The 114,991-nt window shown below is 43.5% G+C and overlaps 1 protein-coding gene across 4 annotated transcripts; it reads right to left on the bottom strand.

Annotated features, from left to right (window-relative positions):
* Positions 1–26,297: 26,297 nt before the first annotated feature.
* CLOCK (clock circadian regulator) lies at positions 26,298–94,894 on the bottom strand. Of its 4 annotated transcripts, none has more exons than XM_040418847.1 (21): positions 94,794–94,894; positions 92,547–92,637; positions 90,685–90,744; positions 86,057–86,205; positions 85,007–85,098; positions 82,295–82,384; positions 75,520–75,640; positions 69,367–69,480; positions 68,900–69,018; positions 55,907–55,989; positions 53,092–53,198; positions 48,834–48,981; positions 39,452–39,527; positions 38,697–38,841; positions 38,386–38,477; positions 38,199–38,291; positions 31,489–31,647; positions 29,971–30,174; positions 29,338–29,519; positions 29,006–29,264; positions 26,298–28,407 (listed from the first exon to the last, which is right to left on the bottom strand). In XM_040418847.1, the coding sequence occupies exons 2-21, from the start codon at positions 92,564–92,566 to the stop codon at positions 28,255–28,257; spliced, it is 2,466 nt and encodes an 821-aa protein (XP_040274781.1). In that variant the 5' UTR covers positions 92,567–92,637; positions 94,794–94,894; the 3' UTR covers positions 26,298–28,254. The 4 variants fall into 4 exon arrangements, with proteins under 4 accessions (XP_040274781.1, XP_040274782.1, XP_040274783.1 ...); XM_040418848.1 differs by having other exon boundaries at positions 31,489–31,635; XM_040418849.1 differs by lacking the exon at positions 90,685–90,744.
* Positions 94,895–114,991: the final 20,097 nt, after the last annotated feature.

Here is a 114,991-nt window from a genome sequence, read left to right as displayed (position 1 = left end):
GAATACGGGGGTCATAGGAGAATATCGGCACAATGGCCAACCTATAAACCTATTGCATACAATAGTACAGGGTGAGTGAATGGTCAGCAGAAGAACAACCACAGTAGTAAAGCGTGGCGTTGAGCAAAAAGCTAAGAACATAAGAAATAAACAACATGCCAGGATCAATGACAGACAGGTGTAAAGTAAAACACCAAAATCCAAGAATCGTGGAAGTAAAACTGCGACCAAAACTCACCCAAAGAGACCATGTGTGAAGCGACCCAGGATGGCACTACCCAACGCACGTTTCGGCGTGCCTTCGTCAGGGGTCGCAGTTTTACTTCCACGATTCTTGGATTTTGGTGTTTTACTTTACACCTGTCTGTCATTGATCCTGGCATGTTGTTTATTTCTTATGTTCTTAGCTTTTTCCTCAACACGCCACGCTTTACTACTGTGGTTGTTCTTCTGCTGACCATTCACTCACCCTGTACTATTGTATGCAATAGGTTTATAGGTTGGCCATTGTGCCGATATTCTCCTATGACCCCCGTATTCATATATTTTTGACCGGTGTGTCCTCCCAGGGTGGCGCCCTTTTCCATTACTTTGTTCCTGTTCATCTTGTTTTTGGCATCACATATATGTAATTTTTAATCATTCTTTGACATCATGCAATAAAATAAATTATTTTTTGGTACTTTGAGCTATATTTCTCTTGTCTTTTCACTGTTTATAAACTATGTTACTATTAAAATAATGCTGAAAAAGAAATCTGTCCACCCAGTTCGGCCTGTTATCCTGCAAGTTGATACAGAGGAAGGCAAAAAAAACCTCCTGTGAGGTAGAAGCCAGTTTTCCTCATTTTAGAGGAGCACAGCAGTCCAGACTGTATTTTAGTGCAACTTTGAGTGCTGACAGTGGGGGAATGGGAGGCAGCAGGACTATAAAAAAAATAGTGATCTGGACTCCATATCTGCAGTACTACTCATGTATTACTGTAGCTAATAGTCGACATAAAATCCTTTTAAAGGGGTTGAGATTGGAAAAAACAAAACCATGGCTGCTGTCTTTGGGGCAGGCTTACTAAGGCTACTTTCACACTAGCGGCAGGACGGATCCGACAGGCTGTTCACCCTGTCGGATCTATCCTGCCGCTATTTCACCGGACCGCCGTTTCAGTCCCCATTGACTATAATAAAAGTACTGCATGTCCGACTTTTTAGTCCGGCGGCCTCTCACCACACACTGCTGTGCTGCGCCGGAGCTCTGCCCCGTCCCCATTATAGTCTATGGGGACGGAGCGGCGGCACGGCAAAATAGCAGCAGGACTGATCCGACGGTGAACAGCCTGTCGGATCCGTCCTGCCGCTAGTGTGAAAGTACCCTAATGTAGACAGAGTAAACACCAAACTTATCGACTGGCTTACTTTGTACTAAAATGCCACGTCTCCACACTTTACAAGGGGCAGTGGATGTGCTGAAACAAGACAAATTTTAGTGCATTTTTGCAACATGGTCTAGGTACAATCACAATAAGAAGTACACTTCATTATTTTGTTCAAAGTATTTGAGGATGGCATTCTGATTAATTAAACATTTTATACCTTTTAAAGCCTATGGACACCTTTTTGAGGCATTTTTTTTATTGCACTGTGCTTATTTTGAGATCAAAAATATTTTTCAGTTGGTCTGTATTGAAACATCTGAAGTCGATTCACATAAAACTTTGTTCCAATACTGTATGGAGCAGGAGCTCTGTACAGTATTAGAATGTATTGGTTCCGATAAGCCAAAGTTATTGCTTCGCAAAGTATCGCGAGACTTTGGGTAGTAACTTCATAAATTAATTTTGTACTGTAAAAACTATTTCCCAAGCTCAGAATCGAAGCTCCTGCTCCATACAGTAATGGAGCGAAGTTTTATGTGAATCGACTTCGGATGTTTCAATACAGAAAATGTTTCATCCGACGTCGATTCGCTCATCCCTAATTATGATTGATTGATAATGCTGTGTGACCCTGAGGGTACTGGAATCTTGAATTATACTGACATAATGCTTTCAGTGTAATACCATACATTCCAGGACCAACAGGGTTCCACAGCATTATCAATTTGTATAATGCTGTGCGATCCTGTCAAAGGATCGAAGGTAAGAACAAACTCAGACACATTGAACTCGCTTGTGTGTGTGTCTGGTGGTTATGCTCTTTCAGCAATGCAGAGAGAAATGTTACAGACCAGTGCCTCTGACAGATTTCACTGTGAAGGAGAAAGCAGCATTCAGTAAATGTGAAAAGGTACTGGCTGTAGAAGACCAATGGTTGACATTTAAAAAAAAAATAAATAAAGACCAATTGTAAAAATGTTTTTAAGCCCAAAATAGGCACAATCCCTAAAAAAAGGGCATTCAAAATTGTACATAGCCTTTCAGTGTGTTCATTAGGCCTCATGCCCACATGTGTCTGTAATGCGCCCGGCCTTTGTCACTCCCTTCACTAGAAATAACTATTGTAGTCCGCAATAAGGGCATGATATAAAATTTCCAGAACAGACATATGGATGCGGACAGCAACCCGCTTTTTGTTTGTGGACCCATAGAAATAAATGTGACCTTGTGCTGTCAGCCACATAGGCAGAATGTGGTTGTGTGCATGAGCACTTAACCATATGTTGTGGCAGGAATCAGGATATATTAATAAAGTATGCCCACCATGCCAGTATTTTCTTTTCTGGTGCCAAATGCAATTGACTGATATTACACAGCTCCTTTTTGTTTGCATTAAAGCTAGAGCAGCCCGTAGAAGACCAGCTGAATTGCAGAGGGTCCACGTTATCCTGCCATGATGGATTTTCCTTCTATAGTATTAGATCACTCACATATTCTGCATATGTAATGTATAGGTAGACTGAAGCTATTAAAGGGGCCTGTAGGATTCTACCCCTGTGTAAGCTCATTGTTATTTTATAGCTGCTGCTTTTATTTTTTTCCCCTCGGTTTCAGTATCATGCATTTTTATGGGACATATTTAAAATGTGAAAATGCTTGGATTTATTTCCAGAAAATCAGAAAAAGAAACTTTACCTTGCAGTCTGGGGTACAGAACCATTACGTCTGTGTCAGAAGCTGACTCTGGCCCTTGATGTCACAATGGAGGGAGGGATGGATGGGAAGCAGCTAAGTCTGTTCCCTTCTGGCCATGGTGATAAATGTGAACACAGCCAAAATTCTAATCCAGCCTGGTCTATGGTGATATGAGGGATAAATAACGGGTCATACTGCTATGTCCTGTGAACAGCACACAGACACATCAGTGAAGTGGCCTACAGGCAGTAGATCATTGCTCTCCTGACTATATATTTATTAGACACACAAATCTTAATAGGATTGGTTGCTTTTGGCTTCACTTTTCTTCTGATAAATGATGTGCAAGTTTCCCTTGGTAAGAAAAAATATCCTGTTTCTTATTCTGGAGTAAAGGTAAAACTCAATGAAAAGCTCTTTTGATTGTAGTTTCTACTACAAGGCCTGATATGCACATGACCCTGTCCACAAAATGCGGATACTTTCCTTGTGCATTCCGCATCCATTCACTTCAATAGAAATGACTATATTTGTCTACAGTGCGGACCAGAATAGGACATGTTCTATCACTTAGATCCGCAAACAATGGGGATATGTGCATGACTCTATAGAAGTTAATGGGTCAATGTGCTATCCACAAAAACCGGCAGATAGCAGAGAGATAAAAAGATACAGTCACATGCATGAGGCCTAGTATTGCTCTTCAGTAGGGATGAGTAAACTTCTGTTTTCAAGTTCGGCGTACAAGGTTTGGTTTATCTAAGACTTCCGTTAAGGATTCTGCTACCACCGACCATATAAGTTATATTCCGTGGTAGCAGAATCCATAATGGAATTCTTAGATAACCCGAACGGAAGTTCGCTCAACACTACTCTTCAGTTTATATACCAGCAGCACTCCACGTTTTATTTTTTGGAAACTATCAGATAGAATAAATGGTAAGCTGCTACAAGGCTGTGTATAATTCACCATACAGCTACACTTGATTCCTGTGACTTAGGCCTCCTGCATACGAATGTAGGTGTCCTGTTGCCGTATTGCAGACCGCATATGCGGATCTGCAATAAACGACACCGTTCCGTGTGCATTCCGCATCATGGATGTGGACCCATTAACGCAAAAAGATAGAACTTGCTCTATCTTTTTGCGGAACGGGCGGATCACGGACCCATTCAAGTTGAATGGGTCTGGATCCCTCCCGGAGGCCGCACAAACGTTCTCCGTGCATTGGGGACTGCAAATTGCGGTCCACAATGCACGGAACGGAACACATACATTCGTGTGCAGGAGGCCTTATGGTTGATTTTGTTCGATGTAATTAGCCACAACATCAATTTAACTTTATCAGTTCTTAAATGCATGGTGGAATAAACGCCTAAAGAGTCCTACAGCAACTGAAGCGGTTTCTGAAAACTGTTATACTGCTGTAAATAAAGTATTTTGTGGTACCTTTGTCATTTCTATAGGGTGGGCCCGGGATAGTGAAAAGCTCAGCTGAAGGGGGGTTTATAAGTTGCAGCTGTATTTTTCAGGATAACGATCAAGCAACAGCACTGTTAGGCCACCTGCAGACGAGCGCGGGTGAATGCACACAAGATCAGCATGAATTTCTGCAGCATATCGGCACCAAAATCTTCAATTTCTCATTTGTGGATTAGATGCGGTTTTGCCACCAATCTCACTCTTCCATTGAAAAGGGTGAAATCTGCAGCTAAAACCGCAAACATAATTGACATGCTACAGATTTGTAAATCTGCAATGCAGTTCAATTTCTGCACTAAAAGTCTGCTAAGCGTACATGAGATTTGTGGAATTTGATACACTTTGCTAGTACTGTACTGTGCGTGCAGGTGGCCTTAGGGTGCCCTCAAACACTGGGCTTTTTTGCAGAATTTTTCACAACGGAAAATCAGTTCCACTCACCTGAATGTGGCTTGCAGAAATCCATGCACTTGTTCCTCAGTCAAATGAATGGTACTGATTAGCAGTTGTGGAAAATCTGCAGTGTGCAACGGCACCCTTAGGCCTCCTGCACACGGCCGTTTTTTTTCCCCGTTTACTGGCCGTTTCTTGCGTTCCGTTTCAATGGTTCCGCAAAAAAAACTGAATGTACTCTGTATGCATTCCGTTTTTCCGTTCCGTTTTAACATAGAACATGTCCTATTATTGCCCGCAAATTATGTTCCGTGGCTCCATTCAAGTCAATGGGTCCGGAAAAAAACAGAACACATACGGAAATGTATCCGTATGTCTTCCGTTTCCGTTCCGTTTTTTGCTGAACCATCTATTGAAAATGTTATGCCCAGCCCAATTTTATCTATGTAATTACTGTATATGCCATACGGAAAAACGGAACCACAACGGAAACAAAAAATGGAACAACCTATCCGTGAAAAACGGACCGCAAAACACTGAAAAAGCCATACGATCGTGTGCAATAGGCCTTAGGGTGCATGTACATGACCGTATGTATTTTGCGGTCAGCAAAAACGTGGATCTACAAAAAAATAATGGTGACATCTGTTTTTTTGTAGACCCATTGTAACAATAAATGGAAGGTGAGTGAGCACTCACAACATTGGCACCATAATGGAAATATTTATTGGACGGTTACAAATAAAATAAAATATTATGCATAAAATACAAACAATATAAATACACAACAATATCCTAAAATTATAAAATGATCCCGAGGAGTGGATACACTTGATATAGCGTAGTGTGGAACGCTCTGCTCCCCACAATATATACCGAAAGTCACTTGTATGGCTGTAAAAAAATTGGTTTAAGGAACTCGCCCTCGGTCTTGGAGTGAGCGGTTCGTATTATTGAGTCAATGAGACTTCAGTCCACCAGTCTTTATATGGAATTGCCTCAGAATACTTAAAAAGCAATTCTCTGTGTATTTCTTTTGCAGGTCACACTTAGTTGTTGCACCAGTGACTATTGGGAATGCACGGTGGTAGATGGTAATTGCTATGAAATAATAAACTGCAGCCTCTATTCTGCTGTCGTAGCCACAACTGGGGTCAGTTCTCTGGGACAGGTTATTTCATCCTTATGTCTACATTTATCGGTGACTGATAGTCACTAGATGTTAAGTTGTTAGCTATAATAATTCTCAAGATCCTACCTGACTCCTGCTGAGACGGTCACAGTCTTGTAACACGAGGGGCGAGCGGTGCAGGAAAGCAATCAAGCGTCTCGCGTCGCACACCTCGGACTAGCAGCTTCACAGTATTGCGGGATTACGCGGTCAGGTGTTGTACCTTATCGGAGGCGGGTACTCCTTGGGCAGGTTCGGATGTTCCGTATCTTGCCTTTAAAGTTGCTTTTGCATGGCCATGCAGTAATAGAACAATGATGTTAGTGGAGGTCTTGTTGGTTTGATGGGCGCTTCTCCTATACACCAGACACGTTTCGGGGCATTCTACACCCCTTCCTCTGTGGTCAAGCGTGTACCATCCTCCCTTCACCTTTTATACTCCACTCGGTATGCCCTAAGATCCGGACACTGGCTTGCAGAAGCGCAACTTTTTGTTGCATTTTTCATGCGATAAGGTTGCGTTTTTTTCGTATAGCTGCGTTATTTGGGGTATGTGTCTAATCCATTGCGGGCTACCCATCTATTGGATCATTTGGGTTATTATATCCCCATAAAAACATACATTTCAAAAAACATTATAAGGGTACTTTCACACTTGCGGCAGGACGGATCCGACAGGCTGTTCACCATGTCGGATCCGTCCTGCGGCTATTTCGCCGTGCCGCCGGACTAATAAGCCTGACATGCAGTAATTCTAGTCCGGCGGCCTTTCGCCGTGCTGCGCCGGAGCTCCGCCCCTGTCCCCATTATAGTCAATGGGGACGGAGCGGCGGCACGGCGTAATAGCCGCAGGACGGATCCGACATGGTGAACAGCATGTCGGATCCGTCCTGCCGCAAGTGTGAAAGTACCCTAAAATAAATAAAACCAAATGTTAATAAGTTGTAGCCATTATAACAGACTACAAACATTGATAATGTAACCATATGAAATATCCTTCCTATAGTGATAACATAAGGTTGATGGCTTGAATATGCCTGGATAAGTACTCATGTATATATTGGTGTTCCAATCTTTGATCTTATTGAACAAAATCCTGGTGGATAGTTGAAATAATACTTGACTTATATAAATTCTAGCAGAAGTATGTTGATTCAATACCACTAAACAAGAGCTGTCACTCATAAGTTCCACAAGACATATTAATTCAGGTAATGAATTGTATAGATTTCAAAGATCAGGGGTTGGGGATGGGAGTCCCTACCCCGAGGGGGGGGGGGGGGGGGTGTCACAGTGCCGATAGACGGCCAGACATGTTGGAGACGGGACCACCAACCTACAGAAAACCAAAGGTCTCCAGATCTGAATTCAGTCCTGCTGGTAGCATACAGCCAAATTCATAAATGTGTTTTGATTCAGCTCTGGACATCCTCTTGATATAATCGCCCCCTCTCCAATGTTTATTAATTTTTTCAAGTGCTACAAAGATAAGATTCGATGGATCTCTATTATGTATTTCTTTATAATGCTTGGAGAGTGAATGTTTCATGTAGCCTTTTTTAAGATTTGATATGTGTTCACTTATTCTTGTTTTTAATAGTAGTTTAGTTCTACCAACGTATTGGCGCTTACAAGGGGAATTGCATGTGAGACAATCATTGATCTTCCAGACAAAGGAGTTATGGGCTGAATGTACTACAGATGTTTTTCTTTCTTGTTTACTCAGTCTGCATCCTATGCACCTGCCGCATTTAAAAAACCCATTTAGGTTCATGAGGGATCCCAAGCCAGTCTTTACAGATCTTTTTTCTTTAACTAATGGAGCTATCTTTAGTCCAAGGTTTGGCGCTCTTGTGTACACTATCTGAGGTATATTGGGTAATTGGGAACCTATTACTTTGTCACTTAGAATGTGATACCAATGTTTGGTTATGATGGTATTAATTTTTTTATAATTGCTATTAAAGGGCAAAATCATAGAGTTATCTTGTTTTTTATCTTTTCTTTTTTTCAAAAAACATCTTTCTCTCCATTTTTCTCACTTTGTCTAAGGATTCATCTAGAATCGTGACTGGATATTTTTTATCTAAAAATTCTAACTTCATTTTAGCTGCCTCCTCCTCAAATTTCTCTGACTCCGTGCAATTTCTTTTAATCCTACGGAATTGCCCAGATGGGACATTTATCAACCACCTGGGCAGGTGGCAGCTGTTGAAGAGGATAAAGCTATTCTTAGTAGTTGGTTTTCGATAAGTACTACAAGAATAGCGATTTCCATCTTTTTTTTATTAGTAAATCCAAAAATTCAGTTTCTTCCTTCACACTGGATGAGAAAATAAGATTCAGATTATTAACATTGATCTCTTCTAGGAATTTTGTTAGCTCTGCCTCTCCCTTGTTCCAAATGAATAACACATCATCGATATAGCGCCGCCATAGGACCTATTATCCACAAAACAGTGTGCTGTCCGCATTTTTTGCGGCCCCATTGAAATGATGCGGCCCCATCGGATGCAGACAACTAGGCTCATGTGAATGGGGCCTTACACTTAGTCCTTTATCTAACCATTCTGATGCCATTATATGCATGCAGTGGTGCATGCCACAGGTTAAGGTTATAGGCCTCGTTCACACTTTAGTGTCACTATGACATACGTGAATTTAAATGACCTTATATAATCTGTGAAGATGTCCATGAAGGATTCGTGGTAAGTCTGCCAGCCGTAATCCACAGACGTTGCACAGATGAAAATTAATTTCGTGAGCATTTTCTATCTGGTTTCTGTGAAAAACACGCACCACAGATGCCATCCGTGTTGTGTCAGTGATTTTCATAGACTTCAATGCGTGTGCTTGGTCCGCATCACGGATCAAAGTAGTGCATGTCCCTGAAAAGTTAACCAACACACTTAAATCAATGGGTACGTGTGCTGTCTGCAGAAAACGCGGACAGTGCACGTCAGTTAAAAACGGAAATGTGAACAAGGCCCTATAAAAGTACCAGCAAAATGAATGACATTTGTCAAAACAGAAAATGTAGAGACTCGGCATGCAAACAGATAAATTTTTGTATTATATGTCCAAAAATGTATCTTTATGGAAATCGATAAGGGTACTTTCAACACTAGCGGCAGGACGGATCGGACAGGCTGTTCACCCTGTCGGATCTGCCCTTCCGCTATTTCGCTGCTCCATCCCCATTATAATGGGGATGGGGGCGGAGCTCCGGCGCAGCACGGTGAGAGGCCACCGGACTAAAAAGTCGGAGATGCAGCACTTTTAGTCCGGCAGCCTTTCGCCGTGCTGCACTGGAGCTCCGCCCCGTTTCCGTTATAGTCAATGGGGACGGAGCGGTAGTCCGACCGCTAGTGTGAAAGTAGCCTAAAACAAATAAATGGATGCATAAATTGGCAAAGACAAACACAACCACACGGAGAGTGCACGCAATACGTTGTGACATCCAGTTATAGCATTACAAGTAATGGAAAAGGTGAGATGGAAAAACAAGTATAAATAAATACAAAATCAAAACAAGTGGCTCCCCCACCTAGATAAAGAATAAATAAACATGATTCACAACATATACACAATACAGACCTCAACGTGTTTCGTATCCGCTTCCTCGCGAAACACGTGTCGGGGTCTCTAGGAGGTGCCACCAGCCAGGTCTGTATTGTGTATATGTTGTGAATCGTGGTCTTTTATCTAGGTGGGGGAGCCACATGGTTTGATTTTGTATTTATTTATACTTGTTTTTCCATCCCACCTTTTCCATTACTTGTAATGCTATAACTTGATGTCCCAACGTATTGTGTGCACTCTCCGTGTGGTTGTGTCTGTCTTTGCCAATTTATGCATCTATTCATCTGTTTTATTGATTTCAATAAAGATACATTTTTCGATATACATTTTTGTATTATATCTGTGTATTTGCTGAGTGTCTAGGAGGCATTCATTTTTGACACTTGCGTTCTATTTGCGTTGTACAGCCGCATTCCGATTTTGTGTTTTATTGCTCTATGATATCCCCCAAAACAGAAAATGTGTTGCTTGTTGTTTTTGGTGCAGATTTGATGGGGATTTTCTACATTGAAAAGGATGAAATCCGCACAAAAAAAATTGCATGATTGACATGCTTCGGCTTTCAAAATCCAAATGACAGATCAATTTCTGCAAAAATATATATATTTTTTTACATGTTCCGCATCTCCGGACCCATTGAATGCCCACGGAAGGGGCGCAATGGGCAGCACACGTTCGTATTTAGGAGGCCTAAAGCTGATATTTTTACTGAGCCTTAGGGCTCATGCACACGAATGTATTTTCTTTCAGTGTCCACATCTACTACATATACCCTGAAGTCCGGTCCTAGGGAAAGTATACTAATCCAAAACCAATGGTAAAATGACCAAAAAACTCCCACTATGGACCCACTTTTTACGTCTTTATTAAAACTTAACCTTTATTCCTTTTTTCTAAATTAAACTGAAAAATGTGCCCAAACGTTCTTTGTGTCCGTTTCATTTTTTTTGCGGACCTATTCATTTGGGTCTGCCCAAAAAAAAAAACTGAAGTTACTCCATGTGCATTCAGTATGTCTGGTCCGCAAAAAATAGAACATGTCCTATTATTGTCCGTATTACTGACAAGGATAGGACTGTACTATTAGGGGCTAGCTGTTCTGTTCCGCAATATACGGACGTCATCCGTATTTTTTGCAGACCGCAAAATACATATGGTCGTGTGCATGAGCCCTTAGGGGGTAAGAAGGTGATACTTACAAGCTTAAAAAATAAGCTGCACCCTAGAAAACAGCCTTTGACATGTGCCAAGAGTTTTTGTATGCCAACCTTCAGCATCACAAGCCGTCTATCACCTGCATTCTCTTCTAAGATTAGATAGTGACGTAGCTTCAGAATATCTAACTCTATATTGCACTGACAGGGCTGGGTTTACATGTGAGATTTGCTTCCCCATTTGTGTACTGGACAACCAGTGGAACCTCCACAAATACTTTTATGATTCATTAGCAGTTCAACCTCTTGATTCCTTGCAAACACTTAAAATATGTTATTGACTTACAAAGGCAAAATGAGAAAAACTTTTTTTTGTACAAAATTAAAACATTTAATGTCCTAGGAAAAACAAATACAATATTCACGGTATCTAAAGACAACCAAAGTGAATTGAACAGCTTGGATGCATTTGCTCAACATGAAGTTCCCAGAAGGCTTCTTTGGTTCTGCATCTTGACTGTTAATGACTTCTTTCTGTAATAGAATTCATGGCAAACAGATATAATTCATATATACTTTAATCAATGATTAAGGCCTCATGCACACGACCGTGCCGTGTTTTGCTGTCTGCAAACCGCGACTCCGCAAAAGACGGAAGCCGCCCGTGTACCTTCTGCAATTTGCGGAATGGAACGGGCGGCCAATTGTAGAAATGCCTATTCTTTTCCGCAAAACGGACAAGAATAGGACATGTTATATATTTTTTTGCGGACCCCTTAACGGAGCAACAGATGCGGACAGCACACGGAGTGCTGTCCGCATCTTTTGCGGCCCCATTGAAGTGAATGGGTCCGCATCCGAGCCACCAAAACTGCGGCTCATGATGTGGACCAGAACAACGGTCGTGTGCATGAGGCCTGAGGATGGTATAAGAAAATACATGTCTACAGACCATAGGGGTTACCACTCTACACAGCTTCTGCCATGTCTCCTAATAAAATGGGGAACCAGCCCCAGGATCACGGTTTCATCTTTTTACCTTTACACGATTTGGAAATGGACAAGCGCCAGGCACACCACTAAATAGCCTTGTACTGACTGCAACCCTGCTCTGTGTGCTCATGATTTTACCACATGGTCACAATAGATATGCTGTCAGATATCCACTGACCAGAAAGTCGTAGCTGCTAGCAAACGTGTCATAATGGGAGCAGACATGCTTCTGAACTTTCTTTAAAGTAAGGGCTGTAAAGTAAAGTGTGCCGCCGGGCCCGTATTGCGGCCACAAACAGCAGGTCCATAATATATGGGCACTGGCCATTTGTGCACTTAAATGGGTCTGAAATCCGGAAGGTGCTATGCGGTGCGGAATGGGCTCACTTCAGTTTTGTTTTGCGTTCTGATCCATCAGAAAAACAGAAAAAAAAAAAAAGGATGCTTTATTTTGAACATCCGTCGTAGCCATTTTCCTCTGAGAACCGATATCTTAGATCAGGGATCAGCAACCTTCGGCACTCAGCTGCTGTGAAACTACAACTCCCAGCATGCTCTTTCCAGTTTAGAGAGCAGCCAAGCAAGTGTGCATGATGGGAGATGTAGTTTCACAACATCGGGAGTGCCGGTGGTTGCTGACCCCTGTCTTAGATGGAAAAAAAAGTACTTAATGGAGGACCCCCCCTCCTCCCCCCCGTCTAAAATAGCAGATCTCAGACGGAAATGGCTAAAACGGATGCAAAATGAGCATAACGGATGCTCAAAATAAAGGATCCATTTTTCTTCTTCTGATGGATCAGAAGAATGAAAACAAAACAGTAATGTGAATTTACCCTAACTTGTATTTTATTCAAATTCCTGCTTATTTTTGGCTTAGGGCGCAGTCCTATCAGTGACTGACCGCCTTCCTTGTATAAATGTACACACATATGTCAGCCAGGGAGCAGTAGACCCCCTGAAAGAACAGGGATTAAAATGAAAAAATAAAAAATTTCTAAGGTGTTGAACCTCCAAAACTAATATCCAAATATCAATCTGCTCAGCTCCTCCTGCTCTGTAACTTGTTGTCTACAGAAAGGACTGCATGTTCAATGTGACTTAAGTAATACTAGACCAAGAACAATACAAACAGTAGCCTAAAGTGCCTAGTAATAGGGAGCAGTAGTTCAGGTTCTATTACAGAGCAAACAGGCAGAAGATTTAGTGTACCCACTTCACAGCACCAATTCTAGGGTTCTTTTAATGCTAGGGCTACATGGGTCGTGGCCAGGATTGCAGAGTAGCGGTGGTCCCATAGAAATGGATGGGATCACAGCGAGTCACAAAAAATCCAGCATTGTTGGATTTTTTGCTACTCACACTGCGATCCCATTCATTTCTATGGGATCACTGCTACTCTGCGATCCTAGCTGTGACCAGTGTTGCTGTGTGGCCCTAGACAGGAGGAAGCAGGAATCACTGACTTGTCATTCATGAAGTGAAAGGAAAAAAAAAAAGAAGTCTGTGGTTCCCATCCTTTGTGAACCGGATATGCTAAACCACGGTGACCTATTCAAACAAAAGATTTTTGAACAGGTGCGTAGTCTAAAATGAAGTCATAATTTAAGGGATTAATAGTCACCTAAAACCAAACCACAAAGCAAATTCTGCACCACATAAAAAAAAGAACAAGTAAAGTATATGATGATGTGGGAAGGGACAGATGTGTCCTGCTGAAAAGCCAAAAACATGGCAATGTCGCATATTACCCATTCTATGCCTTATATAGCAAAATACAACAAATAAATATATATTTATACTCAATGACTTCCCCTATATAAAGGCCCCTACAAAGTGCGGGAAGAAGACTTCTTATACATGGGGGAGGCAGTTTTGGAGCTATGTACACCTTCGGAGGCAATTTTTTTTTAGGATTCCATTTTACTCATATTGGGCTAAAAGTCTTTTTTTCAAGTGGTCTTTATTGAAAATATTGAGCCGTTCTGTCACAAAGGGTTAACTGTCTAGCTGTGTTAATTGTACTGTTTACTCTCACTTTGTCATCTAATTACCCTCATCTCTAATTTACCAAGAGGTCATAAACACTTAAAGGGTTTCTGTCATGAGAAAAATCGTTATGTATCTGCCTGACATTAGCGATGTGCTAATGTCAGCAGAACATAACAGTATGCTTTATAACTCCCTGCCTGCCGCCGTTCCCTCAAAATAAAGACTTTTATAATATGCTAGTGAGCCTCTAGGTGTGCCGAATACTAAACGGCACGGCACAGGATTTACGGGACACTGAGGAGAACTCTGACGTCAATCAACTGTACATGGGCGTGCCAAAGGGTGAGAAGACGGATGTGCTAATGTCAGCAGTTTGTAACTAACTGCCTGCCGCCGTTCCCTCAAAATAAAGACACTTATAATATGCTAGTAAGCCTCTAGGTGCTAGTGGGGCGTTGCTGCAGCACCTAGAGGCTTACTAGCATATTATAAGTGTCTTTATTTTGAGTGAACGGCGGCAGGCAGGTAGTTACAAACTGCTGACATTAGCACATCGCTAATGTCAGCCAGATACATAACGATTTTTCTCATGACAGAAACCCTTTAAGCCACATTCTTATCAGTAAGATAAGAACTGAACTATAATGAGTGTTTATAATGTCAGACTAGGATAAGGAGCCCAGAAGAGAGAAAATTCAGATCCCTCTATTAGAGCATCTCAGCCCTGTACAGAAAAAAGGGTTCCATATCTCTAATAGACCAATTTAAAAGATTATTTTTTAGCTCAAAATGAGTACAATGCAATAATAAAAAAACATTTCTCCAAAGGTATACATAAGCCTTTAGGCCTCTTGCACACGACCGTATGGCTTTTTTATTATTTTGTGGTCCGCAAAAAAAACTGATGGCATCCGGAACGGAACAGCTGGCCACTGATAGGACAGTACTATCCTTGTCCGTTATGTGGACAATAATAGGTCATGTTCTATCTTTGAATGGAACAAAAATGTGGAAACGGATCCATTGAAATGAATGGTTCCGTATACGATCCATATACGGAACGCAAAAAACGGAACGTAAACGTTCGTGTGCAAGAGGCCTTAAACTAAACTAAACCTTTGATGACAAAATAAGGGGGCAGAAGCACTGCTCAGAGCACTCTGCTCCTTCCTTTCTTCATCAAAAGTTTAGTTATCTTTAAATAAATAATCTTCTTAGAGCATATAACTAGTTTGGGAATTTATGGTCCTTTTACACAGACCGATACAAACACTCATCCCCTATAATCATTCTGGGTTAAGGCATGTCTTAACAGTGATTTACTGCCCAGGAAAAATTCTCTATGGGGACAAGCAATCGCTCTAGAAATCAATTTTCCCCATTAGGGCTCATGCCCACGAACGTAAGGGCCCCCGTGCTGTGGACCGAGCCACATGCGGATCGTGGACCCAATCACTTGAATGGGGTCTGCACCGCAAAAAAGTAGTGCATGCACTACTTTTTTGCGGTGCGGAGGCACGGCCAGAAGCACCACGGAAGCACTCTGTAGTGCTTCCGTGGGGTTCCGATCCGTGCCTCCGTTCCGCATCTCCGTGCTTGCGGACCCATTAAAGTGAACGGGTCCGCGATCCGTGGTGCACACGGCCGATGCCCGTGTATTGCGGCTCGCAATACGGCCATAGCCAGGCAATGGTCGTGTGCATGAGCCCTAAAACGGAGACAATCTGGTTCATTCTCAGTAATTGCCTGACACATCAGTTGGTTCTGTGGATACATTTGATAGGTTAGGGATCTGCATGGGTTTTGCTCCTCAAATGCTTCTGTATTTCTTTGGTTCTCAAATGGCTAGTTTCAGTCATTGTGGGTTACATTTAAAATTATTAGCTCCTCAACCTGTTACGGACACATGGCGTACCGGTACAGCATGTTGTCCCGATACTTAAGGACACATGACGTACCGGTACGTCATGTGTATTTCCGATCACCGCCACCCGGTGATCAGAACAAGGTGCCTGCTCAAATCATTGAGCAGGCACCTTGGGTCAATTCAGACCTGCGGTTCGCGGCTTTTTATGGGGCGGTGCCATCGGGTCCCCGTGCGGCTGTAGGGGGGACCCGATGGCATGGAAGGAAGCGCAATGCCTTCCGGTGACGATCCTGTGAGATCCGGACCCCTGGATCTCACAGGCCAGAAGCTGTATGAGTAAGGCCTCCTGCACACGGCCGTTTTTTTCCCCGTTTACTGGCCGTTTTTTGCTTTCCGTATACGGAACCATTCATTTCAATGGTTCCGCAAAAAAAACGGAATGTACTCCGTATGCATTCCGTTTCCGTATTTTCGTTTTAACATAGAACATGTCCTATTATTGCCCGCAAATCACCTTCTGTGGCTCCATTCAAGTCAATGGGTCCGCAAAAAAAAACTGAACACATACAGAAATGCATCCGTATGTCTTCCGTTTCCGTTCTGTTTTTTGCTGAACCATCTATTGAAAATGTTATGCCCAGCCCAATTTTATCTATGTAATTACTGTATACTGTATATGCCATACGGAAAAACGGAACGGAAAAACGGAACAGAAACACAACGGAAACAAAAAACGGATCCGTGAAAAACGGACCGCAAAACACTGAAAAAGCCATACGGTCGTGTGCAATAGGCCTAATACAAACTGTATTACTCATACAGCCAATGCATTCCAATACAGATGTATTGTAATGCATTGTAAAGGATTAGACCCCCAAAAGTATAAGTCCCAAAGTGGGACAAAAAATAAAGTGAAAATAAAGTTGAAAAAATAAAGTTTTCCCCCAAAAAAATTAAAAGTTTCAAATAAAAATAATTTTCCCCAAATAAAGTTATAAAAAAAATTGCTAGAAAATAGGGGGAAAAAAAAGTTGACATATTAGATATCGCCGCGTCCGTATCTATAAACATATCCCATGATCTAATCCCTCAGATGAACACCGTAAAAAATAAAAACGGTGCTAAATAAACCATTTTTTGGTCACCTTACATCACAAAAAGTACAACAGCAAGCGATCAAAAAGGCGTATGCCCACCAAAATAGTACCAATCTCACCGTCACCTGAGCCCCTACCGGAGACAAATCGCCCAAAAAATAAAAAAAACTATGGCTCAGAATATGGAGACACTAAAACATCATTTTTTTTTTTTAAAACTGTTATTGTGTAAAACTTGCATAAATTAAAAAAAAAGTATACATATTAGGTATCGCCGCGTCCGTATCGACCGGCTCTACAAAAATATCACATTACCTAACCCCTCAGATGAACACCGTAAAAAATAAAAACTGCTAAATAAACCATTTTTTTGTCACCTTACATCACAAAAAGTGTAATAGCAAGCGATCAAAAAGTCATACGCTCCCCAAAATAGTGCCAATCAAACCGTCATCTCATCCCGCAAAAATCATACCCTAACCAAGATAATCGCCCAAAAACTGAAAAAACTATGGCTCTCAGACTATGGAGACACTAAAACATGATTTTATTTGTTTCAAAAATGAAATAATTGTGTAAAACTTAAATAAAAAAAGTTTACATATTAGGTATCGCCGCGTCCGGGACAACCTGGTCTATAAAAATACCACATGATCTAACATGTCAGATGACTGTGGTAAATAACAAAAAATATAAAACGGTGCCAAAACATCTATTTCTTGTTACCTTGCCTCACAAAAAGTGTAATATAGAGCAACCAAAAATCATATGTACCCTAAAATAGTACCAACAAAACTGCCACTCTATCCTGTAGTTTCTAAAATGGGGTCACTTTTTTGGAGTTTCTACTCTAGGGGTGCATCAGGGGGGCTTAAAATGGGACATGGTGTAAAAAAAACAGTCCAGCAAAATCTGCCTTCCAAAAACCGTATGGCATTCCTTTCCTTCTGCGCCCTGCCGTGTGCCCGTACAGCACTTTATGACCACATATGGGGTGTTTCTGTAAACTACAGAATCAGGGCAATAAATAGAGTTTTGTTTGGCTGCTAACCCTTGCTTTGTTACTGGAAAAAATGGATTAAAATGGAAAATTTGCCAAAAAATTGCTGTTTTGGCACCATTTAAATTTTTTATTATTTACAACATTCATCTGACAGGTTAGATCATGTGCTATTTTTATAGAGCAGGTACTTACTGATGCAGGGATAGCGAATATGTTTACTTTTTTTATTTATTTAACTGTTACATAATATCATTTTTAACCAAAAAATAGATTTTAGTGTCTCCATAGTCTGAGAGCCATAGTTTTTTATTTTTTGGGCAATTGTCTTAGGTAGGGGCTCATAATTTGCGGGATGAGATAGCGGTTAGATTGGTACTATTTTAGGGTGCATTTGCCTTTTTGATTGCTTGCTATAACACTTTTTGTGATGTAAGGTGACAAAAAATGGCTTTTTTTACACCGTTTTTTTTTTTTTTTTAACGGTGTTCATCTGAGGGGTTAGTTCATGTGGTATTTTTATAGAGCAGGTTCTTACGGACGCGGCGATACCTAATATGTCTACTGTTTAACATAAAGCATTTTTGAAACAAAAAGAAACATCTGAGAGCCATAGTTTTTTTTTTTTGGGGCAATTGTCTTAGGTAGGGGCTCATTTTTTGCAGGATAAGGTGACGGTTAGATTGGCACTATTTTAGGGGGCATACGCCTTTTTGATTGCTTCGTGTTGCACTTTTAGTGATGTAAGGTGACAAAAAAATTGTTTATTTAGCACAGTTTTTATTTTATTTTTTTGACGGTGTTCATCTGAGGGGTTAGGTCATGTGATATGTTTATAGAGCCGGTCGATACGGACGCGGCGATACCTAATATGTCTACTTTTCTTTTTTTACTTTTTTTTTTACTTTATTTTGGGAAAAGGACGCTTTTTTTATTGACTTGAAACTTGTAATTTTTTTTGTAAAACTTTATTTATTCAACTTTTTTTTTTACTTTTGCACTTTATTTTTTGTCCCACTCTGGGACTTCAACTTTTGGGGTCTGATCCCCTTTACAATGCATTCCAATACTTCCGTATTCGAATGCATTGGCTGTATGAGTAATAAAGTGTGTATTACTCATACAGCTTCCTGCCTGTGAGATACGGGGGGCTGGATCTCACAGGCTCTCCACCGGAAGGCAGCCGCGATGCCTAAGGAAGGCATCGCGATGCCTTCCATGCCATCGGGTACCCATTACAGCAGCACGGGGACCCGATGGCTTCCACAATCGCCGATGGAATGACCCGTAAACGCTGCAAACCGCAGGTCTGAATTGACCTGCGGTTTGCAGCGATCGCCAATATGGGGAGGGTCACAGGCCCCCCTCGGCATTGTCACATGGTGCCTGCTGCGCGGCGGTGATCGCCCTGTGTCCGCAAGAGGTTAAAGGGGTTATCCCATGATTAAATGTAAAAAATTAAAATCAGACATCATACAGTACATGACAATGATCCAGCCCTGGACCTCACATGGATCCAGAAATCTCCCCAATCATTGCTCTTTATTATACACTCACCTAAAGAATTATTAGGAACACCTGTTCTATTTCTCATTAATGCAATTATCTAGTCAACCAATCACATGGCAGTTGCTTCAATGCATTTAGGAGGGTGGTCCTGGTCAAGACAATCTCCTGAACTCCAAACTGAATGTCAGAATGGGAAAGAAAGGCGATTTAAGCAATTTTGAGCGAGGCATGGTTGTTGGTGCCAGACGGGCCGGTCTGAGTATTTCACAATCTGCTCAGTTACTGGGATTTTCACGCACAACCATTTCTAGGGTTTACAAAGAATGGTGTGAAAAGGGAAAAACATCCAGTATGCGGCAGTCCTGTGGGCAAAAATGCCTTGTGGATGCTAGAGGTCAGAGGAGAATGGGCCGAAGAGCAACGTTGACTGAAATAACCACTCGTTACAACCGAGGTATGCAGCAAAGCATTTGTGAAGCCACAACACGCACAACCTTGAGGCGGATGGGCTACAACAGCAGAAGACCCCACCGGGTACCACTCATCTCCACTACAAATAGGAAAAAGAGGCTACAATTTGCACGAGCTCACCAAAATTGGACTGTTGAAGACTGGAAAAATGTTGCCTGGTCTGATGAGTCTCGATTTCTGTTGAGACATTCAAATGGTAGAGTCCGAATTTGGCGTAAACAGAATGAGAACATGTATCCATCCTCTGATGGCTACTTCCAGCAGGATAATGAACCATGTCACAAAGCTCGAATCATTTCAAATTGGTTTCTTGAACATGACAATGAGTTCACTGTACTAAAATGGCCCCCACAGTCACCAGATCTCAACCAAATAGAGCATCTTTGGGATGTGGTGGAACGGGAGCTTCGTGCCCTGGATGTGCATCCCTCAAATCTCCATCAACTGCAAGATGCTATCCTATCAATATGGGCCAAGATTTCTAAATAATGCTATCAGCACCTTGTTGAATCAATGCCACGTAGAATTAAGGCAGCTCTGAAGGCAAAAGGGGGTCCAACACCGAATTAGTATGGTGTTCCTAATAATTCTTTAGGTGAGTGTATTTGGCCATGCCTGTGGCACAGCCTCATAGGCATATGGTCATGGCTGGCCTTGGGGCCTTTATTAGCCCTTAGCTGTCATGGCAATGCATGGGCACCCTCTGACTGCGTTCAAGGGGGGACCGATGGTGACAGAGGGAGCGCTCTAAAAGTTCATGCACACGACCGCTGCTGTTTTGCGGTCCGCAAAACACGGATACTGGCCATGTGCATTCCGCGGAACAGAGCAGCCGGCCCATAATAGAACAGTCCTGTCCTTGTTTGTAATGCGGACAGTAATAGGACATGTTCTATTTTTTCTGGAACGGGCACAAGGACATATGAACACGGAATGCACACGGAGTAATGTCTGTTTTTTTTGTTTTGGTGGCCCCATTGAAGTGAACAGTTCCGCAAATGGTCCAAAAAACAAATAAAAAAAAAAAAAAATAGAAAAAAAGGACGCGGACAACAAAATACTTTCGTGTGCATGAGCCCTAACTCTAAGTGCCTAGATGCCACAGATAATGAGCATGGCATCTAGGGGATTAAGTGGCTGGGTTAAATTCCATCTCTGATTCCTACTGTTATACATAGGGGCACAGCTTGAGTTAGTGCCAGGCTCCCACAGTGATCTGGAGCGGTGTATCAGTGCAGCATGTGTGTGTGGTCTCTTCAGTCCCTGCCAACTGCGCCAAGAGGAATGGCACAAGTGGCAGGGACTTAAAGGGTTTCTGTCATCAGGAACATGGTTATTAAGCTGGCTGGCTGACTTTAGACATACTGATGTCAGCTGAAACTAACAGTCTGTGTCCCTTCTTTCTATGCGCCTCAGTTTTTTGAAAAATTAACTTTTATTTTACGCAAATGAGACTCTAGAAGCAATGGGGGTGGTGCCCCTACTCCTAGAGGCTCTGTTCTCCCTCCTCTGGTCGCGCCCTCACCATGTTGATTGACAGGGCCAGACAGGATGACGTGAACGCTGCCTGGCCCTGTCAATCAGCATGATGAGGGTGTGGCCATAGGCCCATTGCTCCTAGAGGCGCATTTACATAAAATAAAAATTCATTTTTCACAAAAATGTAGGCACATAGAAAGAAGGAACAAAGACTGTTAGCTTCAGCTGACATCAGCACGTCTTAAGTCAGCCAGTTTAATAACCATGTTCCTGATGAACAACTGAATCTACAGAGCTGAAACACCAATCCGGACCATAAATATTTGATTATTCAATTTTTTTAAAAGCAAAAATGCAGATATGCAAAAGGCTTTACATGGCATTCTATGCTGGAAAGTTGCACTCAGTCTGAACAAAAATCCAGATGTGGATCTTTCACCAATTACGCACCTTCTGTGCATCCCCTGATCCCTGGATGCCCGAGTTGCACAACTTCGAAATTCAGTTTCACTTCATAAAAGAAACTGGATATTCAACTATTGTGCAATGTTGTACTGCTCCAGTAGAAGTAACTAGGAATAAGTGCCAATATCTGAGTTGCATAAGTGACATAAGTTTCAGTTGCAAAACTCACACAGCTAAAGTTCTAGTGCTGCCCTAGCCTGAAGGGAGACACATCAGTGATTTAAATAATAAATTAACTAGCAATTAAACGCACAAATAAATCCATCAATCCCCTGCACCAGAAATGTGGCGCTAAAAAGTCAAAATTCTGAACAATATTTGCTGACTTTTTGAAAAGTGGACGGGATAAGCGGTGTAGCCATGTTAATAGGGTGCACACCAGATTTATCAATTGCGACTTTTTATAAAGCTTAAAGAGGACCTGTCACCTCTCCTGACATGTCTGTTTTAATAGCTTCATGCATTCCCTGTGTAATAACAATCCTGGAACATCTATTCTTATGTCTGTATGTTGTGTGATTCCTTTATTATTTCTACTAGAAGTTATGAATGAATTGCTAGCAGTCTGCAGTAAGGGTACAGAGGGGTGGTAACCAGTTGGGGGGGGGGGGGGGTACCTGCACAGTCTGACTCTATCCAGTCAGTGCTGCGATGTGCAGGTACACCCCCCAGCTGGTTACCTCTCCTCTGTACCCTTACTGCAGACTGCTAGCAATTCATTCATAACTTCTAGTAGAAATAATAAAGAAATGGCACAACATACAGACATAAGAATAGATGTTCCAGAACTGTTATTACATGGGGAATGCATGAAGCTATTAAAACAGGAATGTCAGGAGAGGCGACAGGTCCTCTTTAAGGCCCACTCCAGTACAAGATTGGTATAAACAAAAAAACTGGAACAACATCTCCAGACAAAAGTACTATTTTTAAAGGTGTGCCAAATTTATCTAAAACGTGGAACATTTGATAAACTTGCTGAGCATTACATCAACCAACAAAATGGTTTTAATAGTTTCTACTGCATAGACAGCCAGAAGATGTGCCAAATTTATTAAGAGGCCTGCCTCTTAAAGGGAATCTGTCACCACAGGCCTCCATAGTAATCTAAGTGTTACATGTGCTCTAGTCTAATGCCAACACCCCCCAACCCCATCGGTTCCTGCATTCCTGAGAAATCATTACGTTTTTGAGATGCAAATTAGCGGTTTGGTACAGAGAGGGCATCACCACTGCGCCAAAAGCTCTGCTCCTTGTAGTGTCCAGTCCCGATCCCCAGCTTTGAATGACAGGGCCAAGCATGGGAGCTGTAATCTGGCATGGCATGAATTGGTGCATGTGTTGGCCAGGGTTGAAGTCATCTGTATGACGCAGCCCTGACAAGCATAAGGGCTGTACTGCACTGATTCCCAAAGTGCCCAAAGTGATCATAAACACATTAAAAAAAATAAGAATAATAAATAAAAAAAATTAGACACTGATCTGGATAGGGAGGAAGGAGCGTTGCAAACCAGAGTCCAAACGACATCTAACTGGGATTACTATGGAGGTATGTGGTGACAGGCCCCATTTAATACATTTGAGGAATCTTACTCCAGCAAACTTTATAGTAAACCTGGTCTATCAAAATCCAGTCTTTTTAATCTGATCCTTTTTGTCCACAACTAAAAACCCCTTTTCAAAAGCAAGTAGTGCGGAAAATGAGCCATTCACTAGGAAAACTGCAGACATGTTTCCTATTCAATGCAATAGGAAGTAGCTGCACCCTGCAGTAACTCTCTGCACTGTCTAATAAATGTGGGTCCCATACAGCATAGCCTACCCCCAGGACTTCCATATTCCTTACTAGAGTAGATTTTCCCTGATATTCAATTACGGTACTTTTCACTTTATGTGTATCTATAAAGCAAATACTAGCAAGTGCTGCCATAGTGCACACACTATAACCTGACGCTGCACGCAGTCAGGTCACAGTTCAGCGCGGGCCCAGAGAAGACCAGGGAGTGCGACTGCAGGAGAGACCTCTGGAGCTGCAGAGTAGAGGTGGAGCAGGAGAGGCAAGTTAATTTATTTTAGCTCTGACTGGGGTCTGATCTGACATCCGATATGTGGGTTTGATCTGAAGATCTGATGTGGGGGTCTGATTGAGGTCTGGTATGGAGATCTGATCTGAGGATCCGATATGGGGGTCTGATTGAGGTCTGGTATGGAGATCTGATCTGAGGATCCGATATGGGGGTCTGATTGAGGTCTGGTATGGAGATCTGATCTGAGGATCCGATATGGGGGTCTGATTGAGGTCTGGTATGGAGATCTGATCTGAGGATCTGATATGGGGGTCTGATTGAGGTCTGGTATGGAGTTCTGATCTAAGGATCTGATATGGGGGTCTGATTGAGGTCTGGTATGGAGTTCTGATCTAAGGATCTGATATGGGGGTCTGATTGAGGTCTGGTATGGAGTTCTGATCTAAGGATCTGATATGGGGGTCTGAATGAGATCTGGTTTGGAGATCTGATATGGGGGTCTGATTGAGATCTGGTATGGAGATCTGATATGGGGGTCTGATTGAGATCTGGTATGGAGATCTGATATGGGGGTCTAATCTGACATCCGATATGGGGGTTTGATCTGAGGATCTGATATGGGGGTCTGATTGAGGTCTGGTATGGAGATCTGATCTGAGGATCTGATCTGGGGGTTTGAATGACACCTGGTTTGGAGATCTGATATGGGGGTCTGATGAAAAATATTTATTTTCCTCCTCTAAAACCTAGATGCATCTTATCAGGCGAAAAATACGGTAAATCAGGTTCAATTGTATTACCAGACACAGCCTACATACAAGAGTAGACCTGTTTCTGGGAATAGAAAAAGTCTTGTGGGCAGGTTTTAAGTGATAAGTTCAAACCTATATAGAAAAAAAGAAGCCCTGGGACTTTATGAAAGGTCACTGTGGCTTCCAGTCAGATATATACTTTATAGTTCGGCTGTAACCGATTGGGCGTTATAATCAATGGCAAAAAAATAAACACAATGTAAGATAAAAGACTCTAGCACAGTCCGTAGCTACAAGTAGCATATAAAGGGACATGGCTGAAGAATACAAGATCCCTTCAGAACTGGTGCTACAGTCTATATGGTCTCGCACCTCCTTCCATGTACAAGTCCTACAGGATGAACTAATTCACAAAAATGTATTTTGCTAATGGGGGATGATTGGACTTTAGCCTCCATTTTCTTGTATGGTGGAAATACTATGCTGTAACATAACTTTTGTGCTTCTAAAGCAAATTCTGACCAAAGTCAATGCATTCCTATGACTGTCACCCAGGCAATACACTAATGGAATCATTGGTGTATAGTGCGGAATGTAATTTCCACAAATGTCATTTCAATATTCACAAGTCCCAGGCTAAAATATTTGTATGAAGTGATCTGCCGAGGTGAGACAAGAGAGAATTGAAGGTAGATGCAGAAAAGGCTCCTTCCTCTTCCGCGGTTTACCCTGAATAGAAGTACAACAAGGCACTGAATAGAAGAATCTCAGCTGACAGTTTGGGTTATAGCCCTCTATAGACAGTAACAGCACAGAGCTGGCTAAAATATATTGTATATTTATAGATTATTTTTCTTTTTTTTTTGTGCAAATCACTCCTAGAACGGAACCTTAGTTGTTTTTTTTTGTTTTTTTAAATTCTCTGATTAAAATATCTCTCCCATTACAAAAAATAACTTCTGAGAGGTAAAAGTTTTTACACCATCAAGAAAGAAAAGTGCAAATTTAAACATATTAACAGATAACCATGTAACATGTTGGAAAAGTACTATGGGCAATAGTAAAAAGATATTTGTCGTTTTGATATAGTCATTAATTACCCCCAAAAAAGGGGGGGGGAAACGCACGCACAATGCACAAGCATACTAATCCGACAATATACCACAACTTATGACACAGTACCACAAGGGACAAAATTATAATACACGATGTATAAAAACAGGACAAAAAACAATAAGACGACAATGGGATGGGCGTGTCAAAACTCAGGTTCAGAGAGACATAAAACCTACGGCCATGCAGCATATAAAATTTGGTTATTTTTATATTATCCATATATATATGTAATTATTTACAGAATATTTTACACCATCTATACAACAATGAATCCTCAAAATAGTGTTTTGTGGTTTACAAAAAATAGTAATGATTACACTTTACCGTATGTTATCAAACGCAGCATGATTTGTTACATGCCGATTGATCTGTCATCGCTGCCACATAGGCCGCATGCACGTGACCGTGTACAGTTCGGGAAACGCAGCCCACGTGTCGACTGTATCTCCCAGACTGACGGCGGGATGTGTTTCCCAGGATGCACACGGTGGCGTGCATGGGGCCTTATCTTTGGTTCTAGAGATTCATGCAAAGAGCTGGTCTTAATAATGACAATTGGACAGGATAATAACTGTATAATAATCGTTTGGTCACTGAAGGCCAACCATGTCACACAAAATAGAGCATAAACTCTTTTTACAAAAAGCATGTGCAAACTGTCACAGAATAAATATTTTTTTTTACACGTATATATCTATGAACGGTTCAAGTTGCAGTATGTTTTGGCTTTTATTGGTTCTTTTATTTTTAAGATCGGTCTGCTTGTGGAGCTGCAAGTTCAGAACTCAGAGGACAATCTCTGAGAAGTTGGTCTTATTCCCCCCTTCCTTCTTTCTAGCCGATGCCCTCTATGTAATACAGCTCTGGAATTTCCTTTGTGAATAACACTATCCTGCTCTGACCACAAACACATCTGCAGTGCTCAGAAGGTTACAAATGTGCACATAACCTTAAAAATTACAGACGTTAGCTTGAAGTGTTATCATGATTGAGTTTCTACTAATTCTGTTGTCCTCAAACACTTGGGCACATGTAATAATTTGGGGGAAAGCCTTGAGCTAACCGTACATACACTCTTTGGGCCAACAGCTCTCTCTCTATAGATCATCCCATACATATGCATGTTTGTATCATGAGTGGGAGAGGGAAGAAGATCACTGCCAGAATTTTGGCTTATTTCCTCAAGAACCAAAAGGATTGGCTGATACCCAACATGACCAATTCTTATCTACCCTGACATCAGCCACTGGGGGAGAGTTGGGAGGCCCCATATACATTAGATGGTCTAATCTGTGTGGCCAGCAGAGGGCAGTATTGCTCCAACTTGCCGGAGAAACAGAGCATACCACTGATATTCTGAATAGCAATGTCAGAATAACCTACAACAGGTCTCTTAACCCAAGTGCCCGGGTCTTATTGCTCCTGTGTAGCTACAACACAACTACTGCATGCTGAAGATGCACAGTAAAGACCTGATTTGGTATTAGAATTGTCATGTAGGTACTGGGTACAAATAGTATAGAAAGCAAGACACCGGTCTGGACATCAGCCATTTGCAACCCAAGCTATGGGTAAATTTTGCAGAAAATGACCAGCTGCAATACTTTGAGACTACTCTGGTACTCTGTCTAAGAGGGTGTGAGCAGAGTATCCTTGCCCCATTGTGTAGATGTCCCAGCCAATGACATCAATGAAACATACACCAAATAAAAAACACAAACACAAATGCCAATAAGGAGCTATGGGAGTTATCCAGATCATTAGAGAAAAAGAAAGTCTGAGCTTGAACGTGTGCATACATCTACATGGGGACTAATCCAAACTGGTCACCCATGTAAAGTTTTTCAAGCATATGTGTTGTGGACTAGATATCAGGTCAGATGGGTACCACAGATCTTTCTGTATAAAGCACAGGGTGCAGAAAAGGATCACCCCTCTGATATCCTGAACAGAATGGTCAGAATAACAAACAAGACTGGTCATCCTGAACTAGGGTAAAGTGAAAGGGTTAATAGACTAGGGTTGATGAAAGAGGGTTAATAGATAATAATTTATAGCACATGGCCAGGAATAGGGTCTCAGCAATCAGAAATGTTTATAATGACACTCCATGGGCTCTGCTTGGTATTGCCAGTGAAAATAAAAGGACTCTTCTTCCGAAACAAGGACAGCCCCTTTAACGTGGGGCACACTTGCACATACAATTTACCTAAAGTTCATGAGATTTTTCTACAGCAACTTACATCTTCGTAACCACAAGCAATAAAATGTGCGCATCTGTGCATGTACTGATAATAAAGCCCGGTGTGCATTTGGTGAAAGAATCTAAAAACTGGCATCACATAAAAATCTAAAATTGTTATAAAGTTTCATATTAAAACCAGAGCACAAAAAACCACCAGTACACACTAGTGTGTTTCTACAGAGTGGTGGAAGTTTGCCAGCATCTCTAGGACCAAAGGATAAAATAAAATCACCCCAATGCTGTATTACAGCAGAGCCGTACGACAAAGCATATAAGCTCCCAGTGACTGAACTCCGTCATCTCGTACCAAACATTCATCGCGCTGCTTTAGTAGTGATACCAATCTCAATACTCCCATCAAAAGCATCTTTTTAATGTCCACCAGAAGTCATTCCTACAGTTGTTGGACTTTAGAAGGATCACTCATGCTGTCAGTCCTGTGCCGCGTTAACTGCTGCTGGTGGGATGGGGCAAAGGTGCCTTGTTGCACAGGAAAAGAGGAGAGGATGAGCTGAGCAGACTGGTTCCCATGAACTAGCCTGGAGGCCTGGAGAAAAAAAGCAGACACGCATCTTGTTACCCATATTGTAAGGGTATTTTTTTTTAAAGTACTGATAGGTTCTGTCCCTTTAATTTTGTTCCCTTTTATGATGATTACCATTCTGTATAATGATGTGCCTTGTAACGTAGTACCAATCCTTCATTGTGCTGATGAGACCACATTCCTGAGTGATCTCAGAGACATGTGTTCAGCACACTGAAGGAGGGGCTAACAGGTTGAAACTGACATACGTATTCAAGGCACTCCATTCTAGGTAGGATGTAAGTATTGATTTGTCCTGTTTCTTGTACACCCTGGAGTGTCGTCCATGCACTATGACACGTGACCGGAGTGCCACCCCATAATGCATGTTGCATATTTAGGCTAGTGATGTATATTTACTTTTTATTATTTAGTATGCAATTTGTTTGTGTATAGATAATCAATTAGTAAATATATTTAGTCACTTAGCCTGTGTAAACTTATTTATTCTCAAATCTTTTGAATTCACATTATGTTACATACAGGAATATCACCCCACTGAAACTCTCAATTCAAAGCTACCCTAAAACTTTCAGTGTGGCCATCTGAAAGATGGCATTACCTGTAAGAATTGTTGTGGCTGCTGGCCTAGTTGTGCTTGAGCTTGCTGTTGTTGCACAGATGGCAGCTGCTGTGGTTGCTCCTGCTGGCTCTGTTGCTGCTGGGTAATGGAAATGGTCTGTGGTTGTTGCTGCTGTGTGGCGAATGTTGAGTACGCAGTTACAACTGGCCCCATGAACATTGTGCTTGGAACCATGACTGCTCCACAAGCCACTGGTGTGGTCACAAGTTTGGTTACTATCTGCTGCGCTTGTGAAAACCTGTAATATAGGTTATATTAAAATCATTTAAGAAAATTATTTTTTTATTATTTATTTATTTATTATTACTTGCCTGATTTGTCGGTCTTGGGGAAAGGTGCTGACAGCGGCTCCCTGGTTACCCTGCTGCATGTTGGATGGCATTGGCACCATATTCGCAGAGGATGGTTGAGAGATCACCATTGTGTTGTACAGTGGTGCCTGGCTGGACATAGATGACTGCTGAGAATGTCCTCCATGTATGTTTTGCTGGCCCTGAGGTAGAAGAAGGTCTTTTTAGAGCAACAGCAAAGCACCGACTCTGGATGGATGAAAGTATACTACACCTGAGTTCACATCACTATCTCACCTACAATTAAATATGTAAATGGTGGAAGTAAGTACAGTCTTAAGGCCTCTTTCAGTATTTTGCGGTCCGCAAAAAACGGATCCGCAAAAACGTTTTTTACGGAACAGCTGGCCCTTGATAGAACAGTACTATCCTTGTCCGTTATGCAGACAATAATAGGACATGTTCTATCTTTGAACGGAACGGAAATACGGAAACGGAAGGCATACAGAGTACCTTCCGTTTTTTTGCAGATCCATTGAAATGAATGGTTCCTTATACGGAACGCAAAAAAACGGAACGGAAAAAAAACCCTGTGTGTGCAAGAGTCCTAAGGAGCACAGAAAACGATGTTCTTTAAGCAACCATGCATCGTACCTGGCTAGTGTTTTGTAGAGGTGGCTGCTGGAGCATGTGCGGAGCTCCCATGTGGCTGGTGTTCATAGCCCCCTGCAGCTGGTTATTGTGAATCACTTGACCCTGCATGGTTAGCTGTGGTAGCTGCTGAATGTTGGAGCTGGTGCCTGATGAAACCTGCACTGGTCCAAAATTCAAGCCAGGGGTGGGCTGCTGTAGAAACATCTTCAAAACAAAGATAATGGTGCATAAAAAGCAATATACAAAATATAACACAATATAGAGCCAATTTAAAAGAGTATGCCAATCCTTCATTAGTGAGAAAAACAGGCATGTGCCAAAGAAACAGTAGATGTTCTGTATGGGAAGATACTTCAATGCACAATTCTCTACATACAGTACACACATACCATATTCCTTAAAGGAGCTATTCAGGAGTTACTTAACATTGACATATCCATAGGATAGATTATCAAAAATCAGATCAACAGTGATCCCATTCCCAACAGCCACCCCGATCTGTTGATGAAGTTTCTGATCATCGGAATTCCATTTTGTATCTGTTCATTTAAATTTCATTTTAAGACCTGTGAATGCAGGTGCAAGGGAGTAGGGCTTTGTCTACATATTTTCTCAAGGTTGTTTTGGGATTCTGACTCGCTGTGGACCTGGGAACTGGCCGCTCCAAGGTCTGGGGTGATAGCAGAAGAACGTGTACACAGCGACAATTATGGAGCGCATGCGCTGGCTACGTTTCACCAGGGAATGGAGCTTTTTGTTTAATTGGTATAAAGCTGTAACCCTTCAGGAACAAAGTCAGAAGCTCATCCTACAGGGGGCGCCTCGCGTAGGGGACCTATTTGAGAGTCTGACTGCTTTCGCTAAAAGGGCTTCCCAGCTGATGTCGCTGTCAGATGATGTTAACGCAATCGGTGATGTAAGTATCTTTATTCTGGATGTAGTCAGGACTCCAGCTGAAGTGTTGTTATAATTGCGTATGTTCTTTATCCTTTGTATATACTGTAGATAAGTGCAAAAGAAGGACGTTATATCACTTTATGTATATACTATAAAAAATGCGGATCGGATGCAGACCAAAAATACAGTCGTGTGAATGTAGCCTAACGAGTATCCGAATCGGAAGTCTTGCTCTTACAGCAAAACATCTGTGGTTTTCACGAACTGTGGCATCAGAGCTGCTGGTGCCTGGTTCCAGCACCATTGATGATCTGCTATAGATGTCCTATTCTAAGGATAGGTCATCAATAAGTCCCAGACAACCCCTTTAACAAAAGTCACAAAAAGCTCCTCTTTTTAATTGTTCTACTCACTAAATAGGAATGCCATGTTTAAGCTACGGTAATAAATGGACAGATTTTGGTAGCTTTTCGAAAAGGGACTCTTGCATCATTCAAGATCCCATAACTATAGGCAAAGTGATGTTCTTTGGGTAGAGATATGTCTGCATTATAAATGGTATAAAATCATGCAGTTATGATAGGAAAAGACCATATTGTGCAGCGAGACACAGGTCGATACCTGGAAGCCCTGACCATGGACCATCTGCAGCTGCTCTTGAATCTTCCGCAATTCCTCCTGCTGCCGGTGAATGTTCTCCTCTATGATACGCGTTCTTTGCTCCAACTGATCCTTCAGATGTTTCATGGCTCCAAACTGTGCTGTAAACTGAAATATGGGCTGAAAATCATTAAGAAAATGGCAAAGGCTCAAAACCATCCAAAATGAACTCAACACAAAAAAAACACATTTCAGGGTTGTAAAAAGGAGATGTGACATTAAAAGCATCTGAGTGACAACAAAACTATACATAAAATGTTTGATGGAATAGAATACATACACCCCCTAGGCAAGAACATTAAAAATGGTATACAAAAATGTATTATATTAACACGCACTCTGTCATTCGGAACTGAATTAAAATCTAGTGCTTTAATTGGATATAAAGAAAATAAATGTATAGATAGAATGGGTAGAGACTGGTTACTATAAGTAATAGTCAATATAGATACAATTAGCAAAATATTTGATCGACCCTAATACATATAATATTTCCACTATTCCATATATAAAAAACCAGCAGTAAAAAAAATTATAAAAATGTATATAAAAAATAAAAAAATAAATAAAATATAAAAACTATAGTCCTAAAAAAAGCTCAGTTTTCAAATCAATTATTGATAGTGTTCTTTTTGTTGCTCCATATTTGTATCCAAATCAAATATCTTCACGATTAAGGCAAAAAGTTCTTGTCTTACATGATTAATCGAGGGAATAATATTTATCGAACCCAGTGATTGTGAAAGAACGTCTAATTAAAACTAATTTTTACTCTTATTTTTGCAATTTATCATAGTGATCTGTGATTTCTTCAATTGTTGCTTCTTGATTTGTTGAAAATATAATATCATTTAATATATTCTATTTGTATATAGTCTCTCTCTGTGTGTAAAAATAAAATAAAAAAGTGATAATATCCCTTAGAATAGATCATTAGTTCTAGAAGGCCCCCTATTTCATTTGGAGCAGAGTATTCATTCAGAACAGAATAACCAATAGAGTATGGTTAGAGCGGTCTTGCTGCTGAGCAGCTATATTACCGCCTTGACGTCTTCAACAGGAACGGCTCCCCATATACCGAGCGATGTAGCCGCAATGGTGTCCTTTCCAGGTTTGGCGTCCCACGTGTTAGTAACTGACTTTTTTCTGGGTTAACAGACCACTACTAAGTCTGGGACTATTGAACCTTCACCCAGACCGAGTGTTTGTAATATTTCCTTCTGTTTGTCTTTAGTAGATGTCGATCCCTTTTTTGTTTGCGTTTTGTTCGTGGCTGTAAATCTTGGTATATAATCCTTTAGGGGGTCTTCCTAGATTGCATTTAATCTGTCACCAAACGAGTTTCGGAGCCTGCATGCTCCTGACAGGTATTCATTCTGTGGGATATTCTCAGATCATGACGAGCTTTTTTATAGATTGCATTTAATCTGTCACCAAACGCAATCTAGGAAGACCCCCTACAGGATTATATACTGAGATTTACAGCCACGAACAAAACCCCCCCCAAAAAAAAGAGGATCAACATTTACTAAAGACAAACGGAAGGAAATATTACACTCGGTCTGGGTGAAGGTTCAATAGTCCAAGACTTAAGCCTCATACACACGTCAGTGTTCCATGGACCTGTGCTGTACGTGTTCTCCACGGACATCACATGCCCCCATTCATTTTAATGTGTGTATTCAGACATCAGTGTTTTACCATGGTCCGTGGGTCAGTATTTTTAGCACGGGTGCCTGCTCTATTTTGTCCGTGGTCATGGATCCATCACACCCATTACAGTCTATAGGTCAGTGAAAACCACGGATGCCATCCGTGTTGCATCCGTGTTTCACGGATCATTAGGAAGAGATGCTTTGAAAATTATTTCGGACCACCTTCTCACGGATTTGAGCACGGACACGGACGTGTGAATAAGGCTTTAGTAGTGGTCTGTTAACCCAGAAGAAAGGCGAAGTTATTAACACGTGGGACGCCACGTGGCACGTCAAACCTGGAAAGGACACCATTGTGGCTACATCTCTCGGTATATGGGGAGCCGTTCCTGTTGAAGACGTCAAGGCGGTAATATAGCTGCTCAGCAGCAATAACGCTCTAGCCATACTCTATTGGTTATTATGTTCTGAATGAATACTCTGCTCCGAATAAAATAAGAGGCATTATAGAACTAAACTAATGATCTAAGGCAGGCGTGCACAACCGCAAATAAAAAATGTTGATTGGCGCTCATTTGCATCAGCCTATTACACAGGCCAATGTAAAGTGACTAGGGGGGAATGATCGCTATCACAGTCATTCCTCCGTCATTTAGTTATATTGATTATCAGTAGCACATTCCTGATTGCACAGAGAGATGTGTGGCGCGATTATACCGGCCAGTTATCATGAACACTTGTTCCCAGTAATTGACCTGAATATCTCGCAGTGTAATAAGGGCTTAAAGGGATTTCCCAGTAAAAATGAATTTTTAACAAGTTCTGGCAGCATGGCCCCTGAAACCGAGTTATACTGCTCCCAGCGCTGGTAGTGAATGGCCATGGTCACATACACCTCTCCAGCCAATCACTGGCTTCAGCGGTGATGTGGCCACAAGCAGCGTGTCACTGCTGAAGCCAGTCATTGACTGGAGCAGTGTATGCGCCCATGGCCATGCACCGACAGGTGTAAAAGTGCAGGAACCATAAGATGGAAGCTGAGGGGGCCAGTGCGGCATGAAGCAGGCAAGTATGAATCTTTTGTTTCCGGGGCCATGCTGCAGGAACTTGTTAAAACATTTTTACGGAAAAGTAGAGACATTTCCTTCCTGCCTCCTATTCATAAAGCGTCACTTTACTTCACTACAGAGGATGGCGCTCCCTGGTTATTACCACCTCCTGCCAGTTGCAGGCGCCATGTAATAACCAGTAGGCATTTTCCCTTACTAGTGGGGAAAGTGCTTATTGGTTAACACTTTAACAACCAGGCCTGATTAGACACTTTTTTTTTGAGATTTAGCACATGTGGTGGTTCGAACAGTTGTAACTTTTTGCGTTGGGACTACCAAAATAATTTCTGCAACAATTTTTCACTTGACACATAAGGCCTTATAATTTATTTTTTTAGTTTTATTTGGGGGAAACTGTACAAAACATTTTTAAAAAGGATTATTATTATTTTTTTTAACTATAGCTCCTTATTCTTCAACCCCTTCCCGACATATGACGTAATAGTACTATTACGTCATTGTGATTGGGCGGGCACCAAAGCGGTGCGCGCCTGATCACTGCAGGGGCCCGGCAGTCCCTGATAGCTAGGCCCTTGCTGTAAAATCTGACCGCGGCATAGAAGGTGCATGTGGCGGGTGAGGGACTCATCGGGTCACCACGCTGCTGTGGCAGACAATCGGCAGAAAAAATAAAAATAAATGGCGTTCGAAAAACTATGCTGTCAGATGAATGTAAAAAATAAAAACTGCCAAAAGAGTCATTTTTTTGGTTACATTGCCTCACAAAGAACGTAATATAGAGCAATTAAAAATCATATGTACCCCAAAAATAGTACAAATAAAAACTGGCACATTATCCTCTAGTTTCCAAAATTGGGTCACTTTTTGGGAGTTTCTACTGTAGGGGTGCATCAGGTGGGCTTCAAATGGGACATTGCATCTAAAAACCAGTCGAGCAAAATCTGCCTTCCAAAAACCATATGGCGCTTCTTTTCTTCTGCGCCCTGCCGTGTGCCCTTACATCAGTTTATAACCACATGTGGGGTGTTTTTGTAAACCGCAGAATCAGGGTAATAAATATTGAGTTTTGTTTGGCTGTTAACTTTTTTCTTTAGCACATCGAGGGTTAATTAAAATTGAAAATCTGCCACAAAATCTCAATTTTCCTTTAATTCTTTTGGAAGACCTAAAGGGTTAACAACGTTTGTAAAATCAGTTTCGAGTAACTTGAGGGGTGTAGTTTCTACAATAGGGTTATTTATGGGGGGTTTCCACTATGTAAGCCCCACAAAGTGACTTCAGACCTGAACTGGTCCTTAAAAAAAGTGGGTTTTGGAAATTTTCCTAAAAATGTTAAGAATTGCTTCTAAAATTCTAAGCCTTCTAACGTCCTAAAAAAATAAAATGACATTTACAAAATGATGCCAACATAAAGTATACATATGGGGAATGTTAAAGGGAACCTGTCACCTCCTCAATGCATGTAAACCTACCAGCAGTACCTCAGGGTAGCCCGCAGTGTGATACTAATCATACTTTTCATCCTGCAGTCCGTTGCTGCATAAGGTCAGAAAACGATCTTTTATCCCTAGTCCATGCTAATTTGCATTTCAGCTTGAAGTCAAGGGGACAGCAGCCTCCTTGCTTCAAGTCAGGGTAACCATGCCCCCTCTTGCCTTTGGGTGACAGACCGCAATTCGGCTTTGCTTTTCCGAGTCTCGCGTATGTGCGGTGCCCTCTGTTTTACTGCGCGATCCCATGTCAGGGCATAGGATCGCGCAGTAAAATAGAGGGCACCGCGCATGCGCGAAACTTCGGAAAGTGAAGCCGAGGTGGTGACAGGTTCCCTTTAAGTAATAAATATTTTATGAGGTATCAATTTCTGTTTTAAAAGCAGAGAAATCGAAATTTAGAAAATTGCAAATTTTTCAAAATTTTTGGTAAATTTGGGGTTTCTTAATAAATAAAGGTGAAATATATTGACTCAAATTTATGACTATCATGAAGTACAATGTGTCACGAGAAAACAATCTAAGAATAACTTGGATAAGTAAAAGTGTTCCAAAGTTATTACCACAAAGTGACAAGTCAGATTTGCAAAAAAAAAGGGGTAGAAGGGGTTAAATATGCAATCTGACACCAAAAGAAATTTTTATAATTAGTTCCCTATTTTGTGTCTGTCGTTTTGTTATATAATATGTATAGTTTCACGTGAATAATGGTGTGGGTGTTTTTTCTTTTATGTATTTTATAAATTTTTTTATCTTTTAACTTAATTTGTAATATATTTCTGCTACAAATACACTGACTTAATTTTTCACTTTTTCATTTTTATTTTAACTTTTATTTGTATTTTATTAATATTTTATTGTATTTTTTTATATAAAAATTGATTTACTTATTATTTAAAATATATTTTTGCCACATAATATGTCCCCCAAGAAGTCATAAAAAGACTGTTGGGGGACAATGAACACTACTATTCTGCACTTTTTTATTTATTTGTATTTTATTTATTTTTTAATTTTCTATTATTTTTTTAAATATATTTTTGCCACATAATGTGTCCCCCAAGGGATCATAAAATACTGTCTGTTAGGGGATAGTGAACACCCTTTTATTTTGCAATTATTCCTTTTATTTATTTTCATTTATTTGTATTTTTTTTTATATAATTTTCTATTTTTTGCCATATCATATATTTTTATTTTTTTTATTTTATTTGTGTTGTGTCCCCAAGAGGTCACTGAAAGACTATATACAAATAGAATATATTAAAGGACACCTAATGAAATAGAATATATTAAATGATATTATATTTTCAACAAATCAAGAAACAATAATTGAAGAAATCACAGATCACTATGATTAATTGAAACTCATTTTTAGTCTTATTTTTACAATTTTACGTTCTTTCACAATCACTGGGTTCGATAAATATTATTCACTTGATTAATCATGTAAAATAAGAACTTTTTGCCTCGAAGATATTTGATTTGTATACAATTATGGTGCAACAAAAAGAACACCAACAATTGATTTGGGAACTGAGCTTTTTTGGACTATAGTTTTTATATTTTATATATTTTTCATTTTTTCTTCTTTTTATATACATTTTTACAGCTGTATTTTTTTATATATGGAATAGTGGAAATATTATATGTATTAGGGTTGATTAAATATTTTGCTAATTGTATCTATATTGACTATTACTTATAGTAACCAGTCTCTACCCATTCTATCTATACATTTCTTTTCTTTATATCCAATTAAAGCACTAGATTTTAATACAGTTCCGAATGACAGAGTGCGTGTTAATATGATTAATTTTTGTATACCTCTTTTTTGAGAGGCTTTTGGGGTAAGCCTTTTTAACAGGGCACCTCACTCCAGAAATCACGACAGGTGAGTCACTACATACATTAATTCACTATTCTAGAACATTAAAAGTGCTTCTGTCATCAGACATATTGTTATTAAACTGGCTGACTGTAGACATGTGCTAATGTCAGCTGAAGCTAACAGTCTTTGTCCCTTCTTTCTATGTGCCTCCGTTTTAGTGTAAAAATTTACATTTATTTTATGCAAATGAGCCTCTAGGAGTAATGGGGGTGTTGCCCCTACTCCTAGAGGCTCTGTTCTCCCTCCTCCTGCCGCGCCCTCATCATGCCGATTGACAGCGCCAGCCAGGATGATGTGAACACTCAATCAGCATGATGGGGGCATGGCCAGAGGAGGGAGAACTGAGCCTCTAAGAGTAGGGGCAACACCCCTAGAGGCTCATTTGCATATAATACAAGTTCATTTTTCACAAACGGAGGCACATAAAAAGAAAGGACAGAGACTGTTCAGCTGACATTAGCACATGTGTACAGTCAGCCAGTTTAATAACCATATTCCTGATGGCAGAAGCCCTTTAAAATGGGATTCTTTGAAGAAGGATTGTAAGTAGGTAATCTCTGCATACCTGACTTATCCCAGACTGTAGATGGATGGCAGGAGGTGGTTGCTTCTGTACTGGCTGTGATAATGACTGGTTAAGAGACTGCGAGCTTATTGACTAGAAGGGCAAATGAAACGTTATTCCAACCTGTACATACATAGAGGAAAGGCCTTCCTATTTTCTGAAATTTTATATGCAAGCACAGCCTTACCTGACTGCTAATGGAGGAGCGCCTCTTATCCAAGCCTGACAGAGCCTGTCGTGGAGGCGTACTGGTGTCTGTTGGAATCTTGGTAGGTGTAGCTAGAGACATACGCATGGAAATGAGAATAGAACAAAAACAACGACCATACAGCTTAGAGCCAGGTGTTCTGAAACTACAACTCCCAGAGTGCTCCATTCACTTCTGTTTGCATGCTGGGAGTTGTAGTTTTACAGCAGCCGGAGTGCCTAAGGTTGCTGATCCCTGGTTTAGAGAATGAATAGGATACACATGTACGTATGAGTCCATGGCATACTCACATGATGGATCAGACACGGCTGTGTGAGAAGAGGATTTGATGGAACTCTTGGATGAAGGAGATGGTGTCCTGCTGTCATCAAACCTTTCCAAGGCATCCTTCAGACTGTCCTTGTTTATATGATGGTCTGAGACACTGTCCTGATTCTAAAGAGACACAATGACAAAATGACAGGTTTTTCTCACAAACCGGACTGTGCAGTGTCCAGATAAGAACCATGCATAACCAAGAGGTAAACTGCAACACAAACGTCATCAGCATTTCCCTCTCAAGGATATATGATCTAAGCCATCACACAATGTTCTGCTGTGAGAAGGAACAATTACACAAAGACCTGATAAATAATTATCCATTCCCATCACGAAGCAAAGCTGTGCTGCAAAATGGATTTTAACAAATGGATTGATTTCAAATTCTACCTGCAAGAACTATCCCTGAATAAATACACCAGGAGCATTTTCTCAACCCAAGAGCATCATATAGTTCTGCAAATTGCCAAATCCAACATCTAGCCTGAGGTGGTTTCTTCCCATTCTCTTAAATTTTACATGCGAATGGAAAATGACAACCCTTTTTTGCAGTTTTCCCCAAAGTAGGCCAATATGCAGCAAGCCATGGTACAGATCATGGAGGTGTGCTACGTTGCAGTGGCAGGCAGCGTGTAAAATTTATAAATGTATTTACTTAATATGCTTAATTCAAGGACCAAAAAAAGTCAAGGCACTCTAAACCTTAGTCAGGAAGACAAGCACTCACTTTATCCGAGATGATCACTGGTGGGGAATCTTCAATACCACGCTCACGCCTCCTCTCTGAACCAACCTCAGCATAGCTGAAATATCAGATACTTTATGAAGCATTCACTTTAATAAACATATTTTGCAAAAAAAAAACAACAACAACACAGGAATAAAATACCTAAAAGACCTCTTAACCACCTAACAGGTTTGCCTCTGCTCAGGCATTGAGAAAAGCACTTGAAAAAGGTCATATCAGATCGGCGGGGTTCTAACTTCTGGCACTGCAGTGGCGAGCAGGCGTAATTACAGCTCCATTTCATTCACTTAATTGGGTCGGAGTATAGCTACAACTGCTCCTTCCCATTCAAACAGCTGATCGGTGGGGGTGCTGGGAGTCGGAATAGTTCATCAATATCAGATGCCGGACAACCCTTTAACAGTTCAGCAGTTAAAGGGCGAGGGAGGGCTGTTTTAATGTTTGAATGTCTAAGCTTTAAAACAAGACCAGAATCACAGCATTATCTCCTCTACATCAGGAGATATAGCTGTTAGATTTCAGGTGGGGAGTGATAGCAGCTGAAATTGAAAGCAGGTTTCACCCATTGTTACTCCTAATGGCTATATTTCCTGATGGAGTAGAGATAATGCTGTGATTCTGATCTTGTTTTAAAGTCTGCCAGAATCACTGCCGCCAATGTGAAAGTAGCCTAAAAGAGGAGAGGAGGGAAGGGTTGGAGCTGACAGCCTGCAGTATAGGAGAGAAAAGATATAAAAAAAAAACATATAAATTTGGCAACATCATAATTGTAGTGACCCACAGAATAAAGCCATCATGTTATTTGTAGCACAGATTGAACACCATAAAAATAATCCCCCCCCCCCCCCCAAATAAAGTTAAAAATTAAGTATATTACAAAAAAATAAATCATTTTAGGGCATTTACAGCAGGTTTTAATACACTTTTAAAGTTTAGGTACACTTTAAGGATCGATTATAACCCCCCCCCCCCCCCCCCCCTGTCAACTCATTCCAAGAGAGCACTTTTTTGTCACTAACTATTCACAAATTATTATTTTTTTAGACAGAGTTTTAATGCCATATTCTGTGTGTCGGTAAGATTACAGCAATACCAATTTGGCTTTTTCTTTTCTCTTTACTTTTGCTGAATAAACACATTGTATTTGGGGGAAAAATTTACCCCAACTAAGGAAGTAAAAGCTGTAACGCCCCATGCACTTGATCGTTTCATGGCCATGTTTGCTTTGCGGACCGCGTGCAACCAGCATCACCATCCAGAGCCATTAACTTAAATGGGCCCGCGATCCGCATGTTGCAGACAAAGACAGTCCATGTCCTACCTTTTGCAGCACAGCTTCCATGTGCTTCCTGGTCCATACAGTCACACCGCAAAACACAGGACATGTCACATCTTTAGTCGCATCTTGCAGATCGCGGACCCACTGACGTTAAAGGACACACGGACAGTGGTCATGTTTTGCAGATCTGTGGTTTGCAAAACGGACACGGCCGTGAGAATGGGGCCTATTTGTTTGCCTCTATAAAGTCAATTGCATGCATTTAACTAGAGTGCAACTAAATAACTTCTATATTGACAGCACCCATAAGACGACCAATATGAAAAAGTATGTCACTGTCTGGGGACTGACAGCAGCCCTTGATGTACATTTTCATTGAGGGTCTTTAAAGTAGTTGGCCACAGTCTATTACTAGCTGCACATGTGCTAGGAACAGCATATTAAAGGGAATGTCAGAAATCTGAGAATTTCCTAATGTTTAAATCACATATTTTTTTTTAACTTTGGGTGATTTTTTTTCAATTTTTCCATGTCACTATATTTTAAAAATTTAGACAATCCTGAAATTTTCACACTGTCCACAGGAGGGAGCAGATAAGCTGTGCTATCACCTATTGTGAATGGCAGATAGGTCTTGTTTGATTACACGTTCCAAAAATCCATCACTGCCTTCATTCACATACACTGGTTACAAGTGTGGATGGGCTAGTTCCCTTGTTACCTCCAAGTGTGAGTGAATGGAGGCCGCTGATTGATGGGACCCGCCCTAAGTGGCTTTTTTGTGAGCGCAGCACCAGGCAGCAGGAGAGAAGACCTGCAAGAAAACATAAATTAGGCATATTAAACCATCAGACATTGGTACCGATAGTTTAATAATGCTTATTACTAGCTGCATGCATGTGCTATTCCTGGCATATGTGCAGATAGTAATAGATAGTGGTCAACTCTTTTAAGGGGTTAAAGACATACTGTAACCTGGTGTTTTCTGTGACAACATATCATTGTCACCCCACATTAATGGGTTTACTTGTCAGAACGTTACAGCTTGTTTATGTATATGGTTTTCCGTAGAAGAGTGGCGATTCCCAAATCTTTTCAGGTCATGGAATCACAAAACTATATGGATGATATGTCAGCAGACCACAGTGGTTGTGTCCATAGTGGAACGCTGTGGGGCATATCCACAAGCATTCCATATATCCCAAAACTGTGCAGGTTCAATTGAATAATAAAGTAAATTATTTCAGGAAAAACTTCACCTTTTTTTGTCTTTAATTTCATTTTTATTAGATTAGTTTTTTTTTTACAGAAAAAAGGAGATTGGGGTTATGGTACAGGGGTACAAAATAGAAAAAAAAGGCAGAAGTTAAAAGTTAAAAAAAAGCAAGTTAAAACTGATGTAGAAGGTTATAACGAAAGATACATAAAGACAAAGAAAGTATCATAGCAATAAAGGAGTAAACATCAGTGTCGGAGTGTCCTTATCTTTGAGGTTAAGTGAATAATTGATTGAATTGGGCGTCACTCTTTATCAGGCAACACAGACAAGTTGGGTTATATATCAGGTGGATAAGTGCTGAAAGGTATCCCAAGGACTGAAGGTCCTTAATCCAAGCACATAAATCTGATCTCGATGACGCTTCCAGAACAATAAAAGCAAACATTCCACAGTCATCAGCAAATGGAGGAGCAGCCTGGCACAGGACCCTCTAAATGCCCTGGGAGGAACATTCAGAATATATGTTGAGGGTTAAGGTCGATTGGGCATTTAAAAACAGATTGTAACAAAGATGCTACTTTTGTCCAGAACTGAGCGATTACTGGGCATCTCCAAAAATGTGGTGAACATCGCAGGGAAGAGCATCTCCAGAAAATATCTGGTATCCCAGAATTATGCTTATGAATCAGTTCCACGGTATGGTGCCAAGTTATCAATAGCTCAATTTGGTTTTTCTAGTATGTGTTGCAGAGAGTGCTTGAAAGTGCCCTGGACCAAATCACTTTCGGCAATCAAGGGAACTGAGTATTTAGGAACAAGATTTCTCTAAGAGAGTAATCCGCCTGTGGATGTCTAATACATATGTAAAACATAGTAAACCAACTGCAAGCCAAGGCCTAACCATGGACAGGGTCATGCAATCAGGGAGATGTGGAATATATAAAAAAGGTGTGAGAGGGGAACGAAGAGTAGCTAATTGATATCTAATTCTACTCCTGTACTAAATCTACCTTGTAAAGGCCATAGGGCCTACCAGAGCATGGGACGGTATATTGACTGGACGGCCCCATATAATGGGGCCAGGGTGAATCGGAGCAAGCCACTTCAGTGTCTATAAGAAAGTAGAGTAGTCCATGAGGCAATAGGTCGTAGATAAGAGAGAAAAAAAGCTCACCTTCTCCCTGACTGACGCTCTCCGCTGTGATTGAATCGCGGCACAGCCAGGGAGAAAGAGACGCCCATTGAGAAACCCTGGCATCTCCTCCTCCCTGTACCGATGCTCCGTATTAACATACTGAGCGGGAAAAATACAGGGGGGCACAGAAGTGAAAACAGGCAGGGTGGCAGCATCCCAGCAAAAGAAAGGTATTTAATTGAACTAAAAAAATAAAAATCAACGAAAGGTCCTCTTTAAGATAAGTAGGAATTTCCATTTGTTAAATAATGAGTGAGTGTCCATATTCATTTAGGTAACTTAGCTTGAAATAAGCATGAATATAGGGGGTAATATGAATCCCCAAGTATGTTAAAGATTTCTCTTGCCAGACATAAAGGAAAGAATATTTTAGGGTAGGCACCTTAATTGAGAACATATTGAGTGGTAGGGGTTCTGTTTTGGAGAGCCGGCTGTATCAATCAAGGGTGTGGTGAAGATTAAAAAGGGAAAACGACAGGATGAGTTAAGAGTTAGAAGAACATCCTCTGCAAATTGGGAGATTTTAAAAGATTTATTGTGAATTGGTATACTATGTATATTAGATTTCACGCCAATCTGTGTGCAAGAGGCTCAAAACATATAGGAGTAATGATAAGGCTACTTTAACACTGGCGTTTTGGATTCCGTTTGTGAGATCCGTTCAGGGCCCTCACAAGTGGTCCAAAACGGATCAGTTTTGCCCTAATGCATTCTGAATGGAAAAGGATCCGCTCAGAATGCTTCAGTTTGCCTCCGTTCAGTCACCATTCCGCTCTGGAGGCGGACACCAAAACACTGCTTGCAGCATTTTGCTGTCTGCCTGACGAAGCGGAGCCAAACTGATCTGTCCTGGCACACAATGAAAGTCAATGGGACGGATCCGTTTTCTGACACAATCTGGCACAATAGAAAACAGATCCGTCCCCCATTGACTTTCAATAGTGTTCAAGACGGATCAGTCATGGCTACAGAAGACATAATACGACCGCATCCATTCTTGACGGATGCATGTGGTTGTATTATTGTAACTGAAGCGTTTTTGCAGATCCATGACGGATCTGCAAAAAAACGCTAGTGTGAAAGTAGCCTAAAGGACACCCTTGAAGGGTTCCATTATGGATAGTGAAAGTAGAGGCCCTCCAAAGCCAACGTGCTTTAAGATGTGAAACACAAATGACTGATCTACTTGGTCAAAGGCCTTTTCTGAGTCTAAGCTTAGAAGGAGGGCCTCCACTTCTCCCAGTGTCAGAGTTCAAGAGACATCTGAGGGAGTCTTTCCCGGGCTTTAGACAAACTGTTATAAGAGACTGAACCATGGAGCCAGGAATGGCCTCTTCAGTCACAAATGCATTAAATAGAGTCACCATATGTGGAAATAATACATCTCCTTAAGTTTTGTAATAGGTATATAGTTTAGAAGGCCTGGTAGTCAGCTCCTGCTCTACCCATCTCAATTCTTTCTCACCATCCCAGTACTGCGCCTGAGCATCCCTCTTAAGTATGGAAGCTAAATCGACAACTGGGCCTCTAAAAACTGCCTTGTGCACTTCCAAAAAAGTTGAAGCTAATAACACGGTTTGGTATCAGTAAGAGAACTGGACGAAAGCGATTACGATGCCAATGAGTCCGTTGCAGAGGGGGAGAAGAAAAGTCAACCTCTACTGAGACAAGTGCATGGTCTGACTAAGATATAGATCCAACGTCGGCAGAAATCAATGTGCAAAGTAGCGGAATAATTCCAAAAAAGTTGTTAGTCCAAGTGTGTGTATGACGAGGGTGACAGTAAAAGTATATCTACACGCCATAGGTCATATAGTGCATGGGTATGAATAAGTCTGCTAAACGCCACAGAAAGGCATTGGATTGACAAAGGCTATATGTCCTTTAATATTGGAGTTTAACGCCTTTACATTAAAAAAAATAAACTTAACCATAATTACCAGTAATCAGGGTGTAGTGCTGTGCCAACCTGGTTAAAATGTTGCGTAATGGGAACTGGGGTTCAGGGAATGCAGTCCAGGCTACTCCTCCTGCTGAGAATGGTCACATCTTGTATAAATCTTGTAAGAAAGAAGGATATATGCGGATGGGAGATAAAGAATAACAAAATAACTATGGTCATAAGAATCCATGAAGAACATATTGAGAAACGAGACTATGAGCCCATACAAGTAGTCTCTACAAGGGAGTGAGAGCTTGTAAACGGGACTCAGCAGTACCATGAACACTACTCTTTTAAGAAAGAGTGAATTGTGAAGATCAATTTAACTCCCAGTGTGGAACATAGGAGTCACCATGACAAAACATGTTTAACAATATCACCCACTAAAGGCCCGATATAAGAAAAGGTATAGCAAATGAGCCCTTGGACATCCTATGCTGCTGTAGATAAATCGAGGACGATATACAAAAAGACTAATATTAAACTGACTCCATGACATTTATTACCCATGCTATATATGCCTATAAAAGATTCATCAAAAAAAAGAATGCACTACCGCTTAAATCATGGAGGCGGAGTGCGATCACCATCTGGAGTATGGTACCTCCCCTCAAGCCGACCAACTTTTTGCCAGGTGGGCAGGATAGGGGGTGTACAGTAGTTTCAAAGATCATCAGCAAAACGGAGCGTCGCTAAACTTGTTATTTTGCGCGGTCAGGCTGAAGGGAAAGCCTCATCTGTAGAGAATAATATGTTCTCTAGGGGTAGACCTTGCATTTCTGAATGGTAATCCAAGAAAGGTCTTGGAAGATGTGGACCTGTGCACCCAGAAAATCAACAAATAGAGTTGAAAGTGCTTTAGCTGTTATTTCCTCTAAGGCGAAAATCATAAATATAGCTAATTATCTCTCTGGGAGTGCCTCCGTCCATTTTTGGGTGGAGATCCCTCTATGCATGGTCCATTATAATCACAGTATATCGCAGCCTCCTTAAATTCGAGTTAAATATATGTTGTAGCTTTTCCTGAACAGGGACCCCCTCACACTCTAAGTCCCCCACATGGTGTTGTAAATCTTGAATGACTGTAGTTTGTTAGGATACTGGATCTTGGAAATGATGGACAATTGTCTGCGATGTGTTAGGTCTTCTTCAAGCTGGTCGAGATGCTGACCAGTATTCTGAACATCTGTTTGATAGTGAACTGTAGTACATGAGACCACAAGTCAGATGGGGGGTTCATTAACGCTGGCTGAGGCAGCAGACCTTGAGGGTGAGGTGGACCAACACCTTAAAGGAATCCTGGAGTGCAGGAATTAAGGAATATTAAAATTGTCATAATGACGTGAACCCCTAAGGGAGCATTGTGCCTGCTTCAGGTCTTCTCTTATGTTTTAGCAAGCAAGGTCCTCAAGGCAGATACCTGGGAGAGGGAGACATCAGGGTCCAGTAGTGAGGGAGAGGTAGTGCAAAGTTAAGGGGCCATCTGAAGCTTGAGGTTGATCCAGACTGCGTTGCACAGTAGAAGGAGAAGGCAGCGCCATCTTGCTGGCTTCCGCTAAGCTTAAGGTCTTTGTTTGTGCTGCTGCAGAAAATCTCAGATGTCGGCATGTTGATGCTGTGAGATCCCGAGGCCAGGGAGAGTGACGAACCAGACAACATGTTGGGTGAGAGATACAAAAGGGGGTTCTGACACGCTGGTGGCTATGGACTCAGCGCCAACTTTGATCCTGATGGTGAACTATGGGAGTCTTTGCTCAAAAATGCATCCATGTCTTCCTATACTATCTAGCTGAAATTCCTAATCCCCTGGATCCGATCGTCAGAATTGCCAAATGCAGAATACTACCTCAGGGAATATTTAAGCATGACCTCCCTGTGGCCAGTACTGGAAGGAACGCGCTTTGTGCCCACGCGCTTGCTCCCCATTCATAAATTGGCCCACCAGGTATGGAGTGCTGCCAAGATGCAATCGTTTAAGGATCTCCCAGATGATATACCGATATGGGATAACCCTATGTTTGCCCATCTGAAAGAACTGGAGGGGGTGAATTTGTGGAAGGCCCATGGTGTTCTTACCTTGAGTGATCTGGATGTTGGGGGCACTCTATGCTCCTTTTCGCAAATGCAGGAAAAATTTGAACTACCTCTAAACCTTTTCTTTAGATATCTACAACTGAGGCACGCGTTATCAGCACAATTTGGGGCAGGTGACCGGAAAATATCAAGAAATCCTTTAATAGGGGTTCTCAGGTCACAGGGTCCGAGAGGTATTATTTCTGTGCTTTATACGCATCTGCTCAACAATCGAATGCTGATGAACCCTCTTGCTGTTGAGGGGAAGTGGAGAAACTCAATACCTTCACTAACGGCTGATGATTGGAATGAAGCCCTGATGACTCCAACAAGGGTTTCTCCATCAATTAACAATCGGCTGATCCAGCTGTTTATTTTGCACAGAAGTTATCTCACGCCTACCAGGCTACACAAAATGGGCAGAATAGCACACAATAGATGCCATAGATGCCTTCAGGATGGTGCTGACTTCTGGCATCTCATGTGGGACGGTACATATTTAAAAAACTTCTGGAAAACAGTAACAGAAGTGCTGTCAACTATGGTTCCAACTGCAGTGCCGTTATGCCCTAAAAGTTGTGTTCTTGGAATACTAGATGGGGAGGTCTGGGGGCATCACCACACAATTTTTTTTAAGTGAAACTCTATTCTTTGCTAGAAAAGCCATTGCTCTGAGAAGGATGGCTGATAGAGCACCTACAATAGGTCAATAACAAACATTGGTCAATCACACTGTTAGCATGGAAAAAATTGTCTTTATTCATAGAAAATGCCCACAAAAGTTTCACAAAGGTATGGGGTGAGTGGTGCGCATCGCCTTTGACATTGCATAATGCATGTATGTATTCTGTGGCCGATGTGTGATAATATATGGACTTCGAGCCCTGGACCAATGTTTCATTAACCCCACTGATTCTTGATGCCGATTGAGATGAGATTTCTTTTCAGACCTGTTGTAAGATTCCGAGTTGTACTATGATATCAATGTATCCCCTGCGTGGGATTTACCCCTGATTTATTCTGATGTAACATGCCTTACTTGTTAAACTTCAATAAAACGAGTTTAAAAAAAAAATGCATCCATGGTGAGAGCGGACGGAAAGGATTGGGGCAATGTTCGAGTCTTCGTAGGTTTTTGTTTTCCCAATTGACAACAAGGGGTGCAGATTTGCTGTGCTAAAGTGCCTGTAGGTCTAGGATCTCATCAGTTACATGTCCGCTGCCATGGTCTTCCGGCCATGCCACTCATTACCACTTTGAGCCACTGATTGTCAGGTGCGACTAAAAAGACACGCTCATACCGTGGATCTTATTACACATGTATACAGATTTTAGTCTAAGCGTCCCAACACAATAACAGTTGTGCACAAGTACAACTTACACATTATAGTTTCATACAGTTATATTGAATCATCAATCCGCTTGAAATCTGCAAAGTGAGTCATCCTGTCTCATCCAGATAAAATATTCACCATCTCCAGATTGTGTGTAGGGGTTAATACAAATCCTAACATCTCCATTTGTGATGTGTTCTTTAACCAACAATAGTACACACATCGAATATTCATTGGCTGAACAACAGAGAAGTAAAACATGTACAGACACAACAAGTAGATACTGTCTAGATGTAGGACAGGAATTCAGTGCTCTTACCTTACGACAGTATGTGTGCACACAATGAACTCTGGTCTGGAATTCCACTGATGGTAGGTGATATAATATCGAGTCTGCAGCCAAATCCACTGTTGTCCCTTTGTCAGGAACCTATAGTAACAAGACTTTCCTTTCCCGTACTGCATTACTAGAAAATAAAAACAAATACAGAGAAAAACCAATTAAACCAGTGAATCATCTAGTTAGTACTGACCGACCATGCTGTCACTATTATGTAAGCCAGGGGTCGTTACTCTTGCTGTGAAACTACAACTCCTAGCATGCCCCATTCACTTCTACTAGAGTTCAAGGAACACATGCTGGGAGTTATAGTTTCACAACAACTGGAGAGGCATTACATCAAATAGAGCAGGGTTTCTCAACTCCAGTCCTCAGGGCCCACCTACCGGTCAGGATTTGAGAATATCCCACAGAATGAATACCTGTGGTGAGTCCTGATGCACTGACACTAATTCCATCTCGAAGTATGAGTGTGCAGATCTACTGGGCTATATCCAACCAGTCTGGCAATGGGAAAAATGCTGGATTAGAAATACTGAGTTCCACATTGTGGACATGTTGTGGGAGAAAACCGCATTGCAAAAAGAACTTAGTTTTAAAGGGAGTCTGTCATCTACTTTTAGCATTCTAGACCGCTCATTTATCGTTATTGCACAGTTCCCCCTCATTTAACCCCTTAAGGACTCGGCCCCATTTCACCTTCTGGACTTGGCCATTTTTTGCAAATCATACCAGTGTCACTTTAAGTGCTGATAACTTTAAAACGCTTTGACTTATCCAGACCATTCTGAGATTGTTTTTTCGTCACATTTTGTACTTCATGACACTGGTAAAATGAAGTAAAAAAAATACAAAATTTTCAATTTCTCTACTTCTATAATACATAGTAATACCTCCAAAAATAGTTATCACTTTACATTCCCCATATGTCTACTTCATGTTCGGATCATTTTGGGAATGATATTTTATTTTTTGGGGATGTTACAAGGCTTAGAAGTTTAGAAGCAAATCTTGAAATTATTCAGAAATTTTCAAAAACCCAATTTTTAGGGACCAGTTCAGGTCTGAAGTCACTTTGCGAGGCTTACATAATAGAAACCACCCAAAGATTACCCCATCCAAGAAACTACACCCCTCAAGGTATTCAAAACAGATTTTACAAACATCGTTAACCCTTTAGGTGTTCCACAAGAGTTATTGGCAAATGGAGATGAAATCTCAGAATTAAAATTTTTGGGCAAATTTTCCATTTTAATCCATTTTTCCCAGTAACAAAGCAAGGGTTAACAGCCAAACCAAACTCAATATTTATGGCCCTGATTCTGTAGTTTACAGAAACACCCCATATGTGGTCGTAAACAGCTGTACGGGCACACGGCAGGGCGCAGAAGGAAAGGAATGCCATACGGTTTTTGGAAGGCAGATTTTGCTGGACTTTTTTTTTGTCACCATGTCCCATTTGAAGCCCCCCTGATGCACCCCTAGAGTAGAAACTCCAATTTTAGAAACTATGGGATAGGGTGGCAGTATTGTTGGTACTAGTTTAGGGTACATATGATTTTTGGTTGCTCTATATTACACTTTTTGTGAGGCAAGATAACAAGAAATAGCTGCTTTTGCACCGTTTTTATTTTTTGTTATTTACAAAATACATCTGACAGGTTAGATCATGTGATATTTTTATAGACCAGGTTGTCACGGATGCGGCGATACATAAATAAAAAAAAGTATACATATTAGGTAAGTTTTACACTATCATTTTTGAAACAAACAAAAAAAAAAATCATGTTTTAGTGTCTCCATATTCTGAGAGCCATAGTTTTTTCAGTTGAGATGACAGTTTGATTGGCACTATTTTGGGGTGCATTTGACTTTTTGATCGCTTGCTATTACACTTTTTGTGATGTAAGGTGACAAAAAAATGGTTTATTTAGCACAGTTTTTATTTAAAATCTTTTACGGTGTTCATCTGAGGGGTTAGGTTTGTTTATAGAGCCGGTCGATACGGACGCGGCGATACCTAATATGTATACTCCCCCCCCCCCCCCCCCCCCCCTATTTTTTACCAATTTTTTTTTACTTTATTTGGGGAAAATGACGTTTTTGTTTATTTGAAACTTTACATTTTTTGGGGGAAAACTTTATTTTTTCACTTTATTTTTTGTCCCACTTTGGGACTTGAACTTTTGGGGGTCTAATCCTTTACAATGCATTCCAATACTTCTGTATTGGAATGCATTGGCTGTATGAGTAATACAGTGTGTATTACTCATACAGCTTCCGGCCTGTGAGATCCAGGGGGCTGGATCTCAAAGGCTCGTCACCGGAAGGCAGCGCAGATGCCTCAGGAAGGCATTGCGCTGCCTTCCATGCCATCGGGTCCCCCCCAGAGCCCCATGGGGACCCGATGGCACCACCACCGCCGCATCAGGTAAAAGCCGCAAACTGCAGGTCTGAATTGACCTGCGGTTTGCGGCGATCGCCGACACGCGCATTTAGCCGAGGTGCCTGCTCATTGATTTGAGCAGGCACCTTGTTCCGATCACCGCCAGCCGGGCGGCGGTGATCAGAACACAACATGACGTACCGGTGCGTCATGGGTCCTTAAGGACTCGGGAACCATGCCGTACCGATACGTCATGGGTCCCTAAGGGGTTAAACAGTACATTTAAGCCTTAATAACATGTCAGTGTTTTGGTCAGTGATTTCCTTCAGTAATTATGAGCCAAAACCAGGATTGGAGCCTCCACAGAGATAAGGTATAAGGGAAAGATCTGCTCCTGTTCTGTGTTCAGAGCCGCACCTGGTTTTGGCTCAAAATCACTGATGGAAAGCACTGACCGAACACTGACGTGTGAATGAGGCTTTACTGTATAGATCCCACGTAGAGAAACTGAAAAAATGTGTTTATAAGAATATGCCAATTAGGTCTCGCAAGTTCCCAGGGGTGGCGTTATGGACTCAAGTGCCCAGGCCCCTCACCAATGTGCCTGCCTAACCACTTACGTTGCATTCCTCTGGTCCACCCTGCTCTCCTAGTTCGGCGGTGGACAGTGCAGGCGCAAGGTCTCAGGGGCAAGAGGAGAATGATGAACAAAGAGGGAAGGGCGGGTCAGAGGGCCGCAGGGGGAGTGGTTAGGCGGGCACATCCGGCGAGGGGCCTGGGAACTGGCGGCCATAATGCTGCCCTTGGGCACTTGCGATCCCTAATTAGCATATTGGTTTAAACTAATTTTTCTGCTTCTCTATGTGCGACATATACAATAAAAGTACTGTTAAAATGAGGTGCAACTTCGAAATGAAGCAATATGAGCGGTCTAAAGTGCTAAAAGTAGATCACAGACTCCCTTTAAGATGCAGCAGTTGTCCTTGATGAAGCTTTCCCAGGTGAAACATTTATTTTATATGTTTTTACCTTAAAAACCTCATGGGCAATTTTCTTATCGCAAAGTTGCAGCAATCACAGTAAAAAGAAATAAAAATGCATGAGGCGTTTACAAAGTGTTTTTTGTTCCAGTTTTCATCGCAACTCATCCACAATGTATAAACCCAACCTAAGAGTTCTGGACCATGGAGCATTGGATTAAAGGATTACTACTACAGGACAGGTTAACTTGCAAAGGGCTCAAGCTCATTAAAGGCGCTGTCAGAATTTTATTTTTTTAACAAATGGGACACTGTTATAATAAAAAAATGATATTTCTGCCCATGACAATGTACTGGCTGCAGCCATAACATGCCATATATATATATATATATATATATTATATATATTGCTCATGACCGCTGCAGTCAATCACTAGTCTCAATGGAATACGACATGAGATGGGAAGGTACATAGCTTAATAATTTTTATGACCTTGCTGTTTGCAAAAAATACACATCTCGGACAGCACCAAAGGATAGGGATTAACTAACTGATCAGTGGGGATACGACCCCTGGGACCCCCACATTCCTGAGAATGGGGGTTCCTGTTCCCCCAGTTTGATGGAGCATCATAGCTTAGCGCTGTACTTGGCTATCTCCGGTGGTCCCATAGAGAATGAATGGAGCAGCAGGGCTCCGAATTGGTGGTCCCAGCGGTCGGATCTCAGAAATCAGTTCATTATCCGCTATCCTGTGGATAGGAGAACTTGCAAACTTGGCCATACAACCCATGCCACTGTCTTTGAAAAGAAATCTCAAACTAGTCATAACAATCACAAGGTTATCTATAAACAGTCCTAAGCCACTTACAATGTTGATGACATTTTGCAAGATTCTCCAAGTCGTCCACATGATAGTAATCATAGCCTGAAGTGCCCAGCACCTCAAAAGGCAAGTATCCAATTATTGGAGGAGCTCTAAAGAAAGAAGACATCAGCAATGTGTATTGAGAAGACATCATACATTATAAAAGTACCTTCTACAGACACACAAATGGCTTGTAATTGTGTTTTTCCAAGCTATTCAACTTATTCTAGCTCCCTAGCAGGGAGGAAGTAAAGGGCTACAGTAATCCCAGTCTTCTGTTACTCTGTCCCATACTGAAATGAATGGAGCATACTGCAAGTTGATGGCGCCAATAAACAGCGTAAGGGCTCTTTCACACTTGCGTTCTTTTCTTCCGGCATAGAGTTCCGTCGTCGGGGCTCTATGCCGGAAGAATCCTGATCAGGATTATCCCCATGCATTCTGAATGGAGAGAAATCTGTTCAGGATGCATCAGGATGCCTTCAGTTCCGGAACGGAACGTTTTTTGGCCGGAGAAAATACCGCAGCATGCTGCGCTTTTTGCTCCGGCCAAAAATCCTGAACACTTGCCGCAAGGCCGGATCCGGAATTAATGCCCATTGAAAGGCATTAATCCGGATCCGGCCTTAAGCTAAACGTTGTTTCGGCGCATTGCCGGATCCGACGTTTAGCTTTTTCTGAATGGTTACCATGGCTGCAAGGACGCTAAAGTCCTGGCAGCCATGGTAAAGTGTAGTGGGGAGCAGTATACTTACCGTCTGTGCGGCTCCCCGGGTGCTCCAGAGTGACGTCAGGGCGCCCCACGCTCATGGATGACGTGTCGCATGGATCACGTCATCCATGCGCATGGGGCGCTCTGACGTCATTCTGGAGCGCCCGGGAGCCGCACGGACGGTAAGTATACTGCTCCCCCACTCCCCACTACTACTATGGCAACCATCACTTTAATAGCGTCCTGGCTGCCATAGTAACACTGAACGCATTTTGAAGACGGATCCGTCTTCAAATGCTTTCAGTTCACTTGCGTTTTTCCGGATCCGGCGTGTAATTCCGGCAAATGGAGTACACGCCGGATACGAACAACGCAAGTGTGAAAGAGCCCTAAAAAACTAACACACACAGCTAAAGGGGGGGACGGGGGGACTTCAACTTCCATGTTAGCAGAGCTAAACATGGCAAAACAAAAAATTTCAAATAACAGAATAAGTTCAAACATTTTTCTAAGGTACGGTATATTGCCGTAATGTGCAGACAGCAATATCAACATATACACTCACCTAAAGAATTATTAGGAACACCTGTTCTATTTCTCATTAATGCAATTATCTAGTCAACCAATCACATGGCAGTTGCTTCAATGCATTTAGGGGGGTGGTCCTGGTCAAGACAATCTCCTGTCAGAATGGGAAAGAAAGGTCATTTAAGCAATTTTGAGCGTGGCATGGTTGTTGGTGCCAGACGGGCCGGTCTGAGTATTTCACAATCTGCTCAGTTACTGGGATTTTCACGCACAACCATTTCTAGGGTTTACAAAGAATGGTGTGAAAAGGGAAAAACATCCAGTATGCGGCAGTCCTGTGGGCAAAAATGCCTTGTGGATGCTAGAGGTCAGAGGAGAATGGGCCGACTGATTCAAGCTGATAGAAGAGCAACGTTGACTGAAATAACCACTTGTTACAACCGAGGTATGCAGCAAAGCATTTGTGAAGCCACAACACGCACAACCTTGAGGCGGATGGGCTACAACAGCAGAAGACCCCACCGGGTACCACTCATCTCCACTACAAATAGGAAAAAGAGGCTACAATTTGCACGAGCTCACCAAAATTGGACTGTTGAAGACTGGAAAAATGTTACCTAGTCTGATGAGTCTCGATTTCTGTTGAGACATTCAAATGGTAGAGTCCGAATTTAGCGTAAACAGAATGAGAACATGTATCCATCCTCTGATGGCTACTTCCAGCAGGATAATGCACCATGTCACAAAGCTCGAATCATTTCAAATTGGTTTCTTGAACATGACAATGAGTTCACTGTACTAAAATGGCCCCCACAGTCACCAGATCTCAACCCAATAGAGCATCTTTGGGATGTGGTGGAACGGGAGCCCTGGATGTGCATCCCTCAAATCTCCATCAACTGCAGGATGCTATCCTATCAATATGGGCCAACATTTCTAAAGAATGCTATCAGCACCTTGTGGAATCAATGCCACGTAGAATTAAGGCAGTTCTGAAGGCAAAAGGGGGTCCAACACCGTATTAGTATGGTGTCCCTAATAATTCTTTAGGTGAGTGTATATCAATTATCCAACTATAATAGAATGAGAGCCATTGTTTGGTCTCTATGATTTACCATTCAATGCCCCACTAAATAAGTATTTTCCTGCATTTAATGTTTACCATTCATACATTAATAGAGAATAGATCAGTCACATGGTACGGAAGATTGTTAAAACCCGAATTATGTTCTAAATTGAATATTGGCTTAGAAATATTAATAGCAGTCAAAGTAACCATAGTGTACATAATTAAGAAAAGCACAATGGGCGAGGGACAAGAGCTTCTCATCGAACATCAGGTTCTGCAGAGAAAAAAAGGTTACGTATCAAGTAGGTTTGTAGAGGGGTTGTGAGAATAAAGCAAATGACTCAGGGAATGGGGGGAGTACTGCCAGGGAACAGTACATATTCCTATTATTTTATAGCAAATGGTACACTGCCTATATAACATGCTGATTAAGGAATGATGCCAAGCACCTTACTAAAAGAGGCCGCTCATCCTGCAGCCACTCACAGGCTCCTAACTAACCTACCTACCTGTGATCTAGGAAGAGGAACTTCCATTCCAAGCTGTGTCTTGATGTGAACTCCTCATTAGGTTCCTCCACAGTGCACATTTCCTAGGGTGAGAGACAGAAAACACAATGAAAATAGTCGGTATTAAACAATTACAAGTAGGACCTATTTGTCAGTTCTGTTCAAATGACGTGTACTGACATAGTAAAGCCTCTTTCACATGTCTGGGTTTATCAGCGATTTTCATCAGCGATTGTGAGCCTCCACCAAGATAATGTAGAATGGAAAGATTTGCTCAGGTCCTGTGTTTTTGACCAGCACCTGGTTTTGGCTGACGGAAACCACTGACCTGAAAGAGGCCTTGGCCCTACCGTGCTTAAGCCCCCCTGCTGCCCATGGGTACAGTGTGCAAACACTGGACATTTACTCACATGAAAATCATGGGATACTTTAAATGAACACACTGTAAAGTTGCTTAATGTTTTTTCCTTTTTTTTTTTTTATCAGATATGAGTATAGACAATCAAGTTTGGCATTCAGAAAATTGTCAAGACTTTTTTTCATAATTGACATCCATATTTCAATAGCGAAAGCAAAAGAAACAAAAATATACCCTTTCAGATGGATATCCTCCCCACCATCCACCAGCTGCAGCCAAAAGGGTTGATCCTCCATGTACCAACATAAAAAGGTCTCCTTTCACCTAATTTAAGAACCATGTGAATAGGGGAGTGGTCAGAGACTTCTCGGCAGGTATGTAGCATCCACTACCAAAGACAACATATCCGGGGACCCTATAGCTAGGACAATCCTAGAGAGAGAGTGATGAGAGCTGGAGAAAGGAGAATCGGCGTATGTCTGGATTTCTCACTCGCCAGATATGGTGGAAATCCAGCTCTCGTAGTACTGTGGCAAAGTTAGTGTCTCTATCTGCACCCAACGCCCCCAACGGGCAAGTATTGAAATCACCAATTATTAAAATGGGACACGGAGGGAGCTCCTAAACATAGGCCATTACCTCTTTCAGAAATTTACCATAGGGGGAGGAATATATACCGCGACAAGGATAAAGGAGAAGTGCTATCAAGTACAATACAGGCACACATCTACCCATAGGATCTATACGAGACGAGTGACATCTAAATGGCAGAGATTTGTGTATAAGAACATTCTCCTCCCTCCCCCCCCCCCCTTCCCCAGAATGCGTGGAGAGTGTCGAGTGATACAAGTGGCCCAACCATGATTTGTGTAGCAAGTGAGTAGTGTTGGGAACCAGATGCATCTCTGACAGGCATATCACTGTGGGCTGACAATGCTGCAGCGCAAGAAACACTGCAGCACGTTTTGCTGCCTCTCCCTGTCCCCAAAGATTCCATCCTACAATTCTAAGTTTGTCAGCCATGGTAATAAGACATGCCAGGATAAGTATCTCGGGAACTCTGGTGCTCTGACCATCGCTCCATCCATAACCAGATTATCAGTGTACCCGTCTCACCGCTAAACCCACCCAATCCCCAAACCCAGACAGACAGTTTAAACATAAAGACATTTTCCAGAAATGTGTTCCATAAAAAATTTAACAAAAAGAATATATATGGGGCAAAAAACATCCCTGTAGCCGGGCACCAGCAAAAAAAACTATCCAAAACATATTTTGAATAAACATTGAGCAAGGTTGCTTCTCTAACCTGCCTCCTAGACCGTACAGTCTGCAGTGTGCAACTATGTACTATATAAAGTGCGTCCTCTCAACCGAGTGGCCTAAAACAGACGTATACACTCCAGTAAAAGTGCACTACCTCTTGTGAACCAATAGTAAGTATTATTACAGATCTATCAGAGGCCTAAGAGGTCTAACACTAAAGAGAGAAACTGCAATAACCAAGTAAAAAATATATATTGCACTTAACGAACGAGTCCTGTAAACCGAGCTGGATCCCCAAAAGTCCCACGTATTTGTAGGAGACGTATTCAGCATGTGCTCGCCGCAGCTTTGAGGGAGCGTTCGTAGGTTTCCAACCACTGTGCCGCATCCAACAGTGTTTCAAATATACAAACTTCTCCATGCGCTGCCACCCGCAGCTTAGCAGGGTACAGCTTGGTAGGGAATCTGTAAGTCCCGTAGGCGGAAAAATCCAGAAAGATAGAAATAAAATATCTATTATATTAGTAGATCAGGATGATCCCTGGCCTTCTCTGTCCCTGAAGAGCAGCAGCTTCATCAGGACTGGACGAGGGGGGCCCCTGGTGGCTGAGCGCGGAATGGCACCCAATGTACTCTTTCAATGGCAAACACACGAGACAAAGCGTCCTTGCCGAATTTAAGGGTCAGCCAGTCTTCGAAAAACACCACTGGGTCAGATCCCTCAGCCTGAGATTATTTCTGTGCGACCTGTTTTCTAGGTAGTCAGTTTTGGACATTAATAAAGACACATTATGTAAAATTCTGCTGAGATCCTTCTTCACTGGGGGGTAGCTGATCCTCAATAGTGCTCACTCTATCTTCCACCTCTTTGATCCTCTCAGTCACCTGCCTGAGGTCTTGCCTAATGGGGGAGACCGTTTCCTGCAGACTGCCCATATGTGTATTAAGAATAATCAGTGAACCGCTGCAGTCCTGTACAGCAGCGAAGATATCTTTAATGGTGGGCTCATCTCCAGTAGTAACAGAGTGCTCCAACTCTATAAGTTTAATTGGTACCGTATTTTTCACCCTATAAGACGCACCGGCCGATAAGACGCACCTAGGTTTTTGAGGAGGAAAATAAGGGTGACTGTGGGTGACACTTATGGGGGGGGATCTGTGGGTGACACTTATGGGGGGGGATCTGTGGGTGACACTTATGGGGGGGGATCTGTGGGTGACACTTATGGGGGGGGATCTGTGGGTGACACTTATGGGGGGGGATCTGTGGGTGACACTTATGGGGGGGGATCTGTGGGTGACACTTATGGGGGGGGATCTGTGGGTGACACTTATGGGGGGGGATCTGTGGGTGACACTTATGGGGGGGGATCTGTGGGTGACACTTATGGGGGGGGATCTGTGGGTGACACTTATGGGGGGGGAGCTGTGGGTGACACTTATGGGGGGGGGTCTGTGGGTGACACTTATGGGGGGGGATCTGTGGGTGACACTTATGGGGGGGGATCTGTGGGTGACACTTATGGGGGGGGATCTGTGGGTGACACTTATGGGGGGGGATCTGTGGGTGACACTTATGGGGGGGGATCTGTGGGTGACACTTATGGGGGGGGATCTGTGGGTGACACTTATGGGGGGGGGTCTGTGGGTGACACTTATGGGGGGGGATCTGTGGGTGACACTTATGGGGGGGGATCTGTGGGTGACACTTATGGGGGGGGGATCTGTGGGTGACACTTATGGGGGGGGATCTGTGGGTGACACTTATGGGGGGGGATCTGTGGGTGACACTTATGGGGGGGGATCTGTGGGTGACACTTATGGGGGGGATCTGTGGGTGACACTTATGGGGGGGGATCTGTGGGTGACACTTATGGGGGGGGATCTGTGGGTGACACTTATGGGGGGGGATCTGTGGGTGACACTTATGGGGGGGGATCTGTGGGTGACACTTATGGGGGGGGGATCTGTGGGTGACACTTATGGGGGGGGATCTGTGGGTGACACTTATGGGGGGGGGATCTGTGGGTGACACTTATGGGGGGGGGATCTGTGGGTGACACTTATGGGGGGGGATCTGTGGGTGACACTTATGGGGGGGATCTGTGGGTGACACTTATGGGGGGGGATCTGTGGGTGACACTTATGGGGGGGATCTGTGGGTGACACTTATGGGGGGGGATCTGTGGGTGACACTTATGGGGGGGGATCTGTGGGTGACACTTATGGGGGGGGATCTGTGGGTGACACTTATGGGGGGGGATCTGTGGGTGACACTTATGGGGGGGATCTGTGGGTGACACTTATGGGGGGGATCTGTGGGTGACACTTATGGGGGATCTGTGGGTGACACTTATGGGGGATCTGTGGGTGACACTTATGGGGGATCTGTGGGTGACACTTATGGGGGATCTGTGGGTGACACTTATGGGGGATCTGTGGGTGACACTTATGGGGGATCTGTGGGTGACACTTATGGGGGATCTGTGGGTGACACTTATGGGGGATCTGTGGGTGACACTTATGGGGGATCTGTGGGTGACACTTATGGGGGATCTGTGGGTGACACTTATGGGGGATCTGTGGGTGACACTTATGGGGGATCTGTGGGTGACACTTATGGGGGATCTGTGGGTGACACTTATGGGGGATCTGTGGGTGACACTTATGGGGGATCTGTGGGTGACACTTATGGGGGATCTGTGGGTGACACTTATGGGGGATCTGTGGGTGACACTTATGGGGGATCTGTGGGTGACACTTATGGGGGATCTGTGGGTGACACTTATGGGGGATCTGTGGGTGACACTTATGGGGGATCTGTGGGTGACACTTATGGGGGATCTGTGGGTGACACTTATGGGGGATCTGTGGGTGACACTTATGGGGGATCTGTGGGCGACACTTATGGGGGATCTGTGGGTGACACTTATGGGGGATCTGTGGGTGACACTTATGGGGGATCTGTGGGTGACACTTATGGGGGATCTGTGGGTGACACTTATGGGGGATCTGTGGGTGACACTTATGGGGGATCTGTGGGTGACACTTATGGGGGATCTGTGGGTGACACTTATGGGGGATCTGTGGGTGACACTTATGGGGGATCTGTGGGTGACACTTATGGGGGATCTGTGAGTGACACTTATGGGGGATCTGTGGGTGACACTTATGGGGGATCTGTGGGTGGCTCTTATTGGGGTCTCTGGATGGCACTGTTATGGGGATCTGTGTATGACACAGTTATGGGGGGATCTGTGGATGACACATATATAGCATCTTATGCTATGTGTCATCCACAGATCCCCTCCATAACAGTGTCCCTGTAGCGAATGACCCTCAATACAAGGGATGGGGGTCGCATCTGCTTTTATAATGACAGCGGGGCCCGTGCAGTGACTGTATTCTACTACACGGGCCCCACTCACTGTATAATCGTATCTGTATTCTGTAATAGTTAATTGTGTATATAATGTAATCGCATGATCAGCGCTACTTACAACTACAAGCGCTCGGTAGGTAGCAAAGAGGAGGGAGGAGGCAGGCCGGGAGGACGGGTGTTGGCAGCGCGAGTCACTACGTCATGCGCCCACGCCGCCTGCTTCATTCATAAAGTGGGCGGCGCAGGCGCGTGACGTAGTGAGTGACGCGCCGCCAGCCCGTCCTGCCTCCTCCCTCCTACCTACCGAGCGCTTGTAGTTGTAAGTAGCACTGATTATGCGATTACATTATATACACAATTAACAATTACAGAATACAGATACGATTATACAGTGAGCAGGGCCCGTGTAGTAGAATACAGTCACTGCATGGGCCCCGCTGTCATTATAAATGCAGATGCCAGCCCCCAGCCCCTCCTCCCTCACAGCTGATACACCCGCGGCGGGTGTATCATTGAAAATACAGCAAAATCAGCAGCATTCGCCCCATAAGACGCACTGCTATTTTCCCCCCACTTTTGGGGGGGAAAAAGTGCGTCTTATATGGCGAAAAATACGGTACTTCACAGGATGGGGCGTTTTCCTGTATAACCTTTGCCCCTGCTGATTGTAAGGCCGCCATTTTGGGGGCCAAGTGGACCTTTTCAGAGCCTCCAGAAGGGTTTGACATGGGCTCCCCTAAAGGGTGTACAGAGGTATCGACCGCTAGTGTCGGAGGGGGCACAGAGCGAGCGTATTTACCCAGGCTGCCCAGGGTCTGTAGAACCGGTAAGTAGCGCTGCAGACTGAGGATGTTGGAGGATTACAGGAAGGCAGGACAGAGGTCTCAGTGCTGCGTCCGCTCACATGCTCGACCAGGCCACGCCCCTAATGTTTTTCCTTTTAGATGCACTTAAAGGGAACCTGTCACCTCTACTATGCTACCCTCACTGAGCGTTTCTAAATGTTCATTGTGTTAACCTAAACATATAAATTACACTTTTAATTTCATTTGCAGACGAATTCAATAAGTATTATGCATTTTTGTACTTCCCGCCTTTTATGCAAATAAACCACCTCAGCCCCACTAGCTTAAACCCCCTTAATGACCAGGCCACTTTTTACAATTCTGCACTACACTACTTTCACCGTTTTTTGCTCGGTCATGCAACTTACCACCCAAATGAATTTTACCTCCTTTTCTTCTCACTAATAGAGCTTTCATTTGGTGGTATTTCATTGCTGCTGACATTTTTACTTTTTTTTGTTATTAATCGAAATTTAACGAAATTTTTGCAAAAAAATTAAATTTTTCACTTTCAGTTGTAAAACGACATCTATATATAAATTTTTCTCTAAATTTATTGTTCTACATGTCTTTGATAAATAAAAATGGTTTGGGTAAAAGTTATAGCGTTTACAACTATGGTACAAAAATGTGAATTTACGCTTTTTGAAGCAGCTCTGACTTTCTGAGCACCTGTCATGTTTCCTGAGGTTCTACAATGCCCAGACAGTAGAAAACCCCCACAAATGACCCCATTTCAGAAAGTAGACACCCTAAGGTATTCGCTGATGGGCATAGTGAGTTCATAGAACTTTTTATTTTTTGTCACAAGTTAGCGGAAAATGATGATTTTTTTATTTTTTTTTCTCCTTACAAAGTCTCATATTCCACTAACTTGTGACAAAAAATAAAAACTTCCATGAACTCACTATGCCCCTCACGAAATACCTGGGGGTGTCTTCTTTCCAAAATGGGGTCACTTGTGGGGTAGTTATACTGCCCTGGCATTTTAGGGGCCCGAATGCGTGAGAAGTAGTTTGAAATCAAAATGTGTAAGAAATGCCCTGTGAAATCCTTAAGGTGCTCTTTGGAATGTGGGCCCCTTTGCCCACCTAGGCTGCAAAAAAGTGTCACACATCTGGTATCGCCGTACTCAGGAGAAGTTGGGCAATGTGTTTTGGGGTGTCATTTTACATATACCCATGCTGGGTGAGATAAATATCTCGGTCAAATGCCAACTTTGTATAAAAAAAATGGGAAAAGTTGTATTTTGCCGACATATTTCTCTCACCCAGCATGGGTATATGTAAAATGACACCCCAAAACACATTCCCCAACTTCTCCTGAGTATAGCGATACCAGATGTGTGACACTTTTTTGCAGACTAGATGCGCAAAGGGGCCCAAATTCCTTTTAGGAGGGCATTTTTAGACATTTGGATCCCAGACTTCTTCTCACGCTTTAGGGCCAGGGCAGTATAAATACTCCACATGTGACCACATTTTGGAAAGAAGACACCCCAAGGTATTCAATGAGGGGCATGGCGAGTTCATAGAAAAAAAAATTTTTGCCACAAGTTAGCGGAAATTTTAGTTTTTTTGTTTTTTCTCACAAAGTCTCCCTTTCCGCTAACTTGGGACAAAAAGTTCAATCTTTCATGGACTCAATATGCCCCTCAGCGAATACCTTGGGGTGTCTTCTTTCCAAAATGGGGTCATTTGTGGGGTGTTTGTACTGCCCTGGCATTTGAGGGTCTCCGCAATCATTACATGTATGGAAAGCATTAGGAGTTTCTGCTATTCTCCTTATATTGAGCATACGGGTAATGAGATTTTTTTTTCCGTTCAGCCTCTGGGCTGAAAGAAAAAATGAGCGGCACAGATTTCTTCATTCGCATCGATCAATGTGGATGAAAAAATCTCTGCCAAAAAAAAAAAGGAGGGGAAAGGCGTCTGCCAGGACATAGGAGCTCCGCCCAACATCCATACCCACTTAGCCCGTATGCCCTGGCAAACCAGATTTCTCCATTCACATCAATCGATGTGAATGAATAAATCATTGCCGGGATTTATTTTATTATTTTTATATACAAAGTGTTTGCCAAAGTATATGAACACCGCCGCCTCCTCAGTTCATATGCCTCGGCAAACGTATCTTTTACTGCAGAGGAGAAATCTCGTCTTGCAGCGCCGCATACACCGACTTTTGTGTAATCTGACAGCAGCGCTGCAGCTAGTCGATCGGTTGGTCCACCTGGAAGGTAAAAAAAAAAAAAAAAGAAAAAACCAGGCCGCAACGCAATAAATTTATTAATTTTATAATAAAATTTGAACGGAACATATAAACTTTATTTAACTTTTTGAACAGAACGTTAACTTTTTTGCTTACCGGTGGTTTTTTTTTCGTTTTTTTTTTACCTTTATAGGACAAACCTCTCCTTCCCCATGGGACAATGTGCAAAGCGCAAATCGCCCAAAGATGTGGCGAAGTACATTATGCACTTTGTCCCAGGTGAAAGGAGAGGTTTGCAGCAGCTGTGAGTGTAAGGGCCCTAATAGCCCTGTGTGCCTGTCCTGTGAGATGCAATGCCTATGCTAAGTGTACCTGTGTGTGGTACTTCCGGAAACACTCCCCTAAGCATAGGGCAGGGTGGTCAGGGCAGTCAGGACAGAAATAGCGGGTGTCACGCCTTATTCCACTCCTGCTACAGACACGACATCTTTTTCGGGGTGACGGTTGGGTTGAGGTACCAGCAACGACATTGGGGAAATGTCGCTCGTGTAGACGGCTCACTACACTGGTGGATGGGGCCACGGAACCTCCTGGATACAAGAGGTTCTCGATGATCTCTTCCTGAAATTTGAGGAAGGATCCTGTTCTCCCAGCCTTACTGTAGAGAACAAAACTATTATATGCAGCCAATTGAATCAAATATACAGACACCTTCTTATACCAGCGTCTGGTGCGTCGGGAAACTAAATAGGGAGCCAACATCTGGTCATTGAAGTCCACCCCTCCCATGTGAAGGTTATAGTCGTGGACTGAGAGGGGCTTTTCAATGACACTGGTTGCCCGTTCAATTTGTATTGTCGTGTCTGCATGAATGGAGGAGAGCATGTAAACGTCACGCTTGCCTCTCCATTTCACTGCGAGCAGTTCTTGGTTACACAAGGCAGCCCTCTCCCCCCTTGCAAGACGGGTGGTAACGAGCCGTTGGGGGAAGCCCCGGCGACTAGGTCGCACGGTGCCACAGCAGCCAATCTGTTCTAGGAACAAATGCCTGAAGAGGGCCACACTTGTGTAAAAATTGTCCACATAAAGATGGTACCCCTTGCCAAATAAGGGTGACACCAAGTCCCAGAGTGTCTTCCCACTGCTCCCCAGGTAGTCAGGGCAACCGACCGGCTCCAGGGTCTGATCTTTTCCCTCATAGATCCGAAATTTGTGGGTATAGCCTGTGGCCCTTTCACAGAGCTTATACAATTTGACCCCATACCGGGCGCGCTTGCTTGGGATGTATTGTTTGAAGCCAAGGCGCCCGGTAAAATGTATAAGGGACTCGTCTACGCAGATGTTTTGCTCAGGGGTATACAAATCTGCAAATTTGTTGTTGAAGTGGTCTATGATGGGCCGAATTTTGTGGAGCCGGTCAAAAGCTGGGTGGCCTCTGGGACGGGAGGTGGTGTTGTCGCTAAAGTGCAGGAAACGCAGGATGGCCTCAAATCGTGCCCTGGACATAGCAGCAGAGAACATGGGCATGTGATGAATTGGGTTCGTGGACCAATATGACCGCAATTCATGCTTTTTGGTAAGACCCATGTTGAGGAGAAGGCCCAGAAAAATTTTAATTTCGGAAACTTGGACTGGTTTCCACCGGAAAGGCCGGGCATAAAAGCTTCCCGGGTTGGCGGCTATAAATTGAGTGGCATACCGATTTGTTTCTGCCACGACTATGTCCAAGAGCTCCGCAGTCAAGAACAGCTCAAAAAATCCCAGTGCCAAACCGATCTGAGCTGTCTCAACCCGAACTCCAGACTGGGCGGTGAAAGGGGGAACTACAAGTGCGGCTGAAGTTGGGGACTGCCAATCAGGGTTTGCCAGCACCTCAGGGACTCTAGGGGCTCTACGGGCCTGTCTGTGCGGTGGCTGCGATGGGGTAACTATTGCACGTGCCACCGTACCAGCTTCAACTGCCCTTCTGGTGCTCGCCACGTCACCATGTTGTACGGCAGTGCTGGTACTAGGTCCAGGATGGGCTGCGCTGCTGGTGTATGCCTCACCACGTAATCCGACAGCGCCAGCCCCACGGCGCAACCTGTGGTCTAGCGACACGGGGCCGGGTACGCCTGGTGCTATCAGGGACCTCAACCTCCTCGTCCGAACTTTGGGTCAGACTGCCACTGCTTTCTACAGGTTCATATTCTGACCCGCTAGATTCATCAGATGAGGGTTCCCATTCCTCATCCGACTGGGTCAGAAGCCTGTAGGCCTCTTCAGAAGAATACCCCGTTTGACATTTGGACTACTAAATTTAGGGGTATTCCCTGAGACTACCCAAGAAAAAAAGCAAGCCTGTCTTACAAATGGGAGGCTAGCAAGTACCGAAGGCCGCTGTGATTGATAAAAAATATCAAAACAGATTTTTTTATCGCCGCAGCGCTTGTAAAGTGATTGTGCAGTGATCAATAATAAATACATTTTTTGTCACTGCGGCGGGGCGGGCGTGGGAGAACGCACGTGTGGGCGAACGATCAGGCCTGATCAGGCAAACACTGCGTTTTGGGTGGAGGGCGAACTAAGGTGACACTAATACAATTATAGATCTGACCGTGATCAGTTTTGATCACTTACAGATACTATAAAAGTACAAATGCTGATTAGCGATACGCTAATCAGCGAATCAGTGACTGTGGTGCGGTGGGCGCTAACCGACGCTAACTACCTAACCAAGGGGCCTAAACTATTCTAAAACCTATCAGTCAATACCAGTGAAAACAAAAAGTGATCGTTTACACTGATCACTTTTTTCCCTTTCACTAGGTGATTGACAAAGGCGATCAAGGGGTGATCAAGGGGTTAATTGGGGTGATGGGGGGTGATCTGGGGCTAAGTGTGGTGTTTGGTGGCTACTCACTGTGATGTCTGCTCCTCTGCTGGAACCAACCGACCAAAAGGACCAGCAGAGGAGCACAGAAGCCATTTAACACCTTATATTTATAAATACAAGGTGTTAGATGGCTTCTGATTTGATTTTTTGAAAATCGCCAGCCTGCCAGCAACGATCATTGGCTGGCAGGCTGGTGACGAAATACTCCTTTAACTTTTGCCGGCCCGCGATGCGCATGCGCGGGCCGGCTCTGACCGAAATCTCGCGTCTCGCGAGATGACGCACGGATGTGTCCAGGAGGAATGAATCGACCGCCGCCAGGACGCATCCGTGCGTTAGGCGGTCGGAAAGGAGTTAACATCAAAGAGACATATCTTACTTGTGTGACCAGAGAAGAGTCATATTTTCAAGCTCTGACTCATCTCAGGTTAATTTGCATATGTATCAAATATTTTTTTTTTTACACAATAAAAGCACCCAGAGCTATGGGGATTGGGTATTGCAGATGTGCTAGCGGCCATCTAGCAACCCATGTCCTCAGCTCTATGCACAAAATCCAGGTGACAGGTTCCCTTTAAACAAATGCTCTGAAAGTGGACTTTCCCTTTAAATGCTAGGAAAGCTCACATACATACTGTAAGTTGAACACATGTGCACTGCTCAAACCTGCTACCTATCTGCAAGGGCGAACATGAAGAGCAGCAGGCTTGACCCACCGATTAGCAATATCTACTGAGGCTTGTGGTACATGACTTCTGCCCCTACACCTCCCCTCTCCGTGTTAGCTATGCGGAGCAAGTCCAAGGAAACATTACTGAGCAAAGCATGCTGGGTTTGGTTAGGAAGCTGATAAAAACAGGAGGTTACCGAAAAAAGGAAGAAGAAAGCACAGGCATGAAAAACAAGTACATGAGGCAAAAATATGCCGTGTTTGGGGTACTCCGGGCAGATAAAAAAAAATATTATTATGACACTAGAGAACTAGATTCAAGGTCACGGGGTGGATTTTGTCCTGGTTGGATGTTCCATAGCGGAATCCACACAGGAACAGCCTCCCATTGTTTTCCGTGCTAACACCATTTCAACTGAAGGTGGCTAAAGATTTGGCTGATTCGCCATGATCAAAGTGTTCAAAGTGTAAAATTGCAGCAGTAGAGTCCAAAAAACGCATTGTGTGAATGCATCCTTAAGGGCTAGTCCACCCAGTGAATCTTGGATGTGTCAAAACAATGGGAGACTGCCACCAGGCAGCCATCCCGCAGTTATGTGCAGAATCCGCCATGTGGGTGAGGCCTACAAGTGGAAACACGAATGCATGTTTTTTTTTCCAGAGAAAGCCAGAAGTGTGACAAGTGGGTAGGATAAATATTAATTCTTCTTTTAAGTATCTAATTTCTCATGAATCCACTTCTGGCTTGCAGTGGTTTTTGTCCGGCTGAATAATGGCATATTTGCCGGGCTGCAGCTGGATCTCCGCCGGTCCCCATTATAGTCAATGGGGCAGGCGGTCTCTGCTGGAACCACTAACGGAAGTGTGAAACTAGCCTTAACTGCGCATTTCAAATGATGGGCGAGATTTGCGTCCAAACAGGATCAACTCCGCACCAAAACCTGCTATTATCTATTGCGGGTTTTGGTGCTGTTTGGATTCCAGAAATGCACAGAAACCCACGCAGAGATTCATGTGGATTTTCTGCACGTCGACCTGCACCTGTATCCTAAGGATTCCTTCACACTGTTTTTTTTTTGCACTTGTTGAAAAAAAAAAAAAAAAAAGCCATGAAATTCATGCATTCATTACAATTTGTTTGTTTTTTAGTGGAGATTTCTGGCCACGCATTTTTGACAATTTTTCAAGTGTTTTTTTTTTCTTTATAGAAAAGTCTATTCCCAGAGAATGCTGCATTTTGAATGTTAGACTCAAAATGCAAAGTGAAAAACACCAGAAAAAAAATAATTGTGCGTTTCAGAATGTCTTATTGACCTACAGCTAACATCTTTGAGAAAAAAAAAAAGAAACTGTGAACCCCCCCTTCCCCAGCAAAAAAAGACATACCTTAATGAACTGAGGTGTAGCCAGCCGCACAGTAGCTACAAAGCAGATTCGGTCCTCGTATGTGGGCCTGAGCGATCTCTGTAACGTCCCATCAAAGCCATTATGCGTTGAATTCGACACTAAATTAAGGCAGAAAGAAAGGTTAGAGGATGTAACTGCACAAATCTATCAACTAGAGCATATGAACGTCAAAGGGGATGATGGTGTGCTCAGAACCTCCAGCATCTTAGCCGGAAAGATGGACTCTCAGTATGGCACACTCATAGTAGTCAGTAAGATTGGAGCCTCTCCAATGAGCACTGCTGAGTGTCCCACTAGTATTCCTTTGAAAGGAGGTTGTCCCCTTCACAGAAACCCTCTGTTCAAAGTAAGAATAATGTGAACCTCAGTCACAAAGATCTCCGATCACACACCATCGCACAATCCACTGTCAATATACATCGAGATGTGTTCACTGTAAATGTTACCATTGTTTAAGGACTTGAAGTTTCCAATGCATTTTACAAATTCATATGTGGCTGGTTCTTCTGGGTCCACTGTTCCTCGCAACATGTGGCAGCAGAATTCAAGTTCATTCTTTGCTGAAAGAAAGGGATAGAAAATGTCTGAAAGGTTGAGGATATATCATATTTTTCGCTTTATAAGACGCACTTAACCATAAGATACACCCCAAGTTTAGACAACAGAAAACTAGAAAGAATTATTTTATAGGTCCTCTTTGAAGTGAATGTGGTTTACTCAAGTGGAGGGGTCAAGCCAAGTAACATTGAGATGTATCGTGGGGTGGGGGTAGGCAATAGTTTTGGTTAGTTCCTCTTACCCTAAGGCCTCATGCACATGACCGTTGTGTGCACCCGTGGCCGTTGTGCCGTTTTCCGTTTTTTTTCGCGGACCCGTTGACTTTCAATGGGTCCGTGGAAAAATCGGAAAATGCACCGTTTTGCAGCCGCATCCGTGATCCGTGTTTCCTGGCCGTGAAAAAAATATGACCTGTCCTATTTTTTTCACGGCCAACGGTTCACGGACCCATTCAAGTCAATGGGTCCGTGAAAGAACACGGATGCACACAAGATTGGCATCCGTGTCCGTGATCCGTGGCCGTAGGTTAGTTTTTATACAGACGGATCCGAAGATCCGTCTGCATAAAAGCTTTTTCAAAGCTGAGTTTTCACTTCGTGAAAACTCAGAACCGACAGTATATTCTAACACAGAAGCGTTCCCATGGTGATGGGGACGCTTCTAGTTAGAATACACTACAAACTGTGTACAAGACTGCCCCCTGCTGCCTGGCAGCACCCGATCACTTACAGGGGGCCGTGATCAGCACAATTAACCCCTTCAGGTTAATTGTACTATCATATCCCCCTGTAAGAGATCAGGGCTGCCAGGCAGCAGGGGGCTAACCCTCCCCCCCTCCCCAGTTTGAATATCATTGGTGGCCAGTGCGGGCCCCCCCCCCCCCCTCTATTGTAATAATAGGTCGGTGGCCAGTGCGGCCCCCCCTCCCTCTATTGTAATAATTCGTTGGTGGCACAGTGTGCGCCCCCCCCCCCCTCCCTCCCTCTATTGTAATAATTCGTTGGTGGCACAGTGTGCGCCCCCAATCGGCCCCCCCCCCTCCCTCTATAGCATTAACAACATTGGTGGCCAGTGTGCGGCCTCCCATCTCCCCTCCCCCCCCCCCATCATTGGTGGCAGCGGAGTTCCGATCGGAGTCCCAGTTTAATCGCTGGGGCTCCGATCGGTAACCATGGCAACCAGGACGCTATTACAGTCCTGGTTGCCATGGTTACTTAGCAATAGTACAATAGTAGAAGATTCATACTTACCTGCTGCTGCGATGTTCGTGTCCGGCCGGGAGCTCCACCTACTGGTAAGTGACAGGTCTGTCCGGCGCATTGCTAAATGAACCGTCACTTACCAGTAGGAGGAGCTCCCGGCCGGACACGAACATCGCAGCTCCCAGGTAAGTATGAATCTTTTACTATTGTACTATTGCTAGTAACCCGCTGCCACCAATGATCGGGGGGGGGGGGGGGGGGAGATGGGAGGCAGCACCCTGGCCAGCAATGTTGTTAATGCTATAGAGGGAGGAGGGGCCAATGGGGGGCGCACACTGTGCCACCAACGATTTATTACAATAGAGGGAGGAAGGGGGGGGGGGGGGGCGCACACTGTGCCACCAACAAATTATTACAATAGAGGGAGGAAGGGGGGGGGGGGGGCGCACACTGTGCCACCAACGAATTATTACAATAGAGGGAGGAAGGGGGGGGCCGCACACTGTGCCACCAACGAATTATTACAATAGAGGGAGGAAGGGGGGGGGGGGCGCACACTGTGCCACCAACGAATTATTACAATAGAGGGAGGAAGGGGGGGGGGGCCCGCACTGGCCACCAATGATATTCAAACTGGGGAGGGGGGGGGGGGGGGGGGGGGGTCTGCCCCCTGCTGCCTGGCAGCCCTGATCTCTTACAGGGGGTTATGATAGTACAAGTAACCCCTTCAGGTGCGGCACCTGAGGGGTTAATTGTGCTGATCACGGCCCCCTGTAAGAGATCGGATGCTGCTAGGCAGCAGGGGGCAGTCATGTACACAGTTTGTAGTATATTCTAACTAGAAGCGTCCCCATCACCATGGGAACGCCTCTGTGTTAGAATATACTGTCGGAAATGAGGTTTCACGATCTAACTCATATCCGACAGTATATTCTAACATAGAGGCGTTCCCATGGTGATGGGGACGCTTCAAGTTAAAATATACCATCAGATTGGAGAAAACTCCGATCTGATGGTATAAAAGGGACTCCAGACTTTACATTGAAAGTCAATGGGGACGGATCCGTTTGAAATGGCACCATATTGTGTCAACGTCAAACGGATCCGTCCCCATTGACTTGCATTGTAATTCAGGACGGATCCGTTTGGCTCCGCACGGCCAGGCGGACACCAAAACGACTTTTTTTTCATGTCCGTGGATCCTCCAAAAATCAAGGAAGACCCACGGACGAAAAAACGGTCACGGATCACGGGAAAACGGAACCCCGTTTTGCGGACCGCAAAAAAATACGGTCGTGTGCATGAGGCCTTATAGTGTAATCAGTTGACCACTGTAACAACCAGAGATGGTGCACATGGTCACCTCATTAAATGTACCTATCCAGATAAATGTGTCTCCTGTCATTACTCTGTTTCCTGCCACGCTAGATTACTTTTAGGTATCTGTCACATGGATTATCACTATTAAAGTACAACTATTCCCATGTAGAACATAACACCTCCTTCCCTGATGTACCTTCCATTCAGTGTTTCATCTTTCCTATCTTGCGAAGATCATCTTTGTATGATAGGCAAATTAGGCAGTAAGGTGCCCAGAGGGGCGTTATTTTCATTCAACGGTGGCCAGGAATGCCCCCATGCAGTGCCCAGGCCCACCCCCTCCAGCACACCCAAGCACGCCTCTCCTCGGCTGAGACCCCACATCCCCATCAGCGCCGCTGCCACCCCTCCCCGCTATCTCACTGAAGCGAGGTAACACCACCCACACTTGCCTTCAGCTTCGCAGAGAAATCTCGCACAGGCGCATGCCCAGCGACACATTTGAGGCTGATGCCCTCAGCACGACATGAAGCGCGCAGGCAGTCTTCTGTACTGTGCCTGCGCAAGATTTCTCTGCGAAGCTGAAGGCAAGTGTGGGCAGCGTTACCTTGCGTCAGTTACTTAGTGGGGGGAGGGGTGGCAACGGCGCTGATGAGATGTGCTTGGGCTCTGCTGGAGGGTGGGCCTGGGCACTGGATGGGAGCATTCCTGTGCATCGACAGAAAATAACGCCCCTCTGGGCGCCTTACTGCCTAATTTGCGTGTCATACAAAGATGATTTTCCCAAGATAGAAAACAAGAAGCGCTGAATGGAAGGTACATCAGGGAAGGAGGTGTTCTGTTCTACATGGGAATAGTTTTACTTTAATAGTGATAATCCATGTGACAGATCTCCTTTAAGTTAAAAACTCACATTTCCCTACACTCTGGCTTTCCTGCTCTGGCTCCTCACATTGATGACATCATCAAATGTCCTTAAAGTGTACCTGTCATCAACTTTATGCTGACCGTACTGATGGCAGTAAATAGTGACAGAAATGCTGATCTCAGCGGTGTGTCACTCATCAGCTAAAAGTAAGTGGTTGCCGAGAACCAGCATCATAATCACTGCAGCTCAGGCCTTGATGACAGGTTCCCTTTAAAGGGGTATTCCCATCTCAGACAATGGGGGCATATCCCTAGAACATGGCTGATTTCCTTCAAAAACAGGTTACGTGTGGTTCTGCAGCTCAGCTTCATTCACTTCGGTGGAGGTGAGCTGAAATACCAGACACAACCGCTGTCATGCTCTTTTTGTCCTAACCTTGGGCAACCCCTTTAAAAGTTTTGTGACATATTGTGAAATATTACATTTCTGTTAGATCTCACAAAGCAGAACACACTTTCAATTGGAAGTGTATCTGAAAATACTATTGTGTAAAGATATTGCTGATACACACTTGTTATGGTGCCCCCTGCTGTTCTTTGGATTCCCTCTCAAAATGAATGTGCTGCCAGTAGTCACTTCTGGTGTGCTGACTGGCTGGAGAAGTCACTTTGCTGCTGTGTACAAGAGGAACCGGACAGTGTGATCAGCAGCAATGGATACATTAGGTGGACATGGAACGAGCACCAGGGGGCGCCATAGCAAGTGTACAACTGTAATATCTACATACAGGAGCATTATTAACAATGCTTCCAACTGGAAATTTGTTCTGTTTCATGTGATTTCACAGAGTAAATTAATATCTATCTATATCTAATATCTATAGGACAACCCTTTATTTTATAAATAGAGGCTATTTTATAAATAGAGTGTTTACTCCCCCTTAATTATCTGGACCATTTTTTCATTTTAGCAATGGGCCTATCTAACTGCAAACAAGTACCGTATTTTCCAGACTGCAAGATGCACTTTTTTCCCCTCAAATTGAATCGGTCATCAGCTTGCAGGAGGAGCGGGGAGTCGTGAGGGAAGCGCTGCTCTGTCTCTACTCACCCTACCTGGTCTTCTTCCAGGACCTGCTGTGCACTGTGTCCCGGCAGCGTACAGCGCGTAGGCGCGCACTATGACCTGACGCTGTGTGACGTCAGGTCATATTTCAGACCGGGGCCTGGAAGACGACCAGGGAGCAATGAGTCCTGGACCTGCAGACCTCGAATTGGACCTTCTTTTATGCCATTAGATGACTGTTATGATTAAAAAAAATATTTAAATGGAACGTGTCACCTCCAAAAGCGATATAAAACTGCCAGCATTACCTTATAGCAACCCCCAGTCTGTAATTGATCGTGTGTGTGAGCCAGAAATTCGTCAATCCATACTTGTGAAAAACACTGTTTTATTCTCCCTGAGCGCTCTGTTTGCAGTGAGCTTGAAGTCAAGGGGCAGCGGCCTCCTTGCATCAAGTCAAGCAATGCCCGCCTCTTACCCGTCCCCTCCTGACTAGGAGGGGATGTGCGCCTGCACAATCCCGTCTCGGGCTCCCGCAGTCAGCCGGGCATAATTTTGTAATTGCGCATGTGCCGGCCGGCTCGCACTGTGAATAAAAACTTGCCGCTGCGAGCGCGCAAGCTGATTATTGCCGGTGCGAGCGGCACATGCGCAGTTACAAAATTATGCCCGGCTGACTGCGGGAGCCCGAGACAGGATCGTACAGTCACAAGCGGCACACAGCGCAGGCGCCAGACTGGCACGATCCCAAGGAATGATAAATATGTAAATCATAGTCAGGAGGAGACGGGTAAGAGGCGGGCATTGCCTGACTTGAAGCAAGGAGGTAGCTGCCCCCTTGACTTCAAGCTCACTGCAAACAGAGCGCTCAGGGAGAATAAAAAAGCGTTTTTCACAAGTATGCATAGACTCACACACACAATCAATTACAGACTGGGGGCTGCTATAAGGTAATGCTGGCAGTTTTATATCACTTTTGGAGGTGACAGGTTCCCTTTAAGGAAAAACTGCGAAAAGTATAAAGGAAAAAATGTGTATGTATATTTTACACACACAAAGCCAGCTATACTATTGCTAAAACTAATAAATATATTTTATTTTTTAATTTAACAAAAAAGGGGGGAATGTGTATGTAGATATACATGAAGTCTACTATATTATTGCTAAAACTAGTAACTATAGCTGTAACATATATTTTTTTAAATTAATTTATTATATATATATATATATATATATATATATATAAAAGTGAATTAACCCCTTGCTGCCACAGTCAGGACAGAAAGGGATTAATTCACATACTGCAGGCTCACAGTTAATTTTACAGCCAGCAGGGGGAGCCCTCACATCAAGAAGCGCACTCCCTTGTAGGCTTTTTCACTTTACAGTGCATTGGATCGCTGTACACAGCAATGTCACGCAGGGAGACCAGTTTGCCTGCTCTCTGGGATTATTACAGTCACTGGTTAATAAGCTGGGCTATCACTTCATACAGATATGCACTACAGCTTCAGTAAGAGTATATCGACTTATTAAAATCCTAGATGTGTACAAGGAAACAATGACCGAATAGGAGATGAACTCACTTTTCAGATAATCTGAGCCCAAAGAAGAAGTTTCCACCATGCGCGAGGACAGGATTTTATAGATTTCTGAATGTTCCCCTTCGGGGACAAAATTAAATATACTCTGATCAACAAGATCAGACTGAAAGAGAAGAAATAAAATAGTTAAAATCCAATATATAGTTTAATAAACCAGAACATATAGATCTAGTCCAGAAACATTACAAACAGATTTTAATCTAAGTTCATTATCAAGGACACGTTAAGATTTGTATAAAGTAGTTGACTTTGGTTACTTGGAAAGAAATCCTTAAAGGGGTAATCGGTTAGATTAAGTTATCACTTATCTACAGCGGTAGGGGATAACTATTAGATAGTTGGGTGTCCTAACGCTGGGGCCCCCACTGATCACAAAAACGGGGGACCCATACCCCCGAAATGAACGGAGCAGCCGGCGAGCATGCACGTGGACGCTCCATTCATTTCTATGACAGTTCCAGAGATATTAGAGTACAGCGCTCACCTATCTCTGGAATCCCCATAAAAAATGAATGGAGCAGCTGCACGAATGCCCGACCAGCTGCTAATAAGATGATCACGCCTGGCAAAGTGTCCCTGCCTAGGGTGGCTTCATTACCTTGGCACTTATATTTAGGTGACACTCTGAGGAGTCTCGTTTCCAAATATAACCTATTAACTGAAATAATATCTTGTGTTGCGTGTATTCAGTGACGAGCTGCAGTATTCAGAGTGCACACTAGGTGGTGATCATGATCTAAGCGTCACACAGGTCATTATACCTCATTTATCATGCTTTATTTAGCAAATGACTCATTGAAAGAAATGAATCGAGCCAGATCCTACACGCAGTTCACCTGAGGTGAAAGTGTGGACCAATCTAACTACTGTGAAATAAGAAGTCGTATCAATGTACAGTCAGGTCCATAAATATTGGGACATGGACACAATTCTAACCTTTTTGGCTCTATACACCACCACAATGGATTTGAAATGAAACGAACAAGATGTGCTTTAACCACTTCCCATCTGGGCCATTTGCCCCCTTCCTGACCAGGCCTAATTTTGCAAATCTGACATATCTCACTTTATGTGGTAATAACTTTGGAACGCTTTTACTTATCCAAGTCATTCAGAGAAGGTTTTCTCGTGACACATTGTACTTCATGATGGTCATAAATTTGAGTCAATATATTTCACCTTTATTTATGAAAAAATCCTAAATTTACCAAAAATTTGGAAAATCTCTCTGCTTTTAAAACAGAAAGTGATACCTCATAAAATATTTATTACTTAACATTCCCCATATGTCTACTTCATGTTGGCATCATTTTGGAAATGTCATTTTATTTTTTTAGGACGTTAGAAGGCTTAGAAGTTTAGAAGCAATTCTTCAAATTTTTAAGAAAATTGACAAAACCCACTTTTTAAAGGACCAGTTCAGGTCTGAAGTCACTTTGTGGGGCCTACATAGTGGATACCCCCATAAATGACCCCATTGTAGAAACTACACCCCTCAAGTTACTTAAAACCGATTTTACTAACTTTGTTAACCCTTTAGGCGTTACACAAGAATTAAAGGGTTTCTGTCACCCCATTAAACCGTATTTTTTTTTTTTTCTTTACTAATAATCCCTATAGTGCGATCTCATGATACATAAGCAAATTAATCATTTTGGTTCAGTAGAATTTGCTAAAAATCGATTCTTAAAATATGCTAATTACCTTGCTACCAGCAAGTAGGGCGGCTACTTGCTGGTAGCAGCCGCATCCTCAGATGGTAATAACGCCCCCTCGGCATGCTGATTGACAGGGCCAGGGAAGGGAATCGTTCTCTGCTGGCGCTGTTAGAATTTGAAATCTCGCGCCTGCACCGTACCTGGCTTCAATCGGCGCAGGCGCACTGAGAGGCGACCGCTCCATCCTCAATGCGCCTGCGTCGATGACGTCATCGCATACACCCGGAAGGGAAGACGCCGGCATTGCTGGAATGAGGCGGAGAGCCGCCTCTCAGTGCGCCTGCGCCGATTGAAGCCAGGTACGGCGCAGGCGCGAGATTTCAAATTCTAACAGCGCCAGCAGAGAACGATTCCCTTCCCTGGCCCTGTCAATCAGCATGCCGAGGGGGCGTTATTACGATCGGAGGATGCGGCTGCTACCAGCAAGTAGCCGCCCTACTTGCTGGTAGCAAGGTAATTAGCATATTTTAAAAATCGATTTTTAGCAAATTTTACTGAACCAAAATGATTAATTTGCTTATGTATCATGAGATCGCACTATAGGGATTATTAGTAAAGAAAAAAAAAAAAACGGTTTAAAGGGGTGACAGAAACCCTCTAAAGAAAAATGGAGATCAAATTTTAAAATTTCACTTTTTGGGCAGATTTTCCATTTTAATCCAATTTTTTCTTTAACACATCGATGGTTAACAGCCAAACAAAACTCAATATTTATTACCCAGATTCTGCGGTTTACAGAAACACCCCACATGTGGTCATAAACTGCTGTATGGGCGCAGGGCGCAGAAGAAAAGGAACTCCACATGGTTTTTAGATGCCATGTCCCATTTGAAGCCCCCCTGATGCACCCTTACAGTAGAAACTCCCAAGAAGTGACCCCATTTTGGAAACCAGGGGATAAGGTGCCAGTTTTATTGGTACTATTTTTAGGTACATATGATTTTTTGATCATTCATTATAACACTTTATGGGGCAAGGTGACCAAAAAATTGGTTGTTTTAGCACAGTTTTTAATTATCTATTTTTACGGTGTTCACCTGAGGGGTTAGGTCATGTGATATTTTTATAGAGCTGGTTGTTACGGACACGGCAATACCTAATATGTATACTTTTTTAATTTATTTCACTTTAACACAATAATAGCATTTTTGAAACAAAAAAAATAATGATGTTTTAGTGTCTCCATGTTCTATAGTTACAGAGAGCTATAGTTTTTTTATTTTGAGAGATTTTCTTATGTAGGGGCTAATTTTTTGCGGGATGAGGTGACTGTTTTATTGGTACAATTTTGTGGGACATACGCCTTTTTGATCACTTGGTGTTGCACTTTTTGTGATGTAAGGTGACAAAAATGTATATTTATATATTTTTTTTATGGTGTTTATCGGACTGGGTCCATCATGTGATATATTTATAGAGCCGACAGTCACGGACCGGCAATACCAAATATGTCTATTTTATTTTTTCTATTTTAAAAAAAAATAAATTATTCCTTAATTGGGGATTTTTTTTTTTTACATATGAAACCTTTTTTTATTTTTAATTTTATTTTTAACACTTGATTTTTTTATTTTACACTTTTTGTCCCCCATGAGGTCATACCACTGGGGGACATTTACTTCACTTTTTTATTTAATTTTTTCACTGTTGATTTCTCCTGTAACTGGGGCTGACATAGTAGCCCCAGTTAGAGGAGAAATACACCCCCCAGAGAGGCTGTACAGCAGTATACAGCACTGTACAGCCTCAGTGCAGGGCTGATCGAGGTCTCTGAAAGACCTCACAGCTCCTGCACTCTCCCGACCCTGGCAATCACATGACTGCCGGGCTGGAACAGGAAGGGCATAGCGCTTCCTGCTCTGTATACACAGCGCTCGGTGAGGGACACCTGGGCTCTGTCCATGCCTTCTCTCTGGGCTGCCCTGCTGTCACTGACAGCGGGCAACCCGATCAGCAGCTGCACGATTAGCGTTTAGCTTCAGTTTCTGAATGGACGTTCTGGAACGTCCATTCAGAAATAGAGAACCACCTCCCGGACGTTTTTAGTCTATGGGTGGACGGGAGGTGGTTAACTGCAGACTGTCAGCTTTAATTTGAGGGTATTTACATCCAAATCAGGTGAACGGTGCAGGAATTACAACAGTTTACATATGTGCCTCCCTCTTGTTAAGGGACCAAAAGTAATGGGACAATTGGCTTCTCAGCTGTTCCATGGCCAGGTGTGTGTTATTCCCTCATTATCCCAATTACAATGAGCAGATAAAAGGCCCAGAGTTCATTTCAAGTCTGCTATTTGCATTTGGAATCTGTTGCTGTCAACTCTCAAGATGAGATCCAAAGAGCTGTCACTATCAGTGAAGCAAGCCATCATTAGGCTGAAAAACAAACAAACCCATCAGAGAGATAGCAAAAACATTAGGCAAGGCCAAAACAACTGTTTGGAACATTCTTAAAAAGAAGGAACGCACCGGTGAGCTCAGTAACAGCAAAAGACCAGGAAGACCACGGAAAACAACTGTGGTGGATGACCGAAGAATTCTCTCTCTGGTGAACAAAACACCCTTCACAACAGTTGGCCAGATCAAGAACACTCCAGGAGGTAGATGTATGTGTGTCAAAGTCAACAATCTAGAGAAGACCTCACCAGAGTGAATACAGAGGGTTCACCACAAAATGTAAACCATTGGTGAGCCTCAAAAACAGGAAGGCCAGATTAGAGTTTGCCAAACGACATCTAAAAAAGCCTTCACAGTTCTGGAACAACATCCTATGGACAGATGAGACCAAGATCAACTTGTACCAGACTGATGGGAAGAGAAGAGTATGGAGAAGGAAAGGAACTGCTCATGATCCTAAGCATACCACCTCATCAGTGAAGCATGGTGGTGGTAGTGTCATGGCGTGGGGATGTATGGCTGCCAATGGAACTGGTTCTCTTGTATTTATTGATGATGTGACTGCTGACAAAAGCAGCAGGATGAATTCTGAAGTGTTTCAGGCAATATTATCTGCTCATATTCAGCCAAATGCTTCAGAACTCATTGGACGGCACTTCACAGTGCAGATGGACAATGACCCAAAGCATACTGCAAAAGCAACCAAAGAGTTTAAGGGAAAGAAGTGTAATGTTATGCAATGGCCAAGTCAATCACCTGACCTGAATCCGATTGAGCATACATTTCACTTTCTGAAGACAAAACTGAAGGGAAAATGCCCCAAGAACAAGCTGGAACTGAAGACAGTTGCAGTAGAGGCCTGGCAGAGCATCGCCAGGGATGAAACCCAGCGTCTGGTGATGTCTATGCGTTCTAGACTTCAGGCTGTAATGGACTCCAAAGGATTTGCAACCAAGTATTAAAAAGTGAAAGTTTGATTTATGATTATTATTCTGTCCCATTACTTTTGGTCCCTTAACAAGTGGGAGGCACATATGCAAACTGTTGTAATTCCTACACCGTTCACCTGATTTGGATGTAAATACCCTCAAATTAAAGCGGACAGTCTGCAGTTAAAGCACATCTTGTTCGTTTCATTTCAAATCCATTGTGGTGGTGTATAGAGCATAAATGTTAGAATTGTGTTGATGTCCCAATATTTATGGACCTGGCTGTATAATGCCATAACCGCCTAAAAAGGGAAACGGTCAGCAGATTCAAGGTGCCCTAACCACTGACAGCAAGAAATGCTGACAGGCTCCCTCAACAAAATGAGCTAGGTTTCACCCTGGAAAGCAGCGGTGTTACAGAGAAAATATAGCGTTAAATGGAATGTATCATCAGAAAATGACTTATTGTTTAAATTATGTTTTTATGTTAAACCTTTTTTTTTTTTTTGCATTTTTCCATGTCACTATCCATATTTAATAATTTATACAAACCCCCTTCTATCTGTAGTGTCTATGGCCCATGTATCTGCTCTTGAAAGACAATGGGGCCATATTTAATCACAGAGATATGCCACATTTGTGGCGTGAAGAAGTTACAAACTGTGTAACTGTGACTTTTCAACAGCACTTGTGCAAAAAGTTTTGCGCAAGTGCAGTTACTCTGCTGGCCCCAGTAAGTTTTTGTCCAGCCAAATCCTAGCATATTTGCGGGCAGTGGCCAGATCTCGGCAGGACCCCACTATAGACAATGAGGTATTATGATAACATCCTCCAAAGCTGGTCCAGAGAGCTATACCGCAAATGTGAAAGTAGCCTTAAAATTATGCCTCAGATGGATGCCTCAGAATATATATATATTTATTTGGTGTTAAAATATACTATTTTTTTTCTGCACTCTGCAGGACGGCAAAGCGTAGCGTGCTACACTTCTGGATTTTTTTCCCCAATGTATACGCTAAACATGGTACAAAAACGTGATGTGAACAGTCCCTAAAAGGGTGATCCAGTAAAGAAAACCCATTTCCGTACGCCCCATTAATGAATTCTAAGTTAATGGAGGATCTGTTCTGGAGCAGGGATGGCCAACCTGCAGCTCTCCAGCTATTGTAAAACTACAATTCCCACCATGACCATGCCTGCTGTAGGCTGATAGCTGTAGGCAGCCTGGGCATGCTGGGAGTTGTAGTTTTGCAAGAGCTGGAGAGCCGCAGGTTGAGCGTCCCTGTTCTGGAGTCTCAAGTTTCACCAACAATAACAGCTGATCCAAGAGGGTTTCAGCGGGGGACGCTCTGACCTGCTTATTGTAAATCAACCCTTATAAGTAGGGATTGTAAAAGACTGAGCTGTTAAACCGTCTACTATACAGAAATGGATATAATTAATGCGGCTTTGTCACATCTACTATACTAGTGTGGGGGGCCACATAGCATGAAATAGTAGAGCGGAGTTTGGAAATGGGTAGATTCCGTACCATCATGTAAAGCTCTCCCTGTACACAGACTGATAACACATAAGCCGTCACCATCTGGGTGGACAGACGGAAGCACGACTTACAGGCTTGCTCTAGGAGTCCGGGCACCGTTTTCACAGCTTTTTTTTCCATTCTTAAAGTGAGTAATTCTGCAATAAATCTCTGCCGGCAGTGAATACTTACAGGTAAGTGTTCAAGTAAAGGTGTAACACTCTCTGATACATAGATGATGTTTCCATCAGTCATAACTGCCAGGAAAAATCCATCCAGGGCCTGGAAGCAGAGAACAGACATGTATCCGGGATGTTCAACCTGCGGCCCTCCAGCTGTTGCAAAACGACAACTCCCATCATGCCTGTACAGTCTACAGCTATTGGAACATGCTGGGAGTTGTCGTTTTGCAACAGCTGGAGGGCCGCAGGTTGGGCATCCCTGCTGTTTATAAAGGGGATTTTCATTATTTTGGGTGTTTTGCTCAAACTGCTTTTTCATTTATTCTGGAAAAGGGCTTAAAGGGGGGTATAACCACCCTAGACTTTCATCCACAGGATACGCAGTAAACATCCGAAAGATGCGAGTTTCACATCTTGTTCCAGATGGAGGTCCCTGGACCCAAACAACTGGAGAGGCAGCTGTATCCTGACCTGGAGTGAATGGAGAGGTGGCCACACATGTACAGCTCTGTCCATTCATTTACATAGGATTTACAGAAAGCAGCATCTAGATGGTCTGAAATGTATAGCATCATGTATCGCTACCATGATCTACGTACGTCATACTAGAGCCAGAGTACATACATGTGACAAAAGACAAACTGTACATGGGCACAATAAACTACCATGTATACAGAAGATGCTGTGCACCGCTGTAGTGTTCTGCATATTGTTACCACTTAAAGGGGTTGTGCCACTAGTAACACTTATTCCCTATTCACAGGATAACGAATAATGCATTTGATCACTAGGGGTCCAACAGCGGGAACCCCAGAGATCACATAGGGGTCTGCAGGTGCTGCCAAACTCTCCCATGAGAATGCAGTCATGCTACACCCACCAATCCATTCATTTCTATGGGACTTCCAGGTGCACTGTACCCATAGAAGTAAATGGAGTGGTGGATGCGGCACCACTGCAATCTCATGAGGCAGTTTGGCGGCATTTACTTAGTTGCTGAGGATCCCAGAGGTTGGCCCCTGAGCAATCAAACACTTAATTCCTATCCTGTGGATAGGGAATAAGTTATTTGTGGCAGAACCCCTTTAACAGGAGGTTTAAAGTGCAATGACGACATGTAAAAGATGTGCAATAATGGAGGTGACGAGTTTTCAGGGACTTAAAGGGGTTGTCTCATCTCAGACAATGAGGGCCTATAAGACAATGAGGGCATATCCCAGCGATATGCCCCCCTTGTCTGAGACGAGACAACCCCTTTAAGGCCCCTTTACACTGCCCGATGTTTGAGCAGATTATTGCTAACAAGCAATCATATACACGCTTGTTAACAATAATCTACCGGTGTAAAGGTGCTGTCGATTACGTCAACAAGCAAAACGCTCATTCATTGGGTAATAAGATCATTCTTGTGGTCACCTAAATCATCGTACAGCAAAAATGCATTTGTGAAAGCAGCCTAATGCCATCTCTCGTCCCCATACAGAATCATTGTTTGACGACAGCCGAGTGCTTTTTAGACACCAGCCGTCAAACAATGATTCTGTATGGGGACAAGAGATGGCATTAGGCTGCTTTCACAAATGCATTTTTGCAGTACGGTTTTGAGATCCAGCATGGGGTATCAAAACCACGGCAAAACACTTCCGTTCAAATAATACAACCAGCTGCATCCGTTCAGAACGGATCTGGTTGTATTATACGGAAAATGAAGAAACTCGTGTCCAATAAAAAAATCAAAAAAACAAAAAACGCATCCGACACCTTTGACTTACAACGGTTTTTGGTGGCAGATCCAACTTGTTTAGCTTCCCAAGCCAGACCCAAAAACGCTGCTTGCAGCAATTTTGTCTCCAATATGGGAACACAACAAACCAGAAAGGAATGCATTCTGGTGCCCTCCGTTCTGGTTTCTTCAGTTATGTCCTCATTGACAATGAATGGGGACAAAACTGAAGCATTGTGCTACGGTTTTGAGACCCTGTGCTGGATCTCAAAACCAGACAGCACACTGCAAGTGTGAAAGTAGCCTTAGTGATCATTCCTCCCCATACTGTGGAGGAGATGCATGTAAATGCGATGGACGATCTCCTTCACCGACGATTGGCGGGAAGGACAGCTTCCTTTCTTACAATTGTTTGCTCCATCAGGCCATGTAAAGGGGGTTTAAATATTGTTGCCCTATCCTCAGACACACCCATAATCAGCCGTTGGAAGAGGCCCTGTGATGTCACATTCATTGGTCATGTGACTGAGCTGCAATACCAGACACAGCCACTATACAATGTACGGCGCCGTGCTTGATGCAGTATGAAGCTGATCAGTTTGAGTGCCAGAAGTTGGACCCCCATCAATCTGATACTGACGACCTATCCTGAGGATGTTATCAATAATTCATCCCTGGAAAACCCCTTTAAAAAAGGGATTGCTTTATGAAAACAGCCCCAGTGCCTATGTCCTATTAGAGAATATGTAGTTCATAGTGAGTGGTTCTCAATTAGCCACATCAGAGGGCTGTTCAAAAAGAGGTTCTGGTGGATTTGAGACGTCCATGTATTTCGTGCTCAGTCTTTGATTTGAATGGCATTGGGTAACCTCATGTGTCCTGCAGCTTTCATGCGCCCCCCCCCCCCCCCCCCCCCCCCCCCAGAGGTCCTCAGCTGCTTAAGTAAACTATTCCCGTGATCAAAAAGGCATAAAATGGTAAAGACAGGATGATACTCACTTCCAACATGAGCTGTGTAAACTCCTCATTGCTAAGGAACGCAGGCTTCCAGTCCTGTCGGATTTCACTGGCGTCTGACTGCGCACTAATTTCTGTAGACAAGACATTCAAAATTACTTTAGTATCATTTATGGTGCACAGAAAAAACTGGTTCAACGGACTGCGCTAAGCAGGACTAAGGAGGCTGTGTGATCTCTGCTGCAGCTGGTCTACGCTACTCACAAGTATGGAGTCTAGTCAGGCCTTGTAGGCATTAGAACCACATAAAAATGTAGGTTTATATATTGCGCACACCTCATTGGGTGGTCCTTATACACAAGGCTGAGGAGGGCCACTGTCCACCCAAGACAAAGTGTGCAGGAAGCAGTCTCTGAGGGCAACTGCTGCTGTTCATTCCATTGAAATACACTTTGGAAAAGTCAGACGTGTATCTGCAGCGCAAGCCGTGACAGAAATACCAGGCTGACCCTCAGATCTCTGCTGTGGATTTGCAGGCAACGGTTTTTTGTCAGGCTGAGACCCAGCAGTTATGACAGAAAGTGGCCAGATCACCACCAGGCCCCATTATAGTCCATGGGGATCCAGTGGAGAACTGTAGAATCCATCAGGCTGCTCTCGGTCAGCCTGCCAGATCAGCTGCCGCAGATGTGAACCTACTGGTACAACTTCTTTTTTTCTCTTTGACCCAGATTTCGATGGAGCGCTGAATGCACAGGGATTGTAAAATCTTGGCACAGGGCGAGTGTCAGAATCCACATGAAAAAATCTGCATGCAGGTGTCACCTCACAAATGCACCAATGTCACCTGGCTATACTGGCATATCACAGAGATGACCGAGCACGTGGCCCGCTGTGATTGTAAGCTCTTTTTTAGTCTTCCACACAAAACATACATTTATTCATGACTCTGGGTAAGGAACTATAAAAGACAAATAGGGCAGATGTAATATTCAGTAATTCTATTAAACACCAATGACATCCATGACCCATGTTAGATAATGACAGCGGGCAAAACAAATCCTTTGTCGCTAGAACGGAAAAATATTTTACCTTTGTGTTTCCGCAGAAAATCAATACTCTTTTGCAATACTGTGGATTTATCCATCTTGCGGGCATTTCCCGGCAGCATAGAGCCAAGCTCTTTAATGAGCACATTGAACTGGTCTCTACGCTTCTTCTCAGACTTGTTCCGAGACACCCTATAAGATAAAGAGTGTTAGTGGCATGAGTATATACAACATTGTATGTACATTTACATTGTGGACCGCATTACAAAGGAGCAGCAGAATTTTTATGTACTGAACAGTTTGTAAAAGCCTGAAACCAATATGATTAACTACAATAATGGTACTCACTAATCACCATTGTAATTCACGGACCCGCATGGGAAACTGTAGTTTGAGAGGAGTATTCCAGCAGAAGCATTCTAGATTGGCGGGGACCTGATTGCTCGGAGCCTCACGACTGCCAGAACAGAGGACTCCAGTTCTCCCGCTTCTCCCAGCTGCAAAACTGCGGCTAGTAGGAGTTTAAATGGAGCAGAGCTCGAGCATGAGCTGGAATAGCAGCGTGCTGTCCTAGCGGTACCGATCTACCATCTTCCAGTGGATAGGTGATAAAAGGGTAACACGATACACTTTATATTAAAAGGGTTGTCTGAGTTACAGATATTGATGACCTATCTGCAGGACAGGTCATCAGTATCAGATCAGTGGGGGTCTGACACAGAGCACCCTCGGCAATCAGCTGTTTGAAGGGGCCATGGTGCTCATGCGAGCGCTACATCTTCTTACCTGCATGCTATCTACATTGCAGCAGCGGTGCAGTGTAATTACAGTGGTTCCTCTCATTCTAAGGCTCCAGTCAGACGTCCGTAGAATGTGTCCGCACCCGTTCCGGAACGGGTGCGGACCCATTCATTCTCTATGGGGCAGGAAAGGATGCAGACAGCACACAGTGTGCTATTCGCATTTCCAGAGCACGGCCCCGAACTTCCGGTCCGCGGCTCCAGAAAAAAATAGAACACGTCCTATTCTTGTCCGCAATAGCGGACAAGAATAGGCAGTTTTATAGGGGTGCCGGCCGGGTGTATTGCGCAATACACTACGCACGTGTGAATGTACCCTAATGAACCTAAAAAGAAGCTGCATCGCCACTACAATGGAGACAGCCTGCACATAAACACAGAAGAGGACACAGTGACTGCGCAAGCGCCACAGCCACTTCAGACAGCTGATAAGCAAAAGTCAAGTAGATTGATTCATTGGCACATCATTACACAGAGCATTCGGAAAGTCTTCAGACCCTTTCACTCTTTTCTCATTTTGTTATGTTGCGGCCAAAAAATAATAATATTCTATTCCCCCCACCATTCTGCACTCAGTACCCCATAATGACAGTGAAACATGTAATTCGAAGTCTTTGCTAATTTATTTGAAAGAAAAAAACTAAAGTCTTGTATTCAGACCCTTTACTTAGTAGAAGCACCTTTGGCAGCGATTACAGCCTCCAGTTTCCTTGGATATGCCGCCATGGGGTTTGCACATCTGGATTTGGGGATTTTCTGCCATTCTTCTCTGCAGATCCTCTCAAGCTGTGTCAGGTTGGATGGGGACCATCAGTGGACAGCCATTTTCAGGTCTCTCCAGAGATGTTCGATTGGGTTCGAGTCAAAGCTCTGGCTGGGCCACTCCAGGACATTCAGAGAGTTGTTCCTAAGCTTCTACTGTGTTGTCTTACCTCTATGCTTAGGATAATTGTCTTGTTGGAAGGAGAACTTTCGGCCCACTCTGAGGTCCACAGCCCTCTGCAACAGGTTTTTATTGAGAATACCTCTGTACTTTGTTTCATTCAGTTTTCCCTCAACCCTGACCAGTCTCCCTGTCCAAGCTGAAAAACACCCCCACAGCATGATGATGCCACCACTATGCTTCAATGTAGGGATGGTACTGGGCTGGTGATGAGTAGGGCCTGGTTTCCTACAGACACTACTCTTAGAATTGAGGTCCAAAAATTCAATATTTGTTTTATCAGACCAAAGGATCTTGTTTCTCACAGAGTCCTTTAGGTGCTTTTTTTCAAATTCCAGGTGAGCTTTTATGTGTCTTTTACTGAGGAGAGGCTTCATTCTGGGCACTCTGCCATAAAGCCCAGATTGGTGGAGTGCTGCAGTGATGGTTGACCTTCTGGAAGTTTCCACCATGTGCACACAGAATCTTTAGAGCTGAGCCAGTGTGACCATTGGGTTCTTGATAGAAGAAATAGAAAAAATGCTCCAGCACCACGATGGATAATGTGAAAATCCCGGTCTTTATTGTCACCAAAATTCAGGTAGATACAGCAATCAAAACACTGGTGCCCACCAGTTCCCAAGATCTACGCGTTTCGAACAATCGTGTTCTTAGTCATGACTAAGAACACGATTGTTCGAAACGCGTAGATCTTGGGAACCGGTGGGCACCAGTGTTTTGATTGCTGTATCTACCTGAATTTTGGTGACAAAGACCGGGATTTTCACATTATCCATCGTGGTGCTGGAGCATTTTTTCTATTTCTTCTATCTTCAACCAGGACTGGCTTGAGTCCGCCCCATGCACCGCTATGAAGGACGCAAAGGTGAGCTGGCTGTAACCTCTTCTATACTACATTGGGTTCTTGGTCACCTATCTTACCAAGGTCCCCCCCCCCCCCCCCCCCCCGCCCAATTACTTAGTTTGGAGAGACGGCCAAAACTGTCCTAAACTTCTTTCATTTAATAATCGAGGTGGGGTGCGTAGCAAAGGGCCTGAATACTAATGTCCATGCAAAATTTTAGCTTTTCTTTTTAATCAATTTGCTATTTTTTTTTAAATGCTGTTCTCACTTTCTTATTATAAGGTATTGAGGCAGAATGATGGGAGAAAACTTGAATGTTTTTTTTTTTATTTTAGCACAAGGCCTCAACATAACACAATGTGAAAAAAGTGGGTCTGAAGACTTTCTGAATAGACTATTATATATGACCAATATTTTACACTTTACATACACCATTAAAGGGGTTTTCCCAAGATCCCAATGGACTTTAGAAAAAATCCCTTTACCCTGAAAGGAACAATCGTATATTCAGTACAGCCTACTGCTTTCTACACAACCAGTCCGGCAGCCAATCATGGCACGGCCCTGTGACGTCAGAAGAATGGCAAACGTTTTTGGGTTATATAATACTAGCTGTGACTCGGGATCAGTATAAGATGTGTAACGTAAAGATACAAACTTTTTATGTAGTTTATAAAAGTAGTTTGTGCCATTTCTCTATAATCACTACTATAAATTTAGGAATAAATTACCAGCTTTGGGTGGGGGGGGGGGGGTGTGGGGCTCACCATTCCCCTTGCTAAAGTGCTATAACTGTACAGGAACACACTCCCAACTATAGTTATTTCATATAGAAAAGGGATCAACCAATTAATCGGAAGTACAGATATTATCGGCCGATAGTCAGGATTTTGTACATTATCGGTATGTAACCATGCAGATATACTGATAATGCGTATAAAGCGAATTTCCATTATGGAAGCGTGCACTAGTATGAATCGGGTGCCAGGAGCAGGGAAGAAGCGCAGCAAGCGCTTCCGATACTCACCTTTCCTGGTGTTCTTTGATGGGGTCTTGACCCCGTACAGCGTCAGGACGTAGTGCGCACACTATGACCTGACGCTGCACGCTGTCAGTTGACAGTGTAGCGCGGGCCAGAGAAGACAGGGGAGAGAGACGCCGGACCCGGTGATGAAGAGGAGCCGCGGAACAGGAGAGGTGAGGAGTTTTTTATTTTATTTATCTGAGGTCTGATAGGGGTTAATAAAGGGCTGATCTGAGGTCTGATAGGGGTTAATAAAGGGCTGATCTGAGGTCTGATAGGGGTTCATAAAGGGCTGATCTGAGGTCTGATAGGGGTTCATAAAGGGCTGATCTGAGGTCTGATAGGGGTTCATAAAGGGCTGATCTGAGGTCTGATAGGGGTTCATAAAGGGCTGATCTGAGGTCTGATAGGGGTTCATAAAGGGCTGATCTGAGGTCTGATAGGGGTTCATAAAGAGCTGATCTGAGGTCTGATAGGGGTTCATAAAGGGCTGATCTGAGGTCTGATAGGGGTTCATAAAGGGCTGATCTGAGGTCTGATAGGGGTTCATAAAGGGCTGATCTGAGGTCTGAAAGGGGTTCATAAAGAGCTGATCTGAGGTCTGATAGGGGTTCATAAAGAGCTGATCTGAGGTCTGAAAGGGGTTCATAAAGAGCTGATCTGAGGTCTGAAAGGGGTTCATAAAGTCAGTGAGGAGGGGGGAAGGGGGGGATGGTGTGGAAATTGGCATTTGGCACTAGTATATTATAAATGTAAATTATATTTATCAAGGGTGGACATAGGAAGGGTTAACAGATGCACAGAACAGGCACACCAACATCAACGTGTAGACATAACCTGCACATAAATCAATATGTCCAATTTTCTAATAGCTTGAAATCTCAGATAATCCAACATCTCGGTGGTCACTAGTATGCCAGATTATTGGTATTTCACTGCAAAAAAACTGCCCCCAATCCCCCCCCCCCCCCCCCCCCCACACACACACACACTTTTTCATGCATACAAAGGGTCTCAACCGGGAACTCAAAATATTAGACTGAAAGAAACCATGAAATACCGTTTTGCTTTATCCCTGTCATCCTCTTCCACAAGTCCATCAAAATTACTCCCATCATCTCTATTAAGACACAAAGCATTGTTACCGACCACAATATAAAAGATTGGTAACAGAACGGTCTACATGTTCACACCTGAACGTCCTTCCCTGCACTAGTGTAAGAGTGTAAATGCACAACACGACTATAATACTAAAGAATGCATATAGTCTTAAGATTATCCACCACCCCAAGAGGTGTCGTCAGCGACCACTCCTCGCAAAGCTATATGGAAATAAAAAAAAACACTACAGACATGCGCTGTAGCGAGGCGAAGACGCCGAGTGCTGATGGGGGGGAGGAAGGCAAGAACTGATTGCAATGATATGCAGATAGAAGAATATATTTTACACATTATTCTTTATAACACTGGTGAGATACCATGTGGAGTTTACGGAAGATATTTTATAGGTGCACACACTGTTAGCCTGGATCCATCTATACATAACGTTATAACACATTTTGAATAATGATATTTTCACAAATAGTGCAGAATTGTAATTCACGTCATCTATTCACACTGACTGTGGTGTAACTATACCGGTCACTGTGTCCCTATTATTAGGCTGGAGCTCAGATCTCCCTAATTATATTGCTACGGACAAGTGGTCCAAACAGAAGCAAGGTCCAGCACAGACGAAAATCCTCATACTTTATTTGGTAACCTCTAAAAATACGCTTCAGCTGGGTTCACATCAGGTTTCTGTCTGACATTTATTGTATACAAGTTATATACGAGTTAAATGGATGCCTCCGACAGTTGCTGTAGAGTGACATCCATCATCAAAGAGTTCTATCATTAAAAAAAACAGCTATACATTTTAGGCTACTTTCACACTAGCGTTATTAGAATCCGGCAAATCGTATACAAACAGATATCCTTGTTTTCTGGATCAATTACACGGATCCGGTGAAATACCGGATCAGTCTCATGCGGTATAATCTGGAATAACGGATCCGGTATTAACATTTTTCCAAAGATCAAAAGCGAAAATAGCACCTACTATGTCCGGGAACATACGCGGACCAGAAAACCGGATCCGGCAATGCGCCAATTTCCACAACACTTGGTACTGGATCCGGCATTAATACATCTCTATGGAAATCCGGCAAGTGCGGTATTGTTCCTGGATTTTGTCCAGAAAAAATACTGCAGCAGGCTGCATACCGTAAACGGGACGGAACGGAAGACATCCCGATGCATACTGAACGGATTTCTTTCCATTCAGAATGCATTAGGACAAAACTGATGCATTTTTTTCCGGCATGGAGACCGTTCACTGGATTTCAATACTGGAAAAGAATAACGCTGGTGTGAAAGTACCCTAATACATGCGATTTTTTGCTGGACTCAAAGCGTAATATACTTCACGTTTGCATCCTTTTATTCCCAGCATACAAAAGTGATGTGTCTGATCGCTAGGGGTCTGACCGCTGGGTCCCCCAACAATGATGAGAACTGGAGACTGAATGTATCACCAAACTACCCCATGAACATGGAGCGCATGCGCATCCTCCACTTCATGCTCTATGGGAGGGCCGAGTACAGCGCTCGCTGCAGTCCCAAAGAAGCAAATGGAGCAGAGGATGTAGAGGCAAATTACTGCTCTATTCACATGGGACAGTTCGGCGACACTTGCGGACCCCTGTTCTCGTGATCGCTGGGGGTCTCGGTGGTCCCCAGCGATCACACACTTATCCCCCTATCCTGTGGATAGGGAATAACTTATTAGTGCCATAACCCCTCCATGTCAAACAAATACAATTACTTCATTTAAAAAAAAAAAAAATACAATAATGACACGTTTGCATTCAATGAATTTACCTGTCTGTAATGGAGCTCATCTTATGGCTGCTTATGGAAGAGAGCAAAAAATCCCACACTTTAACCTCGTAGGAGACATTTGTAAGCTGGTCTGTGAAAAGATAGGAAGCGATCAAGAGTAAGTCCTGACCTACAAACCCACAAATCAGCATCTATACAACCATCAAACTAAAAAAAATAAAAAAAAATAAAAGAGCCTCAGCAATTCAATGGTTTCTAAACCACAACCCCTTATTTTTAAGGTATTAAAATAGGACTCCTAATGATTAACCAGATCTTTCAGGATAACCAGGACGAGCGCTCCATGGTCGACTCCGTGTTTGCTTTAGGCTGGTGTAATCACTACCAGGCAGCTGCCAATTTGCCAATTTAAGCAAACAGTCAAGAGCAAACAAAGTTCAGCAGATCTATGGAGACAAAAACAAGGCCGAGACGTCTCATAACAAAGAGCCAGAGGAAAATCACCATTTCCTCATCTCTCGCCGCCAACAGACATGTACGATATCATTATTTATGAGACCTATAAAAGGAAATGAAAAATAAATAAAAAAACTGAAGATAGGGCTTCACCTATCTTTTGTGGAGCGGAGGCACGGATCGGAAGGCCACAGAAGCACTAGGAAGCGCTTCCATGGGTTTCTGATCAGTGCCTCCGCACCGCAAAAAGATAGAACAGGTTACATTTTTGGCCGCATGTTGTGGATCACAGACCCCTTGTCAATGGGTCCACATGCGCAAACGGAGTGCACACGGCCAATACCCGTCACGCAGAATGGGCATTGTGCCATTACGCTTGTGGGAATGAGCCCTTAGGCTGTGGGCCATAACTTCAGTGTATCACTTCTCTGCATTAGACCTCACACTTGAGCATGCAGGATCAGTCTCATAGAGATCAATACAGTGGCAGTGCGTATGCTCGACCTGCCTCACCCTTCATTGCAGGGGGACCTGCAGGGTATGGTGCCTCTAGTTTTGTGATCAGTGGGGGTCCTACTGACAGGACTCCCACCAATTTATTAGGGATTCACTATCCTGTGGTTAGGAGAGAACTTTAAATGACTTGAATACCCCTTTAAAGGGCTTATCCTGGAAAAGATAATGAAGACTTAGGCCCCTTTCACACGGGCGAGTATTCCGCGCGGATGCGATGCGTGAGGTGAACGCATTGCACCCGCACTGAATCCCGACCCATTCATTTCTATGGGGCTGTTCACATGAGCGGTGATTTTCACGCATCACTTGTGCGTTGCGTGAAAATCGCAGCAAGCTCTATATTGTGCGTTTTTCACGTAACGCAGGCCCCATAGAAATGAATGGGGTTGCGTAAAAATCGCAAGCATCCGCAAGCAAGTGCGGATGCAGTGTGATTTTCACGCACGGTTGCTAGGAAACGATCGGGATGGAGACCCGATCATTATTATTTTCCCTTATAACATGGTTATAAGGGGAAATAATAGCATTCTGAATACAGAATGCATAGTACAATAGGGCTGGAGGGGTTAAAAATTTTTTTTTAATAATCAAAAACTCACCTTAGTCCAAGGTGAGTTTAATTATTTATTTTTTTGAACCCCTCCAGCGCTATTTTACTATGCATTCTGTATTCAGAATGCTATTATTTCCCCTTATAACCATGTTATAAGGGGAAATAATACAATCTACAGAACCCCGATCCCAAGCCCGAACTTCTGTGAAGAAGTTCGGGTTTGGGTACCAAACATGCGCGATTTTTCTCACGCGCGTGCAAAACGCATTACAATGTTTTGCACTCGCGCGGAAAAATCGCGCATGTTCCCGCACCTTTTCCCGCAACGCCCGCCTGAAAGAGGCCTTACCCTCAGGATAGGTGATCATCAGCTGTTTCAGGGAGCCGCTGCGATCACTAAAGCTATGCTGAGCGATGCAGGCTCCCAGCAGCTGTCCAAGGACTGCACTGTACAACTAGGCCATGGGACCGATGTACAGTGATGTCACTGGCCTAGGAAGAGGCTGTGGTGCTCAAGGCCTCTTCTAACAGCTGATTGGTGGGTGTCCCAGGTGTCACACCCCCGCAGATCTAATAATGATGATGACCTATCCTGAAGATAAGTCATAAACATCTTTTCCTGGATAACCCCTTTAAGGATTTGTATGAGTCTGCAATATTCAAAACATATTGATGACAATACAGATAAATAAGGAGCAGAATTTGAACTTAGTACAGACACTGACAAATTGCAAAGTGGACCATAGAAAAGAGATATTTACCTGCAGATTGTAGGCAGATCCAGTCTTGTTTAGTAGTATCTGCTGTTAACTATGCATATGACCACCAGTGTTGCCAACCATCCATAAATTCCTAGACACTCGAAAAATAGGAGACTTTTTTACACTTTCGGTAAATAAAATGTGATGTTTGTGATTTTGTGGAAGCTGGAGAAACTTGTGCAGGTTATTTATTACCTTTGGAATTATCATTTGACAGCTGCCACTATTGTGTTCATATTAGTATCTAAGCTACAGAAAACTGTCCGCCCCCATCCTTGCTACACCCCCTTTTCAAGAAAGTGGAGGAGAAACGCCACTTGCGCACACATTTTTGCGCATGTGGATTTAAAAAAGGCACAAACATGCAATTTGCCACTTTTTCACACCACAAAAGTGACGTATTTTCATGATAAATCTGCCCATTTTATTTTTTTGAAAGAAAGGGTGGATGGTTTTCTGGATATACTTTTTTTTTACATCACTCCATGTACTCTAATGTAGAAAAAAAGTTAATACCAGGCACTTACTGATGTATTGTAATTGTCCATATCGTCTTTCATCGCATTATAGACACTGCTTGTTTCCGTAGTTACGACCACCCTCCAATCCAGCAGTGGTCGACATGCCTGTACACTATACAAGAAAGCTCTGGACTATGCACACTACATCGGTCCTGGCCACCAGAAAGGCTGGTGCTTTTTCCTATAGTGTGCAATCATGGAAACGAGCAGTGCATAATTTGATGGAAAAGTGAATCCGGCCAGCAAAGGAAGCAATATGGACAATCACAACTTGTAGTAACTTTCTCTACATGATAAATGCCATTGACTGAAGTGAGACAACCCCCTTTAAGGGGGTTTGCCAGTACTTAGATATTGATGACCTATCCTTAGAATATCAGTTTAAGGCCTCATGCACACGACCGCGGATCCGTAAAACACGGAACGGCAATTTGCGGAACGGCACAGACAGCCTTTATTATAACTGCCTATTCTTGTCCACAAAGCGCGGACAAGAATAGGTCAGTTTTTTTTTTTTTTTTTTTGGCGGGGCCACGGAACGGAGTAACGGATGCGGACAGCACACGTAAAGCTGTCCGCATCTTTTGCGGCCCCATTGAAGTGAATGGGTCCGCATCCGGGCCGCAAAAACTGCGGCTCGGATGCGGACCAAAACAACAGTCGTGTGCATGAGGCCTAACTCAACTTAGTCAGACCAACACAATGCAAAGGTTATTCTGTGGGCATCTTATCTAGGCCTACCAGGTGAACAATAGCTGACATACAGTTATCCCAAGTCTGCACCTACTATTATAATGAGGATTACTCTTCAGATACCACCTTCATTATCACAGAGAGGAAATTAAAGGCCCTTCCTAAAGGCAGAATGATATTATAAAGAGTGGCTGTGCTTGAGACATGCAGGGTTTCTTACTAGGACCTGCAAAAGTTAACCAATACCTTGAAGCATAGGTCACATCTGTTAGGTATTTTTCTCCTTTTGTTCTTATTCCTAGAAGCACACTGTGATACTTCACGGCTAGCCTTTTCTAACAGGAGGCATCTATGGTTACCTGGCTTTGTGCTGTCAGAGTGAATGGTCTCCTCTGCAGCGTGGGTGGTTCCCGCAGCGTTAAATCTTCACAATCACTCCAGCCTTCAGCTTCTCAGGATTCAAATCTGCAAGAAAAATAATAACGTATTACTACAGCTCCACTTCCAACATATGTACGTCTACGGAGGGCTAAGCGCAAACGTATCTGTATACGAGGCACATCAACGACCTAATACACGTCTAATATCCGGATCAATGTCTTTAGAGCTGACTCATTGCTGTATGTTGTGAGCACTTACATAGGCATCCGTGCCAACATTACAGTATCTCCAGGGACGCAGGGCGGGAGTATCTAAGCCCGTCATGAGCAGCGGTGACTCAAGGAGCTCGACTGCACTACATTTATAGGGACTGACGGGTTACTGAGCATCAGGGGAAAAGCTTTTTCCCTATTAAAAATCTCTCGGAAATACAGCGGGTAAAAAAATACTGGAAGCACACAATAAATGGCATCCGCCCTCCGGCGCTGCACAGGGGTATGACCTGTTATTGGGGGGATGCAGGCCGTCAAGCACAAGAAATTAATTATTAGGAGGTTCTGATGGACTGAGATCAGTTACAGGCCATGCTGCTTCACCCGGTGAGTCCAACCACACGCACCTGCAGTTGAAATCCATACTATTAATTATAATAAAGGAGGTGGTCCTAATCAGCTGGTAGACCCCGCTAGCTTTCGGCGTCTTTAAAAACATTTGAAAAAAAAAAATTATATATATATAACAAAAAAGGATGGGACAGGCTCCAGTGTCAGTATTACTTCACATGAGAACTAATATAAATTAGTACATGAAAGTTACAACATTGTTATATACTTTTCTCCAACCAATCATCTGGCACCTCTCTAAGTACCAAAAGCTGAGGCTCGACTCAACACTTCATTAGGCCTCATGCACATGAACGTATTTTGTTTCCATGACGTTTTTTTTTTGTGGACAGGATGTCCGCATCCGTATGTCCATTTCGTAGCCCTGCAAAAAAGATAAAGCATGTCCTATTCTTGTCCGTTTTGGGGACAAGTATAAGCATTGTTACAATGGATCTGCAAAAAAATCAAAAATAAATGATGCCATATGGGTGCCAAATGGACGTCATCTTTATGTTTTGCGGATCTGTGTTTTTTGGATGAGATGCAAGACAACTGAAAACCGCAACTCTGCCTACACCATTGTGTCCAATACGGCGCAACCTACATCTCGTCACTTCCATCCATTGGCATTCAAGGGGATCTGTCACCCCAATTGTGGACTAGTCTATACAGTAATACATGAGTAGTGCTGCAGATATGGAGTCCAGATCACTACTTTTTATTGTCCTACTGCCCCTGGTTCCCCTGCTGTCAGCCCTCAGAGCTGCACTGAAATACACAGGACCGCTGTGCTCCTCTAACACCATGGAGAGGACTCGTGGGCACATGCCCGGCAGTCCTGACAATGTATTTCAATGCAGCTCTATGCGCTGACAGCGAGCCGAACAGGGGTCAGTAGGAAGATAAAAAATAGTGATCTGGACTCCATATCTGCAGCACTACTCATGTATTACTATAGATAATGGTCCAAAATTGGGGTGACATATTCCCTTTCACTCTCAAGACACAACCCTCCAATGTGTTAAGACAAAGCAGCCTTATATCTATTTCTCTTACCGCCTCCTGCAACCCCAGTCTCTGGTATCTACCGCTTACTTCCGATACAGATGGCTCATGTTTGTTCTAAGTATATTACGTATAGTGCCACATCATATGATGAGTTATACACTACAAAAAAAAAAAAAAAGAACACCTAGAAAACTTAAAGAAGTTATCCAATACTATAAACTGCCCCCCCCCCCCCCCCCTCCTCCCGACACCGGATGTTTTCATCGGCCCATGGGGAGAAGGAGCAATGGTGGTGCGGGAACCAGGAGCGGCGCAGGGAGCGGGGTAAGTATATTCCCTGTGAGGGGCCCGGCATATTATAGTTTATAGTATTGGATAACGCTTTAACCCATGAGCGGAGATTGGCAAAGTATAAACTGCTAGTGGTGCTTGATCAATGACACCCTTTATTCTTTTATGCAGCTGGGTATATGTTGAGGCAGGATAAGATAAATACATGCAGTGATTTCCTCCACAGTATGGGAAGGAGCAACCGCCAATGCCATCGCTGGTCCCCATACTGAATCATTGTTTGCTGGAAGCAGAGTGTGATTAGATGGCTCAATCTGCCGCTGGCAAATTATGTTTTTTTTTGTTTTGTTTTTTAGCCTGCATACTACTTACTGCAAAGTGCAAACTGTAACTGCCCCATGAACGAGCATTTGTTCATTGATCGGGTGATCGGCGGCACTTATACACAGGCAGATCATCACTGCGTCCTACGAAAGCTTGTCAGCGATGATCTGCCCGCCCCTCAGTCAGCGTAATACAGGCCTAAATCTACTGTGAATGGTCAACTTTACTCTTCACTTCTTTGACTGGTACTTGAAAAGATCATTAATGTTTTCAGGAAAACTTTTGGCCCAAGAGAACACACTAGAAGCATGAAGCAGAATACAAACACTATATGTGTCATCTGGAGATGATTTATATGGTCTATTTCTAGAAGACAGACACTAACCATACATCACAGCATTATTACTTGTCACTTTTAATCTGAATATAACAAGAAAAAAACTTACACAGGTTTTCCGAGACTTAAGCCTCGTTCACACTTCAGTGTTTGGTCAGTGATTTCCATCAGTGATTTGTGAGCCAAAACCAGGTGCAACTTTAAACACAGAACAGGAGCAGATCTTTTCTTTCTACCTCATGTCTGTGGAGGCTCCACTTCTGGTTTTGGCTCACAAATCACTGATGGAAATCACTGAAGTGTGAACGAGGCCTTAGGGTACTTTCACACTAGCGACAGGACGGATCCGACAGGCTGTTCATCCTGTCGGATCCGTCCTGCTGCTATTTCGCCGTGGCGCCGGACGCAGCGGGTGGAGCTCCGGCGCAGCACGGCAGACACGGCTGCCCCAAAACCTATTATAATAGGATGGTTTGGCAGAGCAGACACTAGCGGATCGCTAGTGTCTGACAGCTAATTATGTGAAACGAAGTGGTAGAAACCCTTTAATCCTAACTTCTACAAACCTATGAATGCAGAATCAACCTAATCAAACTAATATGAAAAGTTGTTCTTCTAAAAATCTTCATCTACTTACATATTATAAGTTATACCAGCAAGAATTAGTCTTTATGTAGAAAACTATGATTTAAATCAAGCCTTACTGACTAGTGATTTAAATCAGTTTGATTTAAATCAAATCCACCCTGGCCATAATTAATGGTGGCATTAGAAAGTACAACTTGTCCCACAAAAAATAAGCCCTCATACAGCTATGTGACTGGAAATATTAAAAAAAAGTTATGGCCCACAGAAAATAGGAAAGATAAAAAATTAAAAACTTAAAAACGAAAAAAATAAATAAAAAAATACTATAAAATAAACTCCGGTATCCTAAAAGGTAAAAAAAGCAAAAAAACAAAAAAAACAAACACAGGTGGCAGCATCATCTCCGTACCCCACTAGTACAGGTATTTAGCTCCTATAAGTAAAACAGATGAAAGGTCCTCTTTAAGTACTTTCATTTTCTTAATTTCAGGAGAACTCCTTTAACATGCTGAATTGTAAATGCACGAGTACAGGGAAACACAGCAGTAAGGGAGCTACAAAGTGCTGATGTCACAGGACACGGTATATTTCAGGACACGTGTAAAGAAAGCTCTCAGATACTGTGGGAATAGGGCTGGAACACTGCGCTGTGTAAACAGACCCGAAGGGATTTAGCTAGCACACGCTGTAAAAGAGCAAGTCAATGAACTCGCAGATTCTCCATTGTCCTCGTAACCTGCTGGCCCAGTTACCTACTTTCCCCGACAAATGCTCACATGGCTGAAGGTTATCTCACTTGTGATTCGTCATGGGTGATATATGTATTGTGGTGCCCTTGCAAAAGGCTCTATGTGGGTGAAACCACATGTGACATGAAAACTAGGTTAAATAACCATAGACAATCCATTAGGAATAAAAGAAGAGATTTGCCCGTGTCAAAACATTTTGTGGAAAAAAAATCATAAAGAAAATGACCTGAGATTTATGATCTTAGATCATGTTAAACCATTGGATAGAGGTGGGGATCGACTCAATATTTTAAAGAAAACTGAGCTTAGATGGATTTTCCAGCTGGATACTCTGAAACCTAAAAGGGTTAAATGTCGAATTCAGGGTGACAGGAGGAATGGTCAGCTAATATCCGTCCGTAATGACTGTGTTCCGATGTATTTTAGCATTCTGAGGTGGATCCAATGAAAGTTACAGGGATGTGTCCACGTTAAAATGTGATGTGTTTACATATATGTACTGTTTGAATTGTAATTCAGATTTTTACCCGAGCTGGTTGACGGGGTTTTGCAACAGGAATTATAAGGAGATACAGAGGCGCAAGGTATTGCCCTAATGAGTGCCCGAATGTAAAATGTCCGAGTAGACTGGTGATGTGGCGCGGACGACTGGTGTAGCGCACTGGCGCATGTATGACGTGCGTGTTGGGCGCTAACGCGGTCGATCGGGCGTCACTACGCTGGGTCTCCGCCTATTGGTGACGCATGGTGGTTATGTACTGTGTCACAAGGGGGAGGGGGGAAGGACCGACACATGCGCATTGAGGAGGAATAGACGCGGAAGAGAGGCGTGCCTCCATAGAAGTAAAGACGCCTTCTCCTTATATCTCCGTGCAAAAAAAACAAAACAGCAAGGTATCATAATAGTTTAGCGCACTTTGCACTTTATTATCTGCACTTTTTTAAACTTGTCATAATTATGAATAATCACTATTGAATGTATCAGTAAACATACCTAGATCTATTGGTACTTATGGTAACCTGTGGAGCCAATTATGTGGATTGTAGCTTATCCTATGAGGGGAGTGCACTGTTGTTGTATTGGTTAATGAATCAATTGGTCACAATGTGAAAATGTATTTATACATGCACGTATGCACTTTATGTTCACCTGACTTGAGAAAGGTTCTGTGAGAGAACCGAAACGTTGTCAATTTTCTGACATGTGTGAATAAACTGCACATTTTTTACTTCAAGGAGTGCTGCGGACTTTCTTTGTTATATATAATATATATATATATATATATATATATATATATATATATATATATATATATATATATATATATATATATACACACACACATACACACACATACATACATACAGGGAGTGCAGAATTATTAGGCAAGTTGTATTTTTGAGGATTAATTTAATTATTGAACAACAACCATGTTCTCAATGAACCCAAAAAACTCATTAATATCAAAGCTGAATATTTTTGGAAGTAGTTTTTAGTTTGTTTTTAGTTTTAGCTATTTTAGGGGATATCTGTGTGTGCAGGTGACTATTACTGTGCATAATTATTAGGCAACTTAACAAAAAACAAATATATACCCATTTCAATTATTTATTTTTACCAGTGAAACCAATATAGCATCTCAACATTCACAAATATACATTTCTGACATTCAAAAACAAAACAAAAACAAATCAGTGACCAATATAGCCACCTTTCTTTGCAAGGACACTCAAAAGCCTGCCATCCATGGATTCTGTCAGTGTTTTGATCTGTTCACCATCAACATTGCGTGCAGCAGCAACCACAGCCTCCCAGACACTGTTCAGAGAGGTGTACTGTTTTCCCTCCTTGTAAATCTCACATTTGATGATGGACCACAGGTTCTCAATGGGGTTCAGATCAGGTGAACAAGGAGGCCATGTCATTAGATTTTCTTCTTTTATACCCTTTCTTGCCAGCCACGCTGTGGAGTACTTGGACGCGTGTGATGGAGCATTGTCCTGCATGAAAATCATGTTTTTCTTGAAGGATGCAGACTTCTTCCTGTACCACTGCTTGAAGAAGGTGTCTTCCAGAAACTGGCAGTAGGACTGGGAGTTGAGCTTGACTCCATCCTCAACCCGAAAAGGCCCCACAAGCTCATCTTTGATGATACCAGCCCAAACCAGTACTCCACCTCCACCTTGCCGGCGTCTGAGTCGGACTGGAGCTCTCTGCCCTTTACCAATCCAGCCACGGGTCCATCCATCTGGCCCATCAAGACTCACTCTCATTTCATCAGTCCATAAAACCTTAGAAAAATCAGTCTTGAGATATTTCTTGGCCCAGTCTTGACGTTTCAGCTTGTGTGTCTTGTTCAGTGGTGGTCGTCTTTCAGCCTTTCTTACCTTGGCCATGTCTCTGAGTATTGCACACCTTGTGCTTTTGGGCACTCCAGTGATGTTGCAGCTCTGAAATATGGCCAAACTGGTGGCAGGTGGCATCTTGGCAGCTGCACGCTTGACTTTTCTCAGTTCATGGGCAGTTATTTTGCGCCTTGGTTTTTCCACACGCTTCTTGCTACCCTGTTGACTACTTTGAATGAAACGCTTGATTGTTCGATGATCACGCTTCAGAAGCTTTGCAATTTTAAGAGTGCTGCATCCCTCTGCAAGATATCTCACTATTTTTGACTTTTCTGAGCCTGTCAAGTCCTTCTTTTGACCCATTTTGCCAAAGTAAAGGAAGTTGCCTAATAATTATGCACACCTAATATAGGGTGTTGATGTCATTAGACCACACCCCTTCTCATTACAGAGATGCACATCACCTAATATGCTTAATTGGTAGTAGGCTTTCGAGCCTATACAGCTTGGAGTAAGACAACATGCATAAAGAGGATGATGTGGTCAAAATACTCATTTGCCTAATAATTCTGCACGCAGTGTATATATATATATATATATATATATATATATATATAATACCACAAATAATGCAGCAGCACAGTCAGATGTGGAGCTCTGGGTGCAAGAAATCCTCACAGAGGCTGGCTTGTCCTCCAAGATATATATTCAAAGAATGAAGAGGCAGCACTTCCAGTTGTTAGGTGATAGGGTGACGACCCCAAACTTTATTCCAGCTACGTTTCTGCCTTCTCAATGAGGCCTTTGTCAAGCTGCTTGACAAAGGCCTCATTGAGAAGGCAGAAACGTAGCTGGAATAAAGTTTGGGGTCGTCACCCTATCACCTAACAACTGGAAGTGCTGCCTCTTCATTCTTTGAATATATATATATATATATATATATATATATATATATATATATATATATATATATATATATATATGAAAATCCGCAGCACTCCTTGAAAAATAAAATGTGCTCTTTATTCACACATCAAATGTGTGAATAAAGAGCACATTTTATTTTTCAAGGAGTGCTGCGGATTTTCTTCATTGTCTTCCGTCCTGAATCGAGGGACCACCGCGTGCACCCTGTGGTACTGTTGAAGGGAGTGCCGCCAGATTTTCCTCATGTGTAATATGTAATAATATATATATATATATAATATATATATATACACTGCTCAAAAAAATAAAGGGAACACTTAAACACCACAATGTAACTCCAAGTCAATCACACTTCTGTGAAATCAAACTGTCCACTTAGGAAGCAACACTGAGTGACAATCAATTTCACATGCTGTTGTGCAAATGGGATAGACAACAGGTGGAAATTATAGGCAATTAGCAAGACACCCCCAATAAAAGGAGTGGTTCTGCAGGTGGTGACCACAGACCACTTCTCAGTTCCTATGCTTCCTGGCTGATGTTTTGGTCACTTTTGAATGCTGGCGGTGCTTTCACTCTAGTGGTAGCATGAGACGGAGTCTACAACTCACACAAGTGGCTCAGGTAGTGCAGCTTATCCAGGATGGCACATCAATGCGAGCTGTGGCAAGAAGGTTTGCTGTGTCTGTCAGCGTAGTGTCCAGAGCATGGAGGCGCTACCAGGAGACAGGCCAGTACGTCAGAAGACGTGGAGGAGGCCGTAGGAGGGCAACAACCCAGCAGCAGGACCGCTACCTCCGCCTTTGTGCAAGGAGGAACAGGAGGAGCACTGCCAGAGCCCTGCAAAATGACCTCCAGCAGGCCACAAATGTGCATGTGTCTGCTCAAACGGTCAGAAACAGACTCCATGAGGGTGATATGAGGGCCTGACGTCCACAGGTGGGGGTTGTGCTTACAGCCCAACACCGTGCAGGATGTTTGGCATTTGCCAGAGAACACCAAGATTGGCAAATTCGCCACTGGCACCCTGTGCTCTTCACAGATAAAAGCAGGTTCACACTGAGCACATGTGACAGACGTGACAGAGTCTTGAGACGCCGTGGAGAACGTTCTGCTGCCTGCAACATCCTCCAGCATGACCGGTTTGGCATTGGGTCAGTAATGGTGTGGGGTGGCATTTCTTTGGAGGGCCGCACAGCCCTCCATGTGCTCGCCAGAGGTAGCCTGACTGCCATTAGGTACCGAGATGAGATCCTCAGACCCCTTGTGAGACCATATGCTGGTGCGGTTGGCCCTGGGTTCCTCCTAATGCAAGACAATGCTAGACCTCATGTGGCTGGAGTGTGTCAGCAGTTCCTGCAAGACAAAGGCATTGATGCTATGGACTGGCCCGCCCGTTCCCCAGACCTGAATCCAATTGAGCACATCTGGGACATCATGTCTCGCTCTATCCACCAACGTCACGTTGCCCCACAGACTGTCCAGGAGTTGGCAGATGCTTTAGTCCAGGTCTGGGAGGAGATCCCTCAGGAGACCGTCCGCCACCTCATCAGGAGCATGCACAGGCGTTGTAGGGAGGTCATACAGGCACGTGGAGGCCACACACACTACTGAGCCTCATTTTGACTTGTTTTAAGGACATTACATCAAAGTTGGATCAGCCTGTAGTGTGTTTTTCCAGTGATAACATTTCAGCTATTTTAAAAAAAAGCATTGGAAAATACTGACAAGCAATTTTGAGAATGTTGAAGAAATATGTTTGCTTTTATGCTCATACCGGAGAAGTCGAAATCTGGGTGACAGACTGGTCAAGTCCGACATAGGCTCATCTAGGGAAACCTGCGAGACATACTTTGGATCCACCCGCAAGGGGTGTTTCCCATGCTATAATTGTGTAAATTGTAATCTGATGCTACGGGGCGATTCATTTGTTCACCCGGTTTCTGGTCAAATGATTAAAATCAAACAATATCTAACATGTGACTCGTCCCATGATATTTATTTGTTGACTTGCCCTTGCCAGCTCCTATATATAGGTGAAACTACTTGGGACGTAAAAACCCGACTCAACCAACACAGGTATTCCATTAGGAAACAAAAAATGGATCTTCCGTATCAAAACATTTCACTGAGGCTAAACATTCTGAAAGGGATTTACGGTTTAGAATTTTGGAACAGATACCTCTTCTGAGACGAGGCGGTGACAGGACCAAATTATTGAAGAGAAGAGAACTTTTTTGGATTTATACTTTTAGGACTCTGAAGCCACAGGGTCTAAATGTAGAATTCAGGGTCATTTAGTCACCAGTTATGTATGTGCTCTTCACTTGTATCCTCTGTAGGGAAAACAACATGTGCTATGTTTAACTGTGTTCTTTTTTCGTAGGACAACAATTTTGACTCCATTGTCAGGAATGGTCACGTTCGGTGAAGACTGGAGGAACTATGCAGGCGATCCATTAATATATGTTATTTAATAATTCATTTTGGTTGGGACACCACTTTATTGGAATTTATGAATAGCGACAATCCCTGTCTGTGACTTGATGCCTCTCTAGCCCCCAATGGGACTTGAGTGACACTGACTCCTGACGGGTTGATTTATCCATTAGTTATACTATAGTACATTATATCATGTAATGCTCCGATGCAGTCTATCCGTGACTTAGGGAGGGAATCGGGATTACATTACTGTGATACCCTGATGCCCGTCCCTAGCGCGGTGGGATTTTGACATGGAACAGACATGCTGACAGGTCTGGCCAGTGAGGTGTATACGGTCTGAACCACCGTGATGCCCCCCTGACGCAGACATTCCAGTACGGAGACTGGTGGTTACTCGCCGATCTTCCGATTGTGGATCAGCTTTTGTCTGCTGAAAACTGCGGAGCTTTGGACACTGAGTGTGTCTTTGCAATTCTGTATAGGGAACTTGCCGGCCTGTATGGGCATGAGCATTCGCCCTGCTAGAAAGTTAGATAGCGGCCATCTTTATTGTGTCTCGCGAGAGCACATGGAGCGGCGCATGCGCAGACCGCCCTTCCGGAAACCAGCAGACTCCGCCATGTCTCCATGACTTAGCGTGACCCATCCAAAGTTTAAGGTTTTAATCAACTTGTGATTGTTATGCACTGTGTACACTTTATACGTCGATTGGCAATCATGTATGTTTATAGATTTTTCCACTGTACGGATCACGCTATGCACTTTATATGACGATGTTCACAATCAATGTAGATATAATCATGATGATAGATGAATTGTACTTTTAATATTGCTATATTCTTGATGCACTTGCACTTTATTGTTTAATCATTGATTTGTGATTATGAAATTGTTTGCACTATTTATGTATGCAACTATGCATGTTATTCAGCTAGACAAAGGTTCCAATGAGAGAGCTGAAACGTTCACTAATCTGCGGCCTTTTTTCTTCTATATGTACTTGGGACCTTGGTCACAGGCCCCCATAAGGATTTGCACCCGCGTTTAATGTGTGCTGCTTTTTTTCTTTTCAAATATATTGGGGTTTCGCTATGGTAGATGGGGTAAGCGGGCGCAGTACAGAGGCAAACTACAAGTTCTTAACTCAAAACATCAGTGTTTATTCACACTTGAGGCAATTTTACAAAACAGCACTTAAAGGGGTTGTCCGGGTTCAGAGCTGAACCCGGACATACCCTTATTTTCACCCAGGCAGCCCCCCTGAGGCTAGCATCAGAGCATCTCATGCTCCGATGCGCTCTTGCCCTGTGCTAGATCGGTCAGGGCACTGGCTCTTTTGTTTTCAATAACAGTCAGGCAGAAACTTCTGCCCGACAGTGAGTTCGGTGACGTCACCGGCTCTGATGGGCGGGCTTTAGCTCTGCCCTAGCCGTTTTACTGGCTAGGGCAGCGCTAAATCCCGCCCATCAGTGCCGATGACATCTCCGGCACTGATCCTGGCAGCCCCATGGAGAGCCCCGGTATGTCACCGGACCTCCAAAGGCTGGGGGGCTGCCTGGGTGAAAATAAAGGGATGTCCGGGTTCAGCTCTGAACCTGGACAACCCCTTTAACTTTGCAGTCTTGATGTTAATTCACACACAATGGAAAGTCCATATAACAAGTCACCTTGCTGGCAGTTCTGCCTCCAGTAGGCCACAGCAGGCGGCTCTCAGCCCTCCAGCACGGCACAAAGCCTCAGATCCCCAAAAACAAAGTCATCTCTGCTAAGCCCAGCTGCCTATTTAAGGATAGCCAGGTGCTGCCAAAACCCGGACTGGCACTTAAACTACGGTCCGGCATTTAGAAACCAGGCCAGCCGCACATGCTGGGAGGAAAATGCCTGCCTTGCCAGACAACCCCTCACTGTGTCACATACACACACACAATGTACCCGGGACAGGGCATCCGCGTTTCCCTGCAACCGGCCTGCTCTGTGTTCTACCGAGAACTTAAAGTTCTGCAGAGACAAAAAACATCTAGTGACCCAGGCATTCCTGTCTTTGCCTGGCTCATCCACTTGAGGGGAGTGGTCGGTCACCAGGCAGAACTTTCTCCCCAACAAATAGTAGCGGAGAGATTTGAGTGCCCACTTGATAGTCAGGCACTCTCTCTCCACTATACTGTACCTGGTTGCTCTTCCCCGTTGACTTCCTGAGACAGTACAGCACTGAGGCCTCTTGAAGTCGGGCGTCACAAAAACCGGTGACCCACACAAGGCCGACTTCGAAGCGGAAAAAAACTCTTCCGCCCGATCATCCCAGCGAACCATCACTGATTTCCGTCCCTTCAAGAGCCCTTTCAAGGGCGCGGCTAGAGTAGCAAAGTGGGGAACAAACCTCATGTAATAGCCCACCATTCCCAGGAATAACTTTATTTGCCTAGTGGTGACAGGTCGGGGCCAATTCCGTATCGCCTCTATTTTGTTCACTTGGGGTTTGACGACTCCACGCCCAATGACATACCCCTTGTACTTAGGCCTCTTTCACACTTGCGTTGTCCGGATCCGGCGTGTACTCCACTTGCCGGAATTACACTCCGGATCCGGAAAAACGCAAGTGTACTGAAAGCATTTGAAGACGGAACCGTCTTCCAAATGCGTTCAGTGTTACTATGGCACCCAGGACGCTATTAAAGTCCTGGTTGCCATAGTAGTAGTGGGGAGCGGGGGAGCGGTATACTTACAGTCCGTGCGGCTCCCCGGGCGCTCCAGAATGACGTCAGAGCGCCCCATGCGCATGGATGACGTGATCCATGTGATCACATGATCCATGAGCTTGGGGCGCCCTGACGTCACTCTGGAGCGCCCGGGGAGCCGCACGGACGGTAAGTACACTGCTCCCCGCTCCCCACTACACTTTACCATGGCTGCCAGGACTTTAGCGTCCCGGCAGCCATGGTAACCACTCTGAAAAAGCTAAATGTCGGATGCGGCAATGCGCCGAAACGACGTTTAGCTTAAGGCCGGATCCGGATCAATGCCTTTCAATGGGCATTAATTCCGGATCCGGCCTTGCGGCAAGTGTTTGGCCGGAGCAAAAAGCGCAGCATGCTGCGGTATTTTCTCCGGCCAAAAAACGTTCCGTTCCGGAACTGAAGACATCCTGATGCATCCTGAACGGATTTCTCTCCATTCAGAATGCATTAGGATAATCCTGATCAGGATTCTTCCGGCATAGAGCCCCGACGACGGAACTCTATGCCGGAACACAACAACGCAGGTGTGAAAGAGCCCTTAGTCTCTTCTAACCCCATCGCACATTTATTTGGGTTAGGCAAGCTTCCCTAAGGGAGTCCGCTACAGCCTGCACTTTGGGTAGGTGACTTTCCCAGTCGGTACTGTGGATGACAATATCGTCCAGGTAAGCCGAAGCGTACCGACAATGTGGACGAAGCACAATGTCCATTAGTTGCTGAAACGTGGCAGGGGTGGCATGCAGACCAAATGGTAAGACCTTATATTGATACAGCCCCTCAGGCGTGATGATGTCACAGCCAGACAGCTGAGAAGCGCTCACAGGAGCTTCTCAGATCCTCCTCCTTGAATTTCTTTGTTTTGGTTTAGTTTCTCATCTCGTTAGTCTATCTCAGCTGTCATGCAGTTGGACTGATTGCTACCCTTTAAGTTCCTCCCCATAATGCAGTAGTGTGCGGCTGATACAACTTCCTGGAGTGTGTGTGCATGCTGTTCCCAGTTCCCAGTCCTCAGTCGTCTGCAAGATAAGTGCTGTTTATGTATTTATGATTTTGTCTTTTCTGGATCCAGGTGACCCTGACTCCCTCCGTGTCAGTGTAGGGAGCCGGTGGTCGTGTCCCTTCACTATTGTAGGGTCTTCAGGTAATAGATAGCCGAGGAACGTGGATATGCGGCCATCCACCTTTGGGGTGTTCACATAGGCTGAGCAGTGAGGGAGAGCGGCAGGTCTATTGCAGGGGTCTCCCTTTGTTCCTTAGTTGTGGATCCAGAGAGACATTGTTTATATGGTATTGTCTTGTTTCCTGTACACCATTCGTGACATTATCAGCCGCCAAAACAGTCTCAAGCATGGATCCGGTTTCACTTTTGGCTGAACGCCTCCAGGGTCTTTCATTGGAGGTAGCTGATCTCCGTAGGATTTTTTCTCAGTTTCAAGTGACCGGTTCAGCTTGCGTTCATGGAGTTTGTGCTGAGCCCAAGATCTCGCTCCCGGATACGTTCTCTGGGGGTAGTGAGAATTTTGTGCGTTTTAAAGAGGCTTGCAAACTCCATTTTCGCCTTCTTCCCCATTCTTCTGGTGATGAAGAACGGAGGGTGGGGATCATTGTATCGCTGCTCAGGGGTAACGCTCAGTCTTGGGCCTTTTCGCTACCGGAGGGGGCACGGCCCCTCCGCTCAGTGGATGAATTCTTTTTAGCCCTGGGTCAGATATATGATGATCCGGATCGTATTGCTCTGGCTGAGTCTAGACTACGTCTGTTATGCCAGGGTAAACAATCCGCAGAGATATACTGCTCAGAATTTCGGAGATGGGCAGCTGATACTGGTTGGAATGATGCTGCACTCCGAAGTCAATTTTGCCATGGTCTTTCAGAGGGATTGAAAGATGCATTTTCCTTTCATGAGAGGCCTATCTCCTTGGACTCTGCTATGTCTCAGGCCGTTCGTATTGACAGGCGTCTTAGAGAGAGACGAGAGATCTCTCCTTCCTGTCCTACTCAGTCCCGGAACAGTGCAGCGGTCTCATTCTGTGCGCAGGAGTCTCAGTCGCTGTCAGCCCCTTCTGAGCAGGAGCCCATGCAGCTGGGGTTGATTGCCTCTGACAATAGAAGATTCAGCCCGCATGGGAGGGTTTGTTTTTGTTGTGGAGGTATAAATCATTTGGCAAATGTTTGTCCCTCTAGGAGATTCAGGCAGTTTTCTGCGAGTAATAAAGAGACAAAAAGGAAAAAATCTTTTAAAAATGTTCCGTCTGTTACTATTGGCAGGGTTGAGGCGGAAATTGAAGGTTTTCCGTTTGCTTGTAGTTCCCGTTTTGTCCTGCCTGCTAGGGTGGCGCTAGAGAGCAAGAGCATTTTTTGTGAGATTTTTGTGGATAGTGGAGCAGCTGTCAACCTCATTGATAATCAATTTGCAATAACTCATGGTTTCCAGGTATGCACTTTGGGAAAGGATATTCCTGTTTTTGCTATTGATTCAGCTCCACTTTCTCAGAAATCATTAAAGGGCATAGTTCACAATATCCGTTTAATTGTGAGTGATGCTCATGTTGAGGATGTGTCATGTTTCGTCCTTAGCGGTTTGCCTACTCCTCTAGTGTTGGGGCTACCCTGGCTCACTAAACATAACCCCACCATTGATTGGCAAGCGAGGCAAATAAATGGTTGGAGTAACTTTTGCAGAGAGAATTGCCTCATAACATCTGTTTCTGAGGTTTCTACTAAGACTGTACCACCTTTCCTCTCTGAATTTTTGGATGTCTTCTCTGAGAGTGGAGTTCAGGGTTTACCTCCGCACAGGGAGTATGATTGCCCTATTAATCTCATCCCAGGCGCCAAGCTGCCTAAATCTCGTTTATACAATCTCTCCCAACCTGAGAGGATCGCTATGCGGGCTTATATCTCTGAGAGTCTGAGAAAAGGACACATACGACCCTCGAAGTCACCTGTTGCCGCTGGTTTTTTCTTTGTTAAGAAAAAAGATGGTTCTTTAAGACCTTGTCTGGATTTCAGGGAGCTGAACAGTATCACTATTCGTGATCCTTATCCGCTGCCTCTGATCCCGGACCTGTTTAACCAGGTTGTTGGGGCTAAAGTCTTTTCCAAATTAGACCTAAGAGGGGCATAAAACCTGGTTAGGGTCAGAGAAGGAGACGAATGGAAGACGGCTTTCAATACCCCTGAGGGCCATTTTGAGAATTTGGTTATGCCTTTTGGTTTGATGAATGCCCCAGCCGTTTTTCAGCATTTCGTCAACAGCATTTTTTATCATTTAATGGGAAAATTTGTATTAGTGTATTTGGATGACATTTTGATTTTTTCTCCTGATTTCAAGACTCATAAGGAACACTTACGTCAGGTCTTGCTCATCCTGCGGGAGAATAAATTATACGCGAAACTGGAAAAATGTGTGTTTGCGGTTCCAGAAATCCAATTTCTGGGGTTTCTCGTCTCCGCTTCTGGTTTTCGCATGGACCCCGAGAAGGTCCGCGCTGTGCTTGAGTGGGAGCTTCCTGAGAATCAGAAGGCGCTGATGCGTTTTTTGGGCTTTGCCAATTATTACAGGAAATTTATTTTGAATTATTCCTCTGTTGTTAAACCACTCACTGATATGACCAGAAAGGGGGTAGATTTTTCTTCCTGGTCGGTAGAGGCGCGTAAGGCCTTTTCTAATATCAAGGAGAGTTTTGCTTCCGCTCCCATCCTAGTACAACCTGATATTTCGTTACCCTTCATAGTTGAGGTTGATGCTTCTGAGGTAGGGGTGGGTGCGGTCTTGTCTCAGGGTTCCTCTCCTGCCAAATGGCAACCGTGTGCCTTTTTCTCAAAGAAACTCTCCTCCGCAGAGAGAAATTATGATGTGGGAGATAGGGAATTGTTGGCCATCAAGTTGGCTTTTGAGGAATGGCGCCATTGGCTAGAGGGAGCCAGACACCCTATTACCGTGTTTACTGACCATAAAAATCTGGCCTACTTGGAGTCAGCCAAGCGTCTGAACCAGAGACAGGCCAGATGGTCTTTGTTCTTTTCAAGGTTTAATTTTGTTGTTACGTTCCGCCCTGGGGTTAAGAATGTGAAGGCAGATGCCCTGTCACGTTGTTTTCCGGGAGGTGGGAATTTTGAAGACCCGGGTCCCATTTTGGCTGAAGGTGTGGTGGTCTCTGCTCTTTTTCCTTAATTGGAGGCAGAGGTGCAGGCAGCCCAGTCAGAAGCTCCTGATCTTTGTCCTCCTGGGAGGTTGTTTGTGCCTCGCGCTTTGAGACACAAGATTTTTAAAGAACACCACGACACGGTCCTTGCTGGGCACCCGGGGGCAAGAGCCACACTGGATCTCATCGCTCGGAGATTCTGGTGGTCTGCGCTTCGTAAGTTGGTTGAGGGTTTTGTGGCAGCTTGCGAGACTTGCGCTCGTGCCAAGGTCCCTCATTCACGGCCATCAGGTCCTCTCCTTCCTTTGCCCATTCCTTCCCGTCCTTGGACACATCTGTCCATGGACTTCATAACGGACTTGCCTCGTTCCTCGGGGAAGTCTGTGATTCTGGTGGTGGTGGACCGTTTTAGCAAAATGGTGCATTTTATCCCTTTTCCTGGTTTGCCCAATGCTAAGACGCTGGCGCAGGCATTTATTGACCACATTGTCAAATTGCATGGGATTCCTTCAGACATAGTCTCTGATAGGGGCACGCAGTTTGTTTCCAGATTCTGGAAGGCTTTCTGTTCTCGCTTGGGGGTTCGGTTGTCATTCTCTTCTGCTTTCCATCCGCAGTCGAATGGCCAGACAGAGCGCGTCAATCAGAATCTGGAGACATATCTGCGCTGTTTTGTGGCGGAGAATCAGGAGGATTGGTGTTCTTTTTTGTCCCTTGCTGAGTTTGCTTTAAATAACCGTCGTCAGGAGTCCTCTGATAAGTCACTATTTTTTGGTGCATATGGGTTCCATCCGCAGTTTGGGACTTTCTCGGGAGAGGGCTCTTCTGGTTTGCCTGATGAGGACAGATTCTCCTCGTCTTTGTCATCTATTTGGCAAAAGATTCAGGATAATTTAAAGAGCATGAGTGAGAGATATAAGCGTGTGGCGGATAAGAGACGTGTGCCTGGTCCGGACCTGAATGTTGGTGATCTGGTGTGGTTGTCTACCAAGAATATCAAATTGAAGGTTCCCTCCTGGAAGTTGGGTCCTAGGTTTATTGGGCCTTACAAGATCCTGTCTGTCATCAATCCTGTTGCCTACAGTCTTGATCTTCCTCAGACTTGGAAGATCCATAATGTTTTTCATAAGTCCTTATTGAAACCTTATGTTCAACCTATTGTACCCTCGCCTTTGCCTCCTCCTCCGATTATGGTTGATGGAAATCTTGAATTTCAGGTCTCTAGGATTGTGGATTCTCGTCTTGTCCGCGGTTCCCTCCAGTACCTCGTTCATTGGGAGGGTTATGGTCCTGAGGAGAGGATGTGGGTCCCAGTGACGGACATTAAGGCCTCTCGTCTCATCAGGGCTTTCCATAGGTCCCATCCTGAGAAGGTGGGCTCTGAGTGTCCGGAGTCCACTCCTAGAGGGAGGGGTACTGTCACAGCCAGACAGCTGAGAAGCGCTCACAGGAGCTTCTCAGATCCTCCTCCTTGAATTTCTTTGTTTTGGTTTAGTTTCTCATCTCGTTAGTCTATCTCAGCTGTCATGCAGTTGGACTGATTGCTACCCTTTAAGTTCCTCCCCATAATGCAGTAGTGTGCGGCTGATACAACTTCCTGGAGTGTGTGTGCATGCTGTTCCCAGTTCCCAGTCCTCAGTCGTCAGCAAGATAAGTGCTGTTTATGTATTTATGATTTTGTCTTTTCTGGATCCAGGTGACCCTGACTCCCTCCGTGTCAGTGTAGGGAGCCGGTGGTCGTGTCCCTTCACTATTGTAGGGTCTTCAGGTAATAGATAGCCGAGGAACGTGGATATGCGGCCATCCACCTTTGGGGTGTTCGCATAGGCTGAGCAGTGAGGGAGAGCGGCAGGTCTATTGCAGGGGTCTCCCTTTGTTCCTTAGTTGTGGATCCAGAGAGACATTGTTTATATGGTATTGTCTTGTTTCCGGTACACCATCCGTGACAGATGAAGGCAGTTCTCTTTGGCAGCCTCCGTTAAGGGCACCTGCCACTACCCTTTCGTGAGGTCCAAAACAGAAAAATACCAGGCTTGTGATAACCTCTCGATGAGCTCATCCACCCGGGGCATGGAATACGCATCCACCAGGTCCACCATT

Source organism: Bufo bufo, chromosome 2 (genome assembly GCF_905171765.1).
Source record: "Bufo bufo chromosome 2, aBufBuf1.1, whole genome shotgun sequence".
NCBI classification, from domain to species: domain Eukaryota; kingdom Metazoa; phylum Chordata; class Amphibia; order Anura; family Bufonidae; genus Bufo; species Bufo bufo.
This window is presented reverse-complemented; position numbering and strand designations above follow the sequence as displayed.

Coding starts and splice junctions, on each gene's coding strand:
- CLOCK (XM_040418847.1), bottom strand. CDS start 92,566: ATGAGCTCCATTACAGACAG. Junction 69,019..69,366: donor CTTCAAGTCCTTAAACAATG/GTAACATTTACA, acceptor GCCTTAATTTAG/TGTCGAATTCAACGCATAAT. Junction 39,528..48,833: donor TGCACACATACTGTCGTAAG/GTAAGAGCACTG, acceptor CTGATATTTCAG/CTATGCTGAGGTTGGTTCAG.